This window comes from Strigops habroptila, chromosome 8, assembly GCF_004027225.2.
Source record: "Strigops habroptila isolate Jane chromosome 8, bStrHab1.2.pri, whole genome shotgun sequence".
In the NCBI taxonomy this organism is placed as follows: Eukaryota; Metazoa; Chordata; class Aves; order Psittaciformes; family Psittacidae; genus Strigops; species Strigops habroptila.
In genome coordinates, this window is record NC_044284.2 from 54517417 (window position 1) to 54661595 (window position 144179).

The 144179-nt window shown below is 43.0% G+C and overlaps 3 protein-coding genes across 13 annotated transcripts in view; 1 reads left to right on the top strand and 2 right to left on the bottom strand.

Annotated features, from left to right (window-relative positions):
- Window positions 1-2749: 2749 nt before the first annotated feature.
- On the top strand, window positions 2750-26824 carry SLC5A9 (solute carrier family 5 member 9). 2 transcript variants are annotated; one of them, XM_030494652.1, is made up of 14 exons: window positions 2750-2893; window positions 4253-4324; window positions 6811-6915; window positions 8772-8936; window positions 11633-11738; window positions 12313-12393; window positions 13175-13380; window positions 14121-14256; window positions 15165-15272; window positions 15449-15599; window positions 16827-16995; window positions 17687-17902; window positions 23918-24065; window positions 26046-26824. In XM_030494652.1, the coding sequence occupies exons 1-14, from the start codon at window positions 2765-2767 to the stop codon at window positions 26252-26254; spliced, it is 2001 nt and encodes a 666-aa protein (XP_030350512.1). In that variant the 5' UTR covers window positions 2750-2764; the 3' UTR covers window positions 26255-26824. The 2 variants fall into 2 exon arrangements, with proteins under 2 accessions (XP_030350512.1, XP_030350513.1); XM_030494653.1 differs by having other exon boundaries at window positions 2834-2893; window positions 23918-24035; window positions 26049-26824.
- A 3667-nt stretch (window positions 26825-30491) lies between these two features.
- SPATA6 (spermatogenesis associated 6) lies at window positions 30492-82879 on the bottom strand. 9 transcript variants are annotated; one of them, XR_003992614.1, is made up of 15 exons: window positions 82742-82843; window positions 76959-77096; window positions 75372-75420; window positions 74486-74527; window positions 73037-73161; window positions 67837-67917; window positions 64274-64552; window positions 62534-62621; window positions 61012-61052; window positions 59160-59335; window positions 49294-49393; window positions 45433-45483; window positions 44679-44767; window positions 35228-40887; window positions 32903-33917 (listed from the first exon to the last, which is right to left on the bottom strand). XR_003992614.1 is itself a non-coding variant. In XM_030494648.1 (15 exons), exons 1-14 carry the CDS (start codon window positions 82787-82789, stop codon window positions 40707-40709), a joined length of 1488 nt encoding a protein of 495 aa, XP_030350508.1. In that variant the 5' UTR covers window positions 82790-82843; the 3' UTR covers window positions 34743-36343; window positions 40683-40706. The 9 variants fall into 9 exon arrangements, 6 of the variants coding, with proteins under 6 accessions (XP_030350511.1, XP_030350508.1, XP_030350507.1 ...); XR_003992613.1 differs by having other exon boundaries at window positions 32903-33925; XR_003992615.1 differs by lacking the exon at window positions 32903-33917 and having other exon boundaries at window positions 34743-35375; window positions 36268-40887.
- A 9225-nt stretch (window positions 82880-92104) lies between these two features.
- Window positions 92105-144179, bottom strand: part of AGBL4 (ATP/GTP binding protein like 4) — a 956884-nt gene continuing 904809 nt past the window's right edge. Inside the window, exons 5-6 of one of the 2 annotated variants that reach the window (XM_032920116.1) lie at window positions 123991-124087; window positions 92105-92155 (exon numbers count right to left, since the gene is read on the bottom strand). In XM_032920116.1, coding sequence (XP_032776007.1) covers window positions 92146-92155; window positions 123991-124087 — 107 coding nt within the window. In that variant the 3' untranslated portion in view covers window positions 92105-92145. Of the gene's footprint in view, window positions 92156-107491; window positions 107860-123990; window positions 124088-144179 lie in introns of those variants that run through there. The other variant, XM_032920115.1, reaches the window with a different exon arrangement.

Below are 144179 nucleotides of genomic sequence, written 5' to 3' on the forward strand. Positions count from 1 at the left end.
GCTCCTACCAGCACAGATAACACAAGCCACCCCATCCCTTAGCTTTGTGAAAGCAACATTCAGCTTTGCCTATGTGACCGAGAGGCTTTGAGGTGCTCTGCCTGCTAGAGAAGATGGGTTAGCCATAGCAGTTAACTAGAGCATTCGAGGTGCCTTGCCAGGCCCCCTGCAGATAAGCAGGAGCAAAGGAGTTGTCTTCCCCAGAATCAATAGAGATCTGCCTGCCTGCACCTGCTGGGCTAATGTTGCTGCAACATCTTTCACTCCAATGGCTGCCTGCTTGTTTGTCAGCTGTGTTGAATGTGTATTGTTTTCTGAGCGCATGAATTCCGCCATCGGTTCCCAGGACAAGGAGTGCCACCTCTCCTGGGGCTGGATACCTGCCAATGTTGACTTCAAAGTGCGTGGAGCAGGAGATAAGCACTGCCCTGTTGCTGGGGTCCACGTGCAGCTCACACCATGCACCTCGCACTGTGCACCTTGCACTGTGCACCCCACTTCTCATCCAGAGCTCCTGCTGAGAGCCAGGGTGAGTGTCACACACCATCGGCATATGTCATCCCTGCGGCTGTGGGCGGGGACAGCAGCCACATCCCAGGGGAAGTGTGGGAGGAGCACACCTCTGAGCCAGCCCAAAAGAGTGGAGCAACTCCAGCTGCAACAGGATCGAGGGCACGAGGGCCACAAGACCACTGAATAGTGAAGAGGAGACTGATGCTGACACGCTCAAGGTATGGTCTGCATTTGAGGTGAAAGTGCTGTAATCCTTCCCAAATTCCCAAGTGCGCCAGCAATGGGGTTGGCCACTATGGCTTGCGATGATTCAGTTGATGTAATAACACTCAACAGCACCCTGCCAACATCATTTTGGTGGATTCATGGACTTGTGATAGCTCACAGCTGCTGGGAATGGCTTATTAGATGTATTTACCTTTCAGAGGTGCAAGCTTTCAAGTGTTTGGAAATAGTAATTGCCGCTGGTACAGCGCCTTGGGAAGCTTGGACAAGTACTGTGGGTTGGGCTTCCCACAGGAGGCAGGATTCCTCATTTGGAAAGACTGGAGATACCGGCTCTGTTTGCTTCTTGGTCAGGAATTCAATGCATATCAAGATTAGGCGACTGTCTTTTTGGTTTTGGGCGCTGCGATGTGAAGAGGGAAAAGCGTGTGGGTGAGTGCAAATGAGCAGGGATTGCTGCCTGTTTGCACTTGGGGATTTAAGCTTCCAGATGGTTAATTTCTGGTAACTGTACTCCAACATGTTGAAGCATTTCAGTCTTAAAAAGCCTCTTGCGTATAATGAGGCTGTGGGAAGATGCTACTCTCAGAGAGCCTTAGACTGGAGAGCAAAGGGTGGGCAGGGGCCTTCCTTTAGCACTGCAGTTAATGAGCTAGTAGGTAGCCAGCACTTGCAAGAAAACACTGAGAGAGAGGAGAATAATATCAAATGAGAGGGTTTGTTGCCTTCCTTGTAACAAACAAAGCTCACCTAAGTTTAAAATGTCCCAACTGATATGTTATGGGGTAGGTGACCATGAATAGTGGAGGGTGGAGGAAGTAGGAGATGGTTCTGCTCGGAGGACCAGGGAACTGCCTGCAGAAGGCTTGTGTCCTGCAGGCAGCTCTGTAATGGCTCTGCAAACCCTGGCAGGAGCCTTGGCCATCCTCCCAAATCCATCCCAACCCAGGAGCAGGGCGGCGGTGTGACCCACACTCTGTGCCCTGATTCAGAGTGCTGATCGTGTCAAGGAGCGCTGGGCTGGTGCTGGAGGGTCCCCACATTGCCTCCAAACCAGGCTGGTGCCCTCAGCTGAGGTGTCTTGTCATGCAAAACGTGCCATACTGCTGAGAAATGACTGTGCTGCACCAGGCAGCTGGTGGGATGGGGAGCAGGACCTGTGGTTTGCAGCTTGCTGCTGTGGTAGGGGATGGCCCCCTCCTACCTGCCCAAGTCAGTGGCTGCTCCTGCTGCCATTGCAGCTTTCAACCCATGTAGGTGACCTGGCATTGGCTCAGCTTGTCCCACAAGCAGCTTTACCCTTCTTCGCCGCCGGCCACGTGCACGCTGGAGAGCCTGCCTAGAAAACTCAGCAGTCTCCTCGTTCACTTCCCCCTGTTGCTATCTGCAAAGTGAATGTACAGCATAACACGTGCTCCTGTCTGCTGGCCATCCATCAGGGATGTGGGTCTTGCTGCAGCATGGAGTATCCCTGAGCTGCAGCACTGGATGGGGAAGGAGGCAGCATATGTTGGACCGAGTGAGAAAAGGGGCACAGTGCCCTCCCCTGTAGCTGGTCCTGCCCCAGGGGATGGGTTCAAGTGCTGCATCCATCCCGCACAGTATCCTTACCACCTGCACGAGGAAGAAGGACCAGCTCCCTCTATGGCAGCTCCTCTAGCAGGAACTTTCCCCTATAGGATGCTGTGGAGAAAGTGGTGTGAGAGAGGGGTGGGCACAGGGCAATGTGACACTTTTCCATTTGCCATCCCAGTGGCATCACCATTGGGTAAACGGGCGGGAGAGGGGACCATTGGTGAAGGACACAGGAGCATGTGGGAGGGATGCTCACACCACAATGCTGTGGGAATGTCCTCACTGATGAACCATAGAGCCAAAGCTCCTGTGGGGCCTGCTGGGAAAACATTAGCCATGATCCTGCTCCCCACTCACACCTTCTCCTGTTAATTATTACAAGGGAAGCGATGAAGGCCGACGTGCACCAAAGTCCAGTGTGAGAGGGAAAATCAGCAGTTCACTTTCAACCATGAGCCAGCAGACCCCGACCACCACGGAGCTGCCTGCACTGCCAGGGGACACAACAGCAGCCTTTGGGGTGGCAGACATCATCGTCGTGGTTTGTTACTTCGCCTTTGTCCTCACCACTGGCATATGGGTGAGTCTCCGAAGTGACTGGGTTTAGGTCTGCCTGAGGTGCAGAGCCTCCTGTCTTCCCCAGACACCTCCTGGGTACAACGGTGTTTGCCTGCAGAAGGGCATCCTCTGTGCATGCTGTTATCCCAGGGCCTGTTGAGCAAGTTTGGGGGTGACAGTGACCTTCCTGTGAACTCCCACATGGGACCAACCGAGGGGTCATTCCCTGGAGGTTCTGGGGATGAGATGATGTCTACCTCCTGTGCTGCAAAGTAGTCTCACACCAGGAGTGGGCAGGGTTGGGGTGAACTGAAAGGGGGCTTTAAAAAGCTTTAGAAAGATTGCTGCTTTTTTTTCATGTTGCTTTGCAAAAGCCTCTTTCATTGAGATTTATATTGTTCTAGTTGGCTCAAGTGGTTTTTCTTTCCCAGTTGGTACATTCAAGGAGAAGTCATTAAATAGGTACAAGCAGCTTCCTTCCAAAGCTGGACTATTATAAGCCTGAACAAAGAAGGGTAGAAACAATGGGTGAAGCCTGGCACACTCAACAGGTACAAAATAAAGTGTTTGGAGCTGATGCTGAGACCACGCATTCAGGCTTCTCCTGGCCTGGTGGAAGCGCTGCTCACCACTCTGGCTGCTGCCATGTGCAGCAAACCATATAGTTATGGTGCCTGACTGCAAGTTCTTGGTTGCTGCAAACAGCAAGCACAGTCAGCATCAGTCACATCGGAGGGGTTTTCTGGCCTATGGACATCCTATTGCTCTTGGAATCCCTGCAGTTCTCATGCAGTTCCTAGGTGGGGCTGCGTGACATGGCCTTACAAGTGTGGGGCTGCTGGAAACCCTGAATCCACAGCAGCGGGAAGAAGCAAGGCAGCAGGAGCTGCAGCAGGGCATTGCTAGTCATCCTGGAGTGCGTCTGCATGTCATGCCCAATTGCAGTCCTTGATGGCATCCCATGGGGTACAAGGTTTTCCTCTGATTCTCACCCCTGTGCCCTGAAGGTATTTGCCAGGGGTGCTGGACAGCAAAGAGAGAAATGCTTCCTCTTAATGCACACCATCACCAGAAGGTGGGCAGCTTCTCTTGGAGCTGAAAACACCTATCTTCACATGGCTGAGAGCAGACAAAGCCCTAGGTTTCTCAAAATTAGATGCCTTTCACAGGGGCCCTGCTTCAGCCTGTGTCAGAGCCATGCACTACCTGTGCTGCTGTAAGTAGGGCGAGCCAGTTGACTGCAGTGACACCCAAGGGAATAGGGCTAGGGTGGTGTAAAAGGCTGCTAATGGGATGTTTCGATGCTACTGGGATGGGAATTGGATCTGACTTGAGGATGGGTGAATGGAGGAAAATGCTTTTCTTTTTCCTGTGCTTCCAGTCATCAATAAGAGCAAGACGGGGCACCATTGGAGGCTATTTCCTAGCTGGACGATCCATGACTTGGTGGCCTGTGAGTAAAGTGCATCCCTCTGTTTTTCATGGTTTGAAAGCAATTTTGGATGTAAGGAGGGCAGGTCTTGCGAGGGGGCCCAGTCCATACATGTTTTGACTGTAGTGTTGAGATCAAGAGGATCTACCAGAAATCACCCCATGCAGCTTTGCTAATGGGCTCCAGCATGGAGCTGCTGGGCCAAAAGGATAGTTCAGAATCTTCAGGTTTTCTCAACTCTCAATTTTTCTGCTAAAGTCAGCAGTAAAAATGTTCACAGTGATGGAAGTGAGGGAGCACTAAGTGCCTAGCTGGGTTGGAAACTCTTTGGCCCCTACTAACCAAAGATATTGTTGTCCCCAAGCCAAGAAAGCACTAGGTAATCTAGGAATGTGCTATCCATTGAAAAAAGCGTTTAGAGACTGAAAAAAAAGTAATCCCAAAGCCCAGGACTTTCTGAGCCCTTGATATTTAGAGTAAAGTTGAGATTATTGACAAACGATGTAAAGGATATAAACTCCAAACCACCAAAGTATATATCTTCACTATGAAGAACAAAAAAATCTATTGAAGTCACCTTTTCTTGGGAGTGAAAGGTACATATCAAGATAATTTAAAGTTTGAAAGGAATAAAACTGCCACAGGAATAAAGATCCTTCTCAGCCAATGCCAGACCCTAGCACTATATATCTCTCCAGTGAGTCGTGGGTAACGGAATGCACTTCTCAACCAAAACACTGTATTCTTGTCTTTTTTAACTTTGGGTGTACATTGCCCATAAATTCACTAGGCTAAATTTTCAACCTCTTCCATCAGAGACACATACACCTCTCTAAAATCTGTTATTTCTTACATGTTCTTTGTACTTCTGTCTCAGCCAAGTGACATTTAAGGGAAAAGCTTAGCTTGATGCTTTTCTCTAATTAGGAGGAGGGAAATTAAAATAAACTAAAATGGAACAGTTTTCCCCAACATTGTTCCATTTTTCTAAAACAAAACCAAAAACCAAACCCCAAAACATTCTCGTTGCTTTTGGCTCCATCCACAGACAGTCACAGAGTCTGTTTGGTATAGGCTCTTGGCTCTCCTGACTTACCATTCTAGGTTCAAAGCCAACTCTAGTGCTGTTCACTTCTCAGTTTTGTTTGTCAGAGAGCTGATTCCACCTCTGCAGCACTCCTGCAGGCTCAGCTCCTCGTGGCCTTCCCCTCGAGTACATGACTGGCTTACATGTATTTTGTTAGTGGGGTGACAGATTTCTGCTGAGTGTTAGATACCCTCCACTAAACCCTGCGATTACATTGCTGCTCCTGTGCAATGTATCTTCTGTATTTCTGTGTCTGATAGAGATATCAGGAAAACTGTTTACCTTTCTTGACAGCATCACCTCAGTTGCAAATTCATGTTGTGGCAGCCAGCTCTCTAACCAAGGGTTTTCTTAGACAGACAAGAAGGCAGAGCCATTGGCAGGAATCGGTGTGGGTGTTGATGCCATATTAATGTTTTACCTTGCTCAAAGGTGAGAAGCAGATCAAATTCCATCATTCCTTGTTTCACACGTAGTAGTACTAAAGAGAGAAAAGCTCCTTGTAGTCAATGTGTCTAAAAGCAACCTAGAGACAAAAGGGCTAGACTTGTCCTTTGGGTGACTTTTCATTTGACCCTGACAGAGATTTGATCTTGGAACAGAGAAAGGAGGGGAGGCTTTGTGCCAAATAAGCGTGATAATTAAGTCAGGTAGTCTTTGCCCTGTTTAAAGTGCTTTGGAGCTTGCATTCGTCCAATTAGGGTGCCAATGAGCCATGCTAGGGACAGCTTACCATGCACACAGCCTACAGTTAAAGTCAACCTTAGACATTAGCATTTTCCAGCCTACTGTGGAGCTGAATGTCTTTGAACTTATGTGTAGACATTAAACACAAAAGGCCTGCATGTTTCCAAGATTTTCCCTGCTATGATTCAGGAATGTCCTCCCTTAGGAGGAGCTACAAGAGAGTACTGCTGTCACCATGGCTGTGTAAACCATGTGGATGCATGTTCACTGCAAGACATGGGGAGCCTGGGCTGTCACTAAGTCATAAAGAGGCAGAGCAAGGACAGAGCAAGGGTCAGCAAGGTTGGAGAAGGCACGTTGCTGGCTGAATAACAAGGCAATGGAGAAATCATTCATGTTTCATGGACACTGAGGTATCTATGGCTGACACCAGACTTCCCTTACCCCACTGTACACTCCATAACAGTCATGTATCTCAGCAGAACCACTGATAATGTGAATCCCAATTCTGAGGTTAAGTTTTGCATTGGAGTGGGGTTGTGGAATGGTGCAGATACACCCACTTTAAGATATAAAAACATAGTTTTCTTTAAAAGGAGAAGGAAACCCCAACTCTCCCTAGCACCCAGCTACCTACCTACAAGGAGATGAGGCCTTGGGGAAAATGCTTGGTCTGATACAGAAGTTCCTCAAGGTGACTTTCTGGGTTTTGTGCCTGTGCCATGTGTTTCAGATTGGAGCATCCCTGATGTCAAGCAATGTGGGCAGTGGATTATTCATCGGCCTGGCAGGCAATGGAGCAGCTGGGGGCCTTGCTGTTGGGGGCTTCGAGTGGAATGTAAGAATCAGTGATGTTGTCAACTAAGATGTCACTGTTTGCAGAGGGACTGAGGGTTTGTCTCCAAAATCAGATGCTAACAGTATCAGCAACTGCAAGTTCTCAAGCCTCAGGAGAGAAGCCTCCAGACATTCAGACAGCCTTAAAAACATGAGATCTTTATTTTACTTTAAGGGGAATCTGCTAAAATTATTAGCTCTTTGAACTTCGCAGAAACACATGGCCATATGTTTAAGCTTTATTCTGCACTCATGAAGATAAATAAAAGAGAATGAATACTGTAAAGGTACCTGGATAATCACAGGATTCTGGGTATAAGGGATTTGAAAAAAAAGCAGCATGTGCTCCTACATTGAGTGTAAAGCCATGAGAATCAGCAACACTGCATTCACCTGTCTCTGGGGTGAACATCTGGGTGTGAAGGCAGGTCTCGTTCTGGCCTATTGAAGTGGCCTAGAAAACTGCCACTGACACCACAGAGAGCATGAAAACCAGGTCCTTTGTGTGTGATGCTAATGGAATTTCTCAGCTGCAGTGATGAGGAGTGAGATTAGTGCCAGCCTCACAATAAACATCACTCACCTAACTCTAAATCTCTTGTCTATATCAGCAGAGACCGTTAATAGGGCCGGATACTTGCCAAGCACAGGCAGAGCTCACAAAAAGCTCTTTCCTGGGATATCTATTCACTGCATTGGGGTTTTTTCTTCACCATTAAGATCACCTTTAAGTCCTTTGTGAAGAAAACAGAGCCTATGTTAAGCCTGGTGCATGTAGGACATACATACAAATATCACTGTGCTTTAAGTAAATCTATTCAAGTCATTTTAGAAGCCCATGAAAACAAGATTGTATGTCAGGGCAAATCTAACTTCATGAGCTTAGATTCATTTATTTCAGATTGGAAAGGGACCTTAGATATGCCATTATTCTCTCCCTTTGTCGTGGGACATTACTCAGCTGCAGGCATCATATGAGCATCTTTTACCTAAGCCAGTTTCTGCCACTGCAGGAGCCATGGCTGTTCTCCTCGATCACTCACAATCTCTGCTCACAGAGATCAGTTTCATTTCTAATAACTTAAATAACTGATCAAAGTAAAATCTGGACAAATGTAAGGTACTTGTATGAAAGGTAATGGCCTGAGGCAGACAGGAGATGAGGTTTGATAATCCAATGGCTTTTATTTATGTTCAAGAACTCCTGTTTGGCCTTTTGCTGGATTTCAGAGAAGAAATACATGATGGGAGATGCCTTTACACCTTTGAAAAGACCCTTAACCTGTGGCAAAGCACCTGAACTGCCCCTTTATGTATCAGTGGCAGAAGCACATCTGCGTCAGCCTGCAAGGAGAACATCCCAGCAGAGTCTTGCTGTTGCTTATTTTTATGCCTCGCAGGGACAGTCTGCTGCCTCAGCCTCATCACTTGCTAATCAAGCAACAAACAGATGCTCCCATCCTTCTCTGAATCACTTAACTCTTCATTGCCACAGCATCAGTGGTTTCAAAGTCCATCAAATACAACACAATCTTTTAGAGGTCCAGAGCAATAGAATACACCATCTTCCCCCAAAAGACCAGGAGATGGAACAGGATGTGCCGCACGTGATGGAGGCACACACAGTTTTATTGCATGGAGGATATTAGGAGGATAACTTCAAAAGCTTCTAGCTGTATTGTAGTAATTCCTCCATTTGTCGTTTTGAGCAGGGAGGAAAAGACAGACTGCTTCCCAAATACACTGCATGGCACTGTACCTTTCTGCTTTCTTCCAATATCCACTGAAAGAACAAAGGAGAAGGATGTTCCCCTGTGTTGAATCATGTGCCTTTATTTTCTCTTGTCTCCTTAACAGGCTACCTGGGCACTTCTGGCTCTCGGCTGGATATTTGTGCCTGTTTACATCGCAGCAGGAGTGGTCACCATGCCCGAGTACCTGCAGAAGAGATTTGGAGGGCAGAGGATACAAATTTACATGTCTGTGCTGTCCCTCATTCTCTATATATTCACCAAGATATCGGTATGTACCTAACTGAACACCACCCTTGTGTCTAGGGCAGGGGTAAGTCATTCTGGTACCATGCAGGGCTGCTCAGAGATAACTCGGATGCCCTTGAAAGGACCAGCTCAGCTACCAGAAACAGTAGCAGTGTGTTAGCACACTGCTTTGCTCAAGTAAATACCTGCCTCTGTATTGATCATGGAGACCTATCCTAAAAGAGAGCCCTCATTAAACAGCAATGCACAGTGAGAACTTTACAGGGATATGGCAGCTAATTATTAAACAGTGCAAGTACCATAAGCTGTCTGCCTGCTTTTCTTCTTCTATCAGATCAAAGCTTAGGCAATATAAACAGGGGAACTGCAGCATTACCCCATCTGAGGATCTGGCTGCATCTTGTAGATCTGAAATTCTCTTAAATTATCATAAATCTGCTGTTGTTCTTGTAGCTGAGTGTCATCAGCAAACTTGTGAGGGTGCATCAATCCCACTGTCCATGTTGCTGACAAAGACGTTGAACAGGATTGGCCCCAACACCAACCCCAGAGGGACGCCACTTTTTACCAGTCTCTATTTGGGCATTGAGACATCTGTATGTTATGGGTATTCCTGTCTCTTTCTGTCATTTTTGTCATATAAAAAGGGTATGGTGAAAGGGAAGTAGGTTCTAGCTTAAGAAAAACCTCAGCATCTTCCCTGGATTGCTTGTAGCATTGTACCCCACTGGTAGCCAAAAAGCAAATGTAAGCTACTGGGTATTTATCTTCATTGAAATGCCATTAGTAAAGAAGCAGAACTTGCACTTGAGAGATTTGCTAAGAACTACCTGTGCCCTTGAAGGAAGAGGAGTGTACTTCAGAGTCCATTACAGGGACTGAAAATGTCAGTCCTATGTCTCCAGCTGATCATTCCATGGCCAGTACAAGTCAGTTTTCCCTGGATCCTACTGAAGTATTTAGATGTCAAATTGCCTTGGAAGACACTGACTGGAGATGAGGTACCCATATGCAGCTCTCTTCAGGGTTCTTCTTCCAAGGTTATTATGTCTCAGGTGCTGGGAGGTGAATTAAGAGGATTTCCAGGCTGGGAGTATGGGATAAATTTCCTCCTCTAGCAGACAGTTCTTGGTTATGTCACCTATTGCTGACAGCTCTTGGTTATGTCGCCTATTGCTGCCACCTCTGCCTCCAGGAGCTTTGCCCTGTGGCACTGAAATATTGCCCAGGATGAAGTCTTGCAAAGAGGCGCTTGAAGCCCCTTTCCCCAAGAGGGGTAAACGGAAGCTCTCTCCAGCACCACAATGTGCACAGCTACAGTCAATTTACGTGGTGAAAACAGACCAGTCTTTCAAAATGACCTTCAGCAGAGCAGTCTTTGCCAATGCCTCACAGAGCAGGACCCTGGCCTCAGCCACTGCTGTTTCATCTCAGTGCTTTCTCCTCTGTGCAGCCAATTCACGCGTGGCTGACGGATGTGGCTGGTGGAGTTTATGGGCATGGCAAGTGCTTTCTATTAGGCAGTGCTATTGTTTGTAGAGAGCTCATTTAGCGGCTGGCTGGACAGCAGGCAGCGGTTACAAGGAGGATTTTTCTCCCTATGCTTTTTGCCCAAACATAAGTTAGCAACTAGGGCACTGCAGAGAAAACCAGAGACCTCAATAAACAGTGTTGTCAAAGGACTGATGCTGCATAGCTACGTAGGTGTTCATATTTTCTGCTGGGAAGTCAAAACCCAGAAGACACAGTCATTCTTGTGGTGTACTGGCAGTGCTTGCCCTGTCACAGGGTTACAGAGATCAGGAGCTGCACTGGGTGCTTGCTTTTAAAGTGTTTATTTCAGGGACAGCAAATAGAAATCTTGCCCCATCCCTTCTGTTTCCCTTAGCAAATGTATATACCTGTAGCTCACTCCATACCAGACTTGCAGGTGTCCTTCAAATTGGTCTCCCTACATAAACATCTCCCATATCACTTTCAATGATGTTATCTGTATAATTCCAGGTTTCACCCAGTTTCTGGTTTCACTTTCTCTGCCAGTAGGTCCAAACTAAACAAAACTGATGAGGGTTTCTGTATTTCTAGTGAGGTTCTCAGCAGGTATAACCTGTTCTTCTCGAGTCATTCTAGCATGCTGAACTGCATGAACAGAAAAGTAAACTGTTGAACTGTTCAGATAAATAAATCATGGCACAAGACATCAGCGATTCTTTAGGGTCTTTCAAGCTGGAGTGTCTCCTGGCCACTAGGTCATCAAGATGTAGTCTTGGGAAGAACCTGGTCTCTGCTATTTGCCCCCATTTCCCTCCTGTGTCTGCCTGTGGATTCCTGGGCTCTTGCTCCCCATAGATGTCTTCACAGTTAGCATATTATTTCCACCAATACCTCTCTGTGCCAGTGAGGGCTGCATGCCATGAAGGCTGCCTGTAAGATAATCTTTATTTTGATGACTTTTTAGACCCATGGCATAGGACCTTTATGCCTCTGCTGCCCCAGCTCTCAGATGCTGAGAACTCTAACCTGGAGGGATGATTTTCCTTACTCTGAGAACAAGAAGGTTCCCAGCCAACAGCCTCATGCTTTCTCCTCCTCTTCACCTTCGTGGTGTCCTCCCTGGTCAGTGCTTTCAGCCGCAGAGGGCTGCAGGCTGCTTTATTAGATTTCCCTTGCACGAAGCACTACTAACACCCGACTGCCCTTGGGCTTTGTTTATTCCAGACAGACATTTTTTCCGGAGCATTGTTCATCCAAATCTCTTTGGGCTGGAACCTCTACTTGTCCACTGTGGTCCTGCTAGCAGTGACTGCTGTCTACACCATAGCTGGTAAATAGCTAATTCTAAAAGAAACATTATAAACTGGAACCTAGGATGGAAGTTTCCCCTTTCCTACATAAGAGAAGATATTCGGGTCCTGGTCTGAGGGAGAGATTCCCCTGGTTCCTGCTAGTACTTGCCCTGTCACTCCCAGCTGTTGGAGACCTCTGACTATTCCCCTCTCTCCTCCTGACCCAAGGGAACCTGGTATGGGGGAACATCACTGTTTCCTAGGGGATTTTCTAGCACTGCAGAAGGCTCCCAGCTCCCCCTGTGCAGATAGTTACCACTGCCCATATTTGCTATTATATTCTCCTTTTGCAACTTTACCAACTTCAGATATTAAGATGCTGAACTGCCTCCAATTCCTCTCATGAACATGGAAAAGCCCTTTAGGCCATTCCTCATGGGAGGGCTTGTGACAGCTATAGGCTCCTGGGGACCAGCTCAGTGCCAACTTCTCCCAATGGATCTGTCCTGAAATCACAGGGCTGGGGCCAAGGAAAATCTTTTTCCAGGTGAGGTACCTGTTGCATTGTGCATGGTGATGCATTCTGCCTGTTGTCTTTGGTTTTCCTGACAGGTGGTTTAACAGCAGTGATATACACAGATGTGCTGCAGACTCTGATCATGGTTCTGGGAGCTTTGGTCCTCATGTTCATAGGTAAGGGGAACCTGAAGCAGCATCATACACTAGTTTAATGGTCCCAAGGTCATTAGACCTTAGCAGGGTACTTCACCCTTTCATGTGTGGTGCCAACGTATTTCACCCTTTCATGTATGGTGCAGAAATGAGTTTTAACAACTCTCATTTACCAAGTCATCAGACTTGCTTCATCCTTTTTACTAACCGTGGAAGAGAGGTTCTGGTTAACTTCACCTCATCAGTTTGGGTTTACTAAGAGTGGTAAAGAGCTTGCAACAATGCATTCCCAGAGCTGAATTCAACTCTCACTGTGCCCATGTAAATCTGGAGTAACTCTGCTCACTTTACCTGTTGACTTTGGCAGTTACTGTGGATTCATCTGCGTGTAACTGAGCATTATATAAAACCGGAAAATCAACAAGGAACTGACCATCATCACTCTCTGCTTTGAGCCTTCTTGGCAAACAGAAATATAGATAGATCTTTTTTCATGTCATGCTTTCCTGCTCCAGCTCTTGGAGGGGTATGAGCAAAGACTAGAAGTGAGGACATTGTGGGGGTTAGGATCATGGAGCCTTTCCTGCATTGATCCTCTTCCAGGATGTACTGTTAAAACCACAAGGACTTTGGGCAAAATCCAACTGACTCCTGTAGAAATCTTGACTGCCAAAAGCGAGGGTGGAATGAAAAGGAAGGAGATAAGAGGAAGACAGGAGAAAAGAAAAGTAATTATGAGACTCAGATAAGGAAATAGCTGCAGGATGCACCAGACCTTAAATCACTGCCTTTTTCTTTTCAGGATTTGAAAAAGTTGGTTGGTATGAAGGACTTCAGGAGAAATACAGCACAGCAACACCGAAGATCATAGTCCCAAACACAACCTGCCACCTCCCACGTGCAGATGCCTTTCATTTGTTCAGGGATCCAATCACAGGAGACATTCCTTGGCCTGGTCTTATATTTGGTCTCTCTGTGCTGGCTCTTTGGTGCTGGTGCACTGACCAGGTAAAGAAAGTCTTTCCCTCTACAGGGAAACTGCCACACATTTCTTTCCAGTCCAATCCTCAGTTTGTGGATCTGTGAGCTGAAACATGACTGTGTCTCACTGTGCAGGAGTTACTACCTTTCTACTGGTCTAGACCAGAATATCTTGTGCAATTCTTAGTGCAGAGAGAAAAGGTTGTTTTCTTCCATCTTCATCCTACTGTGGACTGGTGAGTACTGGGACTCTTCATGCAGTTAGTGTGACAAGGGTATGAAAATGTGGATCTGGAGCTGGCTCTGCAGTGACCTTATGTAGACCTCCAGACAAGCCATTCATATTCCTGGAGGTCTCATGTTTCTTCTTATTCCTTTCCAAGCTACAAACAAGCAAAAGTTTTGTTTCTCAAGACCTGGTGCTTTTGTGCAATGGGATAATTATGAAAACCTAACAAAACACCTACAGCCTGCTTCATTCCTTGTCTCTTGCTGCTGTACAGCTGCTGTCTCCAGTCCTCAAGGTGGCTTCATTTCAGTCAAGGGTGAAATGATTTCTATAAAGGAAATTTCCATGCTGCCCTCTCCTACAGCCTGTGCACTGAGCTCTGAGCAGTGGCAGCAGTCTGCAGTCAACTGAGATGGGAAAGTTGCCATTGGCATGCAAAACACCCTGGGATCCTGATGGATGAAAGTCATCTATGAGAACAAGAGGCTTCTTTAGTGCTTTTGTTTTACTCTTTGCTCCCTTTCTGTACTGATTGCAGGTGATAGTCCAGAGGTCTCTCTCTGCCAAGAATCTCTCCCATGCGAAAGGTGGATCGGTGCTGGGAGGATATCTGAAAATCTTCCCTATGTTTTTCATTGTCATGCCAGGAATGATCAGCAGAGCTCTTTACCCAGGTAAGCCTTCCCATGTTCCTTGCCACACGGCTTTGTACCTGCCATGACCACTACTCCCACACAGGTTCACCAGCACTTTTGCACCTCAGAAACTGCTGTCCTGCAGGCACACTTGTATAGGTTACTGTAGTACAATGGTGTTCCCATGCCCTTCCTCCACTTCCAGTGCTCCCACAGTGTGGAAGTCACTGGAAATATCCATATGGGACATATTTTGCCATTAGAGGTGTATAGCTCCTTGCTGTGGACGTTGCATGCATCTGTCTATCATCTGGAGGAAGTCAGTGAGATGGAATACACAGTGTACTGAGGCTGTTCTTCAGGTCCTATGGTTTACTTTCATTAGGTATGTGGGGGGGGTTTAGCAATCTACCGCACAGATTCTTTCAATTCCTGGTGGACTACACAAAACAGGCCTCTCCTGTACGAGACCAAGTGTTCCCCTCCTGTTCTCTCCCAGGGATCTCTCATTGCTGGATTCTCCAGAGCATGCTGCTTCCCAGGAAGAATACCCCAGTTAAGAGGACTGCTCCTGGAGGGAAATGCCTCTCTCCCAGACCTCCTCAAACAGGAGTAATTCAGCCTGCAATATCCTTGCTAACCCAGCTCATAGGTTCATGGAAAGAGTCCAGTTCCAACAAACAACAAATCATCAAAGATTACAATTATGCAACATCCAGGGTAGTTATATCTGTACCCTGAATAGAGTTGCAGAACGTCATCTCAAAGTTTCACCTTTGTTTTATGATATAAGCCACTCTTCAACTCCACTCATTCCAGCTGTATTCCAGCTGCACCTCTGAATTTATATGAAACCACACAAGGCATCAAGATTTGTTCCCTTGAATTAAACAGCCTATAGCTCCATGGGTTTTACAATGACCTTGTTATTTTCTTGTCTTCTACAGATGAAGTAGGCTGTGTGGATCCAGACATCTGTAAAAGGGTCTGTGGAGCTGCGGTGGGCTGTTCCAACATTGCCTACCCCAAACTTGTGATAGAACTCATGCCTGATGGTGAGAAACCTTTATACATATGGAGGCGGGGTTGAGCCACGCGCTGCCGGGGGGATCAGACTGCCCTTATCCATCCTAAGGATGAGGATACAGTTACCAGACATGAGGATGAAAGAACAGCACTGGGAGGCCAAAGGTCTAGTCCTGATTTTCCCTTCCCTTTTTTGCTCCCCCAGGGCTCCGGGGTTTGATGATTGCAGTGATGATGGCAGCCTTGATGAGTTCCCTCACCTCCATTTTCAACAGCAGCAGCACTCTCTTTGTTATAGACATCTGGCAGCGGATCCGCAGAAAGGCTTCAGAGCAGGAGCTGATGATTGTGGGCAGGTCCTTACATTTCTTTATGTCTTATTGCTCTCATCATCTGTTTCGAGCGCAGCCTTTACATTCTCCAGTCTGGACTCACTGAGGAAAATCTGGTGCCTAACATATAGAGCAGGAACCCAGCCTGGGAAAGAACATTACATTTTCCAGCTTCATCTCAGACAGACCTGGTCAAAGAGAATCACTGGGTGTACCACTGAGCTACATAGATCATTGCCTCTCTTTTCTCTAAACTTCTTAACATAAATATTGAATCAAATGTAACTTTTAGAAAAGCCAAAGGTGCTCTGGAGTCGCTGCCACCGGAGGTCTTTAAGAACATGTTATTTTTGCATCAGACAGAAGTGATACATTGCAATTACTCGGGTTTTTTTTTTTCCAGGGAAAAGTGCAGAGCTGGGTCTCCCAGCTCTCTATTGCTGTGATAAGTTATAGTGCCCTTTGTGAGCAAGTTTTGGTACTGCATTATATCAGGAGCATAGAAAGTTCTTCTCCTGATAGCAGAATTTAAGCTGTTTCCTGGAAGTTTGTGGCGCTTTTGCTCTCCAGCCATGAGCCTTAAATTCTAAACTTTGCTGTGGGGTGGCTGAAGGCTGCAAGCAATCATCTCATACACCACCACAGAGTAGTGAGAGGGGAAGAACCTCTTTCTTGTTGAGCAATATGGAGAAACCTCTGTAACATACAGTGCAAAGATGAAGGAGGGTTATGGTATGCACCTGAGACCCCAGAAACAATGCTAATAAGCAGTAAATAAGTTGGAATTTGGCAAAGGCACTAGACTGAACATGCTCTTTGCTTGGAAGGGTGGCAGAAATATTGCTTCCATGCTTCCGCAAGATTCCAGCTCCCTCTCTCTACTGCATTAAAGAGATAGTCCTTCAAAGAATATGTCACTCTCTAGGACACACCAGGCTGAAGGGCTTGCACTGATCCAGCTCACGATGGGAGCCAGCATTCTCTGTGGATCTCTCATGCATGTTGACTGGCAAGCCCTACCTCAGCTTGCTCTGAAATCTGTGACGTTTTAGGAATTGGTTGAATTGACTTTCTAGAAGAGAACAATCTCTCTTCTTTCCCAGTGTACACAGGGGAAGGTTCTTCTTGAGAGTGTTCTGTGGATTTTTCTTCAGAAATTCTGAGAGCAATTGGAAATTTTCCTGAAAATCTTCATTTTCAGGTGGGCTCCACCACCCACAGAGCTAATATGATTTTATCCTCATCTTCCAGAGTCTTTATTCTCATCCTTATAGTCATCAGTATTCTCTGGATCCCAATCATTCAATCAGCCAACAGCGGCCAGCTCTTTGACTACATTCAGTCCATAACCAGCTATCTAGCCCCACCGATCACAGCTCTCTTCATCTTGGCAATCTTCTGCAAGAGGATTAATGAGCCTGTAAGTGAAGTGTCAACAACCAATTGATATACATATTTAATTTGATTTGATAAAAGAAATAGCTCTCCCCTCATACCTAGTGTTTGAGACTCTAAACTCAAAGCCAGTCCAGCTAATGTGTGACAATTAGACAGACTTTCCCTGGCATGCATTAGTGGATCTTAGCCCAGTCTCTAGTGTATGTGTGTTTGCTTCCAAGCAGCTACTGCAAGTGGTACTTCTTGGCAGTCTTATTTGAAAACATGAAAGCCAAAAAGTCTTTTTGCACTTTAGGGATGATGTGTCAAAGTCTAGTTGGAGGCATGTTTTTAGGAGGACACTCTTTCATTGTCTGTGTTCTATCTGTTCCATGTTCAAGAGCAGAAGGAGAAAGTGAGGAGTTGTAACTGAAGATATCCTCCTTTGATGCATGTTAGTGTGGGTTTCCATCAGGCATAAAAGGTCTTGGGAAAGGGAAGGGAAAGGGAAGAAAAGGGAAGGGAAAGGAAAGGAAAGGAAAGGAAAGGAAAGGAAAGGAAAGGAAAGGAAAGGAAAGGAAAGGAAAGGAAAGGAAAGGAAAGGAAAGGAAAGGAAAGGAAAGGAAAGGAAAGGAAAGGAAAGGAAGAGAAAGGGAAGAGAAAGGGAAGGGAAAGGGGAGGATAATTTCAACAAAAGGTAACCTTCAGTGACCTTTATGCTTGCCTTTTCTCAGGGTGCTTTCTGGGGCCTCATGGTTGGACTAGCTGTTGGTCTTGTTCGGATGATCCTCGAGTTTATTTATAGCACACCGTCTTGTGGTGAGGAGGACAGAAGACCAGCTGTGCTAAAGGACATACACTACCTCTACTTTGCGCTCATCCTCTGTGTCCTCACTGCGATTGTCATTGTCCTTATTAGTCTCTGCACCCCACCGATCCCTGAGGAGAAGGTGAGTGACGTGCAGTGCAATCCTCTCCTCAGACCCCACATTTGGTTTCCAAAAGATCTCTGAAATCTGTCCTTTTCTTTTCCTCCCATGGTTAAGAAATGGCATGTAATGCATATGCTGTGAAGAAGCCCTTGCTCCTCAGCTTTCTATTCCCCAGGTTGCATAGTGTTAATGCTTCCTGAGGCACCGAGTGCTTCAAAATGAGTGTGAGTTCCCATGCTGTGCCTAGAGCTGGGCAGATACCACAGCCCATCATAGCTGGAAGAGAAGGGAAAGAAGAAGGGGAAGGAGATGAAATCGTATTACCGAACACTGCTGAGGAGGAATTATATATATCTAATTGTAGCATCTACCCATTTTCAGCAGAGCCAGCATCAATCTTGCAGGCAAACAAGATTAATATCTTTTGCAACATGGGCATTTAGGAAAATAACATTTTGTCCCAATATGATCTCAATTACATTTAATAACTTTGAGTCAGGCACAACTTTCTTTTACTTAACACGTTAAAGTGGTGCGGAGTTGGGAAGCTTTATATAATAAGACCTTAGGGCAACTTTTCCCAGTCCCAAGTTTTAAAGCAGCTGTCAATATAACAAATCCTGCCATCTACCTCCAAACAAAGGCTACTGGAAAGGTTTGAAAGGCCTATTTTTTTCCTGTCTAACTGCATGAGGAAACGTGGGTGATGCCATCGGAACATTTTCTATCTATCAATCATCTGTTGCTTCCTCATAACTTGTAAAGTATTAACCAGTTCCATCAATATTTGATTGACTGTTACCCAGCTCCTAAAGATTGCATGAAAGCAGGTGCTCAGATATAGAGAAGAAGGGGGGAGAGGGAGACTGTCTTTGTGTCTGCTTTGAGATAAAGTCTCAGCTTTTATTAGCTATCAGAGGATCCACATGGGAGAGAGAAATACTGACAAGGAGGCACCATTAGTTCTGCTGCTTACGTTGTTCACTACTGCTCAGGGGTGGCCAGATGGTTGCCAGCAATTAATTACTGTGGTTTAATGAGTTCCCACTCATCATCTGACCTGCGATAACTAAACATGTGCAGTGCTCCCTGCCCACAGCAATAGCAAGATAAGATGCATTAACACAGCACTGGCAAATGGTGAACATCATACCAGCAGTGTAAGAAATGAAGAAGCTGGCCACAGCACCTACAGACTTTTTAGTTTGACCTTGGAGGTAGAAGAACATTTAAAGCTTTAAACGTTTGAACGTTTTAAAATGTAGAGTTCAGGATGAAGATGTACTCTAATAGTATCAGCGAAAGAGAGGTTATGAGCACAAGAGATTCTTTAGAGGAGATTTTCAGTAGAAATAGGTGCATTTATAGGTGCAGGACTTACTTAAAGGACCTTGTTTGACATATTCTTCATAAAGCCAGTCCTCAGAAAAGGTGGATTTGGACTGGAAGCGGTCCAGGAAGGAAAGCAAATGGAATGGTCAGAGAGGATAGGATTTTGTCTGAAACAGCAGCTCCAGAGGAGCAAAGGATGAGTTGTGGGGATGGTGGCTGCCACACCAGGTACATCTGGAGACCCAGGGAGGGAGGAGAGCTTGCTATAGGGGCAGAGCTGGCCATGGACAAACATGGGCTGGGCATTTTTGGGGAAGTTTTCTAACAAGAGATGTTCAAGATGATAACCTTTCAGTAGGCTATGGACCCCACATACTGCTGAGCTCAGTGCCTGACCTCTGTATTAGTGATTCTGTTGAAGAAAATTAATGAGAATTAATCATATTGCCTGTGGCAGTGAGAGGCAGGACACAGAGACCCAGATAAATCAATCATCTGATGATGGTGATGACCATCCATGTCCCATGTGCCCCCCTGCCTTCAGTACCTTCTTACCACAAGGACAATGATATGGGCTGACAGGTAATTTGTGCCACACGGTGGTAGTTAATTCCCTCTTCCCATAGCTCAGTAGCACGGGAGAGTCTTCTCTTATTTGGCTTTACTCTGATTTCCATCCAGTTTCAACTATTTATCCACAATTTCAACAGGAAAGTTCTGACCTTGTTCCTCAGAGAACAGCCTAAGTGAAGGTGTGGGTCTAAAGCTGAGGTAGCCGCCAACATTGCTGAGTTACTGCCTGTCTGGCATGAATCCGAGTGGGCAGCACTGAAACCAGCATTTTTCATCTTCCCTCAATGAGACTCACTCCAACTTTTGCCTTAAACATGAGTGCAGATGTAGGTTTGGACCATGGCTTCTCATGGTGTCCTGCAAGCCGGGCTTGTCTCCTTGTCTCAAGCTAGTCTGTGGCTGTGCTGAGATGGCTTAAGGGCAGAAGGGGGTTGGGAATGAAAGGCAGGAGGTAGGAATCAGGATGGAAGTGTCAGGCTCTAACCCTCTGGATAGAAACTAGCACCTGAACTTTGTGTTTGGCCATTAGTGACCTCTAGTTGCTGCGGTTCAGCATGCAAGCAGGCAAACCTGCGTGAAGAGCCTGAATGTCCCTATGATAGTGGCTGAGATGGGCAAGCTGGTATTGGGTGTCCTGGCTGAGGATACCTGAAGCTCTGGTGCTTCCCAGTCCCATGTGTTGGTCAATTCACTTTATAAGCCCTGGACATTTCCCCCCTAAAGATTGCATGGGACTAGTTCTGCTAGTGCAGTGCTTTGAGGTGTAATGATGAAAGACACCATATAAAAGCCAGAAATTACACCATTTATTTTGTCAAGGAAAGGAAAAGAAAAACAAGCCGCCAAAGAAAAAGCCAAGGAAATAAAGTGATAGATCTCCCTGCAGCAGATGTAAATCAGCATAGCTCCATTGTCTTCAAAGACTAGGAGCAGCTGTTGGGCACAGTTATGCCACTTTATACCAGCTGAGGATCTACACTGGACAACTTTAAATATTGAATCTCAATGTTTTTGAGATAGTAAATGCGCAAAAGAAGAAAAGAGATTTGTATCTGATGTTAGTGGTACAGCTAATGTGTCTGGCTTTAAATGAATTACAATCCAAGAACTGCAAGCTGTAGCATTTTCTCCTGCTGTTTTGGACACTCTCCCATCCCTGTGGTGATTGATGCTGTGCTGGAAAACAAGTATGCAAGGAATTTGTTTGGTATGCTCCTGAGTTCATATGTCTTCATTGTAGGTAGTCCATATTGTGTCACGTCGTCCTTGAAAACCCTGCAAAAGAGCTTACAATTAAATTTGAGACTGTGAAGCTGAAACACAACTGTCAGGTGCCAGATGGCATTTTGGAACAGAAGGATTTATTCTAGTTTACAAACAACAAAAGAAAAACTTTGCTGAGCTCTTGCAAACTCCCCTGTGCAAGGAGAATGTGAGGGTGGGGAGAGGAACAGCCTACAAATCTCAAGTGACCTCCCCAGAGGACAGGGCTCACCCAGACAGGTTGATGGATTGACAGGTTCATATGATGTACTTCGGGGTCAGAGATGTTTTCCCTGTGTCTTGAGGTCTGGCTTCTGTGGCTCCTTTAGGTGCATAGCCCAGGAGGAGCACCGAAACTGCTTTGGCTGGCCTGAACCCACATTGTGCACTCCAAAGGTGCTGCAACTGAAGATCCCACATCATATTTAGTGCTACTGATATAGCAAAGCATGCTCAGCTCCTATGGGAACCAGGCACTCACAGAGGAGCAAACGAAAAGGGCGACACAGGGCTGTCCGAGCAGTGGCCATGCATGGCTCTGCAGTGGGGAACAGAGCCACAGGGCTCCCGAGGACCAGCCAAGTGACTGTCCCCTGTTCCCCTGCTCTTGGGCATGGCAGCCTCAGGCACCATTTCCAAGGTCAAAGTCGATTATGCTGACACAGCTCCCCCGCCAGCAGCTCTTATTTATGTATTTGCTTGCTTTCTCCAGACATGCAGAACAAGTGCCATCATCTGCTTCCCCCATCCCCATCCCTCTGTGGCTCTGTGCCAGGGATCTGTAGCCATCCCCATGGTGGCCTCCATGGCGATGGTGTGATGCTTCACCGAGAAGCCCTCTAGGGTGGTGGTTTGCTTTATCTGTCCATGGCCAAAGCACAAGCTCCTGGGTGGGCCAGTGGGCTGATATGTATGAGGTTACCTGTGTGTCCATGCTGGTTTCAATTGGGAATTGCTCCTGTCTGACAGAGTCTGAGCCGCTGGTAAACTTCAGCTCTTGCAGATTTTGCTGCAATATAGAGTCAGTCATTCAGAGGCACATGGGAGGAAGAGGGAAAATAAAGGAAAGTTTTGGAAATCCTCTAGTACCCTGAAACTTTGCTGTGTTCCAGTGACATTTCCTAAGTGATTAAAAAGAAAAAAAAGAAAATCCCTGAGAAAGATGAGGATCATCAAATCAAAGCAATTTAGCACATCGTGACAAGAAAGATTAGCCCTGCCCAATGTTCATCTTGGTTGAAAATGATTTAAATAAAGCTATAAATCTTCTGGAAATTATGCAACATTTTGTGTCAGCTGGAAACTCCTGCCTAAATCTGTGTGTATAAAAGCCAGGAATTAAACTAACTCACATGTCATGGACATCACTTTACTTTGTACGTGACCCATTTGAGACGTTCGTTTCCATATGAGCAGAGCAGGGAGGCAGCCACTCATCAGATTTCACCTAACCTGTTGTCACCACTGCAGCTTTGCTGCCCTGGTCTCATCCTGTGGCTCCTCTGATGGTCTGGGGTAGGGGGACAGTCCATGGCTCTGTGCAGCTGCTTTCCAATGGGACTGATGAGTATCATCCTTGGCCAGAGCACACGGGGGTTAGGATGTGCTGGTGTGCCATAATCAGTCAGAGCAGCAGCAGGCCTGTCTTAAATTCAGACTGGAGCCCCTGGGATGACAAACACCATCCTGCAGCTGCAAAAAGACCACTGTGAGGTTTGCAAGATTAACACCTCCTGTGCACTCCCTGCACCCCAGGGAGAATAAGAGTTTCAGGCTTGCCCTAGAATAAGAGTTTTAGACCTCCTGCTTTTGTAAAGCAGATTGCAGCCACAGCAGCCTGCTGATCATCTTCCATCATCTTCACTGGCAGACTGCAGAGAGAGGTAGTGTCTTGTCTTGGCCCAATAGAGAAAAAAAGAGGAAAAGTGTTTGGACAGCAAGTCTTACTATGTATGCCCAGAGCTCATTTAATACTTGTAACTAGCCCTCTTAATCTAATGTATGGTATAATCCTCCATATGAATTGTGACTTGATATCACCATATCATGGCTCTGTCTGTCCCCATAGTTGCATGAACACATAAATGCAGCCACAGAGCAGAGACACAATACTGCTACTTTTCCCACTAAGAGCCCTGACATAAGTTCATTTGGCAGCACATGTCATCCCAGCTGGGGGGTTTAATGTTCCCATTGGGTTTTCTTTTCCTATAAAATGACAACTGAAATGAGACAGAAGATCCTCCAGTCCCTCCCCATGTCCCAGAGAAGGAGAGCTGCTCAAATACCAGTGTTCCCATGGCCACATAACTGCGTCGTGCTCCTATGACCATATATCTGCATGCTAACACACAACTGATCTTTCTCTGCTGAGAGTACAATGGCTGGCTGTGATTGGCTGTAGCCAGAGAGGGTTATTTTGGCTGCTGCTTCTTTTTTACTTTTTAATTGATTTTATTACCCTTCCCTGTTGGAAAGCTGCCATTCTGGATGCAGATCATCATTATTTCATGTCAATCAAGTGACCCTAGGAAATAGGAAACTGCTTCTTCAATGTCTACTTAAAGGTTACTCCTGATGAAGATAGGGATGGAACAGGTTAATTATGAAAATACAAGGAAAGAAACTAGATTAATTCACACTTTTTCTCAGCTTTTCACCTCCAACTGGATAGTACCAGTCTTCTTTTCCAGAGTGTGGGGACCTGTGCAGAAGGGAAGTGAGATAAAGCGGGGAAACAACTGCCACCCTATAACAGGTCTCTCAGCACCATCTTGGATCTGCACCCCCAGAAAGGGAGATGTCTGGCATGCCAGTTTGGATCTGGCAGGCAATAACCTGTTTGTTCTGTGTCCCACTTCGCAGCTCGCTTGCCTGACGTGGTGGACAAGGCACAGAAAAGCACCTGCCATTGACCTGAAGGATTACAAGAGCGAAGCAGCACAGACCAACCCAGCCAACGGAGAGAGTGACTTGGTGGAAAGTGCAGATTCCGGCGAGAAGCAGGAGGCAGGTAGGGACACTCTGAACAAGCACAATCGTCCGCCTGTGAGTGCACAGCTAAGACCTCACACAAGTCCCTCTAAAGCTCATGACAGGCCACCTGTTGCATTCACTGGGTTTAGGGCATGTTTTTATGGTATAGCAGTTATAAGGATGTGACAAATGAAAGTGTTGCGGTTCTTGGTCCTCCCAATGTCTCTTCTAGCATTTACCTTCATGTTGCAACCCTCTGAATGGCTCAGAAGAGGTGCCATTCCTAAAAAAACCCAAACCCCGCCATTCAGTAAAATGATTTTTCCCTCTTCCTCCCTAGAACAAGTTATTTACCTATGCAAACTACCCAATTCCAGTTATGCCCAAGTCACAGTGTTCTTTTAGCATTTCAGGCCTTCACACTCGACGGTGTGCTGGACTCCTTAAACAGGAGTCAGTGGCCACCTACGAACATCCCTTGGGAGGGTGGAGATCTGTGCTGCTGGGACACTGCTCCTCATCCCATTGACACTGGGGCTTTGTGCCATTACATTGCATCTATTTGTTTGTCTCACCAAGATGCTCTTGAGGAGCTCAACAGCACTGCTGCAGGCATAACCAAAGCACCAGGTACTACTAACACCACAAAAGTTATGGCAGGCTCTCTAATATCAACTTTCAGCACATAAAAGTGGCATTTCTTCCTGTCCTCATCATTCCTAGGAGACAACTCCCTTGTGTCTGTGCTAGAAATGCCTCCTCCTTACACCTCTGTAGGCTCTGCTGGCCAAACTCCCCCAGTGATGCTGTAACTTACTGTATCAAAATAGCATCATGGTCCAAAGGGATGATGAGGCACTAGAAGCAGACATGCGGTTTGTGGATATCCTAGGATAAATCTACAAGCCTCAGCTTTCTCATTTACATTATGCCAATAATATCTTTTATCTTCCCTTAGGATATAAACTATGGTTAAAACTCAGACCCAAATTGCTTAAATAGCTGCACATCCTACCAAGGGTATTCAGTAAGAAAGAAGGCAAAGAGTCAAATGAACCCGAAGAGGTGTCAGGAGACAGAACAGTAGCAGGAGATGCTACATAGGCAAGTTCTTTTCAGAGTGGACAGAGGTTTATTCTACAAATCCATTCAAAAAATGCAGCTTTCTGGTTTTGAGCTTAACCTTCCAAGGTTACAGAGCAGAAATCTCAGAAGAATGGCACATACACAAGATTTCTTCGCTCCTTCCTTTTGCTGGTCAGCCCAAATGACACTGGTACCAATTACAGCCAATCTAAACAGAAATGAACAGCAAAAGAAATCTCTTAGTATTTGTTTTGACCCAATAGAGTGAGTTGGGGTTTAAGATGACTGCAGCCATTCAGTGTTATTTATTATTTCTTATCAATTCCTAGCTCACTTAACTAGCTCGGATTCTTATAAACAAGTGTCTTGGTATTTTGGTAATTAGTAATGATGGGAAAGGAAATGTGAAACACAGCAGCTGACAGTTTAATGAGGTTTCTTTTCCCAGGTAACACCTTTTTCAAGGCCTTATGACATTCTGCATTTCAAAAAAAGTTTATATTTGGAGAGAACAGGCAGTGAAATACACACGGCGCAGGGCTGACAATTAAAGCACATACTTCACCCGGCATGTCATGTGTAATGAATAAGCCAGGATGCCTCTAAATGGACCATCATGCTGTCAGGAATTCGTGAAAGTGGATGGAAGCTGGGTCAGGGAGGAGGGGGAAGATGTCTGTTAATTAACTAATGAACGATTGGTGTTGCAATCAGCTGACTGTAATCAGGCTGTGCTGTACATGGTTGAGCCAGCGAGTTCTCTTTACTCTTCCCTTCCCATCTCATCTCCCATCATCATCTGGCACCTCTCATCCAAGATGCATCCCAAACCCCACTCCAGATTGGTCAATGCACCTCCAAACTAGTGGAAGGAGGGCGGGAAGAGTCCCAGCTAGAGGCTAACACCCAGTTTTTGGTCCATCTCTCACAGCAGGCAAGCGTCCCTGCTGGAAAATGCTGTACTTGTGGTTCTGCGGTCTGTCCACTGGCACCAAGCCCACCCTGTCCCAGGAGGAGAGAGCTGCTCTGGAGCAGAAACTCACCAGCATCGAGGAAAAGCACCCGTGGAAGACTGTTTGCGATGTTAATGCTATTCTCCTGCTGACCATTAATATCTTCCTGTGGGCATACTTCAGCTGAGGTAGAGTCAGGCAGTGTGTGGCTTTGGTTTCTCTCAGGGGTCCTCATCTTCATGTCCAAACTGGAACCATGCAGTGACAGAGACCCTTGTGATGGTTCCCAGAGGTGCCAGCACACCTTGGTGCAGCCCCTGCCTGGAGGCACTGCTTGCTGGAAATGACTGCAGGGCTCAGTTTCTCTGTAACATAAGATGTGGCCAAGACTCAACACATCCAGGATGCAAGAGGTGTGTGAGACAGCATGTGCATCAAATCAGAAGGCTTAAGGTCAATTTCAAAGGTAAAGCTTAGCCAAACAAGGAGCAAAGGCTTTGGAAAGCCCAGCTGTGGCATGGCTGAGTCCTCACTCCCTTCCTGCACCAGCTCAGGGCTGATTTTGCACTGCTGCATTTAGGGGAAGGACTTCTGGTTTACACTGGTGTGGGAAGCCTTCCCATCCTTCCCGAGCCCCTTCACTCTGCCCGCTCTGCCATGTGATTGTGGGTCTTACAACAGCCTGAGCCTGTTTACTCATCAGGCAACTCCTGCCCCTTAACAGCATTGCCAGCAATAAAGGTGCCTTTGTAACAAAGCCGGTTCTGACTTCGGGTTGTTGTGGTTATATATACTGCACTGATGCACAAAGGTCTCCTTGGGACCACAGTGACCTGGCTGTAGTAGGGAAAAGAAATATCCAGCAAGGCTGGACCTTGCTTCCTTGAGGAAGTCCAGGCTTCTCTGACCCATCTTGATACTATCATACAATGTGGCATGGCCACAACTTTTTAAACCACCTCCAGAGGAACAGACAGCAGTACCCACTGTTAATATCTTTGTCTGGTGGTTAGGATGCTCACCTGGAGAAGGCTAAAAATGCCCACAGGGATGCGAGCCTCCACTCTAGCATCCAAGGGGCGCGTCCAAGCGACCAAGCATGGGCTGTGCAGGGAGGTGAGGGCATGCAGTGAAGCACAGTGCTGTAAAGATGAAGAAAATGATCCAGCAAGGAGAGGAGAAACAAGGCTCTGTGCCCACCTCGATACATGGTTCCTCTGTTCATCACCAATTTGGATGGAGGGAACTGAATAAGCCATGCAGGATGGGGTCTGTGCTATGCTCATGCAGGTCAATGCAAGCATTTTCTAAGAGGAAAAAATAGATTTCCTTTGAATAAGGGAGATCTCAGTCCCATCAGTCACCTGTGCATCCCCATGGGAAGAGGCATATGACGCAGAGCTTGCCTTGCCTTTCCACTGCTCGGTTTTGAGCAGGTGGTGCCCAGATCAGAGGGTGCCTCAACACATTTAGAGGAAATCAAGTTACCAGCTGTGATTAATAGCTGGTAAATGTCTAATCATAACGGACACGCTCCTAATGCATTTAGCAATGCCAGGGCTCCTGCCTCCTTGCCTGGAGCAGCGAGGTGCTGAGTGCTCCTGAGCCACAGAGCCCCTCAGCAGCACTTAGCTCAATGGCTTTATTGGTTTTCTTTGGACCACACATCTGCTAAGGCCATGCGGAAAGCAACGCAGAGCACGATGAGGAATACCGGGGAAGGGTTTAAAATGTTTGAGGTTATTCTTTTCCCCCAAGAAAATTTCAGTTTTGTGGAGAACAGAACTGAAAGTTACTAAGCCTTTTTTTTTTCTTTTTAATGACACAAATAGCTTTGATCTGTGGTTATATGACCCTGACCCATCTCACCCCAAGGACCCTGGAAGAGGTTGTTTCCTTTGAAGTGATGGTGTCTATGTCAGTTAAACAAAGCTTTAAGAGATGTGACTGCATCTCCGAGCTTGGCCCACAGAAAGAATGGAGACATCCACACTGCCAGATGCAGCCAGCTGTGCGCCCACAGGAGAAACACATTTCATTAGGAATTTTATTTGACTTACTACTCTGCTTGAAACCACTAAATTGAAATGAAAGATAAAAGAATGATTGGAGAGGAGGAGGCTGAAATGGTTTATTGAAATAAACCAAAGTCCCCTCAAAACATCTTGACCTTTCTTCGTATTATCTAGGAAAACACCATATTTAGCTGGAGAAAAAATAAAACCAAATCAAAAAAAGGTTATATTTTTCCTTCTGGTTGAAGATTGGGGATGGGGAGAGTTTCCTTTTCATGTTTTTTCTCATTTTAATGCCTCTGCTCCTCCTTTTTCTTCTACTCTCATTCCCTCTGCCTACATCTACGTATAACTCTTCCTCTACATCTTCCAGCCCCTCTACCCCAACCTTGACAGTTTCCAGTTTATGCTACATCTCCCCATGGGTCACACTTGAACACACGGAGTCCCTCCAGCAGCAAGCAGGACCATGCTCACCCCAGCAGCTCCCCATTAGCCTCACACCTGCATGCTAAGGAGCTGCAGGGACAGGGACAAGGACAGGTACAGGATGGGATGGGGTGGGATGATTCTTGGCTCCCTACCAGTGCAGGGTGATGCTGTGGCAGCAAGCAGTGCTGTGAGCGTGCAGCTCTTTGCACCATCACCGATATGCTCTGAGGGTTATAAGAGGGAAACTCCAACAGAGGCTCTGCAGGTGGAGCGATTATCAGCTCCAAATAAAGCACTCTTTTCCTAACAGGGATGATCAAGACCAAAAATCAAGGCCCATGACAGTCACATGCAGTACCTGTGAAGAGCTTTATCTCCTAACGCACGGTGCATCCAGTGATGCAGGGGTACTTTCTAAAGCTGTGTCAGAAGACATAAAAGTGCTGAAATGCCTCTGGCAGGCTTTGGAGGAACCTTTATAGAGATACATGAGGTGGGACAAGTGCAGACCCTGAGCAAAAACACACATCAAACACCCGGTGCTGCAGATGTTGCTCTGTGATAGCAGCAGCTTCTCACTAGCACTGCTCAGCCCACACCATGAGAGCCGGGCTCCCAAGGGAACAAGGATCCAATCCAGCCATAGCCCCACAAGCAAGGAATGAGCAAATTCATGGGGTCCGGGAGGGTTTTTAGCAGTGCCATAAGGAAATACAAGTGAGAAGTCAGAGCCGGGCAGATCTGGGGCTATGGTGATGACAGACTTGACTTACCCAACAGTGGATGCATTGGGCTGCAGTGCAGCCTTGGTGTTGGGCTCCTCACTGGGGACTAGCTTGTCATCGCCCCAGGAGCACGACACAGCCTCGCTCCTCACAGCACGGGATGAATTGCAATATCCTAGCAAGAACACATTGCTTTCAGAGCTGTAACCAATATACAAGTCCATTGGCAGCAGATGTTATTAATGATGCCAATACATATTTTCTTATTAATCTTCCATACTAGGTTGGTGTCTATCTGCAAATGATTATCATTCATTTTCCTGACAAATCTATCAAGATCATTTATTACTGTTCAGCAAAGGATCTTCTTTTAAACAAAGATTAATAACGTTGTATTTCATCTGGCTGGCTGAGCCAAAGGAAATGAAATTAACAATGAACCCTACAAACATGTCATCACTTTAATTTACCGGAAAATACTTAAAAATGTTATTTAAAAGAATATACGCTGTGGTGGGCACAGCTTATTATAAAGGAAAGAAAAGAAACCACATGCATTTTAGCAGGGTGGAGAATAAGTTAGCAAACAGGGCACAGTGTTTCCTCTGGTTCCTTGCACTTGTTTTCTGGGAGAAGGAGGGAGCAGGTCCCATAGCCTCTTGTCGTGTGCAGACGGGCACCTGCCCAGGTGAATCATAGCTGATTGATACTCACTGTTCTTGGGTTAAAGTGGATGCTATGTGGGATCACAAGCTCTCATCCCTGCATGAAGAGAAACAGGGCTTTATAACCTTGGAAAGACAAACGAAGGGATAAAGCCAAAAGGAAATGACAAAGGACAAAATATAGAGGGAAACTTCACTGGGGTAAAGCTCATGGAGCTCTGAGAGAGAGGAGGGCACATATGGGCTGTCGGAGTTCCAGCATCTGCTGCACTTTTGGTCCCAAGGAAGAAAACAAACAAACTCAGTAAATTTATACTTTTTAGATTCCTTTCTTCTTCACTCTCTTTCCCCTTCCCTCCCCTCCCCTTCCCTCCCCTCCCCTCCCCTCCCCTCTCCTCCTCTTCCCTTCCCTTCCCTTCCCTTCCCTTCCCTTCCCTTCCCTTCCCTTCCCTTCCCTTCCCTTCCCTTCCCTTCCCTTCCCTTCCCTTCCCTTCCCTTCCCTTCCCTTCCCTTCCCTTCCCTTCCCTTCCCTCCCCTTCCCTTCTCTCCCTTTCCCTGCCCTGCCCTGCCCTTCTGTTCCCTTCCCTTGAGTAAAATAACAATAAACAATAAATATACACCAAAGAACATACCAGAACCCCCCCTCCTACTTTTACTGCCAATAGTAATGCAAAACCTTAAAATCAGCTTTGCCTTTGCATTGCTTTGTTCATACTCAAGAACTTACATTTTGAGCCCCATTTTTGTGCAGGTACCCACCACTGTGTCTTCACAGGACTTTCCCCATGTGCCTGGCTCTGGGCCATGACATCTCCGGCAATGGGAATCCCAGCACTCCCCTCCACAGCCTTGTGCCTGGGGGATTTTCCCCTGAGCCCAAATACTGCAGCTCACTTCTCCATTTCTCAGTGTACAGTGCTTCCAACACCAGCACATCACTCCTCTTCCTTGCTGGGGGGGAAAGGAGAAGGTTGCTTAAAACAATTTTGCATTACATAGTCAAGAAGCGTTTCTCCTACAGACAATAGAGTCAACTTCTTACCTGCAGTGGATTCATCTTATCTTACCCAGATACCAGGTTAGGAGCAATGTTTTAAGCCCCAGACTAAAGAAAATAACCCTGCTAACCTCGAGCTGTAGCAGTTTCAAAATGCTGACATATCGTCAAGAGGATTTCCAAGTGTGCATTTGTGTATCTATCTCTGCAGAGCAGCAAAACCGCATGCACTGAATTGGCTGGTATTTAACCATACATTGCATTGTTACCTAACAAAGTCTTCTTTTTAATTAAAAAGTCATCAACATAGCATAAGTCTTGAAAATTTTATAACAAATAAGAAAAGCCTGAATATACCCCAAAGCAGGGTTTGGCTTCTCTGCAGATTAAAAAGTAATGAGTTAATAAGAGAAGCAAGTTGCCCATCTGTTTAAGCTGCAGCCATACACCCAGCTTACTTTGGGGATACTCTGCAGTTCAAGAAGTGGCAACAGCCCAAGCTGCACATGCCCAGGCCATACGTACTGAAGTAGGACCAGACTCCGAGCTTCTGAAAGATCTAATCTTCTACTTTGACCTAGCATTTACTGATAGATCTTGTGATCTTTGACTGAGCAATAACCACAGCGCATATGGCAGAATGTCCCTGCCTATTTCCTTACCAAACTGCCATATTTCTTTTAGCATAATTGTTAATCCTGGCATAAAGACTGCAAGCTAAGAAATCAGTTTCTGATTAAGATGCTCTAAAAGCTCAATACTCATCCCTGCCCATGGCGGGGGGGGTTGCAAGTAGATGATCTTAAGGTCCTTTCCAACCCTAACTATTCTATGATTCTATATACATATACATATATATAAAGCATCTGTTCCTTATTTCTAGTGTGCCTGCATCTTGCTCTGGCTTTCAACTGCTGGATTTGATCAAGCCTTTTCTGTTACATTAAGCAGTTGTCTGTTATGAACTTATACCATATACATAAAAATCACAGCGCGTGCAGAGAAACAGGGCTTTATAACCATGGAAAGGCAAAAAAGGGATAAAGCCAAAAGGAAATGGCAAAGGACAAAATATAGTGGATGTGAAAACCAAATTCAAGCCCCTTATCTCATGGTCCTGTATATACATTTATTGGGGTACATTTACTTTCCCCGTTTCAGACTAAAAAAATGCTCAAGGAGGAGTCTTTGTTGGTGCTGCCCATCATTGCCCCAGGTTCCACCACACATGATGCTGCATTTTCCCAAGCGTACCCTGACCCTCAGAGTCACGCATTTATTCCACCTTTGTGTAATCCAATGAGTCTTGAAACTCCTACAGGAGAGATGGAGAATGCTTCTGTCCCAGAACAGTCCCTCAACCCAAGAACTGAGCACTCTTCAGAGCCTGTTAGAGGTTTAAAGTCCTTCAAGGGACGTAGGGAAGTCTGTGGCCATCCAATGGCTCTTTAATTCCTGACTTGAGATCCCACGTAACTGAAGCTGTCTTCATGCCTTCTCTCCCCTTGTCTCAAATGTAATTTCCGACACCACCACCACAGTACACGGGGGATGTTATTTAAGCATGTGCCATCTGGTCAAAGGCTGGCACCAAGATATCGCTGTGCCATTCAAGCACAGCCCAAGATTTCATAAGCAAAAACTGAAATACCATGCGGTGCAGTATTACAGATAAGCTGTCCAAGCAAGAGCAGATGGCACCACCATGCCAAGGACAACAAACAGATATTAGGTTGTCAGAGTACAAACCAAAGTCAGCCTGAGCTGCTGAGCTCATGCCATCTCTGTGTCTGGTTGCAAGGGGCGAGAAAGAAGCTGTCCCACAGGACACTGCAGAAACACTCCTGGAAAGGGCACTTGAGCCACGCTCTGTGAGCCACAGGGTATCCCCCCCTGAGGAGCCCAGTGCCATGTGCTGTGAACAGCACACACATGTACGCAAAACATAAGACAACTGCACTTGCAACACTCGGTTACTGCTCCATGGTGTGGTTTCTCTACTAGACTACTATCAGGTTGGATTGACAGCACTCCTGATTCAGTACTGGGCTGGAGATCCTCACAGACAATTCCTCTGTCTGCTTTCTGGTTTAGGGTGGCACAGCAAGCTTTATTTCTGTGTGTGTGCGTGTGTGAGGGGTAGGACCAGGGTAACCATCTTAAGAAACCCCTAATTTTTGCTGCATTCGTTCAAAACAGGAATGTTGTTCAAAACATTCAGCTGCGACTTGCTGCTGCAGCTTCCACAAAAGCAGCATCCGATTTAATATGTGAGCCTCATAACCAGCTCACGCAGTGCAATAGTTCACATCAGTTTGAAGAAAAAAAATCCTGCTGGAAGCACAGGCAAGTAGCAGTGTCAATTTTTCATTAACCTACAGCCACTGTCTCTGTAGACTTACAGCTATAAGTAAGATTACTGTTATAATTTCTTCTGGTCCCTAAGGGGGGGGGGGGGGAAACTTCCCAAAACTTTTAAGGTCATTAAACCCCCTCCTCCCCCCTTTAAATTGGAGGTAGTTTCAGTTTACTTTCATATTTCAAAATCAAATCTTAGCTTCAGCTTCACATCAAAGCAGAAATGTCGGTTGCTTTGTTTCTACATCTTCTATGAAAGAAGTTCCAGCTTATACATGAGCTGAATGCCAAATAAATAGATTTTCCTAGGGAACAAAGGCAGCTTTTCTGTTTGTTTTAAACATATGTAAATAGAGTCCCAGGAGCTGAGCTGCCTGTCACTTCCACCAGGTTTACACTCATGTCACTCCAGCTGGTTATTTCTGACTGACCTTAGGTCAGCACTGCAGAAGTTCCCCTCCCTACTCCTCCACACACTCGTACCAAGGAGCCACTCCAGCCCTTTCCCTCCACCCTCATACGCAGCAAAGGGGAAACAGCTTCATGTGTATCCCTTTTTTTTTTTCTGCTAGTTTCTTATTCCTTCTTTCCTTTTTCAGCTCTAATTAACAGAATCACAGAAATACTCTGGTCCTCTGTCATAGTCACCAAGATGGCTCTGAAAAGCTTTCGACAGACCAGATCAGTATCTGACAATATACGGCTACTATCAATAAGGCATCAGGGCTGTGTTCCTACACACTAGTGTATTCAAGACTGATGCACCTACTGGTTCATGGTAGGGAGAGGCAGGAAAGCAACAGGAATGGATTGGTGAGAAAAATGGCAGGAGGGCACCATCGGTCTTGAGTTTACTCTTTTCAGTATCAGGCATTTCAACAGTGGAGAGTTATTTTCCACAAAGCCAGAAGACAACAAACAGAAGCGCAATCCCTTCACATGCACATCTTCTAGTACTCACTTTTCTTTTTCATATAAAAGAGCAAAACAGTGCAAAATTAAGAGCATGTAATGCCTGTCATTTCCAAATAGCTTGGGTTATATCTCAATCTTCAGCACTTGTTTGGGGTGTAATACCGGGTAGCACTGAGGGATGCATCACTTCACAGGCTACGCATAAGCTGCAATTAAGGAAAATCCTCAAGTACATGAGAAACCTCAATTTTGATTGGCCAAGTCACCATAACTTATTGATAATTCAAATCACTTGAGCATTATTCAGTGTTTTCTTCTCCCTGCTTTTTTCATTTCTTGACAAGTTTACAAAGAAAAGAATGGAGCAGAGCTTAGCTGCATTACATCCAATATGCTGCCTACACAAACGCCAGAGAAGCTAAATGAACCCCAGAACATATGGCACTCTGCTGACAGGGCTCAGAAACTGGTTCTGCATGAGCAACAAGGAACATCTTGAAACGCACAAGACATATGTGTTTTAGGAAGAAGATTGAAGTGTTTCATAATAAAACAGGACAAAGTGAAATACAAGTGCTGTATAAAATTTTAATTAAAAACTGGTTTTACCCCTCAACGTGAATATACAATATGTTTCCCAGATGGATTTCATATTTAAGTATTATCCAAACCAAAAACGTAAATGAGACAAATAAAGCCTTCAAAAATGGCACAGAGGCTAAAATGTATGTAAACACTAGATGACTGTGGTGAAAACAAGGCAGGCAGGGAAAGCAACCTCTTACCAAATGTTTACTACTGGAGTACTAAATGAAACAGTTCATACAACTATAGTAACAACACAATTAGCTAACCGTTCAAAAATTCAAGTCAGTGTAACAATACAAATATAAGCATTAGAATTCACCCCCGTTCAGCAATGTAAATAGTGCTTTTTTTACTTCAAAGTTTCACAGGTTATTTTACACACCGATAATTCATGGTATACAAACGCATAATTCGCGGCATGCCATGCATCAAACCACTCTCAAAGCCTTCAGCCTCCCACCCCACCTCTGTGTGAAGCTCTGTCAATGGCATCAGCTCTGCAGGGTTACACAAATGCCTGGCCACAGGACAAAATCTTTGTGCTGTATCCTCAGGATCAGTCAATTCTTATGAACCAAGAGGGATGTTGTTTTGCAACAGTGAACTCATTTCCCTGAAGAGGTGAGAAGAAGGCTCAGATCACCACTTCTCAGAATACAGAGAGTTCTCTGCTAGGTCAGAAGCAATCACCCAGGGTTGAATAGAAATACACATGAAGAAAAAGCACAATCTCCAAACTGATCAAGCAGAGAGAAAGATTACAGTTCCTTTATGTTGCCCTCCTGACAAATTATCACTGCACTTCAGAGAATTTCTCACTCAAGACAAACAGGGAACAAACTGCAAGTCTTTGGCAAGCCAACACTGATAACAAAAAGAGCTACAGCTTCATCTTTTAAGGGCTTTGGTTCATGATGTTTTGAATTCCGTGGAGAAAGCAATAGAAACCAATGCACAAATGGGGCTTGTGCACTGTGTAATAGAAATAGGTGTTCTTGATCACTTCCCACCACACTGGTTTATTTATTGAAACCAAAAGGAACTGGGCAAAGACCGGTTCTCTTCTGTTACCAGAGACCATCACCCAAATCAGACATCATTTCTGTCAGTGAGGTTGCTCATCAAGATCAGCCACAGAAGTACTCTTTTAGCTTCAATTGTTTTCACCAGAATCAAGAAGCTAAGTTTCACTGATGTGAAAGTTTCCCCAAATTCCTTTACTACTAAACAAATCTCTTGAGATACTCTCAGCATCCTCATCCTGATAATGACCACTCCATAACCACTGAAGTAATTAACACCATGGTAGGCTTTCCCATGACCCAGAGATTCCACATTACAAGATTTATACAGTTAAGTGACCACTGCTACAAGGTGAAGAATTTTGTTGCATAGTTCAGCATTTCAGAAAAGACTTTGAAGCTTAAAAATCAGGAAGAGTAGAATTATTTAATAAGCTATTCCTTGCACAGGGACTGAAAAGGCAGAGATTCCTTCCAACTTACTTTCTCTGACAAACCCATGGCACACCACACAAACTTTTCCACTGTCAAGTTGCACACATTATTGAACCCCTTGCTCCTGGGGAGAAGATGAGAACAAATGATGTGACAGATGTTAATGGTGCTGATTAGTACACACAGCAGACAGCACCGAGACATCAGGATGACAAAAAAATGATTTGTATTAAAAAAGATATCATGAGAACAATCAGTCTGAGTATGATGAACCCAGATCATGCAGGAGACAGAAGCTGAGTAGGATACCAACTGTAAAAATTAGTGCCTAAAAGCACATGTAGTAAAGTACTTCATTATCTTTTTCAGCCGTCTCTTAGACTTAATAGATTTCTATCTTGATAAGATTAACACTTGCTTAATAACTGCCTAATTAAAACATAATAAAACTGAGAAAATTAAAATAAAGCCTCTTTAGTAACCTGGAGATGAGATGGGACTTTCCAGCCAGGCTCCCACAAAATAATTTCTGTAACATTCACCTCAGGATCCCAAAGCACTTCACAGTCATTTAATTAAGCTTCAACAGAGCACAAACTCCCCATTTTACAGCTGAGGTAACAATGAGAGGGAGCTTGGAAAAGACTCTTTAATATTGAGCAGAGCTAAATGTTCTGTTTCTTTACCGAAAATATAGATTCCCAACAACTCTAGGTAGATATCTTTCTCCCCTCGCCGTTTTGGCAGCCTCTGAAGTAATAGTAAAATTCAAACATGTGACGCACAATCTAAAGAACAGTCCTCATCATCTTCCAAGCTGCTCAGATTTGGACTATAAACACTGCTGCCTGTCCACAGAATCATAGAATCAACGAGGTTGGAAAAGACTTTAAAGATCATCAAGTCCAACCGTTACCCCAGGACTGCCAAGATGCTCCAAGGTATTCCCATTACTCATCTTCTCCTGTGCCCAGTGGACCAATTTAAGCTTCTCTTCTAGTTGGAAGCTTAGATAAGGCAAATCATTAGAGTTTGACATTTTTGCCTTTAATCCACAACAGGTCAATGACCGAGTGATTTCCAAAGCAACTACCACTCACCAAAGGATTTGCATTTCTACTGAACACAGGTGGATAGTTTGTCTAAAGCCACCCCAAGATCCTAAACTGTAACAAGTTATTTGTAGGGAAGAGGGGAGTAAGTAGGAAGCAGACTCTTGACTTATTAAAATGAAAGTGATTAAAATACTGCATGGAGTGCATATGGCAAGCAACGCTGGATGCTGAATAGCATTTGGTGAGAATACTCATGGGTTATAACGACTTGGGGAGCGCAAGAGAAAGAGACAGACTCTACAGAAAAACACTAATTCCCTCTTAATCTAGCCCATTATTTCTAGATTTGAGTAGGCAGCTTTCCTTTAGGAGGTAAAATGACGGGGGTGGAATTATGCCATCCCACTGTCACTAACAGACCACTTTGTGGATGGCAAAAGATAAGGAATGAGCATAGAAAAATGCTATTTAAAGATCCACTCAGGAACCTGGAAATTTGCATTTGATAGAAGGGATTTAAATTGTATTAGAAGGCAAGGTGCACTAAACAATTACAGTTTATTACTACGTTGGTTTGCTGCCTGAACCTATACTTATCACATACTGCAGCAGCAAGGGAGCAGCAGTGCTCAGTGCACTTGAGCTGCATGCATATTAATAAGAGGGTTAGCTGAGCAAACAGGGAAGGGGCCAAATGCTTCCGAAAACAAAGTGGCTTGCAGATTTTATGGACAGATCAGAGTAATTTGGGGTTTAAGTCACATTTCAGAGAAAAGTTTTCCATTAACCAAACCAGATTTCCAGCACAGTGCTTGGAAAAGAACACTCTCTGCTGTATCACAGCATACAAGCTGTGGAATGACTCTGACCCAAGAGAGAAGCACATATCCTGCAGCAGCTGATTCAGAAAGACATTATATACACCATCTCTCCTCGCAGCTGGAGCAGGGCCAAAGACACTCACAGTCTATCTGCTTCATTTGTTGTTATGCTGCATATGAAGGCTACACTGACAATATTCATGCCAGTCAAAATTCAATATATGACACTTTTTTAATTCCCATCCAGTTTTCACCTTTGATGAAAAACTTTTCATCTTTGCTGAAAAACTGAAGGTTGCCATATTACCATATGTTTCCTTTCTTTAGCTAGAGGAATCACACAGATACACCGCAGCCATTCCTCTGGACATCTAAAAACATTACACTGTTTTTTCACCACGGCCTCCAACTTCCCTCATCCCCTCTTTGTGTCTTGAATTCATGGCAACTTGTGTCCTTACTCATCCATTAAAAAAAAACCCCAAAGCCCCAGAAGTCAGGCCTTCTAACACATTGAACAAACAGGGACTAAAATCTGCTGGATTGCCAGGAATGGAAAAATCAAACAGTACTTCTGTGTCATGAACCCAGATTAGGTCAAAGGTGAGCAGCCAATCATCAGAAGACTGGAACTTTTACTAAGCTATGACACTGGGGAGGGAAAACAGAGAGAATATTGAATGAAAACTGGGATACCATAAGAAGAACAATAAATCCTACGGCTCAAACATAGGAAACTGCAACGACCTTCAGATTTCAGTAGATTCATTTTCAACCAAAAGCTTGGAAGGTATTTCTTAGCATGTGCCCTGCCTATTTAGGATCCACTTGAATATACCTACTTTCCTGAGCAGCAAAGAGAAAGAAACTATTCCTTTATGGACTAACATGGGGTCACAGGAACAGGCTGATGAATGAATACCTGGTACTGGTAGCACAATACTCCATGGCCACCATGCCTCCAGTGGCACAGCTTGGGTGAGTTTTACTTTTCACTTCTGCAAAAAAAGTTCACTAGTACTTCATAGAGTGACTCAACACTTATCCATAGCATGACTATGCAACTAATGCCCTTTGAATGCACTAATGTGCTAAATGGCATCAGGGACAGGAAGTTATCACTGTTAATCCACTTCAACTGGTTTAACAGTTACGAAGAATAGAAATGTCTATATGCAAGACACTTCCTCTGAGAGTCCCCTTTCCTGAAACAGAAGCACACAGCCTTTCTACGTGCTTTCCCACTAGCATAATTGCTCACCAACTGCTTTCTCAATTCAATTATGTTGTCTCAGCACTAAAGGATGGAAGGCAGAGTAGACCAACTTTTTGTTTATCTAGGCATGCTGGCAGGTTACAGTCATATGTTCTGCCATCTGTACTGCTAGCTTTATCCTTAATCCAATCCTAACAGGTAAAATGGCATTGGTGTAACTGAATCTGTTCTCTCCGACAGAGAAAGAGCCAGAACAGGCATTTGTTTTTTCCCCCCCATTCTGAAGGGAAGCAGGAGATGGACACTCTTGCCCTTTTAAAACATTCTGCTTTTCAATAGATGGGCAATTTGCCCCGGTCTGCTAATGTGGGATCTGTTCAATGCAAGGCTGTAAAGGTTCCATCTCCGGGGAAAGCATCGAACTGCTGATGAACATTTGGTGGCCTTTAGCAAAAACGATGCAATTTCTGCCAACAAGGTCCCAGCAGACTGGGAAGCACAGGCTCCAAATTAGGTGGGATTGTGATGCAGGAACTTCAGAAGGCCTCCACAGAGCATATGAGGAGCTTGCTGACTAGTTGCAGTCTTTCACCCTCCACACTCTTTTGTTATTCATATTGGTTAAAATTACAAGTATATTGGCAAATATCATGGCTGCATTCAAGAGAAGCTGGAAGCTTTCAAATGCACAAGGTGTGTGAAGATGACATTTCTTCAGATACAAAGGCTGCTGGGCTGGGTGGGTTCCTTTCAAAATTTGACAGTATTAGGAAATTTGTGACTAAAGGTGCTTGAAACCACTTTGAAAGCATGTCTATGGGTCAGTATCAGAGGTCTCAAAAACTAAACAATCCAAAGACAATTTTCTAGAAAACAATTCCCTTTGTCCCACATGGGATGCTTTTAAGTCAACAATCACCTTCACCTTCCTTTTTAGACCCCCTCTCTGAACACTAGGACATATTGCTTTGTCAGTCAAGTCTGTTTATGTTACTAAATAGCTTTAATTATTTAGTTAGAATTGGCTGCAGCTAAAATCTGAGTTAACGTCAGACAGCAATGTCCAGCAGACCTATTACTCTTCAAATGTTTTTAAATTAGCCTTCTTTTCATAGTCTCAAAGGAGCAACACCATCTTGCTTAACTGTGCAAGGGCTTAGTTGCTGGTTTTGTTTGTTTGATTTGTTGTTTGGAGGGTGGGGAAGAGAAGGAAAAGCAAGGTGAGGATCAGAGTTAATAGTTTCCTTTGGCGACCCAGGCCAAAACCCCATTTCTTGAAAACCCTGCCCAACCATAATAACACTTTAAAAATAGAGTACAAATATTTGTTACATAAAAATAGATCTCATAACAAATACGAACACTGCATACTGTGCATTTCCAGGTGAACTGTTATTAGGAGTGTGGTTTTTTGTCTGAATCAGTGCCAGCAGCTTTTCGGTACATGTTTCTGTATATTTTCTCGAGACTCTCTTCAAAGATGGCTCTGTGAGGCTTCCCTTTGTATAAAGCTGCACGATTAGACCAATATTCACCATTATCCAAGTGAACAGTGGTGTTCTGCTGCATTGGTGAACTGTCAACAGAAAGGAGATAACAAATAATGGTCAAATCAAGATAAGGAAGAAGAATCAGACACACAAAATCAGCAGAAATCCAAATGTAGAGCTGCTAAACACAGATTACCTTTCACAAATTGAAACAAGAACTGCACTGCAGCTACTTCGAAGAAATGGGAGCCCCACATTATTCATTCACACAAATTCTCCCCCACTTATCTGAGAGTACTTGATAATACCTCCCAAATAGAAAGCAAATTAATTTTCAAAGAGCATGCAGTAATTTTGCTGTATATTGATAGGCAGTGTGCTAGGCACTAAGCCTATGCAAGAGCAACACAGTAGGATTTTTGTGTCCTTTCAAGGTTAAAATGTAACCACAAGCAGCTATTTCAATATGAAGACAATCTATCGGAGGTATACTAAATTACTGTGGTCGCAGCTGTAAAGTGCTCTATCGGAAGCATCTTGGATTAAGTATTCTCGCAAATACATTATGATACAGTGGCAATCGAATGTTCCTTCCCCACCCCATCTTCTGTGTCACTGTTTTAATACTAAACACAAATCACAGTCTCATATTTCAGCTGCTTTGAGAAATTATTTCCTAGATCTATGAAGTGAGATTTATTCTCTGAAAATCATTACAAAACACTGACAGAGCTGAAGTATGTACAGCTAAACTTCACGACTGTTTGCCTTCTCTTAAAACTTTCAAAACAAAGGCTTGTGTTGTATAATGAAACGAGCCATTTTCCTGTAATAAAGCATGAAACAAGTAGCTCAAAAAATCATAAGCAGAAAATGGCTACCAAGGTGACATTTTTCACATTTGCCCAGAGATTTAGGCACTTAAGACATGTAAAAATTAGGATAGAGTTATCTTCAGCCTTTTGTGAATGTTCTCAGTCTGGGAAATGAAACTGGAAATATGAAGCTTACAGTGTCCATCTTTGCTTAGGAAATGGATGACATTTCACAGGGAAGCCTTACATTTTCCTACACATATATAATTTATTAATATACTATGGTCAAACCAGTACTTAAAACTTTGTCCTTAAGTTAATATCAGTAAACACCTGTGACACAATTGAAAGAAAACTTATGTCAAAGGACTCACAAATATACTTCTAGTTAGCTGCATCAAAATGCAAAGTTTTCACTTTAAGAAAGGAAAATGGTGAAGGAAGAAGAGGAAGATGTAGGATCACTTTTCTAAATTCGCATTTCTAAGCTTCCACTGTCCCATGAAAACAAAAGAAGGAATAGCTTTTGCTTTTAGATTTCTTACATTCAAATATTAGGGTGATGCCAATCTATCCCATGTAAGACAACAACAAGATCTCTATGTGGCTCCAATATCAAAAAAGGCCACTTTTACACTTTCTAAAAAAAGCTCCAGCATTTAAAGTCAGGCAACAACATGAAGCAAATTTAAACCTGTTCATCATGCTGGAGAGGGTGAACTGTGCTTCACAGTGTGGACACAAAGAAACCAACCTACCAGGCAGCGAAATCGATAGGAAAGTTATACAGGCCTGCATTACATGTAGACAAGCCAATACCCTGGGGGCCCACCACCAACTGAAGTTTCACCTCCTCCTTTCTGCAGTTGGTGTTACCTCACTTGTGATGGAGAATTCTCAGGACAACAAATAAGCACGGTGCTAGAAGTGGCACTTGTAACTATACAAGAAACAACTCTGACACTCTTTTCCTTGGCATCCACTTCCTACAGGCAGCCTTGTGCTTGCCTTTTCTTTGACTAAAAGCTTGATCTACATGTAGAGACACTCAAAATCCAACCACTTTACCTGTAGTAAAGGAAAGACTCAAAAAAACCAATAGTAACTTTCACAAGTTCCTTATTCTGGTACTGACAAAGACTTAAAAAAAGACATGAGCTTCATTTTACCTTGTTTTTTCAGAGGGACGTGTGCGTGTGCATTTCCATTAGCCAGACCTTGCACATGAGATACTTAGCACTGGAGTGCAAAAAGATACAGCCAAGGTAGGGAAGAGTCCCTCTCTTGCCTCAACTGGAAATCAGCTGACAACCCCAGCTAAGCAATCTGGGAATTACACTCACAAATCATATTAACAGCAAGACTTCCGCACGCAACTCTCTGCTCTGAAATACCTGTCATAGGCTTTTGTTCCCTCATACATCTCCTTTAACAGTCACAGTAGTTCTTTTCTGAGTGAGCCATGTACTAAATATTTCACAAAATACGGACCTTTTCCTTACTCCCAGTGGTTTTCAATCATCTATCTACTTTACTGCCAACATTTGGTCGACAGTACCATGTCCTTCTATGAACTCTGTCTCTGTCCTTGTATCCTGTTTATAAGCACTGTGGCAAACACTCAGCAATCAGACTCTCCTTGAGTCCTTTCATGTCTTGCCCTTAGTGCTGCTGGCCTCTAAACCCAAGGAGCAGTCTTTTCCCAATTTGATTGCCGCATTTCATATCTCATCACTTCATGATTCTGTAGTATTAAGGTTTGGTTTTTCTTTTTTCATGGTCTGCAGTTTCAGCATCAACCTCAAAGTCCCAAAGCTGCCTCAAAACAAAAACTTGCACTTTCTTCCTCACAAACACGTCCTACAGAATGTAACTGCAGTGGCTGTCAGGGCCAAGGTTAAGAGAGCAAAAAGACTACACGCAGAATAAAGAAGTGAGCACAGGAATAGAAATACCAACAAATTCCGTAGCAACTTCGCATGCATGTGCAAATCTGATTAACTAGGTCCCTTGCACAGAGGTGACTACAGTTTATAGGAACTAAGAAAAAAAAAAGCCAACAAATCATAAATGAACTTCTTAGAGCTAACTAATTGCAAGTAGGAGTTTACTACGATACCTATATTGACTTACCCTCCTTTCAGTGATATACAGTGGTGATTCGGGAAGCCTTTGTTACAAAATATTGCATCGCACTTAATTATCAAAATAAACCCCATTTTTCCTAATGTCAAGACCTCTCAAATTTAGCAGCACAGTTCTAGGACTTCTCTCTTTATATAAAGAAAACTGGAAAAGCCAACAATCCAAAAAATGTTTTACATTACTCAGTATTTTTCCTCCAACAAGTACCCAAAACGTTGTACAAAATACTGTGTGCATACATAGAGAACATCAATATTGATAACTTCTACGAAAGATGTTGTCAAAATCAATTCAACTGGTGTCTTTTAAGTAAAATATTCAAACAAAACCTTAGTCATAAATGTGAGGAGTACACAGAATAATTAACCTACATAAACCAGGCTTTTAAGATCTCAGGCTTTCAAGATGTCTTCTGAAATACAGCATGTTGAATCCCTAAACCATAGTATAGATATTTGGTGTATTTTTTGAAGCTGCTTCTCTTTTCCAAATGTGTTTTGGGAAAAAAAAAGAAGAAAACCACAAAACAGCCTGAAGCTGTATCACTAAATAAACTCCAATCTATTTTTGTACTCCCATAGTTTTAAGAAAAAAATAACCAATTAGTTATTTTTAAAGTGACATTTGCTCTCTGGTTGCTAAAATCCAAAACATGCTGCCCAAGGATCAATTTTATGACCAAGTTCAGTTCCAAAATCAGTGTTTTATGAAGACTATACTGACACACTGCCAAATAGCATGAAAGGCATAATTATAGTTAACTGCATTTTGCTTTTGGTAGGAGTAACTCCTACAGAAGCCTTTTCCCAGTGCAAAATATTACACAGCTCAAAATAGGAAGAGAAATTTTTAGCTAAATTTAAAGGGCAATATCAGGATTATGCGTGTTCTGTCTTGGTCAGAGAAAAACTCTGTACCTGCTCTGCTGTTCCCTCATGGATAAGGGTGCTTTATGCGCAGATTCTCCTGTTTTAGTCAAGCCTCCTTTTGATGAGTTACTCTCATCCTAAAAAAAAAAAAGAAAGAAATCAACTTCTCATTACCTTGGTTTCTGATTACAATGATCTCATTTCAAAAATACTTTCTTTCCATTTAGTAGAAGACTATTAAAGTGCTTACATTTCTTGGGGGAGAAAGGGACAAAGTGTAATGAGCCAAATGCCATTTATGAACACTTTTAATTAAGTTCAGTACAATTCAGCTAATAATTTTCAGGTAATAAACTGGAAAGAATTTCTAGACAGTGTAGATCTAGAGAACTATGCAGACAGCACAAGCTTCAGTAATCAAAACCAAACACATTGGTAAAATGTTATGAAACTGCTCACTGCCTTACTTTTGTTTCTTGCAGAAAAGGGGAAAAAGAACCTAAAACTTATTATTTATTAGCTTTTCTAATGAGCCATCATTATCCATTTAATGCATTTTACCAGACAGAAGCATTCTACACATCTGAATACTTCGATTCCATATACGAGGCTGAGAAAAATACTTAGCCAATTAAAAAAAAAATATCTATGATACACTTAATGACCCTTCAGTGGCATTCTTAGGAGTCACTAGAAAGCAGTCTGATCTTCTAAACGCTATCTAGACATTAATTAAACCATATATGCCTTCTTAGGTAAGTAAGAAAGACAACATTTTATGTGAAGGGAGCCAGTTGCTCACCTGAGGCAGGATGGTAGAAATTCCACCACACACAACCACGTTTACTCTACTCTGAAGAGCAAAGACACTATGAAAGAAGTGATACTAAGTGAGGCTTTCAGCAGAAGCCAGTTGTTGTAAGGATTAGTAAACAAAATCATCTTTCATGCTATAGAAGAAATAACTGGAAACAAAGACTGTGCAGTAAAAGTCATCACACTTGCTGGTAATATAAAACTGAGAGAAAAGACAACGAATATAGTGGAAGATGGCAGTAAGATGCAAAGCAAGCTGAATGGCAGGTGTATGGATGAGGAAAAACCTAACACAATTTATTGTGGTGTAATATGAGGTAATAAGTGTGTTTGTAAACAGGAAAATTTTCCTCCTTCAGCAGTCACAGACTACAAAGCACTGAAGAGGAAATGGGGTACAGTGGTAAATAAAACTGCAGCATTTGCCAGAGGCAAATTATGTTCTGGAAAGCAAAAAAAAGATGGAAACATTATGGATACTGTCAGAATGTCACTGCAGAAAGCTACAGTGGGCACCCTAAGGAATCCGCAGCAGAGCTCTAGTCACAATAGCTTTATAGAACACTATGGAAACGAAATTTTGGAAAACACAGCTGAATGCTTCTGGGAATAGTTATTCAGCACTAGGCTCCAGAATGAAACAAAATGAGAGATACTTTTTAACCTTTCAAAGTTTGGAAGAGGATCCAGACAGGAGCCAAAATATACTCGACACATTGCCAGTGCTTTACTATTCCCTCACCTTCAAGATATCCCATTTACCTCATCCATCCACTGTGCAACAAGTGGGTGTAACATGTGGGCTATCTGGGGAAGAACAAACCAATCTTGGTGTATTTTACAGTACTCACTGCAAGTAGACCTGATTTTCATTGTTTTTAAGCAGGTCAGCTGCTGTTGGCACAGCTTTCACAAGTTAGCTGTACACAACCACCAAACACTGTCAGATTTCTCTGTAACATCTTCCTGTTCCTCTTGCTTAGGTGGAAGAAAACGGAGTAAGAAAAATGGTCATTTTTCAACACTGTTCTGAACATGTTGCTAATTAAAGACTCAAAAATCTTACCCAGTACCCTGGTATCTGGGTTTTCTTGGGCACAACATGTTGAGGTTTTTCAACAGGAAAGGAAACAGAAAAGCATCATCTCTGATTTTTAACCCCTGTGAGTATTCAGCAAAGGTTTGATATTGGAAGTGACAAGGTGTGCTAACAGAAAGGCAACAGAAAGTACCATGCTTCAAGAATCTAATACCATGCTTGCAAATTTGTGCGTATTTGTGCAGTGCTGCAGTTACAAGTGAATACCAGTGTATGTTATAATCATTCTAGAATAGAATGTTCAACCAAGCCAAGTGCAAGGTCCTACACCTGGGTCAGGGCAATCCCAGGCACAGCTACAGGATGAGAGGAGAAGTGATTCAGAGCAGCCCTGCAGCGAAGGACTTGGGGGTGTTGGCTGACGATAAACTGAACATGAGCCGGCTTCAGTGTGCGCTTGCAGCCCAGAAAGCCAACTGTATCCTGGGCTGCATCAGAAGAAGCGTGACCAGCAGGTCAAAGGAGGTGATCCTGCCCCTCTACTCTGCTCTCATGAGACCTCACTTGGAGTATTGTGTACAGTTCTGGTGTCCTCAACATAAGAAGGACACGGAGCTGTTGGAGCAAGTCCAGAGGAGGGCCACGAGGATGATCAGGGGGATGGAGCACATCCTGTTATGAAGACAGGCTGAGAAAGTTGGAGCTGTTCAGCCTGGAGAAGAGAAGCTGCATGGAGACCTCCTAGTAGTCGTCCAGTATTTGAAGGAAGCCTACAAGGATGCTGGGGAGGGACTCTTCATCAGGGACTGTAGTGATAGGACAAGGGGTAATGGGTTCAAACTTAAACAGGGGAAGTTCAGGTTAGATATAAGGAAGAAGTTCTTTACTGTGAGAGTGGTGAGGCCCTGGAATGCATTGCCCAAGGAAGTTGTGAATGCTCCGTCCCTGGCAGTGTTCAAGGCCAGGCTGGATGGAGTCTTGGGTGATATGGTTTAGTGCGAGGTGTCCCTGCCCATGGCAGGGGGGTTGGAACTAGATGATCTTAAGGTCCTTTCCAACCCTAACTATTCTATGATTCTATGATATTATGTAAGTAAATAGGAAGAAAATGATGGAATTCTCCTTTACCCATTATTGTACTTAATAGTCTTTATGACTGGAGAGACCATGTAACCACCCATCCAGCTCTCCTAACAAAATAGAAATATCTTTTACTGTAAAGTCATTGTCTACTGCTCAGGGAAAGCAGTCAAGGACCACTGGAGATAGATCAGGCTGTGCAAACTTTCATTACATGTAGATGCTAGACTGTCATGAAATCCAATTTGTTATCTTAACTTCATTGAAACATCAGAGAAGCATTTGACATTATTTGTACCTATTCTGGAGTAGCAGACACAGAAAAGTGTGATGGGCATCTTCTATTTGAGAGGCAGCAGCTCACAAAATCATAATGTTGGTATACAAACCCAGGGAGGTACAGCATGAACTAAATCAAACAGTCTTAGCATGCATGAGAGAAGGTTTTCTTGAGTTTAAAGCAAAAAGCACAACAACTAAGCTGAAAATGAAGATTGAACAGAAAAGAGAAAATAGTCGGATTAAGAGAGCACGCAGGCAACACAAGGAACTGCCCAGGATGGCTGAATTTGGGGAAATAGATAGATAGATAAATAAACTGAGACTTCAGAGCTAAGACAGATGTTTTTCAGCACATCTTGAACCAGTGGCTTGAGACAACATCCTCCACTCTGCCATGGGTTTACTGTAGTCAGTGGAGTCACTGCATCCCAGCCAGCACAGCTCATGTGCCAGTGTGTTATGCCTGCTGTTCCTGTGCTGAAGTGTGAGGTGATGGGGCAGAGCACTCACACTTCTCACTGATACAGTAAACTACATCAGAGAGGGAAGATGGACAGATGGGGACAGTAGTAACTTAAAATTACAGGACCATTCAAAAGCAGATTCCTATCAACACTCCTTTTTTCCCCTTAAGAGGGAAAACTGAAGCAAAAAAGATGTCTTTCTCCACTTTGAGAGACTCGTGTATCTTCTAACCTATCAATAACATTTGTGTGTTAAGACTGTCAGACAAAAATAGTAATTTCATCAGAGCTCCTAATCTTAATCTTACCTACCTCTCATCCTTACATCCTTTTATCTTACCTTTCTTCTACCTCACCTCACACTTAAGACCCTGAGTTCTTTGCAGATGAACATCCCTGTTATTCAGTTTATACAATGCTTTGGGATTGTGCTGGGCCACAACTGGGCTTCTCAAAATCGCAAAAGCAAAAATTTTTATCTGTCTAAAACTACACTTCAAAATTCCATCAGTCTCAAGGACAAAATATTCTGATCCCAGGCATAATCTCATTAGATAAAGAGCTCTGTTCACCGAAAGCCAGGTAATTAAGGGGAAAAAAGCACACATCTGAAGAATAATATTAGCTCTACAAACAGCTGGATACAAGCAGCTGCTGATGTGCAGCTGCACAACACGTTAAGCCTTGATGTTCTACAGATCTGTAACATATTTTTTGCTTAAATTGGAAGTGGAGAACCAGATATATATATAAAAAAAGTATTTGTTCTCAATAACCCATGAAAGAGTTACCTATAGCAGCTACACATAAGCAGGCTACTCAAATCAGTGTGAAACAGTTCAGCTTAGGTACTGAATCCATATTTCTACAATCAAGGCTGCCTCAAAAGGACAATATTATAATAAATCCAGGACTGTAGGCACAGTTCTCTTCCTCAGCCATCTTGGAGAAAAGAAAGGATTTAGTCTGCAGTCAAACTTACAAATATTAGGCGCTGTCTAGCACTGTGTGTCCTTAAAATATTTTTCACTCTCGTGTGGATCTCCTCTCCATTTGCTGGTAAAGGCCAACCAGAGCTAAATCTGGAAAAGAAAAAACAAAGGGAAGAAATATTTTCTTGTTGGAAAGCTCAAACATGCTTTTGACTCAGGTTTGTTTGTCGGTTTTGTTCTTGTTTTGTTTTAAATTATGAAGCACGCATGATTTCCTTCTATTTGGAACATACACAATGGTTAGGTTTGATTCTTTTGCTCCTCTGGGGTACAAGTAAAGAACCATTTCAAAGCAGTAACAATACGAACAGAAGATGTGGAACAGAAAATGTTGATGATTTTGTAACTTCAGTAATATTTCTGTAATGTTTGCATTGTCTCTACGGGATAGAAAAGCTATACAGTTATTCCATTCTCAGTGATCAGGTTTTATTTTCCTCTTTTTAAAGGAAGTATTATACACATGAAATTCTTTTTACTGGAATAAATCAACAGGAAGATAGCCCCAATGAGTGCAAACTGGAAAGTCCATGGAGTAAAAAAATTGCAAATTCACAATCTTTATTTCACAAGATAGAGCTGCATTTTAAGTTGCTTTTTTAAATTAAAACCCAGGTAGCTTGCTTGATATGAGTGACTTACAACTAACAGCTACGTTGGGATTTTATCCTTCTATGTTTTGCAGCACATTTGTTTGCACTTCACTAAAAACCAAAACCCTCATCTGTCTCAGCAAGTTCAGAAGCTGGCTGAAATTATCCTGGGCTGCAACAAAAGAAGCATGACCAGCAGGTCAAAGGAAGCGATTCTGCCCCTCTACTCTGCTCTCGTGAGACCCCATTTGGAGCACTGTGTGCAGTTCTACTGTCCCCGACATAAGAAGGACACGGAGCTGCTGGAGCAAGTCCAGAGGAGGCCACGAGGATGATCAGGGTGCTGGAGCACCTCCCGTATGAAGACAGGCTGAGAAAGTTGGGGCTGTTCAGCCTGGAGTAGAGAAGCTGCATGGAGACCTCAGAGCAGCTTCCAGTATCTGAAGGGGGCCTACAAGGATGCTGGAGAGGGACTCTTCATCAGGGACTGTAGTGATAGGACAAGGGACAATGGGTTAAACAGGGCAGATTTAGATTAGATATTAGGAAAAAGTTCTTCCCTGTGAGAGTGGTGAGGCCCTGGCACAGGGTGCCCAGAGAAGCTGTGGCTGCCTCATCCCTGGCAATGTTCAAGGCCAGGTTGGACAGAGCTCTGAGCAATCTGGCCTAGTGGAAGGTGCTCTTACCCATGGCAGGGAGGTGGAACTAGATGATCTCAAGGTCCTTTCCAACCCAAACCATTCTCGATTCTATAAATTTCATGTCAATAGTTATTTTCAGACTGTTAAGGAAGGCAAATAAGATTTTAAGAATAGGATGATTTACACACCAACCACATGTTAGTTCACTCAAAAATGCACTATTAAAAAAAAGAAAAAGGGGTGGGGGGGAAGATCAACATCAGGAAAAAATTATTGGTGTAAAGTTATGAAATGGTTACTTACACAATCTCATCACAGTGGATAGAAACAGGGCACCAAATCAAGATTGCACATCTTCATTTCAATGTTTCCTAACCTCTGAGAACTTGATTTTGCACCAGGAAAATAAAAACTCATGATGTGGTATCACACTAATACAAATGCAGGTCACCAGGCAAGCTGTGAGCTGGCAAGCCATACCAGTGCAATCTGAGCTGGTGGAACAACAGCCAACAGCAGTACTGGGCTGCCATACTCTGAGTGGATTAGGAGCACAAGAAACAGTGACATGCTTTGATAGCTGGCTTCACAAATTTGATGCAGTGGATAAAACATCATGACTCTGAACCCTGAGATTCTACAGTGGGCTCTGCATGGGTTTGTGAGACTAGGACCGCAAGCCCCTCTGCCCTCTTCCCTCCAGCTTATCACATTCACTGTGTTATCCCCAATCTGATCATGCCTGGCTTAGTTTACCTTCATCGGACTTCCAGAAATTTCAATACAGCTAAAGAACTGTACAGCTCTTTCTAAAAAGGACAAATCAAGTACACATAGAAAGCTTTAGCACAAAACAAGTAACTTGTCAATGTTAAAATTAATGGAAGCAGGATCCCGACAATGGGAAGTGCCAGACTGCCTTGAAGGTTACAGGCAGGGCAGGGAGTTCTTTGCAGTCTTTTGAATCATTCCTTCTATTACCAGGGAGAAACAGAAATGTGAGTAGAAAGTGACCATTTCTCTGCTTTTGAGTAACTTTCTTCTATTTTCTTGTATCTTATCAACTTATTTGGGCTCACTTTTTACTGTTTACCTTTATGAAATAGATCTCTGTTCTAAATAGCCCCAATATTTTTGGACTATTTCTGAGTTTCTGTAAATCAAATTGTCTTTTCCTGAATGCTTCTATTTTCCTTCAAGAAAGGGTACCAAGAAATGACAGAATATTGGAAGGCTGAATCACATATCTATAGGGGGATGTATTCTCCACATTTCTAATGTCATTTAACATTGTTTATTATTGGATCATTAAAGGCAAGAATTTTCACAAAGCTGGTTATAGCAATTGCATTAGCATCCTGAACACTTACAAATAATTTCAAACCCAACAGCATGTATGGTAAATCCATACTGTTCAATTCCTTCGCATACTAGAATCTAACGATCTGTTGCACTAAAAGATCTCACATAACTTTTTCTAAGGGAAAGCAAATGGTTTGTGAATTTCGTTAGGGAAGGAAAGCATTGCCTTTAAAGAAACAGAAGTCTAAGTCCGTTAAGCAGGCAGGAACATCCATTTCCCTAACACAGTCAAACCCAGTTTGATGTACTGCATTATAATGCATGTGCTCTATCACTGGTGGTGGTATGAAAAAAAACCCCATCCTTTTTTTCTTCTTTTTATAAAGAAGAGAGGTAAACGAAAGGGACTGGAGCTGTACTATCATCTTATGACTTCCCATTAGCATTTCCAAACATTTACTAGTATTAAAGAATCTCCAAAATGCATGTTTAAAAATCTGCATCCTAGATGCAGTAAGAGTGAGTCATTTCCCATTTGACAAATAAAAGATAGACCCATGAAGTCATGGCATTTTCTCTCATTTATACAGCAGCTGCTGCTGTTCTTCCAACATCCAGGTTTCTGCCACAGAGAAGTTGGAATAGATTGCCTTTGGGAAATAAATGTTATGAAATTCATATGTAAGATTTCAGATCATTGTTATTAATCTTAAATTTACAAACATCCTTGGAGGTAAATGTATTTACTTCTGGAAAAAAGAAAACCCAGCTTGCTATTGTATTCATTTAGAAAATACGTGGCTATGTCCGCAGAAGAAGAAAAAGATTTAAGTACTTAATTCAAGAACTATTAAATTTCTTTCTCCGGGTGATTTTATGGATCAATCCACTAGTGTGCGCTGCGGTATAAGAAACGTTAGACACTCACACATCCCCCCTTAACTTCATTTATCCCCCCTAAAAAAAGAACAGAAAAGAAAATCAAAACCTGGAGTGTGATTAAAACAGTACCAGCTTCTTTTTAATTAGCTTTTCTAGTATTGTTATTGTCTAATTTAAGTAATAACTATAGAGTCTAATCCACATTTAAAGTCATAATGTTAATATTTACTCCAACCAAAACTCAAGCTAAAATAAAATCATGCCTGAAATGTAACAGCCCTACTCTGAAGTGAAACCTTTTTATGATACTCTAACTCTCCTATTGGAAATATTTTATAAAACAGGCTTTATAGCACAGCTTCTTAAGAGTATAAATAAAGGGATTCCATTTGCCCAAAATCACCAATAACGAGTTTTTAAAATGACTACCTACTTATTTATGTGATTAAGGTGTCACTATCATATTGCAATGTTGAAAGGAAAGTAATTTCATTTCAATGACAGTTTGTCCTGATAAACGAAATAAACTTCTACAGCTGTATTCTTTGTCATACTTTCAATTTTCCCTGGGACTTGCAAACATTCTGCAGTTACATCAGTTTAAATTGTTTATTGATTCCAATAGATTGTATAAACACTTTGGAAATATAGCTCAGTGACCTAGAAAAAGCCAGATCAATCAGACAACTTCTCAAGATTAATTTCAAAGATGTTGTATTGAGTCCGATCAAGGAAACAGAACCATTTTCCTTGTAATGTGACTAAAGGCATTTATTTTCTTTTATGAGATAAGGATTTTTTTTAAGGTCATACAGACAACATCTACCTTGATGAAAAACAAAACCCAAAGAAAACAAACAAACAAAAAAAGAAGCCAAGCAGACAGTCTAGATCTTCTGCTAAAGATTAAAGTTGTTTTCATGTATAATTTTATCCATTAGGATGAAATACTCCATTAGGAATACAAACAGGACACATCCACCCATGTATTGTAGCCAAACAGCAGCTTGCAAACTTGAGAGCTGCAATAAATAGGCATTTTCAAATGTCAGACAATCCAATCATCCTCTTGCACATAGCCAAAATGTTAATATCACATTTCAGCAGGAGATACTAATACATTTCATATAAGTAGAATTAAAGCAGAAGCCTACTGCAGAATATTTGCAAAGCCTACCATGACCCCTTCCCCCACCATTACACCTCCTAGCCTGTGAACGACTCGGTGCATGCGGCCTCCATGAAGAATTCATCAGCTTCAAAGATACAGACTTCATGCTGAGCAAATACACATACAAGGACAAACTATCAGAGGACAGAAATCAATGAAGTCCTGTAGCACCAGATTCTCAATTGGAGAGAACACTACTGTAATTGGGGGGAAGAGGGAGAAAGAACTCTTAAAGCTAACTATAATCTGAAGAAAACACGATCTGCAAGAACTTATACATGAAAGAAGAGAGATTCTCAAGAAAGCCAAATATATTGTATTCTGAAATAGAAGAGAAACCTCACAGATTTTATATCCAAGTAGGCATTTATGCAGTATTCACTGTAAGTGGAGAAGTTGCTTTATTTTCCTTTAAGAGCATGTGAAGTGGTAATTCAGTAAGATGAACTTGGTCCTCAGTGTATACTGGTCTGTATAGAGGCACAATAGAAAGGCTGGGCTACACTTAAGAGTTTTACTGGTCTACTTAGTAAAGGATGCAATTTTGTTTTGCTTTTTCTTAAAATGACTGATGGCTATGAACCTTAGTGTAGATGCAGCACAGAAGTGTTTTAGAGACTGTATTGGTACATACCAGTTCCTGAATTGTAATGAAAATATGCCAACATAAAAATCCTTACATTCTCACAGTATTTGAAGTGGAAGAAGTGGGCTGCTTTCACAATACTACTATGAAGCAGAAACAATTAGACAAGGCCTTAAATCAAAGCACAGAAACCTAAATATTTGGAAGCAGAAGCTGACAGCTTAGCTGTGTACCTCTTCAGTAAGAAATGGGGGGGGGGGAAGAGTAAACATTTCTCATCCTTTCTATCTAGCTCCTCTTTCTTTCACAAGCCCTGTTTACAGTTAGGCCTTCAGGCAGTAGAGATGCATTCAGTGCTGAGGTTTTACATTAGAAAAGGCTTTCTTTTCCCTTCTAAGTTTCATTATCTAGCCCTTAAAACTATGACAGGATGTATCATCCTCATGTAAAAAGTGAAGCTTCTGAGATTTCAAGGAAGGCCAATACCCTAGCTGAGCAGTTGCCCCCCAAAAGGTTGAAGTTACGCTGGTACTAAATCATTAGTATGTCATAAATGGGCTGCACCTCCTTATTCTCTTTGGAAGCTTTTCCATTACTTTCTATCTTCTCTGAATTTATTAATTTATACACAAAACAGCTTTGACAGCAATCGATTTCAAATTTACTTACTGCTGCAGCAAAATCAACCAATGAAGATGACAAATAGTGCAGATGTTGCTCAAAAATATGAATCAAGGCTTAGCTACTGCTCAGTTTTGCAAAATATAGTATGAAATCACTGATCTTCAAGTGCTGATTCCAGAAGTTAACTTAAAGAATGCAAAATAAGTAAACTTCCCCAAGAGGCGAGAGTGATAAACCCAAAAGATTCAAGAACAACCTTACTACCAAAGTAAATTCAAAATAAAATCAGATATAATTACTTTTAAATGGGTAGAAACAGACAGGAAGCCCAGTTGCAGCATCTCCCTATAGCAAGCTTTTTTTCCAAAAAGTTAATTTTTTCAGTGTTCCATTTGTAGTAGAAAGTTGTCAGAACTTACATACTTGCACAGAAGTAAACCTTGTCTTAGGATACGTGCCACACTCTAAAATACTAGGTGAACTACCTGTGTCTGGATTTTGCTCTGCAGCAAAACTAGTACCCAATATCCTGTGGTGACACATTTCATGATCACTGAAGCCAAAGCTTCTGATAACTGGAGTCTTCAAGGACTTCATGTAGGATCTAGTATTTCATTAATATTTAACTATTAGGATCTATCATTATATCTATCATCAGTAATATCTAACTTGATGCTGGTATTTCCCTAGTACTTGGAAAGATATAATATAAAAAGATGGCAGTAAAACAATAGAGGAATATTATAGAAGGGCATCTGATCCAGACAGTTAACCTCTGTCTTACTTCAAAGAGAACTTAGGTTTCTGTTAAATTTTATAGTGGATAAGAGCACATATCAGTAGTGTAACCAGGAGACCATAAAAAAAGACATCGAGCTGCACTTCACTCTGGAAACAAAAGCAAAAGCCTGCCATTTCCAGAGTAAGAAAAAGAATCCTTTGATCCCAAATGCATGAGAAGCAGCTTTGCCTCTCAACATAACAGAAATGGTCAAATACTTCTGTGATTGCTGTAGTCTCTTCAGAAAACGATTTCTTTTGTGCCAGCACATAGCTTAATTCATAGGGCTTCTTGACCTTACAGAATCCATCTCACTATTCCTCCTTTTCTTAAGAAAGCTACTTTGCTGCAGGTTTCAGTGCTGCAAGGAAGGCTTAGCTTGTAAGTCCCCAGGAAAAACCATCTTCTAGGAGAGCATGAGGATGTATACACACTATGAAGGCAAGGACTGGACTTGAATTTTGCTTTCCTGCAGCAGCATTGAGGGAAATATAGTGCTAATGCTCTTTCACAAAGCATACAGGATACTTATCTATCCACAAAAGGATACTTATCTATGCACAAACAATCAGACCATGGGGACAAGTCAACTGCATTGACTCACTGCTGGCCACACATCATGGGCAGGAATTGCAGAGTGTGTATGTACTACTGGTCTGCACAGGAGCTAGAATCAAAATGGGAAGTGGAGTTGTACAGCCACACTCTGCTGAGTGTCAGTTTGCAACACCAGCAAATGTTAGGTGACCTAAATAATGAAAAATGCAAAACTAAAATATGAAAAATAAATATTCAAAACTTTGCTGCCCTGGTTCAGCAGTAAATCTATTTACAGTTCTGCTTTTGGCTCAAACCCAGGGGAAAAGGAGAGAGGACTGTCCTTGTGGTCTCTCTAGCAGGCTCACAGAAAGGGACTGGAAACTGCTAGAAAGGATACGAAAGGGCTCAGAGAACCTTATGCAAGACCCCAGTTTCTGTATCTTGGAAAAGTATGGCAGTGACTTCACAGTTACTCAGCAGTTGGCGCTGGGAAATACTCCCAGGAAGACACACATCCACTTCACACTACTTTTTTAAACAAAATAAAGCGAAAAATAGAACTAAAGGTCGAGGTGGGGAGTCAAGTTCCATCTTCACTGTGGGTTGACTAGCATTAAAAATATAAGCCTGGATATGCTAAGCTCTTTGTGTCTGTAATTCAAAATAAAATTGAGGAAATAAACACCAAATACTGTGAGATAAGACCCTATATTCTTGCAAATACACTAACACTGATGTACTTTCAGTAGTACTGATTTTCTCTGTATTTCTACGATCTGAACAGCAGCGTTTGCATGCATTTCCAAGCACTGACCTCTGCTCCATGTTCGTCATTCCAAGTATAACTCTCAGTATACAGTCAGCTAAAACTGTTATCTCAGCAGCATGAAATAGAGATAAAATTTTTTGAGCCTGTGCCCTTTACCTTCTCATTTTGATTTTTTCCTGATGACAAAAGTGCTTACATCTTTAACATAAAGAGTAACATAAAGAGATGTTACATCTCTAAAAAGCTGAGAACATTTGTCCTAATAACAAGAAAAACCATAATTTCACAAGATCACAAATCTCTTCTGAAAAGAGGCTCATAAAGGGAAACAGCAAGAACATTTAGACAAGTTCAAGATTAAGTGACAGATGACTAAATTACCATGCATGTAACAGCAGCTCACAACATACAAGACTTTTCTGCTATCAATATAAAGGACACTGTCAGCTTTAAATACAATGCATTTTAAAAGTTCCTCTCCTCCCCAAAAGGAGTCCAGCTGCAAAAAGGATTAAAAAAATCCCCATTACAATATCTCTTCCCCAGACATAGGGAACTAATGCACTGACATTATCAAAGAGAGTGGGGAGGTAGACAAGACGACAAAGAAACCTCCTCCAAACCCCGGATACATCCTAATCTCTGTATAACAGTTCTCAGGAAATACTATTACACAGATCAACAAACAAGCAAGTCTTCAAGCAGAAGAAGATGTTAAAACACCAACTTAATCTTTATGAATATTAAAAAGTCAATCCCCACCTGCCATCTGTCATTTTTCTTTTTAGAGAAAAAACCTGAGACAATTTTTCTTTGGCAAAAAAGCATTAGGCTGTGTGTAGGCTTTAAAAGGCACCCTGTGAGCATTGACTAACTGAGGCACCACTGGTAACACAGGTGAAACAGACTGGAACGACTGTGAACTAGCCACTAAAGTACATCTCCAAGTAGGGCCTCAGTAAACACTTCAGCATTTAGGACAGGACATCAGTTTGATCCTCAGCTTCTCCCAATTATTTCATGTATTTGCTTATTCAGGTCCAGCTTTGTATATAGATTTTCTGCTCCCAGAAAGCCACCTAGTAACTTGCTAAACTGAATGTACAGTAGAAGCATTGTGCACCAAATGCACTCAGCAGGAAGTAGGGAATAGTCGCCTTGAAGGACTGGAGGACTTAAGCAAGAAAAAATCTGTTGCTTTTTGACATTTCTTCTCACTCTCATGAGACTTTGAAGCTTGTGAGACTTGCCCAGAATACTAACCCAGGGATTGAAATCCACTGAACTAAGGGATATTGGAAACTCTCCACCCCAACTCCACTGGGGTCAGTGGAGACTAGTAAGAAAACTGATTTAAATATAGCAATTAATATACACACAACTCCTGCAGAGACCCACACTTCAACTCAAACAAAACAAAATCTTAAGCTGTCAATAAATCAGAAAGATTAGAATATAATACATTTACTAGATTAAAGCTAGCCCAAGCATGTTATGCACGCTACTCATGCATCTGACTACAGCATAGCCACAAGTATGTGCTTACAAACACTAAAAGTCAGAAGGAAAAAAGGTTTCCAGTTACCTCCCATAAAGCCTATTTGACATGTATCTATGGTCACGTTCCTGAGATTCTACTTGTCTCTGAAACAAAGATTAAGTATTCTGTTTTTGACGGACATTAGCAGCCTGAAATCTGGGGCTTCATTATTTCAGAGAAGGTTAGCAGCAGAGATGTCAAAGATCCTTTTTATTGCCATATTATTACGATTGTATTCATTAAGCAGAGAGGGGATGGCAAATACAGCACCTGAAGAAAAGCCAAACAACACAGTTGTTGGGGAAAGATTTTTTCGGTCTCTTCAGCCTGCGTACCTCCAAACATGCAAACTACAGTCATGCAAGCACTGTTATCATCTGCTCATGTTAATAATTCCAGAATTGCACAAACAAACCCAGGACATTACCTTTCCCTTAGAGAAGATCGATTTAGCACAGAACTTAGAGAATGCTTCTGAAGTGCTGGAGACGCCGAATGCTCTAATGAACCAGCAGAATGGGACCGTCTGTTGGCTGGACCTGAGATCATATCCTCATTGCAAACATCAGAGCTGCCAAAGTATTTTCCATGAGGAGATTTTGCCTGTAAAAAAACCCCACAAACCTTGCTAAAATTTATTATACCAAGATGTACACATTTCATGTTTCTGTTTTTCAAACCAAAAGGCTAAAGGTTGCACATACATGCAGGAATATCTGCGGGCTACAGAAAGAACAAGGAACCTCATTTCATAGAAAGAGGATTTTGCTGGTATCTTACACACCATCTTATGGCAAAGTCCACTGTAACAGCCCTTTTATCACCTCATCTGATTGCACAGTTTAAAGGCTTACCCTTCCCAGAAGTCTCACAGATTCAGAATGATGCCTGAGAGTTTAAAGAACACGAATCTTAGACCTCTCCTCAGCCTGACACCCCTTGTTCTTAGACTTTTTGTTCTCTCATGATTTGATGTTCCTCAAGGGAAAACTCAGGCCCATCTACTCATCTTCTACTCACTCTTCACTACACTAGTTAGTCCTATTACGGTTCCACTTAACATGAAACATTCCACTCAAATGTTTCTGTGGGTTACCACCTTTTACTCGGCATGGGGACTTCTACAGGAGCTGTTTCCCAGATCTGAGGAAAACAAACAAAACCCACAACAAAACCAGACCAACAGAAATCAGGTTATTCATAAGTTCTTTCCAGGCCGCTGGGTTTTCTTCCCTCAGCTTTGGGAAACAGCTCCTTTTAAACAAAGCTATATTATATTTCTGGCAAAAAAGAGATACATTCTCTTCAGCCCTAATTTTGTGAGAATCAGAAGTGATTACTGGCATCAAGAACATGATGAATTAACCTGCATAAAATCTACTGCTTCTAAAATCTACTTTCCCACTGGGGAGAGAGCAGAGGGACGGGAGAGACGACATGACCTTAAAATAGCCATCTTAAAAAAAAAAACCAAAAGCAAAAATACATATTTAGCACATTTAGTAAAAATACCCTGTTTTCTTTACAGTGTCTCATTTACAGCCATGGAACAAACCAGAAGCGGCACAATATATTGGACTTACATGGTAGGCAAAACTGCAATCCTTGGTAATAAAAGCTTAGAATCTGACAAAAGTGCACTTAATAGATAGCAAGGTTTATCCTTATAATTCCCCTTCTTTCCTCCTCCCTGTTATAATCAGTTTTCCCAGCCATTAGGAAATCCAAGAGGGCATATATAATTAAATGTCTAAACCCATGATTCCTACAGTACTTCAGGAAGACAGGCAAAAACAACTACATGAGGACGGAAAGAATAAAAAACAGCAAAACCAAAGGAACCCTGACATCATTCTTCAGATCCATTTAACACACAAAGCAGCTAAAATGAAGGATGTGAAATAACAGAACAGTGACTTCCCAGTTGCACAAGTGCTACCCTTCTATACAATTCTAGACTGAAGTTTGCTCTCAGAACAACTGGGAAGGCAAATGTCAACTGCCTTTAAAAGCTCTTCTATAGCCTTGCCACAAGCCTTAATGCCAAGGAGAAGAAAGGCCTACACCTACAAGCACAAATATAGAGTGTTAAGTTTCATTTTTCTATTTGTAAATAATCTGTCAGCAGGCTTAAACTGGGTTAGATCAGATTTAACATGTCCCTTTTCTTGCTTTTGATACTACAGTAGATAAAGTTTCAAAAATACCCGTGCAAGACAATCCTCACTCAGAGCTTCCCAAAAACCAATGTGTAAACAGCAGTATTTCAGAGTACTCACTTTGGCTTGCTTAGGTCTGTAGCTGCCAAGAACAGAAGAATCTGGAGAAAGAAAAAAGGTGCATCCCAGAAGAAGTTAAAAAAATAATCCAAATGTCCTAAATTTTATGAAATCTACAAAATAGCTTACCTCTCCTCCCAAATAGTACTAAAGTGATTTATTTTTATGATTTATTATTATTATACATTCTGAAATTATAAACAGTCTCAGACTATTTCAGGAGATCACCTTCTTTAGGTGAAAACAACTACCACATGTAATGGAATATAATGTTTATAATAATTAATTGGTGTAAGCAGTGTCATAGCTTTTGTTAAGCTATTAATTACCTAAATCAATGTAAAATCAGGCGCCACCATTCCCAAAAACTCTCATGTACATTATACTACTTTACTAATCTTCTCTGGACAAGCTTCCTTATGACCACTTTTCCCTCCTCTTATCATCTCTTAACTTCATCTCTCACCACTGATGCACAAACATGAGTATGAAGCTCAATGAAACATATGTCAGGTCAATATGGGGTTAGGATGTTTCACCAATGTCAATACAAGACTCATCCCTGCAAGACTGACATTAAGTTATATCTGCTTTCTTGATTGTTTCTGTCAGTCTGAACTGAACAACCCTCACATTGTGACCCAAGCTCAAAGAGGTACTTCTATGCTGTACAGCAATGTAAACACACCCCTCTACAAGCTACGTGCATGAAAGCCAAAAGGACTAAACTGTACTGTTAGTATTAAGGTTTTTAATCCTAGGAATCTGTTTTGTTCAGAAGTTACAGTTAAGCCTCAAGACACAAGCAGGTAACCAGTGAATCCTCTGGAGGTAGACTCAGTGTTACTACAAAGAACAAATGTAAAATAACAAATTCATAATAATTTGCTACATAACAATTTATAATTAGTGAGGAGGCACAATAAGAATGAGGCAAAGCACACATAATGAACAAATACTGATGAGACGTGAAATCCTCACATTGCCAGACATATGCAATAAAATCAAGTTATAGGGTACTTCCTTAAATTTCTGGTCCCACACCGTTTATTAAACCCTCACTTACTGACACCAATGAATGATGAAGCAGATAGTGGAGCACATCCTGGATGCTCATTAATAATGGTAAGCCACTGATCCACTACTCACAAATACTGCTGAAATAAATATGCATTTTTGAAGCAAAAGAGCCCTTAAACTTCAAAATGATCAATACTCCAAGCTTGATCAACACACCTACAGGCTGAGGTGCAGATTTGCTGCACTATCCAACTCATCAAAACAAGTGGAGTGAAAGAGAGTCCTCGCCTGGGCTTTGCTATTTTCTACTCCTACTTTCATACCATATAGAACTATGTTTCAAGTTTCATGAAGTAAAGTATTCAAAACTACCTTTCGCAGCAGTAGCTTATGCAGTATTCTTCCTATTCCTAGGAAGAAAGAACAGCTTTTTCTCTGTTATAGACCGACATTTCTGCAGAAAACAAAAGCATTAATGAGACATACAGTAGAAAATACTGACCATAGTCTACCTTGGTCCAGGCTTCTGCTGCACTTTCTCGTGTGTGACAACAGGTATGAAGTTTAGCACCAGGACTTGGCTGTTCAACCTGAAGCAAAGATACTGTTAAAATGATCAGTATCAGATATACAAATTCCTATTTTTTTTCTTTTTGTTCATAAGATCACATCTAGTCCTGTCTGAAATATTTTATTTTTCTTTAAATACTATTTGAAACTAATTTTACTATACTTTGCTTACATTATGAGTATTTATTAACATTACTGAGCATAAACGGAAACAGGGTTAGGAAGGTCTAGAAAGCTCTGAATATCATATTGTTCAAAGAAAAAAAAATGCAGATAGTTTCTCCTTCATCTATCATGTCTGCAGTTTTTGAACCAATTCTTGTATCTCATACTTATTCCAAACAGTTCAGATGTCACATAGAGAGATCTGAATCTCTTCCTAATTAAAAAAGTTACATTTCACACAATCTAATTTTAATCTTCATTTAAAACAAAATCTCCAGGCCAAGAGAGTCCTCAGCAGTAAAGCTGCCCTTAAAAGAGCATTCTCAGTCTAGAAAGGCCATGAAAGTCAGGATATGGTACGTTAAGAGAAAAGCTTTTTCCTTTTTTTTACAAATACAACCAAGCAATTGAATCAATAATCAGTGTTTAAAGATGCTCTAATTAAACTAAACTTCACCTATAGCTCAAAAACCTGAAGAATTGATTAAAAGGAGATAAAAGAAAAATATCTGAGAGAGAGAGAAACAGTATGTTAATGAATGATTAGTGGTTTATTAAGGCTAATCTGAATTTCTCAAGGTACTCATATGTAGAATAAAACTTGGAAAAGAGTTCTGAAATTTGACAAGATATTATTAATTCATTTGTACATAAACTAGAAAAATATTAAATAAAGTGAGAAGGAAACTAATTAAACACTAAATTCTCACTGGCTGCGACAAGTTTCCAGAATTGTAGGCAAATCAAAATGTCATAGCACAGAGTCAGAACAATCCCATTTCTGCCCCTACACATTCAAAGTAGTTTTCTAAAAATAAAGGATCGTTGCAATTATACGAAATATTAAAAGGGGAAAAAAATAAATATGAGAATATCATCCTCCAAGAGGCTGGGAAATCTGCCCCCTTCATATTAAAGCACTTAAACACAGTTTCTTTAAGTAAGTAGCTAATTCCAGAACAATTTTTCACGTATGGTTAACAAAGTCCTTATGCGGGTGCTAAAGTCACGTCGATTATGAACCAAAGTGTTAGTGTTATGAGTCAAAGTGTTAGAGATGTAGCTCTGAGCAAAGGAAGTGTTTCAAAGATCACAGGATGCCAACATAAAAAAAGTTGAAAGAGAGGAAGTGCAAGTGTTCAGAATGTGACTAGACACTCTTTCTTTAAAGTCTTATTCAGGAATTTTTAATACCAATATCAATTACTTCCAAGCTGAATTTATACACCTATTATCCTGTCTAGTGCGCTAGAAGAAAAGAAATGGAGCCTTGGAGAATTTAACCAAGATATTCATGAAAGAATTTGATCTTTGTCTGTTACTAACGCGGATAAAAGAAATTTTATTTTAGTTAATTTTACATTTAAATCACTATGTGACAGACTGTTAAGGAGAGAAAAATTATTCATCTAAACTAAGAGCTGAATGAAATTTTGGAGCTATATTTAGTGAAAGAACAATATTTGATCTGAGCTTAAGCTGGAAACACTTTGGAGAGAATACAAACCCGTCTAACTACAAATGGAGGTTTATCGGTATCTCTTCTGAATTCATAAGGACCAAGTTTTAAATGGGCCAGTCGTTGCCTGGCTTCTTGTGATAGCTCACACATTCGTCTTTTTGTGTATGGAGATGGTGAACGTGATTTAGAAGCTATTGTAGGCTGCTCGTAGCTCTTTGTTGCTAAGATGTGCCTGTTTTTCTCAGGTGAAAGAGTATTTTTCTTTGGCAACTTTGTTTGCAATTTTCCATTTGGGGTTGAGTGATGTACCAAATTCAAATCACCCTAAAGTGAAAAAGAGAAATTATCTGCTTTGACAGCATGTGGAACAAAGATCACTGAAAATAATGTAAACAGGGAACTAATAATTTTAGCAGAAATAGATGCTATGTCAGCTGAAGTTCCCCTCATAAAACTATCATCAAACAGCAATTTAAAAAGCAACAACATATTTATCATTTTCTCTGTAACCAAAAAGAGGTTAAACCACACATTACTAGATGTTAGTTAAGGTAGAGTGTCTGATACTCACCCAATTAGCTTTCTCACACAGTTAGTGTACAGAGACTGTAAAAAATTAAATTGAATTTTGTCACAAGTTCATTTCACACAAACTTTACCTGGATTGGATATACACAGATTTGAAGCACTTTTCTCATCTGTTTAAACGCTTTTTTAACCTTTTAGAACACTTGCCCTTTAAAATAAAATACATGAATTAAACTAGAAGCCTGTTTAATATTTTAATTTATGTGCATTTAGAGTTGCCTAAAGCCTTACAAGAAGTCTCAGTGAATTCTCTGAAATTGTTATTTTCTTGGATCATAGTGAAGTTACTAGTTCTTTAAGGAAAGGAGTTATAATCAAGAAGCTATGTTTAGTAAAAAACAACCAAACAAAAACCACCCTCCCTAAAAAACTCCCAACAAAAATGTCTGAAGAGCATCTTCCAAAGATCTTCTCAAATTGTGTGAATGCTTCTGCAAAAGAAGAGGCAAAGCAGCTGTTTGTTTGTACAGCTGGCACTTGACACCCACAATACAGATTTTGAAGCTAAAACTTACAAAAATCCCACTATTATCCAATATTGCCTTAAAAGTCTATCTCTGAGTTGGCATTGATTTTAAAACACTTACATACAACAGAAACAAGCACTGTGGAGGAACATCCAACCTCACCACCTCCCTTCCCACAACCAGCAAAGCCTATCTAGGAATCAGGGCTGACATCCCTTCCAAGTAACTATTAACTTCTTCAGTGACTGATTTCATATTCTGGGAAACTGTTTCCAACACTGAAGTTTTGTTGGAAACACATTATCATTGCTTTGTAAACCCTGGCATTAAATGAGCAATCAATTACTCTACAAGCTTTATAGGTCAAGGCACTCTAGATTCTGCAACTCTTACCAGGCTACTTAGTCAGCAGCATTTTAACTTTGAATACGACAGTACGGATATAATTAGACTTTTTGTTCAAATGTGGCCCAAATTCACAGGTTATAAAAGATTAAAAATAATCATATAGCAAAACTCTTCTTCCTGTTAGAAAGACTTCTTCAAGCTTGAGGAAATTGACATTAGTCTTAAATCTGAATGTTGCACAAACTACTTCAGTTCTGAAGAACTCAGAAATGAAATGTCCAGCTTGCCTTCAAGCCTTTCTCTCTACATAGAATCATGGAATGGTTAGGGTTGGAAAGGACCTTAAGATCATCTAGTTCCACATCCTGCCATAGGCAGGGACACCTCACACCAGACCATGTCGTCCGTGGCTCTGTCCAAACTGGCCTTGAACACTGCCAGGGATGGAGCATTTACCACTTCCTTGAGCAACCTGTTCCAGTGCCTCACCACCTTCACAGTAAAGAACTTCTTCCTTATATCTAACCTGAACTTCCCCTGTTTAAGTTTGAAGCCATTACCCCTTGTCCTACCACTACAGTCCTTAATGAAGAGTCCCTCCCCAGCATCCTTGTAGGCCCCCTTCAGATACTGGAAGGTTACTATGAGGTCTCCACGCAGCTTCTCTTCTCCAAGCTGAACAGCCCCAACTTCCTCAGCCTGTCTTCGTACAAGAGGTGCTCCATCCCCCTGATCATCCTCGTGGCCTCCTCTGGACTTGCTCCAACAGCTCCATGTCCTTCTTATGTTGGGGACACCAGAACTGTACACAATACACCAAGTGAGGTCTCACAAGAGCAGAGTAGAGGGGCAGGATCACCTCCTTTGACCTGCTGGTCACACTTCTTTTGATGCAGCCCAGGATACGGTTGGCTTTCTGGGCTGTGAGCGCACACTGCCGGCTCATGTTCAGTTTATCGTCGACCAACACCCCCAACTCCTTCGCTGCAGGGCTGCTCTGAATCACTTCTCCACCCAACAGTGAATGAGGCTGCAGCTGTGTGTTTGTTTTGCATCGACACAGTTTGAATGTGGCATCACTCGGACTATTCATGCCAGGGTCTTTCTCATGCCTGTACTAGCACTTGTGCACTTGGTAGTGAGCCAGAGTATGGAACTGGCCCAAACAAACCCAGACCTGATTCTCTAAGCTTAATTTCAATTTCACCAGAAGTAGGCTGTGCTTCTTCTGTCTTACACCAATTGTGTGTAATCACAATCACAATCACTGCAACACATGCAAATTTGATATGCCATTCATAACATATTAAATACTTTTAAGGACATTGTAAATCAAGCTGAAGTTAGTTTTCTGGCAATTACTGTTTTCACTTTTTTTTTTTAATTCTTTATCTAAGTGCCTCAATACATTCTGTTTGCTAAATTTGCAAGAAACGTCTCAGTGAACTAATTAGCAATGCCACAAACAGTCCCCTAACCTTCTTTCATGCAAGCTTTCCCGACAACCATTCCATTTTAATGATGCTGAACCATTTTTCCAGTAATACAGCAAAAAACAGGAGGACATAAGAATAACTTTACGTGACAGCTTGTGCCAGGAAACCCAACCAAAATTCCAATCTGTGAGACTAGAATAGAATGCAACCAAAGGAACAAACACATCAGAGATTTTTTTCCCCCTAGTCTCCTCAGCTACTTCACCTTTAACTTTGCTCATTGCAGAAGTAGCATTTCCATATTAATACTGGTGACAGCCTTTTCAACAAAAAAATAATTTCCAATACTGTTACTGATACTGTTATGGAAAACAATTAAATTAATTGGTTTGGTTTTTATAAGATACCTTCTCTGACTTCACCTGGCTTTCATTGTCCTTAATTTTAAGTGTCAGTAAGAAATGGTGAGAAGGCATCTTCCCACCTAGAAATACACCAGGGATTGACACTTCAGCTGATCATAGAACACAGCAGCTGATAATTGTTTCAGATTCAAGGAACTCTCAGCATTTACTGTCATGCACCAAGCCCACTCTTTACTCATACTTGATTAAAAATTTAATCAAGTTGTCAAGCACCCATGATAACTGCTGTAACCACAACAAAAGAATGAGAAAAGTTTGAAGTGAGCAGCACATGCAAAAATTGGAACCAAGGCTATCAATATTAAATCTAAAAATTAAATTGCAAACAATTAAATTATGCTAACCTGTATGTGACTCCTTCCTGAGCTTAACAGACTTTCTGTAATAAGGGAGCTTGTAGAAAATCTCAATTTTGGTGCAATTCCCTAGAAGAGAGACAATAATTGAACATCAAGCTCCTACTCAAGATAAAGGGTATCAAAGAGGTAAATGTCACCTAATGTAACAAACCATCCCTAATTTTCAGCCATTTCCTTTGTTAATTTCAGCCTTTAATAAAGATAATTAGAAAAGACAGAACAGCAATGGTAAATGTCAAGATGCTAACATTTGCATTTCTGACAATTCAATTACAGATGATTATATTGCTTTCGTACAACAATTAAGGTCTGACTTTTATTTCAACACATTTCTTTGTCAAAAGCACTTTTAAAGATTTTTCATGCCATGCTATATAGCATCAATAAAAATTGCAGTCATGCTCTGGAAGTTTCATTCACACTAACTTTGGAAACTTCCTTATAAACAGTCTCAATTGTGCAATCTTTTTTGGTAAAAACATTTGGAAAATTGGTCAGTTACACTGCAAATAACTACAATTTGTAACAGTATGATTAAGAATACTCTTTATTCTGCAACCATTAGAGCAAAGTTTGATTTCTGTGGATTGTCTCCCATGTTCTATAACCATGTTCCACTTCCTCTCGATCCCCTCTTATACATGTGGCTGGCAAGAGGCAGCTCCAGTTTGACCAATTTACAATCAGAGGGGTCCAACTGGACGTCCTGGACAAGCAGCACACTTGTACTAATGGCTAGCAGGTCTCTGTCTCTATGTGGCTAACAGTTTCTGTTCAACTCATCTTCTTTTACTGCAGCCATGTATAGAAACATTAATACCTCCAACAACTCTGTCTCCTGTTAAATTTAGCTAGAATTGACCAATGTATACAACATGTACTGAGTGTAAATGGCAGAGATTACAACACACAAGTGTTACTTCCCAAAAGAGTGACACTTAAAAAGGCATAAAAGAATTAAAGGCCACATTTGATATAAACAAGTGAGGATCATCTATGTGCAACTTATGCAGCTCTGCAGAAGCAAACAGAGAATCAAGCACCCGTAGAACTTTCTAACCTCTCTCCTTTCAACACGGACAGAGTTTGCTGCCCCGAAGCATCTGTGTGCCTGGGCATTTGTGCACATGAACACACAAAATCACCGAGAAACAAAAGGAGTTGGTCTGTTTGTGACTCTGCCCTATGTTTGTAAGAATTAGCAGGAACCTCATAAGTGAAGTCTACTGCTGAACCAAACTATGTTCTACCACCAGCCTAAACACACACTGATTTCCCATAAGTGAATATGATCTGGTCCAAGGTTAGATTATGGAAATAAAATGATAAAAATGCCAGGAAAGCTCAGGCATAACAATTAACAGAGTCCAGGATTCAATCAAGTCAAGTTATGGCATACAAAAGAGATTTTAAAGCTGACCATCTTTAATCAACTCATTACATTCCTAATGAACTGTCAAGTGCTACCAACAATTTAAAAAAGGACACATCAGAACTAGTAAGTCTTCTATAAAAAGCAACAATTGAGCACCTACTGCTCTTACAGAGACTGGAAATGATTACAGGATTGTTAAATGCTCCTACCTTAATAAATAAATAAATAAATCACACAAAACTATGTTTTCTTCAAAGAAATGATTTGGGGAGAGCGGATACAGGATGGCACTGGCATACACAGCCAAGGAGATGTTGAAAGTAACTTACAGGCCAAAAGCAACCAGAGAACTTCTGTTTTCTTCAGTTCCCAAACTAGAGATTGCTGAAGGTTATTCAAAATAGCATTATGTAAAGACTGCCACACAGCCCCAGACATATCTCTAAATAAAAATCCAGCCAGAAAGTTTCTGGCATCTGTTCTTCTGCCTCTGGCTTAGTGGTGTCTACAGCCCTGAGCAGGCTTGTCAGTCCTTCTGCATCAGTCATTAAACAGAAGCGGTAAGGATGTAATAATAATTTGATCATAGAAAAAAAATAAAAGTTGGTTCATATTCAGAAGAAAACAAGTTAGAAAAGTCTAATATGTGCTTCTGACTGTAAGGAGCATGAGTAAGTTTGCAGCATAAAATGGTATACATGAATGTAATAGAAGGTCTTGCATTGGTTTGCTAATAAAAGACAGCATAACTAAAAAGAAACTGCTTTAAGTAACATGGCAAATAGTGCATGAGGGTGCGGAATGGAGATAAGAACATCTGTAAGAAGTCATCACCAGTCAAGGCTTAAACATATTCTGAAAGGCAAGGGTTGCAGAGAAACACAGAAGAGCCAGCAGAAGCCTCAGCTGGGCAACACTGGGCCAGGAGAGATAACTCGAGGCGTGTCCTGTATGCGTATTGTGTTTGTAAGCCTCATAAGACACTTAGCCAGAGACATTATCAGGCAAGTGCCAGATTTCTGGAGGAGTTCTGATCCTCTCAACTTGGGATTCCTTCCAACTGGCAGATTAGCAGTGTTAATCAGACACTGCTTGTCACTGCCTATCTGAACTCCACAACTGTAACCTTGCTGTTGCTACCTTTATTTTTTTAATAAAAGACAAATATATATTGGGAATCAAAGTGCTGCTGAAGCACAGCTGTCAGTCAAAAACACTCAACATCTCAGCTAGCTATAAATAACTTTTCCTGAAGGAAGAACATGGCTTTGGCATAGGAATAATGTGAGGGTTCTCACGACCTTGTTTAACACTTTGCCTTTTGCTTAGCATTCACATTCAGTGCTTGGTGTGGACAGACTTCGCAGGAGATACTTGCCAGTAAAGATTAGGGAACGCCAGAAGATGGAGGCATTTGAGACTGCACTGCTACTGGAGGTAAAAATTGTCTCACAGCTATCCCATTTGGCAAGCAAGGAGAGGAACCACAAGTTCTTTTTGGGAGCCTCCCTCCAATTCCATCTAACACAGATTCTTTATTATTCAGAAAACCGGGGTCAGTGTGCCAAATTCCTTTCTTAAACTGTTTCTGCGATGGAGATGGTATGGAGCAACAGCTGCTGCAGTCCTCGTTCCAGGGCAGAGATGGATTTCATTTACACTGTTCCCAAGGACATGGAAGCACATTTCTGTCTTACATCTGTCTTTCACTTCTTAAAGCTACTACAGTGTCATCATTCAACTACACATCCGAATGACTGATCACATCTTCTCGCAGCTCACAAATTACAGCACCTTCTCTTTACTAGAAGGTACCTAATTTTTGTATTAAAGACCTCAGTCCAACAAAAATCCTCAAACTTCTCTAATGGTTCTGTTTCTGCAAAGATTCCTTATATTGCACTCACAAAAAATCTGAAACCATTTTGCTAATACCACCTCATATATTACTTCCTGCCTATCTACGCTTTCTCAACAGTAGGGAAGTACCTATTCTACAAGTAATATGAAAGCAATACAGTCCCACCCCCTCTTTTGAGCCACCACTAACATGCATAGGATAAGCCATATCAAAGAATGCTATGGTCAAAAAATAATGGCTATTTTTGCAGGGACAGTTTAAGCTGCTGCAGAACCATACATTTTGTATCACAAAATCACAGCTTTAATTCATTTAAAAGTAACACAGCATTAGACACCAAATTAGCACTTATAATTGCAAGTGACTGGGCAATTTCCAAGTTGCCCTTGCTGGGGAAAGATTATACCTGCTAAAAGATACCAATGACCTTTAACCAGCATTTTCCTCCTGCTATGTGTTTTTAATCCAATCACAATGGACAGGGTAAGTGAGCCCCTATCTTCCCAATCCAAATGTCCTGCCAATCCACTAGTAAAACTTAACAAAAATAAGATAAAACAAACCACAAAACACATCTCTCACATCATCTTCAAAGTGCCTGCCTGAGTTATTCCACTGACACCATAAGACTCAGCAGTCAAACTCTATGAAAGGGCAGTGTGATATGAATTCATTTTCATTTACTATGTACTTGAGTTGTTATCTCCAGAAGATTAACATTAATTCATTGCACTCATTCTGCCAATTAGTTGTAATTTATCATAGCTTTTTTGAAACTGTAGAAAAGGCAAGTTACTAAATGAGTGTGAATGGCCCAAACTTAAGAAACAGGCTTTGGAAGTGAAAAACAATCATGCAGCCCTAAGCTAAATTTCAGTTACTTACTATTTTCGTGGTGACCTTGCACCTCAGGGAGGCCCAGAAGTCAGATGACACAGCACTATACATTTGTACTGACTGTCATTGTCTTAAACAGTACCAAAAATAGTCTGAAAAAAATGCTACAAAGGCAGACAACGGAGGAGGGTTACATGGTTTACGTGTTGAGAACTGTGAAGTTGATGTGATATTTCCCTTTTCTCTTGCACCCCTTTGTCCTGGGTTCAGCTATAGCAGTCATTTTTCTCCTGCTTAGTAGCTGGTGCAGTGCTGTGTTTTTTTAACTTTCAGCCTGGGAACAACGCTGATAACACCGATGTTTTTAGTTGTTGCTAAGTAATGTTTATTCCAACCAAGGACTTTCTCAGTCTCATGCTTTGCCAGGGAGGAGGGGAAGCCGGGAGGAAGCAGAGACAGGACACCTGACCCAAACTAGCCAAAGGGGTATTCCATACCACAGCACGTCATGCCCAGTATATAAACCGGGGGGAGTTACCCGGAAGGCCCAGATCACTGCTCGGGTCGGGCTGGGTATCGGTCGGCGGGTGGTGAGCAATTGTATCCTCTCCCCTTGTTATTTCACTAATCGTTATTATCATTGGTGGTAGCAGTAGTGGTTTTGTGTTATACCTTAGTTGCGGGACTGCTCTTATCTCAACCCGTGGGAGTTGCATTCTTCCCATTCTCCTCCCCATCCCTCCGGGAGCGGGGGGAGGAAGAAGGGGGAGGGGGGGAGTGAGCGAGCGGCTGTGTGGTTCTGAGTTACCGGCTGGGCTCAAACCACGACACCCTTCAACTACCAACTGCATCATGGATTAAACTGTATGGAAGCCATGTCATGGTGCCACACTGCAAACCAAGTGGAAACTAACTTTTTCGCATTGAATAATTTCTTGAAGCATTTTGAAAAGAGATTATACCTTCACCAAAGTTCAACTGTGGATTTGTACATTCAGTACCTGAAATGGCAAAATCTGTCAGAAGTAATCGCTTTTCATTTGAAGTAGTTCAAGGGGTTTCTTCAGTGAAACACACTGAATCATAAATACAATTCACAGATATTCACTCACTGTAAAAGAAGAGGACCTCTTCATTAAAATCTCACGATCAAAACCATGGTGCCCACGGGTAAGCTTAGGGTCAGGGAACAGGAAATCTCTTGTATTTTCTTCATATGTAGCTAGAACTTTTCCTACTGAAAAGAAAAATATGTACCTTAATTGGAAAATAGATAAAGTGATATAGTACAGACACCACACACAAGCCCATACTGAAACTTGGTAAGTTCTGTTCTCTACAAACAGCAAAGCTCTAAAACTCATACCACACTAGGAAATAACCTCATCAAGTTAAATCAGCAGCAATGTGCAGAATCTACTCTGAAAGTATGTTTCATAATTACCGGAAAAAAAATAAAGAAGATTGTGTTAACTGTTCTACAAGGGACATATGAGAAGACTTCTGTAGGCAATTCTTCAGTAGTTTTTCCCTTTTTTTCCCTTCCATGCCACAGAAGAAACCAGTATTCTTTTTAATGGCAGCCAATCCCTTACCAAAAGCTGTATCATTCCATACAGTAGTAGTAATAGCAGGCATAGTAGTAAGAAAGAAATGCAAAAACCATCAAAATAATTATCTCAAGATTTTGTCACTATCCTGGTTCGCTACTTCTTTAAACAGCTATTTTCTTTAGGGGAAAACCTTGAATGTACAGCATAAAAAAAAATTAAAAACTGTGCTAATGCAGTCATCGGACTGTGTTGGGCTGACCCCTGAAATTAAAGTCCTTATGAAAGATCTTTTACCCTCCCACAACAAAAATCCGTGTTCAGTAGATTTCTTCATGTAAAGAGCCTGGTGAGTCACCCAAAAGAAGAAATAGTTTCCTTGAAAGTACTAAGGACAAGAGCCAGAGAGTGCTTTTAACACCAGTATCCAAACGAGTCTTCTTTAAAATTTGACTTTATTTCTAATAAAATGCAGATTTACATTATTCATGGGAACACTTGAATTTCATTAAAATAGATTTTTATAATCACACAAACCAATAACAGAAGTATGACAAATCGCTATTTATTATCTTCACATATCCCAAGAGACCTGTAATACTTATAGCAAGGATAAGAGTTTTCCCAATGGTCACCATTAAAATGGAAGGAAAAAAAGTGTCATTCTGAGAACAAGATTATGCACTCTGAAATTTCACAGGCAGCCACTTTGCAAGTGAATTGTGATGCAGTTAATTAGTGTGCACTGGATGAGTTCAGTTTATTTTCCATTTTTAAAATATTATCACTTTCCTAAGCTTGAGTATGGTACATTTCAATATTCAGTTATTATTCTCTTTCAAGAATGAGATCCTCTTGATCTATTAACATTTTAAATTCAGAGGACTATTTGTTGAAGTGCTTTCTATGTTGTTTGTGTCTTGGAAGAAGTGATTATGCTGTAACGGGGCAATGTCCTCATGGAAATTCACCTATTAAACTGCATAATTTATGAAGAAATTGATACAATACCTGGAGGAACGAGCTGTATTAGTTCAAGTACTGTTGTGTCAACTAGAAAGGGAAAAAGTTTTTTCATGAGTTAAAAAACATAAAATGGAAAGTAATTCTCCCAGTCAAAACCCAAGAAAAATGGCTCGCTGATTTAAGCTCCATAGCACTGTACATAGCTGCACTACTTCCACTACACCAACAAGAGAAAATTAAGAACAGCTTGCATAAATACCACAGATGAACACAACGGCATTAGCAGCGTATACAAATGACAACTCTAAATTTGACTTAGAACTTGGTAAGTTCTATCTGCTGCCAAGTTTGTCCTTCCTTTTAAAGAAGATGAAAACTTTGTCACTTTTTCATATAACTCCCAATATGAAGGAGCATATTTGTGGAGTTTGAGTTCAGGGTCAGTGTTGTCTCATTATAATTCATTATGCTCCACATGTGGCAAGACATAATTTTCTTAAGAAGTGAAATGAATAATTTTACAAAAACCAAATAAAAGATCAGATAAAGGAATCTGTTACCTATCTGGATAACCAGCTGGATTTTTCGTTAATTATGACTTTTTACCCTTTTTCTGTTCTAAAGCATGTAGCATACATTTCTAGAGGCATTTTGTTAGATAACAGTATTTTGGGTAAGTTACTAGTATCCAAAGACAGCAAAAAACCTCTGCCTGCATGGGCAAGGAACCTTCTATTCTGAAAACCCACTAATACTACTGTTCTACTTATTTAGTACATGATATACTACACTGGTTAGCCACTAGCTTTTCAGAGAACAGGCTCCTGATAGAAAAATTATCACATACTTTAATCCTCCAAAAAGTCTTTGAAGCCTATACATGCATGACATTAATGCATACAACACAGTATACATAAAAAGCAGAACCTACGTTCCAGTAACTCCACAAGGTCTCCAGGATCAACTATATCAGCAAATGTCTGGAAAATAAATTAATAAATAGTAATAATGGCACAATGTCATCAGATAGACCTCTAGGGAAAGAGAAGGAAAAAAAAAAAAGCCCCTAAATGACAATACTCTCCCTTGCCAAGATGGTTGCCAAGAGTCCTATCCCCACTGGTAAAAGAAAGGAAACTGAAATTATCATCTGGCACATGATCAAATTCATTGAAAGCTAGCAGTTCTTGTAATATGCTTTCTAGCCATTCAGAGTTACCTCTCCATATTTAAATTAGGAGGTATTGTGAAGAGCTGAACACATAGAGATAAGTATTGTCTGAGAAAATTTCAAAAGAGAAAGATAAAATGCTGAATGTACTAGAATTCTGATAGATGAAGAATATATTCTTTAATATATTAGTAATGCCTTGAGCTTTATTTCCATGGAAGTGACTATTCATGTAGAGAGCACTGTTCAGGGCTTTTTTTTTAACCTGAATCCCACGTGAAATAGGTGACAAGGAATAGTGGAGGATGCTGCACTGGATATTCAGTAGGATACAGAGTTTCCCCTAATTCAGTACAAAAGTCTCAGCAGAGTGGTGTAGGTCACTTTGCTGTTCAAGGAACCAACCACTAAAAATCACAAAGTACTGGTGCTCCACAGGTATCTAGACATAAGCAATAGCTATTTGTAAGAAGGCAGGTATTATTCTCTGCTTTCTTGTTCACCTCTTTTGTAAGCAGATGGATCTTGGTGTCTTGGAGTTCCCCTAAATTACACTGAAAACAGTATTCGATACATCTCCCTTAAGTAGTTTGTGGTATGTTTGCCTTTAAAGAACTATGGGTTTTTTTACACTTCAGTAGCTGGTGAAATTATCACGTTTGTACCTTACCCACATCACCAGAGCATCACTGATGTTTACTCAGCCTGGTTTTCAAAGTGCTGGGGGATGCTTAAAGGAAAAGAACTAGAAAGCGCAAAGTATTATTATTCATAGGTAGTCCAGAAGCCAGATCATATCTGTAAGATACTGTGTTTCATTATCCCTGTGGTACTAATAATGAAGCTAGCAAGAACTCAGAATATGTGATAAACAACCATAAATTATGTGGCCAGAGTACCAATCTGGGAATTCTAGTGACAAACCATGAGAAAAGTATCTCAAAGGGAGAAAGATGTCACCAAAAAGGCATGAGCTGCTATTCCATCTTTCTACTAAATTAAATTAACTTTCCTATATCCTATACCCTTTGTTCTTCAACTTGCTATAATTTTTAAAACAACATTCAGTTCCTTCCAAGCCAAGTAAACAGACACTGAAAAAGGACAGTTCACAGAAGAATGAACACCTAAAATGTCTCATCATACATTATAATCTCCAGCATGCAAAAATCTTGAGTAAACCATGTGGATAATACAGGCACACACCTCCTTTGTGCTGAAGAAAAGCAGGAGTTACAATACTGTGCCATCCTCAGTGTGACTTGTGCTCAGGGGTTTTGCAGTGAGTTTCTGTGGAGTTTGGGATAGGTTTTACTTGGCTTGTATTAGCTCTTGACACTATCTTACCTTCTTAAATACTAGTTTTTCTTGAAAGAAGAGTGGAAACGCTGCAGGGACACATTGAGTTTTTTGGTGTTGCCCAAGTACAGAGACACTGAGATAAAGCTCCTCTTTGTCTTTCAGCAGCATGCCAGGGCAAGTTATCTGTAAGAGGAACACACTCATTAAACAAACTGAACTTCAGTTACAGAAGTAATAGCTGTTTTCAAGATAAAAATGAAATGGTCAAAGCTGAAGTGGTTGATTTCTGAGAGTCAGAGTATAACATACCAGCGTGAAAAAAAATCTTTTCTAAAGCAATTCTGTTTGTACAGACTGACTAGGAAAAAATAGTCACTATATTATAACAATCAGGACCAAATTCTTCTCACTGTAAGTAAACATACTCCAGTCTTCAACCACAACAGAAACCTGGTATCCCAATTCCAGGTTAATACAGTTAAGGCATGGACTGACTACATAAGAGGTAATCATCAAGGATCACATCATGTTCTATATGGAGTCATGTAGAATAAGGTCTACATCATGCCAAGACACAAAAACCCACCCAAATTATAGTCTAGCTACAGACAGAATGATGCTGGTAAACATACATGCTTAGATATTTTTACTCTGTCCAGCCACCAAAAAAGGCAAGCTCATTTGCAAATGTTACATTAACTTTGCTTTCTACTATGTAAATAAAAAACCCCAATTGTTCTGTTGCTATCAGACACATGGCACACAAAGCTTCATTTAAGAAGTTTGGCCACAGTGGAGGGTATTCAAGGCAGGGAAGGCTCCTCATTAGACTGCCAGATACCGCCACTCATCTCTCAACGTTCTCTGGACAATTCTTATTCTTTACGTAAGAAGTTGGTATGTTTTTAAAGCTCTGATGATCATCAGATGTTCTTTCTTGTTTTCACTGCAAGGATGTACACAACTCATTGCAAAACTATTTGCTGTTTTCTTCCAAGCCACGTGGTTTTATTCTATTACCCAGCCAGAGACTTGTCACCTTTCAGTTCAGTTCTACCGTTCACTTCTTACCGCAATATAATAAACATGAGGTTGTCTCTTCCAACATGAGGTTGCTGGAGAAAGTGCTCAGACTTTCCATTGCCAGGTAAAAAGACAAAGGAGGAGAGCGACAGAACTTAAAGTAAGTGCGTTGCTTACAGTTTCCTACTCCCAAATGAATGTTTTACTTGAGAAATCCTAACCAGATTTAAAAAAAAACTACACAAATAGCAGAAGAACAGCCTCAGGTGAAAGCAATAACAGAAACCTATGTGTGATAGATTATTATAATATAATGTAAGCAAAAAAAAAAATAGTGCTTCTACTCATAAACATCCGAGGAGGAAAAAAAAAAGGGTTTCCACTCCATGTAAATGAGGGCTTCGAATCTGCAAAAGAAGTGCCAGAATAATAGATATCCCAGTTGAAACAGACTGTCAAGCATTAAACAGCTTGTATGACACGCATGCAGTTGCAAGTGTGAATAGGAGGGAGTGAGACAGACAGATTTCATTCATAGAAAGCGAGATCCTCCAAACTACACACTACACGTCATATTAGCTTAATTCTTGCTTTTCTTCTTGACATTTCTGTAGAATTGACTATCATTTTTAGCTGGAGTTTTGTGCCTTTCACCTTAGAGAATGCAACCAATATTTGCCTATTTATTGAGATGAAAGTGGAAGGTTTGAAGACATCGGAGAGGACAAAACCGCAAGCAACAGGTGCCATTTAACCTGGCTGTCCTGCAAAAGAAAATTAATTCTTACAAATCATCATATGGAGCAAGATAGAACACGTGGAAACTGGTGCTTTTACTACCCTTTAGATAGACTGCACAATTTGTTGCCTGGGCTGGAATAACAAATCTACACGTTCCTGTAACTTTAAATCAGCTCTAAAAATGAATGACACACGTATTCCTGCAGTTCATGAAATCTGTTTTGTAGTATGTGATGCATGGAGCTTCACAACAGTTAGGTGACAAACTGAAGCTCTTATCTGACTGCAAACTGTTTAGGCAGGGACCATTTTAAAAACTGTAATGGTATTACCTATGGATCCGCTAAGGAAGAGGGATATCAATGCTGCAATTAACTGATCTTACCACTAGTCCTAGCCAGGAGGTCTATGATAAATGTCTAGGACAGTATTACTTTGGACTTCCCTGCGGCAATTTCCAGGAGGATGGAAAATGTGTATCAGCCTTATTGTTGGGCCACAATAAAGAAATCACTGAATTCACAGAAAGTTCGACCTGAACAGGAGGAAGAACTTTACTGTGAGGGTCACTCAGTGTGGAAATATGTTGCCCAGAAGGAGTCTTCTTCCCTGGAGATATTCAAGAGTCATCTGGAGACAATCCTGAGCAATGTGCTCTAGGTGACCCTGCCTGAGCAGGGAGGTTGGACTAGATGACGTGCAGTGGTCCCTTCTAGCCTCAATCACTCTGTGATTCTGCGATCTCATGGAAAGGAACAGAATACTACTGATCCACAACTCCCTGTGGCATCCATTTGTTACATGCAGTCCTAAAATTGTGGCTGCCTATGTAACCAATGACAAAGGCAGGCCTTGAAAAATCCCTTTAATTGCCCACTACCATCAAAACAAAGAGCTCCTTGTGAAGGGCCACGGCCAGTATTAACTTCTGCTGAGTGCAAGCTTCCAGAAAGAACAGCATTTTGGATTTAGAGTTGCAAAAATAATCTCCTCAATGTGAAGACATGCCATTTTAGTCTCCTTACCTGACAGTAATCCACAATGCTATTAATTCACCTCAGTGCTTAAAGCTTTACCTACCTTCACTGCTGCATTTGTGAATTCTCCATGTGGCAATGACATGAAGAATAATGTGAATTTCATTCTGTTCCTACATGAGCAATCTAAATGCCAGCAGCAGAGGAGGGCACCAAAATTAGTCTCAAAAAAACAAATAACAATGAAATCTCAGTCTGAGCAATCATGAATTATTCAACTTTAATTAATGGCAGGGTAAACCAAATAAGGTCTTTAACTGAAGTTTTCCATTTTAGAAGAGCAGCCTTTCAGAAATGAAGAAAACTAGCAATGAGATAAACCAAAGAGCTGGTGGACTCAGGTCGGAAAAGATCTTGGAATTTCATTAAGTTAAAAGAAGCAAAACCCATTTGTATCTTAAAGCAAGGGAAAACCAAAGAGGACAGAACTTCTGACACAAGTAGATAGGTTTTGAAGAGGGTTAAGAAATACACAGAATGTTGTAAAAGAATAGGAAAAGGAATCATAAATTTGGACAAGACTTTAGTCACAAATAAAGCAAACAAGGTGAAAAGAAATGGACGTAGCATAAACAACCAAGATGTGAAAACTAACAAAGCTATGTCCTGGACACAACTGAATATTTTGCCCTAGTTTTAATAATACTTAACACAGGAGCAAAAAAGCAAACAACTTCATGAAAACAGAAGTTACCCAATATGCCAAAGACCTGGACCAAGGAGCCACAAGGAGGCTGAATCATATCCAGCTCAAGTTCTGAAAGAATGTAATTTTTCTTGCTGAGTCTATACGTAACCAAAGCCTATGTTATGAAAACAAGGACAGCACCACCTGTTGAAAAATAACAAACACAAGGCCCAGGTGAGGCAGAAAAAGAGATGTGAAAAACTATAACCCCATCAATCAGAATATTTAAATATGCAAAAGTAAAGAATAAAGATATGGCAGAAAAGACGACTAGAAAAAGCCCAGCAGCGCGTTTCATAAAAATAGATCAATCAAGCAAAACCTGACAGTTTCTTAAAAAAAACTGCTTTCTGGACTAATGATATCATATGGTGCCACACAAGAAATTATTACTTATGATGCAGAAATTGGGAGTTAGCATGAAAGTCCTAAGGTGGTACAGAACTGGCCAAACGAAAGCATCACAGAATCACAGAATGGTTTGGCTTGGAAGGGACCCTAAAGATCATCTGGTTCCAACCCCCTGCCATGGGGGGCTTCCACATCAGTTACATGCAAAACTGGGAGGCATCAATCTGAGGGTTACTATTAAAAATGTTCTTCTGTATATCCTGGGATCCATGCCTTTTAATATTTTTAGCGACCCTGACACAAGAAGTCAGAGTATTCTTATGAAATTTTCCAATTAAAATTCAGAAATCATCAAAGCTCAACAAAATGTTACAGAAAAACCTGTTTTGCAGGACCACAGTGATAGATATGAGATGTACCTACTGTGTATTAACAACAGGTTTTGCTTTCACTGTGGGGGACTAACCTTCAAACTGGCTGAGGGAAAGATGAGGAGTGTGTTAATAAATGACAGCAGAACAGCAGTGCAGCTGTGAGGAGACTATTTTTTTTAGACATATATTAAGACATATAGGATAACGTTGGACTTTTTAGCCCTGACATAACCTAAGGCAACAGTGATACCCCATCTGGAATGCTGAATTCAATTCCGATCCTGATCAATGCAGTTTCAAAATAGAAGAATAACACCCATTCCTAAAATGATCAGAGAACTGGTGAGTCTATCACCTAAAATACTACCAAAAGAACCAGGTCTCTTTAGCTAACAAAGATCAACTGTGAAATGACAGAACAGAACTGCTGCCCAAAAAAAACATCAAGAGAGCAAACACCAAAGAAGGAATTAAAATACTTAAGTGAAAAGTCAGTGTTGATATTTGCTTAAGAGTAGGGTGGCAACTAACCAGAAGGAAATTCAGGCTGGGAAGTTTTCAAACCATCAAAGAAGTGAAATGCCAAATCAGGCTCTGCTGCTTTCCAGGAATCAAGTGGGCCTCTGCATTATAAACACTAACTGTTGGGACAGTTAACCAACACCATTAGGGTGATACCCTCAAAGTCTATGTGTAGAAATTCACAGTGCTATTTCAGAGCAGCCAAGTAAGTTTGGGAACAAAGGTGGCTCAGCAACCAGGAATACTGGGTCCATTTCCCAATATTTACTTTCTGGATCTGCACTTGAATGTTTTGGATGGCACCTCGGGTTTTCCTTTCAGCAGCAAGCATTCTGGCAGCACTTGCCCTGTAAGGAGGCCAAACCGCTGGATTACAGCAAGCAGAGTGTATGAAGCCAACAACTCCAGAGTAACAGAGCACTGCCTACCTCAACTGCTTCTGCAAAGTTATTAGCAGAATGATAGTCTTATTTCCTCACACCTTGTATACAAGGAGAAAACTTTGCAAAGTGCAAAACAAGTGGTCATAACGTGATTAATGGGAAACGTTCCACTTTCACAGCTACTGACCTCACACCCCCTCCAGATAACACCCAGGTACTTCATAGCTGCCCTGTGCCACATCCTGCCCTCACAGGGACCTCATCACTCACATAAACGCATATGCCATGTACAAGCTGCTGTTTCCTGAGATTTGTTTTGTTTTGTTTCAGGAGTGCTCTTCCCACACCGTACAGCTTCCCAAGAATCAGTGTCTCTTAAAAATGACCTTTTCCACAGGGAAGTGAGCACGGTGAAGGAGCACGGCTGGTGCTAACACCACCGAGGGGCACGGGGACCGGCTGCCGTAGGATGCACACACAAAGGGGCAGAAGTTGCCCAGGAGCTGGAGCTCCAAACCGAAGGCGGCTCCCGCTCGGCAACAGAGCCCGGACCATCCTCCCAGTAGAACCACCGGGCCGGCATAACGGGGAGACGGCGGCCGACAGAGGTGAAGCAGGGCGGGAAGCGGCGCCGGAAGGGCAAACCGCGGCTTCTCCCGCAGCCTGCGGCCCGGCGGAGGCCGGCGGGGCCCGCGGGCCGGGCACTCACCGAGCGGACGTCCAGCTGCAGGACGCAGAGCAGCGCTTTCCGCGGCATGGGCGGCGGGGCCCGGCCCGCTCCGGTTCGCCCGCGCCGCGGGGCCGACGCCGTCGTCACGGCAACCGGGGCGCTTCCGGCGCCTGCGCAGGCGCCAACCCCACTCTCCAGCGCCGCTCCCGCCTTCCCACAATGCCCTGCGCGACAGCGGTTGCCCGTCCCACAGTGCCCTGCGCCCATGGCCGCTGTCCGGCCGCCATGTTGCGATGTGTGTGGTAATCGCGGCCCGGCCCGGCCTCGCTGCCCTCGCTGCCCTCGCTGCCCTCGCTGCCCTCGCTGCCCTCGCTCTGTGCTCCACAGGGCGCTCCATCTTCGTGCACACACAGTCTGTGCTGGTGCTTCTCTCAAGGCCACTGTGGTGCTGATGGGGAGCTGCTGGGGTGCATGGGAAGTGGAGTAATTCCCAACCCGTCAGCGTCCTGGAGGATAGACACAATCATGGGTGCAGTGTTGGGCTTGTGTTGCTGGTGCAAAAGCTAAAGTGCTTGCACAGGTGAGGGAATCAGGCTACACATGAGCTGAGTGGTACTGTGAGGCATCCAGAAGGAGCATGAAGCTTGGGACATGTCTAATCCTTCCAGCTTCTTGGGCCTCCTGTGCAAAGGTGCTGACGTAACATTCCCTTCAGAAGAGGGGGAAACAAGCTGTACACAGTTCCTGGGCTGAGTAGCCAAAAGCACTGAATTTCAATGTGTCTAGTCCTGTGGGACACAAATTGAACATTGTATTTTCTGGCTGGTCCCATCTTCAGTCTGTTTTCCACAGTCCGTATCTGAAACTGTCTTTTCAGGCCTGCCTTTCTGCTGTCGTTACTAGATTAATTCACATTTATGCCACTGATCTTGATCACCATTATGATCGTACCAGGGAGATTCCCTATCATCTTTGCTGCAAAGTTGTTCTCAGTATTTACAGTGACGTGTAACACCAAGTTAGTCAGATTTTATGTTTTGGCAACTGCAGTTCGGCTCAGCCTCGGACTGTGGAGGAGATTAAGCCTTTAAATATGCTTTTCAAATTCACAAGTACAGCTGTGTAGAAGGGAGGAAACTCAGTTGAGAATTTCGATTGCCTCCAAAAGAGAGCAGTGGCTCAAATGCATCCCACGTCTTGCTTTATTTTAATTTCACAATGTCAAAGATCATTTTGAATGATCTAGAAAGCTTGTGCTGCGATCTGGAAAGAAACAGCGTTCTCAAAATGTTTTGATTTTGATTTTTTTTTTTTTTTTTGTAACGAAACTAAGCAAAGAACATAATATGCCAGTGCAGACAGAAGTGTTGTCTATAGGTGGATTAAATATCACTACTAATACCTAATATCAGTGTTTTAACATAAATAAATGATTGGAAATGCCAGCATTATTTTCATTAATGAGACTTTTTATTTTTCTGTCTGAGCAAAGGACATGATTATTTAGGACCTGGAAAAGACTCATTTTTGAATCGCAGACCTCTAATACATGTATTAAGGAGAGGTTGCCTCTTGGATATAATAATTTTCTATGCATTATCAGCCTCCAGGTTATGAATAGCATTCCAGAGTTAATGAGAAAAAAATTCTCGAAGATCCATAGCCTCAGATGGGAACAGTATTAAAATGGTTTATTTCTTATTTTCGGTTACTCTTCACATACATGCTTTTTGGAGGGATAAATAATGTGTTAAAGATTGTGAAGTATGAGATATTATGGTAAGTGTGGCCACATAAGAACAGAAGATAGATAAATGCTGAAATCAAAAATGGCATCATGTTTGTGATGAAAATTTAATATCCATGTGCAGTGCCCTGGAACAGAAGTACTTTATAACCCTTGAAAAAGGAGTGCAAGGCAGGACAGAAAGCTCCCCCAAAGTGATAAGGCAGCGATGAATTTCAGTGCTTTTCCTTGGTAAGCCAGGGAATATTTGAGGTAGACTGGAGAGAGATGCAGTCTGCACTGAGATGCTTCTCCATCCCTCTGGCTGCAGAGTTTCTGCCACTTCGCCCTGCTGGGTCTTGGAAAGAACGGTGGCTGCTGCTGCTGCAGTGCTTTTCTTGTCCAGCCCTTTCTGCAGCAATGTGAGATCAATCTGGACCTTCTCGTTATGTTGAAATGCACAATTTAGTCTTATATTTGCACTGCAGGAATTCGGGGGACAACGAAGGAAACTCTGGCTTTCAGCATAAATCCATTTGGTAATAAGCAAAACTGATAAGCAAATCCACAGAAAGTGCATGCTACTTTAACAGACCTGAGGTTTTAACTGCTGTAAAGTTCCCTGCTGTGAAAGCACTTGAATTCCTTTGCTTTTAGAAAAGTAAATCTTCTTGTAATGCTACTTATGCTTAGTTCCATGTAATAAAAAAGCCTGGATGACAGCTCTGCATTATGTTAAGGTTTTTGCAGTCTCCTCCATTTGAAAGCTTCATCTTTTTCTGTCCTCCAGAACCTCTGACATGCCTGCTATGGCAGAACCCTGTTGTCATCAAAATATTCAATTCTGCTCCTATTTCTGTTATTGCAGACCAGGAGTAAGTGTCAAAAGAGTGAGGTTGAACTGGTTTAATATAATTATTACAAGATTTGTACCTTATTGTTGTAGTGCTGGTGACTGTCAGACCTCAGGAGTTTCAAGGTATTGAAACTTGTTACAAAATAAGTAAAGTGAGGAAAATTGGGAAGAGTCAGGTTTGCAAGCAGTGGATATTCTGAAGTTCAGAATCTGTAAAATACTGTGGATTAGAGAGAATTAGATCAGGTGAGACTGGAGATCAGCGAGCAAGTCTAACATGACTGCATTTGTCAAGAGATACACTTTCGGCTAAGAAGCCAAGAATGGTTTTCTCCTTAAACTTCGGAGTTGTTCTGCTGGGTGCAAAGCGGCATGGCACAATCATTCTGGCACTAAGAATGAAGGAAATAAAGGAGCTTTCCACAGTTTTCCACCCTCTGCTGCAGTTCTTATGGGTGTTGTCAGAGAGCTGTTTCTGACTACTTTAAGCCCCTGGTGTTGACAGAGCTGCCAAAAGAGACCTCTGTCTTACTGCACATTCTTTATTTAGATATCATCGCCAAGTATGATTGTCTTGTCATTAATAACTGTGGAGAATTCCAGGAAGACATCTGCTCAAATAACAGCAATGAATTATGAGATATGGAAAGATTTCCATATTAGAAAAGGCAAACAAACAAAACATTAAGACTGTTTTACTTTGGAGAGGAGAAAAATAAGATGTAATACAAAAGAGGTACATAAAGGATTGAATAGTATGTAGACATGGGTTCTTCTGTTTACCCATGCCTGTTTATCCTTTCAAAGGACACATGCAATGAAATTAAAAGACAACACAATCAAGACTGATAGAAGGAAGTACTTTAGCTAGTGGAACTCATTATAACAAGATACATTCAACAGTGTTCAAAGCAGATTCGGAGCGCTGTAGGGACGCCATAGGACAATACCCACATGCGTTACTTACTTTGATCTCACTCTCTGGCTAGGTTAAATGTGCAATTCACAAAAGTCAGTTCCTGTGCAAAGAACTGTAGCAGAGGAAAACAGCCAGCAGAAGTTAAAACTAAACAATCCCAGTATGCTATAGAGCAGAGCTGGAAGAATTTTGTAATGTGAGAGGTTCTAATAGGATCTAAGGGGACCAAAGCGATTTGCATTACTGCACACAGTAATGTAACAGGGAAGCTGGAGTGTTAGATTATTGATGAAGACAGAGGATGGAGATTACCTGAGGGTGTCAGCACACTCTTTGCAAAATACATTTTCATCTAATCTTTCTACTTCAAAGCAGGAAAAAAGTTGCCCAGAAGTTACCTTTCATTAGTATCTATTGCTTTAGAAAAAGCCCACAATGATTTTGTCGATCCTGTCTTATTGAGCGTCTTGCTCTTTCTTAATGTGCGAGGACACAGCTGGGCAGAGCTCTAGACTTCCTTGTTGAACCTACAAGTTGCTACAGGCAAAAGGCCACCTGGTCATGGTGTTATGTAGGTGAAGCAGTGACCTTTCTTCCCTGTGCCTCCCAGACTCACTAGTACCTACTGAAGAGCATTTTTCACTACACATCTGGAGAAACTCAGCGCCTCTGTAACATTTCAGTATGGCTCAACCGTGAAAGAGCAATTCCCCTGTACTGCTGCTAAGCCAATATGCTCTTTAGTGGATATGACCATTAACTTCAGTGATTCTTGATGTAGGTCATGCGTGCAACAACAACAAGGCAAGGTACCTAAAGACACTGAAGTTTTCTTAACATTTAAGCTGTTTTCCAGGTCTGCTAAATTCTTTCTTGGCTGGCTGCAGGTAAAAAAGGAATCAAGTCTGATTTGATTACAGCCACTAGAGGAATATTCCAGACCTTGAATTCAGTTGTAGTAATTGGAAACTTGAATTGTAAAGGAATGGTCTAAATTAATCTTTGAGATAACTTCTGTGAATACAGTCTTATGAATTCACAAATGGTACAGATACAATCAGCCAAGACAGCATTAGCTTTGTACCCCTAGACAGTTCCTGGGCACTCCCTTACTCAGTTCAAAAGAGGTAACGCTTCCCTTTGTGTTTTCAATTTAAAAAATAAAAATGTCTTAGATAAAGACATTGCCCCAGTGAAGTTTTTGCCTGGAACAAAATTCTTCTAACCAAGTTATAAACCTCTGAAAATAGGGGTTTATAATGGGACTGCTGATAGACCCTTAACAATAGCGTTGTGAATGGCGCTGCTATAATTAATGGTACTTCAGAAAGATTTATGGTCCTTAGACAGAGATAAAACAGAAATATCATTGCTTCTTTGCCTCCCATCATTTTATCCTCTATGAAATTTTATGTGAAATAAGTCAAATGAAAAATGTAAGCTCTTAATCTTTTCCCAGAGTCCTGTCTCTCACTTGATGAACACTTTCGCAGAATAAATTAGAGCTTTTATTCCTTACGCCTGTACAGCTTTGTATTTAAAAAGCAAAGAAAAGAACATTGTCGGGTTGGCAAAGCAACTCAAGATGATGGTCATGGAGGAAGCAGAAATTACCAACTATTCTTATCCATTCTTCTCCCATCCCAGAGACAACAACCCTGATCCTGCGGTAATTCAGAGCAGCTGGCTTGGAAGTGTACAAAAAGGCACCTGTATTCTGCATTGAAGAACCATTGCTCACAGAAGGTTAGCTGTGATGGCTCCAGCTGCTGCAGCCATAGCACAGTGGCCTTAATAGACAGCCAAAAGCTGTGGCTTGAGTACAGTCAATAGTACCTTTGTGTTGGAAAATGCAAGTTACTGTATGGATCTTTAGTATAACTGGGAAAAGCATAGCAAGATGCAGTTGCTAGAAGGTGAAGCTAAAAAAAAAATGCATTAGATATTGGGCATTATATCGTAACAGAGAAAGTGAGTAACCACTGGAACAAGCTATCAAAGGGAAAATGAATTCTCCATTTTCTGGCAATACCAAAGGAAAACAAGGAGCTGATGAAAGAAAGGCTTTAGTCAAAACAAAACATACTGTGGTTGAAAAGAGTGACAATGGTATTTAATGGCGTGTGATGTACAGGAGGCTACCCGAATAACAGTATGTTCTGACTGTAAACATTGTGACTCTAAAACATGTTAAAAAAAGTAAGTTATGAAGTATTGCTTACTGAGCAGAGAACAGAGGAGAGTGCTCTGAAAAATTTGCTTTGGAGCCTGTGCATTGCAGCACCTGGCATGGCCAAAGAAAATGCTGGAGGGCAGCAGGGAACGCTGGCTTCTGAGGCCTTGAGAGCAAAGGCACAGTGTGGCTCCAAGCTTGTCAGAGGTGTCTTACAGAGTTACTTCTGATCAGGGCCAGGAGGTGAGTGTCAGACCCCAATCTTCAGGGGGAAAAACTTCACTTCTGGGCAGCCAGGCTGAGGCAGCAGCTGAATAAGCGGCTGAGAAATCACAGTTCTGGCATAGGCCACCTGAAATGGCAGTTAAAGCTTGAAATCCGTGACATCCCATGATAGTCTCAGGCTCTGGTTTGTCTTAGCCTCGTCCAGCTCAGATGGCATCTAGGCACTGGTTTTTCAAAAGCCTCTCTGCAGCCTGTCAGGAGTTTTGTCCCTCTGCCCATTAAAGTAGCAGTGTTTTAGCATCTTCATGTTAATTTGATTGACAACAGCGGAGTCACTAGAGAACCTCAAGGATTTTCTGGCTGGCTTGTTTTCCTGTTATAACCTGCAGCTTGTTGTTGTATTAGAGAAGAAAACTGAAATGCTTTCTTTAAATAATAGCTGAAGTTACCTTGTCGAATAGGGAGCTCTGAGATCTATGCTCAAATTCCCCATGAATTATAACATTGCTCCTTTAAGATTTCTCCAATCCATCAGGAACAGAGAGGGAGATGTTATTTTTTTAAAAAGAACTGGTTTTCAATGGAATTCACTCTGGAGGGAAGAACTTTTTTTCAATCTGAGGAAGATTTGTAAAGGGGCAGGATTGTGGCTATTATTAGACTTCTTTCTAAAGAAAATCATCAAATCCTTTACAGCAGTAGGCAGATCTGGGCTAGAAAGTATAACAAGATGGCATAGAGCAGCCCAGATAGCAACAGAGAGAAAATGGAGCAGGAAGAAAGGAAAAGAAATGGAAACCCAAAAAGAAGAACAGATGCCAATTAGAATTCTTGCAAGCTGCAGCAAGGGGCGAATATAAGAAGCTGTAGGAAAAGAAGGGGTAGAGTGGATTAGTGTTAATCAGAGACACAGGAAAGTAGGAAAGGTTTTAAATGAGCTTTAAAAAGCAAAAATTGAGTTAGCAGCTTGGAAGAGAATTCCCGATCCATCAAGTATAGGAGCAAAAGTAAAATGCAGAATACCAGGAGATATCTTGGAGTCCTAAGCAATTAACTTCTGAAGTTAAGTAGAGATTTTTCAGGAAGTGGAACCTTTTCTTTCTCTCTCCAGACAGCACTATTTTCCTTATCCCAGTGAAAGGGTTTATTTAGCAGTAGAAGAAAGTGACTCCCTCCTGATTTCTCTTCAGTTTCTTAATGATATATTCATGCAGCTCCCTGTTACAGGAAAACTAATCACTGAGGAACTAGAATTTGCCCAATCTCTGGCAATAAATTTGCCCAGGCACATAGTCCAGATGAATTACCTCCGGAGTTGAGTGAGTTATACCAGGTAATAATCTGGTATAGTATGGAGCAGTGTTTGCATCACAGTCTTTAGGTGTCTGAAGACCTTTGGGTTAAAGGTGAGTTCCAAAATCCACTAAAGCCATCCTTGACTTCAGTAGACATTAGAGCAGGATGGCTGGACTGTGAGGTTAGGGGGTCTCCTTTACAGCTCTGAGATATGAAACATCACTTTTCTGTGCTGCCAATTTAACTACCTGTGGAATGAAGACAGTAACAGTCACCAAAAAAAAAAGAAAAAGAAAAAAGATTAAAAAAAGAAAAAACACACAGATTATTTGTTCTTAGAGGCTGCACAATACTATCACTAAAAAAATCCGATTGCTAGCTTTGGCTTTATCTGCAGTGTAAGGAAGAATAGCTTAGTGTTTAAGTTTGGGTTTCTTTTGCGTATGAATCATCATTAAAGGTTAATGAGGAAACTAACACTATATAAAAAGGTTGTTTTCTCATTAGTTAAACACTTTCTTTTTAAAAGCTGTATCCCTAGAATATTATGAATTCATTATTTGCCAAACAAAACCTTAATCAGTCCCTTTTTATTTCCATACACGACATCATTTTAAGCAAATGCAGTCAGTGCCTTAGTTCCAGTCATCAGTTCTGGATCTTTGCACCACTGGATCGCCAGCAGAGCAAACTTCACCCAAACAAAGCTCACACATGTAAATCAAATCAGCCAGAGCTCCTGACACAGAGTTTGTGCCAGCTTAGTGCTTTAGCATTGGCTTTGCACTGGCTGCCGAAGGACAAACGATGCTGGATCCAGTGTAACGTTAGACTAGCACAGAGAGTCAATGCCTAATGTAGCATAAAACCTGCCAGCACCATGCCAAACCTTCCACGGGTTTTTGAACAAATTAAACCAGCAGAGTGAGCATAGATGAGATCAGTGGTTTACATCGCATTGCCACAGTGGCTTGGATCCAACGCTAAGAGCCTTAAAGTCACAGTCTGGTCATACCCAAGCCTGCAGTCAGTTTTTGCTCTCTAGTTACAAAGAATGAGTGCTGTGATAAAGCATCACTGAATTTAAGCAAATCCTAAAAGACATGCCCATTTTCTATGCACTGGGTGATGAAAGCAACCCTTCTGGCATGGTGGAAGAAGATGGATCCTACATTACAGCCTCAAACCGAGCCACCATGCTTGTGGCCGCATAGGGAAAAGATGAGCTCTCAGAGAACGGGAAAGCAAAGCTTTGCTCAAGCTTCTTGCTCCATGCCAGGGGCGCACATGCCAGCTTTTCCAATTGGATGTGACTCTCTTTTAATGACCAAAGTTACACAAAAAAACCCCCTCTGAAAATAGGGCTTCGTGACAGAAATGCCTGCACAGCTGTAGCAGCCCTGTCTCAAACGTGCTGCTTATGAACCACAAGAATAATATGGCGAAATGTGCCGACTTCTGCAGTTTTCCCCTCTTTTGTCGAAACTCATGAGTCACGATTAGAGTAATGCTTTTCTGTGACTCCAAAAGCATTTTGCTTAATGAGGTACTAAGTCTTTATAATTAGACCCAGAAGGGAACTGGGACATGGCCCCTTAAGAGCAATAATTATTTAGGTTATTTATGGTAATAAAAAATTGAAAATAGAAATTCTTCCTCAGAATGTGACTATTTATTCTTTTACATATTGCCTAACAGGCAATTACCCTATTAAGGCAACGTTTTGTTGCTAAAGACATTAATTGAAATGTAAATTAAATGTAAATCAGCTAATTAAATTGATATGTAATGAACTTGTCATGCAGGCCTTTGAGATCAGATGCATTTTTCTAATAAACAAGTGTTACAGTGGTGCCATTGCTCACTGGAGTGAAGGTTGTTTAACATGTTGCATTGATAAGACTCTACCTCCTCAAATTCAAAGGTTTGGATTGTATCGTTAGAGCCCAGAATGAAGCTGACGCTGGGAGTTTCCACATTTATTCCCTTCAGTTATTTCCTGATCAACTTCATTGCAAGGCAAGGTGTTCCCCTAATGGTGAGTGCTGCACATCCCATCAAGGTGCAGTCCAAGCTCTGTCTACTCCTTCTGCTCCCCAGAAATGATAAAGCAGTTTGTAAAAGCCCTCACCGAGACTGATGCTGCTGTGTCAGATGGCTTCTGGAGGGGTTAGTGTCGTTTCTCTCTCCATGTGGTGTGGCCAGTTGAGTAGGGGTAGTGAACCTTCATGGCAGCGGGAGGATAACTCTAGACATTCCTGAAATATGAAGAAATGAGAAATGAAGCAATCAGAATTCGCTTGGCGATTATGTTGACAACATAAAAGGTAAATATCAAAGCCAACATCAAGTCAATACAGCAACAGGAGAATGAGCCAGAATAACCTTCTTCACTGTCCGTAACACACGAGTAATCTTAATCATCAAAGTGTGGGTTTGTGTCAAACTGTAAATTAAAGGAAAGGAATATGAAGCTATCAATTTTCCCATGAAATGATCAGTTTTCCTGCTACATTTTGAGCCAGACCTACTAAAATTTCTGGCATAAATTCAGGTCCTGTATTGAAGCTATCTTGGAGGACAGAAGTCCCTCCCAGATAATGGACAAAACTCACTGTCTACCATTGCACAAGTGAGGCAAACATCACATGTTTTGCTTTTGAAAAAGCTCAGGTTGGCACCTTATACAATCAACTGTCCACTTCCACTGAAACCATGGAGACATTTTATGTGCAGTCATAAAACTCAAGCAAATGTGACAGAAGGGGCTGTGGAAGTGAGAGAATAGGCACACTGTTTGGAATTGTGGAAATGCTTTTGCAGAAAGTTTTCCTGGATCCATTGTGCCATAGTATCACCTGAGCATTCATGCATAATTGTTCTGTCTTGAGTAAATCCGATGCTGCATTTATAACTTCTACCCAGAGAACTTTCCACCCTGCAGTTCTTCAGGGCCTGGGGGTATTTAATAAACATGTCAACTACCACTCTTCTTTAGCTTGAATGCAGCATCTTGTTTTTCCCTACTGAAGAACACTCCAGTTTGAAGTTTACAGAGCAATTAAACACCCTCATGGGGCCCCTGATATGTAGAGATTGTCAGCATATGTAGATTAGTAATTGTCAAGTTTCTCCCTAAGGCCGAAGAGCTCTTAGTCAAATTCCAGAGATCATCAAGTATTCAGATTTCAGTGGGCTTTGTGTTGTACACAACATAGTGGCATAATTAAACTACAGTGCTTACTTTCTAATAAACTTTTGGATCTGCTATGTTTCTATTAATTTCTTTTAATTAGCTGTGATCACAAAATAAAGAAGAGCATCAGTCTAAAGCTGCAAGTTTGCTGCTTCCCAAAAGATGCCCAGGGAATAGCTTTCTCTTCTAAACTGTTGGGGCTTGGGGACCACACTTACTGCTGTGACTTGCAAAGGCCTGATGGAGGACAAAAACCAGCAGACTGAAGGTACAATCCTTCTCTGACTCCTTTTCAGCTGACACATGGGCACAGGTGACTAGAATGATGCTGCTATCTTGAACTATGTCTTCATTGACCCGTCAGCTTGAACTCTAACTCAAATTTTAGTCTATTTTTCACTAGTTTAGTCTATTTTTCACTAGTTTTGGTGCCTTTGAACATTGATCTAGATAGAAGCTGGAAAAAAAAAATACAGGTCAGAGAAGAAAATTAGTATAAGAATCCTCACAAACCAGGCTGATGCTGTAATGACTGTCTCCAACATCCCCAGCTGTTAAGCCCGGATAATATTAATTTACTTGAGTGTAGAAGAGGAATTTTGCTGTCTCGCTTTGCATCTTGCATGATCCAGCTGTTGAAGATCAAATCACTTCTCTAATATGGTATTCCCTGGAAGCCACAGGGTAACAAGAGCAACTGGATGAAGCCTTCATGCAGTAAGAGCGGCCTACGTGTGTTCTGCCAGCTGGATTCTCTGTTGCGCTTCCCACGTACATCGTGTTGTAGTCCCAGGGCTTGGAAGGTACAAAGCATTGGGCATTGGCCTGCATCCATCATTTGAGTCCCACTCCATCGATCTGTGACTCTGGACAAAGCCTATGGCAAGGAGTAAGTTATTACAAATCTCTGTGGTGTTGCTGACCTACAGACTGAGATTTTCAAAGACATATGTGGGATCTGAAAGTTTGATTCTTAATAAAAAAATAATTGGACTTGGAAATTGTGAAGGCAGCTTTAATAATAATCATTTCATCATGTTACATGAAAGAGCTAAATTATTACTGATGAAGAGCAGATCTTCATTTCCATGCTGTGGCTACCATGCTGGGTGTAGCAGAGGACAAACTGGCCATGCTTGGGAATGAACAGAAATCTTTTGCTAACCCCGGGCTGTCCATGCACATGTGTGCTCTTCCACACATATGTGTCCAGATAAGCAATGTTCTTCTCAAACTGGGCTAGCGAGTAAGACCCTGAGGAACCCCAACACCATTCGTACATCCAGGAGGAAACACTTTATTACCCCCATCACTGTGCTTGCACAGCACTTCTTCATCTGTAAATTATTTGTCACAACTTACACATACCTCCAGTGCTGGAATATTGGCAGTTCTGGAGCCTGAAATCTTTCACTAGCCCCAGAAAGACAGCTGAAGCATTCCCTTCCCAACAGAAAGGATAACCTGAAGCCAGTGGGTAATTTCAGAATGGTATTCTGCAGTCTCAGGCTGACTTTGAAGCAAAGCTTATCATTTGGCCCCCAAATCTCTAAAGTCTCCATGTCCCTAAGCTGCTTGTGAGCTAAGTCCTCATTTCGTAAAAATCATTTAAATTCTTCCCATCATTGAGTAACACCCATTGGCGACTTCCCTACTTGGCCCACTGCACATGGCAGAATGCAGTGCTGCATTCCTTTCAGAGGTGTGTTTTCATGCTAGGGTATGAAAACTGGATCCAAGCAGCACGAAAAAAGTTGGGCTTTAAATAGTAGCCCATGAGGAGAATCTTCTCAAGAATCCCAATAAAAAGAAGAAAAAAAAATCTTTGCATTATTCCTATGATGATATATCTCAAAATTATTAATTTTGCTTGTCCTGTATCATATCTTAGGGCAAGCTGCTTTCCCTGCCTGGACTGCAACGTGGCGCTTGGTTCAGCGGGTTTAACTGAAGCATGGCTATCTGGAAAAGGCAGCGTTATCTGTAATAAAGTAACTCCCTCAAATTGACTTTCTTGATCTTGTACTTTGGTTGGGCTGTCAGAGTCTTAATGCCTGGAAAAGTATCTGTCACCCAGGACCCTCATTTTAGAGGACTGTAGGTTTTTAGGGGCTGGACGGCATCATCTCCCTGCATTGATTTTGTCAATGTATTCCTGCAAGCAAGCCAGCCTGAGCTGCGTCCTAATTTCCCATCTCCTTTCAGCTGACGCCAGTCCCTGGCTCACCGAGATTTCAGTTTTGCTCACTGGACTCTGCTTTCCCTACCCTCACTGAGCTATATTTTCTAAGCACCAATTTCACTCCAAAATTAAAGATGAAATTTAAAGATTAGGGACTACAGGGGTTTTTTTTCCAAAGGCATTTCGATGTCTCATACTCACTGATTGAGTTAGGTATCTAAATCATTCCGAGCAATCTGGCCCCCATCCCAAATTATGTGATGTAAAAGGCCAATTTGACTTTTAAAGTGCTCTCCATTTTAATCGCCTGCTGTGCTATTAGTACCACGTGTAATAAATACATTGTGTGTGGCACACACAGGGCAGGTGTGGGTGATGTAATGGATCCCACTGACTGCCTTGAATAAAAATGCCAGGAATATCAAATACGGCATGCACCAGTCTTAGTCCCAGTCAGTTCTAATTACTTCAGTGGTCTGACTCCAAATTCAGGCTTACTATGGTGTAACTGAGGTCAGGATACAGTACATGATTCTTATCTTAATACCACTTTAGTACTGTAAAGGTCAAATTGAGCATCATCCAAGGAGAAGAAGTAAGGGCTCTGTTAATTACTCTCCACTCCATGAACAAAGAGATGAATATTGTGTCTCTGCTGAAAAGCGTTCTGCCATGCTCCATATTTAAGTTAAAAAACAATGAAGAACAAAGGAGCCAGTCCTGCAATAATCCTTAAATGAGCCTTTCTGAGCTCTACCTGAGACCTTACAGCACTTGCTCTGCCAATCTTTCAAGCTACAACTGTACCAGTCAGAGGCCAGGGAGGGCAGCATTCCATTCCCTAGGTAGGGGCAGCTCCCAGTTCTGACCATGAAGAAAAGCCAGCTTCATCTGCTGAGTAACAAGTGCAGAAAATATTAAACCCCCAATTTAGACATTCCTGCTGTCAAAGGCATCACTGACTCAGTGGGGCACAAGGCTGGAGCCTCCCTTTTCCATTTAGTTATGACTATCCCACTTGAACGTATGTGAAGCACCCCCGAATAGGAATGTTCCCCTTATGCTAGTAGTAGTGTTTTGTTCCCTCTTTTGCATTAGTTTTAATAAGTGTATTAGGTAGAGACAGTGGAAATCTGGGTTCATAGCTGGGTTTAGTTGAACTCAGCTCAGTGTTCCACTGACTGTTATGTGATGTTATCATTAACTGCACCCATTTCCAAGTTACCTTCCCAGAAGCCCACACTCAGGAGACATTTTGTTCCTTCTCTGAAGGCAGTAAGCAAAGTCCTTGCTAAAACCAAAAAGTATGATCCCAACCCACAGCCATTCTACTCATTTGGTTTCCCGATAGCTCTAAAGTGTTAACTACTGAAAGCAGAAACATGAAAACCTACCACAGTGAGAGCTGATTAAAATTCAGCCCACTGTATCACCCATAAATAGGAAATAAAGAATACATGGCTGTGATTAATCGCCCATAAATGGCCACTGCCTGCTTCCTCTGTTCCATACAAACACAAGCCACGTATTTATTCAGCTCACCGAAAGAGTAACAAGCAGATCATTCCTATTTGTCAGGATCTGGGATTTAAACAAGTACTTAGAGTGGGGGCTCTGTGCGTGTGTCTGTAGACACACACGCACATCTGCTCCTCACTCTGATTTTCAATATTCATGAGAAAAATCACAACGTTGCTTTTTTTATAAAGGTGTACTTGTCAATAGATCAAAATACATTGAGATGCAAAATCAGAGCAGCGTGAGCTTTAGTTAAGGAATTTTTATGATGTTAGAAACATCAATTGCTAAGAATTGTTAATAATAGTAATATTAAGAATGAATATTTCTGTTGTTATACATTGCAACTTGGCCAAATCTGAGACCTACAGTAGAAGCACTGGGGAAAAAAGAGCAAGTATCATGTGATAAACAGAAACTAGACCTGTAGTTTGAAGCATTGGTGGGTAAAGATTGTTTTTACCAGTGGCGAATATGCCGTCATTAAAGCACCAGCTTGCTTGTTTGTGGTTCAGCTGAGCTCACCAGAGCAGAGCTGCCTGCGCCATTGTCTCCCTGGCAAAGCACAGAAGCATTTCTCCTTCGCTGTGATTTACAATCCAAGGGCTGCATCCATGGATAGAGTGCTGCATCCAGTGCCTTCAGCCTCTGCTGTCACTGAGTGCTAGATACACCAGGCAGCTCTCTCGAAATACCCCTTGCAGAGGCATTGCAATGCTGATCCAGGAGCAGGAGGTGACACTCAGGAAATCTGGTCCCTCTGCCCCTATCTTCCTGAATGTCTTTAATCAGATCAGTTGTTTTCTGACTGCCCCAGTTCCCCTAGCAGTTAAAAAAACCTCATTAAAGGCATTGCAGATCAAGGAGTGAGAAATGCTGCAAAAGAGCTAAATATTGATATTACACTGCTGGCTGCAAAATGAGCAGTAAAATTGTCAGAAAAGGGTAGAAGAAACAGGAAAAACGGAGTCACAGGGTGAGTGATGTTAGAAAAAGATCTTGAGATCATCTCATCCATCCCCTCTGCTCAGGCTGGGTCAGCCAGAGCAGGTTGCCCATGGCTGTGTCCAGATGGATTTTGAATATCTGCAGGAATGGAGGCTCCAGGGCTACCCTGTTCCAGTATTTGGCCACCCTCACAGTCAGAAAGTGTTTTCTTGTGTTCAGACAGGATTTCATGTATTTGTTACAATCTGTGCCCATTGCTTCTTGTGTAATGTGTGGGCTTCACACACCCCTGAGCAACCAGTGAGCCCCAGATGGGGACTGCATGTGACCAGGCTTGACCTGAATTTGTCCTGTTACCTTTGAAATCCTCCTATTCATTCCTTTTACCCCTGTTGATCTCCCTCAACATCAGATTTGGCCGCTTTTGCTTGGAGACCAATATCAGCTTGTTGAACCAGTGGGTTAACAGCCTCACACCTCCTGGACATGCTCTGGCACCATCCTAGGGCCTGGCCCAACTAGGAAGTCAGCAGAGATTGTGTAGCCATAGGGAGCCTTTCCTGGGCCAGCCTCACAAATTGTAAAACACAGTGATTACCGCTGCCGCCACCACCACGAGACAGCTCTTTCAGGAGAGAAAATAAAGCTCATGCCTAAAGATGTTATCATGCATAATTCAGGGAAGAAATCCATACTGCATTTAAAAGATTACATCTTATCATCCAGGGTACTTATTAGCTTGATGATTTAAAAGTACGTGGGGATAGAGACTTTGCCGCTATTCTGCACTGGCATCAGTGCAGTTGTGCTGATGAATGATTAGCCTTGTGGCTTGGTTTGGGACTGAACTGCTTTTCTGATGCCAGAGCTGGCCCAGATGAGATTGGAATGTACCCAATTCGCAGTGAGCAGCCCTGTCCCTGCCTGCGTGCGTGGTCCCCGTGGGTTACACCAGACTGCCTTCCATGGTTACACCAGGGACCGCTTCCTTCTCTGCATTAGGTTTGGTTGAGTTTGTGGCAGGCAGTAACAAGGGGTTAGTGGTGTTGACCTCCACTGATTAATCCCCTATCCAGTAACACACAGCACTCTCATCTTCCCAACAGCACAAGAAAATGCTTTGGGGCAGCCAAGGGCTGAATATGTTGGATGTGCGTTTTCTCAAGTACAGAAACACAAGGCTGGTCTGCACCACTGCTAATACACATGCTTGTAGCTGTCATTATGGTTTGTATTAACTCGCCTATAGCTGTTCACCCAGAGGGCTCTCAATAACAAAGGATTTTGGCCTAAATGCATTTAAAAGTGTGGGATTAAAGAAATGTCTGAGGGTTGTTGCTGCCCCTGGGCCCTCCCTCTGTACTGTGGAAACACACAGACAGGATACTGACCACAAACGTGCTGGTAAACTCATGTCAAAGACGCAGCAATATGCATCTCTTTGTCCCTCTCAGTTATGCCTTCAGTCAAGTCTAGTGTTTTGAACTTATAGCCTGTGTACAAACATGTTTTTATACAAACTGCAGGCATTTGGATACCGAAACAGTGAGGAGGTTGGAACCATATTCAAGTAAATTTACCCTGGACAGCACTAGTTGCTTTGATGGTCCTTGATGATTTCCAAATACAGGTTCCCCTCCCCAGAATCTGCCTTCTTTTTAACCTGGTATGTTCCATGCTACATGGCACAAACCAAGCCTTGGGTTTCCACACTGGACCCACAGTGTGCAGACTGCCACCATTTGTCTAGATCAATGAAAACTAAGAGATTTTTCTCTTTTCAACCCATACACAGGCTGCTCTAAATCCAGTTACAGATATGAAATTTACAGCTTAAATTGTTTAAAAATGGCATTGGCACCAGGAAACAGTTTCACTCAAATACCACACGCCTCAGGTTAAAGGGAGACCTTGGCTGTGACCTGTTTTTTTTGTATCATCATACTGTCCCTATTACGTCTTGCACATCCCCTGTATCAGGAGGCAGGACAGTCGGCATTCACAGCAGAACAACTCCAGATAACCATCTCTATACCTACCTGCAATGCCTAAATGAAGTACATTTGTTTCAGCTTTTTGTTTATGGGCTACATGGATGCAGTAAGTGTGAAATAATGATGAAGTTGAGCAAGGAAGCTTAGGAAATCAAAGATATCTGGAGGTCGTCCTGGGCAAACAAGAGTAACCCCAAAAGGTGACTTACACAGATTATAGCAAGTGGCATGGAGGTTTATGGGGTTTCTTCTCTGTACGGCTTTCCACACACCTCTGTCACCTCACAGAGCCCTCAATCATGTTATAGGCATGGAACTAACTAATAACTTGGGGATTGTGATGTTTACATCTGTTTCAGTCAGAAATCCTCAGATGAATGGTTTGGGATGTCTCAGGATGGCTGAATGACAGCTTGGTTTAGGGAGAGGGTGTAACAAACATGTGGTGTGAGTGTGACAGGAAAGGAAGTATTTTGCAAAAATCTTTCTCCCTGTTTTGCAAGGATGAGAGGTATGAAATATCTGCATTTAACAGCCATTCTTAATTACTGTTTGCTCTCTGCCAACACTGCCTTGGGAGCGTCTGTGATGATTTAGCCAAGCACCCACTGCCATCCCTCAGCTGGCTGCTGTGGCTCAATCTCATTCACTTCCCTTGCTGGCTTCTGTGACTCCCTTCTGTCCTGCTTCAGCTCACTTCAGCTGCCTGAGTCTTGGGCCACCATGTGAGCAATGGGTGTTTCCTCACATGGAAAAAAGGTATATAAAGCAACATTGGCATGAGGTAGAAATATCATGGGATTTGAGATGAATCACACAAATAAGTATTCCTCACCTTCTCCTAAACCTTGCAACATCCAATCCATCGAAGAGCTGTGAGTTGCACTCAGGGTTTCTAGGGTGAAGTGCTAGCTTTGTTTAGAAGAATAGCAAAACTCTTCTTCACCTAAAAGGACCAAAGGTTTCACCCAGCCCTCAGTGCTGAACAAGCAGCTCTGCAAGAGCCACTTCCATGCTAAAGAGCTCCTCTATACTCTAACCAGTTTCTCGATCTCAAGTTAAATCATACTTCCCCATCTTTTTCATTCCCCTATTCCTCCTGCTTCTTAGTGAAGCCTCCTTGGACATGCTGTGTATTTTCCATCTGGTGACTCAGGATCAGCTGCTCAAACTCTTTGGGAGAGTGACAGCGCTGTGACAGACCGAGGGGGAAAAGAAATCTGCCTTATGGGATAAAGAAATGAAAGTGCTGGAGTACAACTTGGATTTGCCAGAAAACAACTTCCCACCAAGAGCTCGCTGTCTCCCCACAGGGCTGTGCCCTGTGTTCTGCACAGCAAACACCAGTGAGTGGCCTTGTCATTTGTGGCAGCACAGCTCTGTAAAGGGGCAACTCGCAACTGCATCACACAGCATAGGTAACACTTTGGGTCTAAAAGCATTACTCCTCTATAAATATATTAATCCAGCCTTAAAACGGGTCACAAATGCGACAGAACCATCCTCATTAATCTTAGTGGCACACACATGGAGCAAAAACAAGAAAGCCCCCACCTTTCCTAGCGCAGAAGGGAATTGTGTCCAAATCCTCTGTGTTTGTTCAGGCTGCTTTGGCTGAGTGTACCAGGGGTAACAGCCCTAAACGTGCAAAATGAACAGGGGACTCTTTATACTCAGTATAGTTTTGTGTATGTAACAGGGGATCACAGTAGGATATTGGCTCCCTTATGACTGTAAGAAAGACTTTGTCCCCAATGGCATAACTTCCTCTAGTACTGTTTTTTCTTCCAAATACTTGCTGGTAAGAAAAATCTTCCTTTGTATACCCAGGCTATTGATGCTGCAGCTGAAGTTGGATGGTTTCTGTTCCCCCTGTTTCCAGACTGTAAATTTCAAACCTTACTGGAAAAGCAGCATTTTTATATTTCATCAAATCGGATTTTTTTTCAATGATAAAGAACTTATTGAATGAAAAACTTACTGAAAAGAAAAGGGGGGGGGAGGGCAACACACGGCACTGATTTCAAAGTTCTTCTACATACTGTGCCCATCAGTACTCATGGTCTCGGCCTCCCCTGCATTCCTTCCATGGGAGGATTCAAACCCCTCCAGACTGGCTCTCTTAAGAACATATCTTCCTTCCATGTGCGGTAGGCTGCTGCGGGGAGGTGCATGAAACATGAAATAAATCATGGCTCCCTGTATTGACCAGCTATGACAGCCCCTGACAGCCATGCTGCTGCAATGCAGTTCATGTCAGGTGCCTGTGGATCTCTACTCAGAGCTTCCAGATGGGGAAGAACATGAGTAATGAGAGGTGCTCCTCCATTCCCAGGCAGAGCCACAGGAGGATGTATTGTCTGATCTGATGTGAAATCCCCTCTCACAGAATCGATTGAGGTGAAACTTCTTGTGTTTCAGTTTATGGCCATTGCTCCTCATCCTGTCGCTGGATACCACTGAAAAGAGTCTGGCACCATCCTCCTGGCGCCCACCTTTGAGATATTTATATGCATTAATGAGGTCCCGTCTCAGTCTGCTCTTCTCTAGGCTAAAAAGGCCCAGCTCCTGCAATCTCTCCTCATAAGAGAGATGCTCCAGACCCCTAACGATCTTTGTGGCCTTCCGCTGGACCCTTTCCAGTAGCTCCTTGTCTTTCTTGTGCTGAGGAGCCCACAGCTAGACACAGTTCTCCAGATGTGACCTCACCAGGGTTGAGTAAAGGAGGTCTATCACCTCCCTTGACCTGCTGGCCACAGTCCTCCTGATGCACCCCAATATACACTACTGGTCCCTCCTAGCCATAGGGGCACACTGCCAGCTCATAGTTGACTTGTCATCTGAGCACCACAGAAAGTCCAGTCCATAGCGCACTTACCTCCAGAGAACAGATGAGGTGAGGGTTGGTCAGCTCTGGTTGGTCTGGAGCCTGTGGCTCTGGGAAGCCTGGCTTTTCCCTGCCTGGAGGTGATGTGGTTGTCCCTCAGGGCGATGCTGTGGGCCGTCCTCCCCTCTGAACAGTGCACGGACCTTTGGCAGTGGCAGCAGCTGCATCAGTACACATCTTCCTTGCAGCCCTGGGCTTGCAACGACCCAGTGAAGTTGCTCTCTGCTATTCAACCATGGCTATGGACCACTGAATAGTGATACTAAAGCACAGGGAAAACCTGAATCAACTCTTGCAAAGTGCTTTGAAATCGTTTTCTGCACAAGGACAGAGAGACTTTAAGGGGGCAAAAATCAGTTCCTTTGCAAGCTATGTCAAATGTTTTTAGCAACCTTCAGTACAAAAGCAAACTTGGTGTGCTCTGCTTATGAATCGTTACCATCCAGCACCATGCCTCTGGCTGCTGAGGAAACAGGTTTAACTTATTTTTAAGTGAAAAGAGGTAGATAGACACAAACACATACACACACATATAATCTTGGAGGCAAAGAGAGAATCTCTATCTGCATTTGCGATATCTTCCTGCACCAGGTAAGGAAAGCATCTTTTTCCTTTTAACCGGGTACTGTACCTACATTGTTTCCTTGCAGTCTATCTTTAGGTTATAGCAGTTCACAAGGTTTTTTTCAGCAGATGTGTTATTCAATTACTTCAGGGCTTTTCCATTTGTAATATTATGAAGCAATGATAGCCAGCAGACTTCACCTGTCTTTTAGAGATAGCCAGCCTGGTAATTTTAACTCTGCCCATTTTATCCACACCAGTAAATCTCATAACATGGTTATAGAGAGATTCCAATTTTTGTAGAACCTTCTCCCGGGAATTCCTGTATACAATATTGCCATAGTCTGTAATGGACATAACCTGTGATTGGATTAATGTTTCCCTAGTGAAGAAGTCAAAGCATTTCATGTTCCTATAACTGGTTTGCAGCTCTGCAGTAAAGGTCTTTGGTGTGGCAGAGAAAATAATTGCAAACGCAGCCCCAATCAGAATATATAATCCCCTCACAGCAAGGGTCCGATTCAGCGCAGTTAGACTGCCTGCACAGGGGTTTGTAGCAGGATTTTCTTGTCAGGAGAGAAGAATGCACAGAAAACAAGTTAATTTCACCATTTTAATATTTATCACCCAGTCCCATACAGAGGGAGGTAAACACATTGCTGCAGCTCCAAGGGAGGGCCCTCCAGCTCCCCGAGCAGAGTGGAAACAAGCAGGGCAATGCAATGGAGCTGTGGTCTTCCTGCAGGAAGAGCCCTCCACTTGTGCTCAGATAAACACATGCCTTGGTTCTCAAGAGTAAATACTGTTCTGTCAAATTAACTCCCAGTTTCGGACCCCATCTTGGCTTCTGAACCTTTCACAATCCCTGGTGTTGCCTTATCTTGCAACCAACACAAGCGACTAGTAAAGAATTACTGTGGAGTGTACAATGTGCATTACTTACATCTGAGACACAGGTCATCTTCTCCAGGAAGAAGAGGCTCAGGGCAGGTCTTCAGAGGCTCCAGGCTCATCTGAAGCAGGAGCTAACTGCTCACATGGAGGAGAAATTCTTCAGCACTCATGTGGGAGGAAAATGAACTGGAGACTGGGAGAAAAAGGTCTCATTTTCAGCTCACGTGATGATCTCACTGAGAATCTCTGACATGGTGTGTGCACATCATGCACACTCTGCCATGCCAAAGTGTAAGCCCTCACTATGCAAGCTAGGAAAGACCCCATGGTGAAAGGCTCAGGCTCCCATCCCCAGGTGGTCAGAGAGAGTTTTCAAGAAACATGGATCCCAAAAGCAGAGGTGGGTCTCTGAAGAAAGCACTATGGAGTCAACTCTGCCTATAGGGTTCAGAGGAGATGCGATCAGGATCTCAGGATGGAAAAGTGGGTAAGGGCAGTTGTGGGTGGACCAGAAGGTGCCAGAGACAAATGGAGACAGGAATGAAAGGAGAGGCAAGAGCAGAGTTAGTTTGAATGTGCAATGCTGGAACAAGTATGGGGAGGGTGGGATTCAGAATGGGCGTGCTGCCTGACTGAGGAGCAAGGCAGATGCTCTTGGCAGATAAGCTTGTGTTTGGATGTTGTGGTATTGCTGGGCAGGTGGAGAGGATGGGAAGAAGGTTACCAGCATGGGAGCTGACAAATGGGATGTCATCATTTCCCATATGGGTAACTGATTCCAATCTGTCCTCTCTATCCAACTAAAAGCTTGGGATATCTCAGCAGAAAGGGAAGTGTCTCTGGCAGTATAGACCTAAACTAAGACCTGGAAATTGAAGGCTGTGGGGCAGATACGGGTGTCAGGAGACAGGTAAGAAGTGGGGACAATGAGATCCCAAGAAGATCCAGTTATTAAGCCTAAACTTAAAAGACCAACTTTCACAAGTCAGATATCAGGAGCCTCTGACAGCCAACAGCAGGGCAGCACAAGGGCTTGCCAGAATCCACATGCTCACATCTTGGTATTGAAGTAACTCGGGGGGCCTGTGAGGAGTAAGGAATGAAAATGAAACAGCACACTCATTCCACTGCTGCTTTTATCACTTTATTCATATTTCTAGAGCAGGCTCTTTAGCAGCTAAGCAAACACCTGAAACTGTCATTACATTTATATGTACATATAGAATCATTCAAAAAGAGATAATGAGGAATTCTGCAAGTGCTTTTTCCAATGAATATGCAGACAGAACATTATCACCCCAGTAAACCAACTTTGAAAGTCTTCCCCTAAAACTCTATAAAACCCAACGATGGTAATAAATTAGCACTAGATTAATTCAAAGGAGAACTTATCCCCCCTCTGCGTACCTTCTAATCCATATCTCCAAGAGGTCATTTTAATTATCACACTGTCACTGCTATTCATTACTCTGCTTTTGGAGGCAGAGCCAGCACTATGCCTTTTGGATGCCTTGGAATTCATCATATGAAGGCATTTTATTCTCCCTAAAAATATGCACGGTTTAACCCCCTTACCTTGAAATACTGACAGTATCAGTATTTCAGGTTTGCTTGGTGTTTTAGATCATTCTCCTTCCACTGGGATATCTCCTGTTTTCAACCAAGTTACCCTTACCAGAGAGAAACTAACTAATAAAAGTCCAGCTAACGGGTGGCTAATGCACAGACACGTCAAGTTTTGTCAGATCCTGAGCAGACTGTCCTTTTTCAGAGGCATGGAAAGGCAGATTTTTGTCGTGACTTGTACCTGCTCACTTTTCGTGTCTGCAGTAAAGCAAACTGGATGGAAACCATGTGCCAGCAGTTCCCAGGAGGTCTATTGTGATGGGTCTTCAGAGGTGCTTGTGAAGTCCTGAGACACAACAAAGACCTCAGCCTTGACCATGCTTGCTTCTTGTTTACTTGTATGGAAAGGAGCTTAAGGATGTTACACAGAATTCCCTTCTATCCATTGAGATATAGATATGGGACTGTATTCAAAGACAGATGAGCACGTAGGAGGGCCTGCTAGCTCCCTGGCTGCATGAATGCAACCCAAGCTGCTTTCATTTCAATGTTGGTCATGCTCAGGCCTTGCAGCCAGGTCTCCATTGCTGAAGAATCAGGGGGTACTTTCACAAGGGAAATTTAAGTAAAGTAAATTTAGCTTACAGATGGTCTATTTTAGCCTATAGTTCTCAGGTTTTCTCATACATTTTGATTTATCTCCAGGATGCATTCTTCTCACACACAGGCCACTGCAAGGAGCCACCTGAGTCTGACTCTGTTCCTAGGTCATGGTGTTTGAGTCCTGGGAAAGAGAAGAGTATCCAACCTAGCTCTTTTACTAGAGAACAGTGTCTGGGGATACTTCTTCTTCAGGGCCACATGGTGCCAGGAGGAGCTCACTCTGTCTTGTTTCACACATCTTCACCCTCAGTCTGGTTCATCCTTCTCCTCTCTATCCACTGGGTCTTAGAACGTTCTCTCCTCTAAGCCACCATTGCAGCCCAACTCCTAGCAGAAGACACTGAAGCTTCCCAAGGCTTCTGATGGGTTAGCAAGAGGCACTTCTAAGTGCACCCTCCCTTCCCATCCCATTGGAGACACTCATACTCCCCTTAGAATCACCCTCTTTTATTCTCCAGTTTGAGAACCACTGGCCTCCTGCTTCAATTCCACATCACTGCCAGATGTTTCAGTTAATCATGCACCACAGGAGACAAGACTGCCTAGTGACAATAGCTTTTTGCAGGCATTTCACATGCTGTCCATGTTATGGGAAGGTGGTGAGGTTTTCTGGGGGATTCTTACAGTAGTGGCACAATACTATTTGTTCACCCCTTTCAGCACTAACCCTAGCTCACACTGCCTCAGCCGTACATCTGTGGTGAAGTCCCATCTTTCTAGACCCCAACCAGTTTTTGCTGGAGGACCATGGTTCCTGCCTGTTAGACAGGTCTTGCAGTGAGTTTCGCGCCTGCAGCCTGACAGTAACATCTCTCATATGACCCTTTTCCTCAAATGATCTGATAGAAGAGCAAAAAACCTAACCATGCAGCAGATGATGAACGGCACACTGAGGAGCGCCTGCCTGACTCCCAGAAGCTATTTATCAGGCTCTCTTAATGCAAGCTAACAGGGCTAGCACATGCAATTGGCATAAGAGCTTCTGAGCCTGACACTAAAAGGGGAGACATCAGATGGTGCAGCAAGGGGAGCCAGGACTCCCTCGTTAGCTCATCGTATGGATTACCCCTTTAAAGAGAGCTGGTGGAGGAAGGGGAGGCTTTCTCATTTTAACAAATAGCTTTCCAGCCACTGCAAATGATTCCTGTAAATCTATCGGGTCACTCTTTTTTTCCCCCCAGAGATGAAGGAAAGGAAAAAAAAAAAAACAGAAAAAAGAAATTGATTTACCATCTATAAAAAAAGGATAATCAATAGTAAAATTCCTAGCTAATTTCCTTCTCCTTCGTTCCTCCTTGGGCAATCTGTTATCTTAGAAATAGTTGTCTGGGGGAAAAAAGAAAGAGAAACACCATCTGTTCCAGACCCCGATGTGCTCCTCCACCTTGCCCCGCAGTCCAGCCCTCCTCTCCTCTTCCCTTCTCTTTCATCTCCTGGAAAGAGGCTGGTCCTTCAGATGTGCCTGACTCCTCTTCTCTGGCTTGCCTCCAGCATGGCTGTTCCCTTGGCCCCGCTGGGTCGTGCCTTTAAAAAGCGGCAGTTTTTCCTTCCTGCCAAAGGGAGAGAGAGACAGGACAGGTATTGTGAACCACTGCGGTGTCTGAGCAGCAGGTAAGCCGCATGTGGGGTGTGCTCTGAGGAGAAGCCATGTGTAAAGTCTCACAGTGAAGTGCATCTGTAAGGAAGGCTTTGGCAGCTTGAGACAAATTAGAGGTGGTAAAAAACCAGCTGGTCCCACTCTCCAGAGCAGGGTTAGTCCTTCCAGGAGACTTCAAGGGCTTTGCACTCTGAGAGAAGGGCCCCACTGCTTCCCTTTGGGTAAATGCACTTCACCACTGTTTTCTCCTCACTGCAGCTCCCACACGCCTGATATGTTTCACTTCATTTCTGCTCATTAACAGCCCTCGTATCACTGTGAATATTTCCTTCTGGGGCATATAGCATTCACAGGACAGCTGGGTTCACAGGTCTGCCCACCACTGGATTGTCCAGCTGTGCTTTACAGCTGTACCCCAACCCTTCAGTGACAGACTCCTACTGCATCACTGAGGAACACCCATTGCCCAACACATGATGCCGGTGCTTCCAGCATCCAGACCAGTGCCTTCAAAGAGCTCAATGTGATACTCTTACTTCACTATGCCTGTTAACTCCAGTTATTAAGAGTCATGCAAAGCTTTAGTTGTCCCTGTAGTTTGAAGTGTGGCATTTCTAATGCACCTTTTGGGCTACAGCAGTGGGAATTTAACTACTGACCTTCAAAGCAGAGTTACACTAAACACAAAGTACTTTTGCAGTGATGCCCCAGGTGTTCATGGGCTAAAAACTCAGCTCCTCACAACTCAGCACCACAGAAACAGCTCGGCTTCCCACAGCTTTTTCTGGGGGAACAGACCTACTCTGGAATGCTTTGCTTCCTGATACTCTCACTCCTTGCTTCCCAAAGTGCTGCTGGGTGTGTATTTATGGTGTGCACAGTGAATGCTTGCTACTTTAAGGAAAAGTAAATCTCTATCCTTTATTATTGGTTAATTCTGTTAATTCAAGCCTGAAATACTCTTTAAGCAGTCAGTCTGCTCCCTCCATTATCAGTTGTCTGTATTCACTGCAGCAGCTGGAGACGCAAGCCAAGCTGGTGTTGGTGCTGTACCCATTGCATTGAGACACATGCACTAGGAAGGGGATAACCTGTTCATTCATACAGCCATGTTACCAAAGGTGAAGTGAGCTTCTGAAGGCCATGCAGCAGACTTAGGGAGAACTGACATATGGGAGGTTTAGATTAGACATTAGGAAGAAATTCACCACTGTGAGGGTGGTGAGAGACTGGCACAGGTTGCCCAGAGAAGCTGTGGCTGCCCCATCCCTGTGTTCAAGGCCAGGTTGGACGCAGGGGCTTGGAGCAACCTGGGCTAGCGGAAGGTGTCCCTGCCTGTGGCAGGGGGTTGGAACTGGATGAGCTTTGAGGTCCCTTTCAACCCAAACCATTCTAGGATTCTATGAGATGGAAATCCACGTTTCTTGATCGCTCCACCATGACTTACCCCTGAGGGCCTGTGCCCTCTAAATCTCCCTGCCATAGCAACACAGGAGAACACAACACAACACAACTACCTTCCCCACCACACAGGTGTGTTGTTTGTCAGTCCTTCTGCCTTTATTTGCAGAAGAATGTTTTAAAATACATTTTAAATTAATTGAAATAATGTAGGGTCCGATGGGACACAGGGTTTAGAGGGCTTTAGCTCCACCAGCCCTGCCCTCACACTGCTGTCACAGCTGCCAACCAGTTCAGCATCTACTGCATCTCCATAGTTCAATCACCAACCTAAGGCACAGTGGTATTTTGAAGAGATAAACACTGAGACAAAAATAAATAAATTAGGACCCTGGGAGGGGGACCTGAAAGGCACACTGAAGTGAGAACAAGCTATTTCTCTGGTTCTGTGGGTAATTACATTGACATGTTCCTAGACAACACTCAGACCCAAACACAGCAGCAGCTGTGGACCAAACGGAGAATCACGCAAAGCATAGGAAAACCAGCCAGTCAATCCATCCCCTGCCCTGGGGCAGCATCAGCCCTGCCGTGTCACTGCTGACAGCCTGCCTGCCTGCTCCCAGTGCTGGACATACAGGCAGGGTTTGGCTCTTCCATACAGACACTCATTTCTCTGTGCCCACTCGTCCAGGCCACTAGAACAGCACTGCTGAATGTCATTCCTATTCTCATCTCCGCAAGAGAAAGAAACATAATATGGAACACACAAAGAGCATAAAAGTGGGTCTTAAACCTTCCTTTTTTCCTGATTTGGGTAGCATAGAAAAAGGAAATCCTATCTAACCAACAGCACTTACAGATGGGATTTTTAGACACTGGCCATTTTTAGCAGCCATCCAGGCATCCACTGAACTGAAGCATTATGACTATCGACCACTGTTTACATCAGGTACTTGGACATAGAGCCAGTTGACAGTCACAATCAAACCACAGCGCTGCTGTGTGCTCACCGTACATACAACAGTTAATCTTGAGCCATGCAAACTGGTTTGCAAATTGAAATCTCAGAGGCATAGCAATTACAATACCAAATTTATACCACATCTCTCAGTCAACTAATTGTACATCCAAAAAATCACCACTTGAATAATCTGAATACATTCACCTTTACAGCTAAAAAAAACCCCACTACATGCTTGATCTCAACACAATTTTCAAGTTGCAGAACCCCATGGGGAAAAAAGAAAAAAAAGCCAGCCTCTGATTTCAACAGCAAAATTGCTTCTATCTAAATACAGTAGATGCATAATTCACAGTTTGGTCTAACATCCTGGTGTTTCCAGTGATGCTCTTTTCTACATTCTGCCAAACAGGGGTATTCCTATTGCTTCCCATAGCACTCTCAGTTCATCTGTAAGAGGACAAGCCCTATATACATCTACTCCAAATGTAGTTTACATGTTCACATCTAAAACACTCTATCTGGATTTCCAATTGTTAGGAAACCTTAAAGGTCTTAAAATGAATCATCAGACTTAGAAACCAGGCTAATGTTTTAGATAAGCTGAGCTTTACAAAGCCACCACCATAGGCATGTTTGTGGCATTTTGTGCCATTGTGGCATTTTGAGCTCTTTCATGCAGACTTTTGTTTCCATCCAGTGAAGCAAGTTTAGGTGGGGAGCAATAGGTTTGGATTAGTGGCTTTGCAGCTGGTGTATTAGAAGACGAGAATAGAAGAGAATTTGTGTTTAAATTGCAAAGAGAGGAGAAAACAAAATTATCCAAGCCACGTGAGTGGGATCAAAAATGAACCATCAAGGCTGGAAAATAGCTAACCTCTGATCCTTGAAACCAAGAAATCTGGCTGCTGTCATGTAGCTGCTGATCTAATTCTTACACTTTCCCCTTCATAGAGACGAGACGCGTTTCCATTGCGTCCATTGCAGCTAAACAATCACTGCCTGATTACTTCAAATGCTTTACTCTCAGGGATGCACAATTAGCCAGGCCCATATTTGACACTGCAAAGGGAGCACAATATTTTCTGGGGATGTCTGACAAGTTTCAGTTGTAAAAGACACAAATAAAATGGCCCAGCAGATAATGACAGCCAGTGCCCTGGCAGTTAGATAATGTGTGCGCTCCAAAGCAAGGCCAATTAGAAGCAATAAAAACAAATCTGAAATGTTAGAGCAGAAGTCAGAAATCCTCAGCCATTACCACAGGCTTGATTGTTCTTTTTTTCCCAAGTGGTCACCAGTGCCTGTTTCCAGAAAGTGAGCACAAATCCATGCTTGCCACATCACCACCCAACCAGTACATCAGATTATGATTCTGGGTGATACAAACCCCACTGATGTGGTGCATGGAGAATCCCAGTGCTATCCAGAAATCTCATCAGGTCCATACCCTGTGGCCCTGCCTTTCTGAATGCAGGGACTGGTCCATGCTGCTTATAGAGAAGGCATCATATAAGAGCCTGCTCCCCAAGAGAGTTTGCTAATGTCTCTCCCTCTATTACAGAAGGGATCCTGCTGCTTGTAATCCATCCCTTGGTTCATGGCCTCCTTCCCCAGCTCGCTACAGTAAGACATATCTGCTCCATGAAGGAGACAGTGCATGGAGACTGGAATAATTAACTTGTAACTGGAACCATTCTATCACATAAGAGAAGGAGCCACAACTACAACAATGTTCATGGCTCAAACCTAGCCAATGTTATATATCTTTACTGACCCTGGAGCAGGAATCTGCAGACAATGAGAATAGGCTTTTTCTTTTCTCCTGTCCTCCTTTTACCTAAGGAGCAGCAGGAGAATAATGGGTTACACTTACCTGATGAGATGTAGCAGAAAATGAGAGTCTCTTGAGGTTGTTCAAGTTAGCAATATGATATGGGGATTAACACGCTCTTTATATCAGACATTACCCATATCTATCTATCCACCCACCCAACCAATCTAGAGCAGAGTGCTCTGTCCTGCTTTTTAGAAATAGAGGGAAAGTCCAGGCAGGGGTGAGGCATAAAATGACACAGATGCTGTAAATCTGCTTACTGAGCCCTGGCTTCCTCCGAGCAACAAGCCCAAGGAAGGAAATGGAAAGCAGGTGGCTATCTCCAGGCATATCTATGGAGGATGCCTGTGAGAGCTAATCCAAATACATTTAGGGTGTAAATGTAAAGCTGATTAGCAAAACCACAGTAAGCTCCTATGTGGATATGCTCCTTCAGAGTTAAAGTAGTCATAATTCAATTTATTCATTTAGCTCATTTCCAAAAGTAAATTAAGGTGGAGTAAATTAAATTAAATCAGCTGACAGCACCTTCATTTTGAAAAGGATTGTTAACATAGACCAAACCTACTTCATACAGTAATGCAGATTATTTCCTCCTGCTGGGCCACCCATCAGACACACTGGCTCCCTGGCTGGTCCTGAAGTATTTTTACACATCTTCTGTTCAGGGACTGCCTGAAAACAGGACCAAGCCAGAGGTGTATTTATCTGTTTGCATGTGCTTTAGTGTGCATGTTGAAATCCAGGGTAAAATCCTTCCAGCCGGCATTCTGGTTCCCAAGTGTTTGACAAGGTAATTGTTGTAATGCGGTATTTTCGTGAACCCTCTGCTGGGAGCTGGCCAAGCACTGCAAATCTCCCCAAACTGTAAATGGATCCTTTTCACTGAACCCACGCAAATGTGTCACCGTTTAGACCTGTAAGGTTTTCCTTAACAACAGCTACAAGTATGGAGAGTTGCGTAAAACATGCAGACGTGTGTGGGAGTGAGCTGACAGATCATAATTACCAATAGAGAAGGGGGAAGAAAACCTCCGAAATTAATTTTTGAGGCAAAACATGTAATTTTGCTTTAAGCCATAGTAGTGCTCCCATTACTAATGCAATTTACAGCCCTGGAAATCAGATTGAGGTTGGTTGACTCCTCAGCAGTTTTTTGGGGGGGTTTAATTTTCCTTTTAAAGAGCACTGGCCAACATGAGAGGATAAAGCAAAGGGATGTTTAGATACTCGTATGAGCTTTGCACTGTTTGAACACGCAGGGAGCTCTGGCTGCGAGATGTTTCTGTGCTAGCTGGTAGGTGCACCTGTGCAGCCCTACCAGTAACATAAGGAAGGCTTCTAAACACAGTCTGGTCCCACTTGTCCATACAAAAGCAACACTGCCATAGGGCACCCCATGCGCCAGGTCCCGGTGAAATCCCTGAAATAAGCTGAAATCCTGCCTCCAAGGGAGCCAAGATTTCGTTTCCTCCTTTCTCTACAAATTTTAAGTGGTTTTGCTGACCTTTCTCTGGAGCAGCACTAGAGGATGTGGAACAAACCATTACTTTGCTGTGTCTGCACAATTCAAGAGGCTTTGACAGTAGCATTCACGATACTGGCACTGGTTTGGTGCCCTGGGACTTCACTCCCTCAGGGGCATAGCAGGATGAGCTGCTGCTGTTACAAGTAGCCTGGGGAGGTGAGGAGCCTGTGTGTATCCTCTGTGGGCAAGAGGAATGGCCAGACCCACAAATGTCTTCAGGATTGCCCTGGGAACTTCTCCTTGAAGACCCAAGTGAGTTTTATTTTGAAATAACAAAAAAAAAAAAAAAAAACCCAAAATTAAAAAATATGGAGACACTGAATTTGCTCTTAGTGGCAGTGGTAGCCTCTCAATGTGGCTGAAATGTGCAGCTGAAGTCTGAGCAGCCTCCTTGCCCACGTGGTTGGAGAATGTTTGGCACACACAGACATTTCATTCAAACCAGTTTGCTAACTGGGCTATATTTTGCTATAGTAACACAGGTTTATACACTTATGCCCAAGAAATGACTGGCTCAAAGATGGTCAGCAACATCTCCTTCCATGTGAAAGAAGTCGTGAGAAAAAAAGGTGCCTGATTTTCCTTTCCCTCACTTCCACGGCATTGCAGTGCTACTGTGCCCTGGAAGCTGTGAGTATTTCAGATCTCTGAGTTCAATCTAGAACATTTTTTCTGTTTATTAGACTCTGCTCCCCTCTTTGCCACTGAAAATGGTGGTGGTGGGGAGATGACAAGGCAATGATTTAAGTTTGGGAGAAGTGAGCTGGGGATGGCAGTAACACAGCCCCTAGAGAATTACAGGGAGCAGCCATCTATGTAAAGCTTCACTCCCAGCTCTCATGTCAGTCATGGCCAGGTCAAAGAAAGCATTACCAGATGTAGGTGAAACCTCAAAAATCCTGAAGGCAGAGCTTAAAAGGGTAGAGAGGAGTTTTTCTGAAACAAAGGAAGAAGCAGACTGGGATGAACATCCCAGACCCACACACAGCACATGCCAGAAAGCAGCAAATCCCTTCATGGTAGCAACCTGAGTCTGTAAGACCACACGACCTCAGGACACAGCTCTTTAGTGTCGATATGGATCTCAGAACTTGAAAGGCTGAGTTGCCCTGGCCAAAGTGCCGTTGATCAGACTGTGCCCATACACAGGAAGACATTCCCCAGCTCCACCCAGTGTGATGCTGATGAAGGTGCCCATCACCTCTGAGGATGACGGGACAGTCCCGTGGGCCTATCCAGCCTCTTGGATATGCAGCTGTGCACTCATACATCATCATTAAGGCTGCAAAGTCAAGCAGCAAAAGGAAGAATTGCCAGAATAAAGGCTGTCAGAGCAATTTTAATTCAGCCTCCTGGCGGATATGCCTTCTGATGTGGTCTTTAATTACCTCATCACATCCTACTTTTCCTTCAACAATACTACTGCTTCATTCAGGACACAGTGGACAGACAGCGATTAATGAAGGGCTGGTCAATATTTTGTCCTGTCCTTTTTTGTTCAGTGTGTGGCCCCAGGCATTATTTGCTGCATGCCATCAAACCCCTGCTTTTAGACAGAATTATTCATCTTCTCCTGGACTTCTCTCTCATGTGTATCAGTGCAGCAACTGTGAGCTTCCCGCACAGGAAGGAATTGCTTTTCCAACACTCCTGTGAGCAGGAGTTTTACCTACAGGAAAACGTGGGCAGACATGAGTTGCAGGATGCTCCACTAGTGAGGCCCAGGTGTGATTTTCAGGGTAGAATCATAGAATCGTAGAATACTTAGGGTTGGAAAGGACCTTAAGATCATCTAGTTCCAACCCCCTGCCATGGGCAGGGACACCTCACACTAGACCATGTCACCCAAGACCCTGTCCAACCTGGCCTTGAACACTGCCAGGGATGGAGCATTCACAACTTCCTTGGGCAGCCCATGCCAGTGCCTCACCACCCTCACAGTAAAGAACTTCTTCCTTATATCTAACCTAAACTTCCCCTGTTTAAGTTTGAAGCCATTACCCCTTGTCCAATCACTGAAGTCCCTGATGAGCAGTCCCTCCCCAGCATCCTTGTAGGCCCCCTTCAGATACTGGAAGACCAACCACCTCGTTGTTTTTCATGTGCCTTAGCATGCTTTCCAAGAGAATCTGCTCCAAGATTTTGCCAGGCACAGAGGTGAGACTGACTGGTCTGTAGTTCCCTGGGTCTTCCATTTTCCCCTTCTTGAAAGTGGGGGTTATATTTCCCTTTTTCCAGTGATCAGGAACTTCACCTGACTGCCATGATTTTTCAAATATGATGGACAGTGGCTTAGCAACTTCATTTGCCAGCTCCTTCAGGACCCATGAAAGGATTTCATCAGGTCCCATGGACTTGTGCACATCCAGGTTCTTAAGATGATCTCAAATCTGATCCTCTCCTACAGTGGGCCTAAGGTCTTCGCTCTCACAGTCCCTGTGAGGGGGTAAACCCCCAAACTAGGCACATGAGTGTTAATAAACACAAGCAAATATCTAAACACCCTGTGTAACAAATGCTGAAGAGATTTCTTAAATTCTTCTTTCCAAGAAGAAGACCTCACCATAAGCAGCACAGTAGCAAGTGCCACCTGGTGTATTGATAAGGAATGGTGAGGAAATCCTGTATGCTCTTTACGTTTCTGCAAAGTTCGTGCAGAGGGAACCAAAAGTCCTTTCTTTCACCTCTGGGATTGCCACAGTCAAATGACTGTATGTGGTATAAATGCCTTTATTGATACAGTCTGAACATAGGGATTAATTCACAGAGACACCCAGCAGCAGTGCCCAGTGTGCGGCCGCCATGGGCAGGGACATCCCCCTGGGCCTCCTGGGCACAGGCACTGCCTCAGGGCCAGCACCCCAAAGGCCTTTCTCCAAGGGATGCTGGGCGCAGGGGCAGCAGCAGGGCTGTGGTGGGCAGGGCTGTGGGAGCCTCGTCATCCCCGTGTCATAGTGCCACCACCCGCCAACGCAGCATCACAATGCTCTGGGGCAGTATAAGGCAGCATCCTCCCGTGTCCCACTGCCAGACTGCCGGCTTTGCCACCAGGACAGAGCTGGCAGGCTGAAGGCACCCAAGAGGAATTCCTTGAGGCACAGTGGATTTACTTGGAGGGGCTGAGGGGAGAAGACTGCCCGAAGCTGCTGGAGGTTCTCTGCTGCAATTCCAGCTCCCGGAGGAGCCACACTCAGAGCTCATTGGATGGATGGAAATCCCGCTTCAGTCTTCGGGGAGCTCACCGTCCTCATCTTCTGGGGAGATCGTGGCAGCAGCCATAAGAAATAGGATCCACGGATGGCCAGTGCCCTCCCCCAGCGCTTTGGAGCTCCCACTGCCCGGCACAGGAAGGATTCTTGCCCCCAGGGTTGATCATGCCAGCGGCACTTTGCTATTCTTGGAAGCCCCTGAGATGGCTGCAGGTGGAGACAGAAAAGGCAGTGCCAGTGTTCCCCAAGAGCCATAACCAGCCCGTGGACCAGAAGCAGGTCTTGCTCATATGCTCAGGGAGTAGCCGATCGCCAGCGCTGGGGTCAGGAAGGAATTTTCCCCCGGGGCAGATTGGCATCGGTCCCCGGGGGTTTTTTGCCTTCCTCTGAGCACTGAGCATGACCACTTGTCAGGGCTCCTCGGTCCATTCTGGCTTGGTTATCGCCTGGCGCTCATGCACCACGAAGGTGGCCCCTCGTGTCCTGCAGCTGGGGGAGGAAGGCTTTTTTGCCCCCAGGGTGGACTAGCAAGTGTCCCCGGGGTTTTTTGCCTCCTCCGCAGCCGAGCACAGCCCCTTCATGGGGCTCCTTTGGGTCATTGTGGCCCAAAGGCAGCTGCTCGTGCTCCATGCAGCTGGCCCTCGTGCCCCACATCTGGGGGAGGCAGCCTTCTGGACTCCAAGGGTGGCCCCAGCGTGGCCCCGGGACTTGCTGCTGTCCTCTGTAGCATTGAGCATCCCCCCTTGACAGGTCTTCCCCAGCCCATTCTGGCTGGGTTCCTGCACTGCTCTCGCACCACCACGGCACCGCTCCTGCCCTGGCTTTCCTTTGTCAGGCTGCAAGGGATGTTTTTTCAAGCTAAACTGAAGGATGTGTCAGCCTGTTGCTGGCTATGTATGTGCATCGTGTTAGTGCTTGTGAGCATCAGCTCTGCAAGATTTAGAAAAAGAAAATGGAATCTAAACTAAACTAGGCTAAAATTAACTAAACTAAGCTAAACTAAACTGAGCTAAATTAAAATAAGATAAATTAAAGAACTTTATAAATAAATAAAATATTCTTTCCACCTGTAACCTTTCTGATTTGTGTCTTTGAAAATGTTTTTGGTGCTGAAAACCCCTTGGCATTTCAGATAAATGATGGTGTCATCATTATACAACCCATTGTGAGTGCAGGGAATGGAATGGAATAGAACAGAAGGGAATGGAACAGAACGGAACAGAATAGAACACCTGTGGTATGTTATGCATATAGTTCTGCATGACAACCTCTGACGTAGGTCCGAGGGGTGATCTGCAGTGCAGGTCCCAAGGGAGGCCAGCCCCAGGCATTGAGGCCTATGAACACGTTCTGGACCCTCACAGAACTAGACCTGCGCTCCTCGTATACTTCCTTTAGACACGTATGGGGTGCCACTGGAGAGAGAGTGTTGGGCCAGGTGGACTCCTGATGGAGTGGTGGTGTTCTCAGGCTCTTGTGTTTTGTTACGTTTCTCCAAAAGAAACAATTTAGGCATTTTTAAAAACCAGTATTTGGGGGAGGAGTGGGGTTGGGAGTGGGGGGAAATCACAAGGAAATGAGCAGGTATTGCCTGCATAAACAAGATCTGCAATCATTTAATTCAGGAACACACCCTGCTTTAGGCTGAGGGCTTGATCTTTGAGCCTCACTGATGTCAGAGACGTGGTCTTTCGCTATCCTGTGGAAACCCAAATAAACTGGATGAACACAGAAGAGTTTCAAACACCAGTTCACACATGTTTTTTGCAAATCTGTTCAGATGCTCAAATCATCCAGAGACAATCTACATCTCTCACCCCCATCAGAAGCCACAGGCCTCCTTCCCACAGACTGACAGACCCAATGCTTATGATGGGACATGATACCCATTCAATCCCTTCCGCTAGTGCCAGGCTGGGAAGAAATGTCATCCAGAATTTCCTCAGCATGTACTGTTAGGGAAAGAAGGAAGTAGTGAGAAAAGCACTGGGAGTTGGGAGAGACCTACAATGATCATCAAGTCCAACTGCTTGACCACTTCGGGGCTGGTCGAAAGTTAAAGCATGTTATTAAGGATGTTGACCAAATGCCTCTGAAACACTGATGGGCACAGGGCATTGGTCACCTCCCCAGGAAGCCTGTTCCTGTTTTTGGCCACCCTCTAGGTAAAGAAATGCTTCCTGACGTCTACTCTAAATCACCCCAGGCGCAGCTCTGAACCATTCCCACATGTCCTATCAATGGATCCCAGCGAGAAGAGATCAGCACCTCCCTCTCCACTTCCCCTCCTTGGGAAGAGCTGTAGAGAGCAATGAGGTCATCCCTCAGCCTCCGTTTCTCCGAAGCAGACAAACCCGGTGTCCTCAGCCGCTCCTTACAGGACATGCCTTCCAGCCCTGTCACAAGCTTTGGTACCCACATTGTGTCTGTTCAAAGCCCCCAACCTCAGCTATAAGCACTCAGCACTACTATAATTTGAACTCCAGTGTGTCCAGAAAATGAGAAACATGGAACTGGTGGCTTTCAGAGAAAAAATGCCCATGGTTTAAAGAGTCAACAGCTCCTTTGCTGATGCTGTGCTGGAGCAGGGCTCTGTAGGTGAGCCAGAGTGAAAGAATAGAGCAACGCTGATATGGGCAAAGGGTGGACTTAAGGCAGTGCAAGGTGACTGGTGTGTGTGAATTTTCCAGCAAAACTTCTGTTTACCTATCTTAACCATTCCTTGTAACAGCTGTGCTCTGCTTTCTCTTAATCTCTTACAAATTTCTCACCTTTTACCTATGATTTTAGTGGAGGACATTTAGTGGAGGACACTTTCAACCTAAGTAATCTTAACCTTTACTCTGGCACAAGTAGAAAGAGGTGAGTGCAGGACAGAGGCTCTCTAAGAGGAAGAGCTCCCTGAGCCACATGCAGCATCAAAGGGAGCCCCACTCAAATGCTTTCCCACTGCTTTTCTGCAGTGGGAGCAGAATTTGCTGGTCACCAAGCAGCTTAAAAAATGACAGTAATGAGAGGAAGGGCATGAACCTTCATTGCCACCCAACAACCCCTTTCTGCACTGCACTCTCATGCTCTGTGTCCACTTAACGCAGCCTCAGTGATTGGGTCCACTTAACCCAACCTCTGTGTCTTTGTGTCCAGGATGGACTTTCCTGAGCCTCTCTGAAGCATAAGTGGTAGCACTCTCCAGCAGCTTCTGTAGGCAGCACAGAGGTCTCTTTTGCTCTTGTCAGAAATTCATAGTCCTACTGGCTTGTCACTCCAGAAAATGCCCAGCATTTTCAGCAAGGCTTTTAATTCATTAGCTCCCATAGGAAACTATTCTAACCTTCCTGCCCTCCCCAGCTGAGTCACTGATGCTTTCCTATCTTGCTGCAGACACATCACCTTCAGGAAAATAGTTGCTTAGCATTCTGATAACAACAGACAGTATCTTTCTGAACTGGATGTTTGTTTGAGATTGCAGGGTCTTCCCAGGATGAGGGCTGCAGGACACATTGGGGTTACTGTTTGAAACAAGTCCTGACCTTCTCTTGCAGGCTGTGGGCAACCCTGCATGGCCAGTGGGCTGAGCTCCTGGGGAACTGGAGGAAAGGGGCTGAAGGGTTCTGGGAGGGACTGGATGAGCTGCATGGGAGAATAACCATGCTGGACAGCGAGGAGGTAAAGAAAGAACTGTCTAAGAAGTTAAGCCAGTGCTGAAAAAAACCCTTTAAGCATTTCATTTTAATATTTGGCCTCTCTACAGAGTCAGTGCACAGACCAGAGGTCTTTTCAGGGATCTGAGCTACTTGGGCACTTGAGGTTTGCCCAAAGATTCCTTTGGTTACAGAGGGAGCAGAAGCTTCTAAGCTTTATGTCTATGGTCTGCAACTGTGAACACATCCTCTCGCTGGTGAGGCAACAGGGTTGCTCAGTGCAGAGTTAGGCGCTCACCGCAACCCTTCAGAGACCACCACATCACAATGATGACTTTAACATTAATTTCTAGCAACCACCCATTCAGGGACAAATCACAGCTCCCCTGGTGCCCCTACATTGGATGGCTCAGCAAATAGTTGAGGTTCCAGCCATAACCTCACTTTCATGGTGGGCTGTTGGGAAGCTGTTGGAGCCTGACTCCCAGGAGAGTGGTGGACGCAGTTCCACAGCAAAGAAGTGAAGACTCATCTACAGGGGACATTTGTCCTAGGGGCTTCTATAGACAAGGGCAGATGGAATTTAACCACAGGTCCAGCAGACCAGCTGGATTCACTTACAGGCACATAAGCACCTTATGCAGATACAGCTGTTTCTCCTTACCTCTTGAAATAAGCTGCACAAGTGTATGGGACAGAAGATGGTATGCCAGCCCCAGCCTCAAACTTGGCTCTGTAACCAGAGATGCATCAGTTCTTACCTCTTGCTCCAGATGATCCTAATTCAGTCCCCACTGAACTGCCCACATTGCCTATGCTCTAGGATGGCTGTTGTCAGGCAGCCTGACTGCATGGCCTAAGCTCTTTAAAGATGCCTTGAATTCAGGTACCAGCCACATTTCTGACCCTGAGGACTGTCTTTCCCTTTCTGTGCTTCAATTTCCTTCTCTGGAACATGGTGATACTAACGCGAACATTTCCTTCTTTGAGATCATTCAGTCAGATGTGCTCTGGAAGCGCTGCAGGTTGTTGCTATTTCCAGGGCTATCGTTATAACACATTTTGGCTGCACTAATTCCTTCAAACGGAAATTGTTCTGCCTGTAGTAGGCTGGGACAAAGCAGCCAATTAGTTGTCCCTTACACGTTTATTAACTCTGCAGCTTTCTTTCAATAAGGATGTGGAATCTGGTAATGTTTTAATATATTTTCATAAACTGTGGGCACAACATGTCCTGTTTCAAGCTAACAACCATGCCATATAATTAGTCCTGATTACACAGATATTTAGTATCATTTTACATATTCCAATCCTTTCCTAGTGCCATGGCTCAGCCAAGGCATATTTAAAGCCACAGCCATCTCCCTTCTGTTTCCCAGCGGTTTGCAAGATTTTTCTTTGGACAAGTTTACAGTTAACGTGACAGCTTCTAAGAACAATTTCATTTCATTGATGTACATTTTTTATATATATACAGATAGATAGATAAATAGATACATAGATACACACAGGCTCTGATCAAATGTCGGGTGACAAAGCCTGGGATACAAATAGAAGACATTTGTCTACTTATAGGGAAAAGACAGTATTTGAAATCAGGAAATTAACAGTGTCAATCTTAAAAAATCTATTCCTTAAACATCTGTTGGCTTTGGGCTGAACATTTACTGTCTTTAGGATTTTACTGCAAGGTAGCACTCCCTAAACAAAAGATCCCTCACCCCATTAGGCTCTGGTGGGGGAACGAGAAAAATCTGCTCTGTGCAACCCGATTATAGATGTATATCTTTCCTTGCTGGCGTGGCTGTCTCTATAGAGATGGACATGGATATTTGATGAGATTAAAATGCTTCAGTTACCAGTGTCAGTGGTTCTTTAATTTAAAATGAAGAAAGCAAACAAACATTCCTTTTGATGAGGTAACTGAATGATGCTTTGGAAAAGCACTTTGCTGTCAGGTGGTAATTAGGTTCAGTAATAGTTGTGGGTTTTTAGCCTTGGAGGCTGTGGCCCCTGGGAGTCTGAGAGAAATGATACATTCAATTTCCGGAGGAGAGGAAGATGCTGGATGCTTTTTCTCTACTAACCCTGCAGGTCTGTGCAGATAAGAACATTCAGAACCGCAGCGCTGACAATCCTCCTTGAGCCAGCCTAAACTGTTTTGTCAAGATCACGGACAGGGAAAGGGAGATGGACTCAAAGCAGGGCATTTAAATACCTAACGCAGTCAGACTGGCTCTGACCACATATATAAGGAGCTGCCAGAATGGATGCACTGATAGGATATTTTAAAGGCTGCAGAAGGAACTCCAGCAATTGCTGTGTGGTCTGGGCTGATATTTGTGACATCCATCTTAGGCATCACTAGGAAATCTTCAGTAGGAAAGTGTTCCTTTGCCAAAAAGCAACTGTTCCCACAGGTACTTTTTTTAAGCTGGGAGTGGGGGGAAAGTGGGGAGAAGAAGGGAGTGAATTTCAAGGCTCAGCTGCCTCCCTTGCCAATTTGAAATTGGCTTTTCCACTGCAGAATATAAACTATATTTAGTTGTGCTATTAAGAGTTGAAAGCCAAATGAAATATTCCAATTGGCCCAAATGCATTTCATTGGAAATTTTGAGTTTGGAGGTATTATTGTTATCTTCTCAGAACAGAGGTGAATTCTGGATATGGTGTTTCCCATGAAACAGGAGCTCTTGATTCCTGTTCTGCTCCCCTCCTCACGTTAGTACCCAGCGTTGCCTGTTCAAGCAATGGCGGTTCTAAACAAATGGTTCAGTGATATCTCCACTGCTCCTCACACAAGCTAAGAGACACTGAATGGACACTAGTTGGCCAATACCAGACACACAGCCAGCAGCACTGCAGGGATTCAAGCTTGGGCATTTCAAACCCTCTGTTCACACCTCTGTGCATTGCTCACCAGTGCCTTCTTTCACATCCAAAAAGACTTTGCTTTGTCCAAACATCCACTGAACTGGTTGTAAAGCTGGAGTAAGGACTTAACAGTGAGAGAGGATCACTAGGTAAAGGGTCCCAGTTGGATTGGCAGACAGAACCTGCCATCTGGCTGCCAACACTGCATCAGGTCTAAGGGGAGATGAAGAACCCTGCCTTTAGCACAGTAATTTCCTGAAGCACTGCAAAAGTTTTCACTTCCAGAATTAAAACTTTTTGAAATAAAGGGGGTCTGATTTTCCTCTCACTCTCAGGAGATAAATGAAGGGTAAGTCCATTAGAGATGCTGGTGTGAGATTGGTGTGCAGCAGACAGAATTCAGAGAAGATATTGATATCTCCAAAATCCTCTGAATATTTTTTTCAGACATAAACCAGGTATCTTTCCTGATCATAAATGCTTTATTTCCGAATGGAATTTCAATAAAATAAGCACAGTTAGACTAGCACACTTATTATAAAGCTACAATTCTGTAGCACTGAAGTTTAGTCATGAAAGGTATTAAAAAAGCAGCCCTGCTAAAGCAAGAGAAATTGCTTTCTGACCTACCGAGTTTTAGGAGTCGGTGCTAGTGGTCTCTCCACCAAGGAGTTCAGCCTGTAGTAATCCAAGAACGTCCTGGCCACATTTCTTCCAAGCTTCATATCTGTGAGTTTTTAATTAAGGAACATTTTTTGAAATAATTAATAATAATAAAAAGCAGAGTCTAAAGGTAAATTACTGCTATTTGATGCATGAGCAAGTTTTACGTTAACCATCCCACAGTGCTTAGGCTTCAGGCAAAATGACTTACACAAGCAAATAAAGTGGGGGGTCATCGTCTTTGCTTCTTGTTTTCACAGGCAGATGCTGCATAAAACCACAGACATGAGGAAGCAATCTCCCTTTCCCCCCACGCATGGTTGCAGATCCCTGTGGTTGTTATGAAGTAATACGCTAGACAAAAGGGGCTCTCCAGTTTCCATGTTCAGGGAAAATAATTACCTAAAAATGTTTGGATATAGGCAGTGTTTCTGTGTTTGTATCCAGGAAACAACGCCAGCAATGTCATGGTATGAACCAGTCGTGGACCAGTGTACAAACTCAAGGTTAGGACTAAAGCCAAAGCCATCCAAACCTTTAGCACTGACTCCCATGCTGTCTGTCCTCGGAGAAAAGACAGTTCTTTGTCTGTGCTGTATTCAGGACCTGAAATGGTCATTTTAGCACTAACTGGAAGGACAGTAGACTTAAGGATGTCACCTTAAGGATGTCAGCAGTAACTCCAGGGGGTCTTCTCACTAGCCACAATTCCTCTTTCAGTTAACCCTAAGCCCAACACTAGGCAGGTGCTACGACAGAGCTGCCACAGAGACCTCGCAGGCACAGGAACCAGACCTTCTTGAAGACTCAGTTGCCTAAAAAGAAGCTGAATCACCTGGGAATGCACTGAAAAATAACATCCTAGACAACATACCCATGGGGTGAATCTCCTGCTCGCGTGAAACGTCAGCACTAGGTCTGCCTGTTACAGAGTATCAGCTGCTTAGCATCTACAGGGTGATGTCCAACTCGGAGAAATGCAGTCCATGCCATTATTCACAGCTGTATTATGGGGGCTGTCTCCTTTATTTGCCTATTTTGAACTGGTGTCTACCCATGCTACAGTAACCACGTACTTCTCCAGGACACGGACCCAAATGGTCACCATAATGGCCATTTCAGGAGCGCTGATGCAATAGGTGAGGTGGGTACATAGCCTAAGGAGTCTAAATACACCTCTGCATCCGACACCAAGAAGTCCAGGAAAATAAACTGCTGCTGCGTTGTTTCGTGTGCATGTTCCGCTTTATCAATAGTTATCTGCTGATGTTTCCATTAGAAGAAAATTCCAGAAGTGCAGCATCCCAGGAGCTTCCAGCAGTGCCTGTGAAGATGCTGGCTTCTAAACGAAGCTTTTATTACCCACCCACTTACATTAGACACATCAAAACAAGTGAGCATGAGACATCAGGTTCAGGCATCACTCCGAGATCTCTTTCTCATTTATTTATTTATTTAAAGGGGAGGTTGAACTGATATGACTCAGTCTTTAGCTCTAGTATGGCAAAAAGCCATCCACCAGCACTGCTGGCACTGCAGTCAAGCCCAGTCCTAGTGGCTGAGGGTGACTCCTGACACTGCTTTTCTCTCCAGTGATCTGGTCCCACTTTTCCAGCTCCCACTGCTGTCTGAGGATGGTTACATGGATCTGTCCCTTCTGTTTCAGGGTCTATCCTGATATGCTATTGTTGCGATCCTGATACCATATGTGCTGCAGGCATCTGTATTCTTCTGCCCAAGAGCACAGCAGAGCCCGAACAGCTGGTGTTCACGGCTGTTGTCTGCGTGGACAGGGATAGCTGGTTGTGTGAAACAGCACCGGCTGTTTCAGGGCTGCAGCAGTACCCAGTAAGCTCCCCTGCAGCCTGCCAGCACTGACGGATGAGACTAACCGTACGTGCATGGAAGTTGAGGAAGTTGGAGAGAGCTGAAAGTTTATCCGTTCGAGGGAGGGCAGCATTGCTTTGAAAGTGTTTTGTGATTGTGACTGGAATTTGGGGGTGGCTGGGGTTAGCTTGGTGTCTGCAGATGTGAACTCAAAGCAGCGGCAGAGGTTAAGAGTTCAAAGTAGTCTGAGAAAGTGAGAGAGGAGAGGGCTGTCAAACATTGAAGGGCTTGAGGAGACTAACACGGCTTGATCTTGTAGTTTCTTTCATTTACTTGGCACTTTAAAGACATAAAGTGGTAATTGGACTCAGTAAAGTCTCTAGGACATTTTGTCACTGCCAATCTTGGAAGGCCCCTCTGCCAGAAGTGGCCCTGCTGCCCTTTTCTTTCTCTCTATCCTGCTCCTTGTGTTTGCACAATGGCAAACACCTAACCTGCTGTTCCAGGGGAGGAAGCCTTTTGATAAGAGTGGGTGCAGCCGAGGAAGTGGCTGCCTGAGCTCCTACATGGTGCCTTACAACTCTGCCTTAACCCTGACCTGCAGGAATCCAGTTCTACTGCTGAACTTAGGTTTTTAGGAACAGCTTTCTAAAGGTAGGGACAGTTAACCACTGGAATAACCTGCCTTAGCACATCTGGAATTCTCCAGCCCAGAGGTCTTCAAGAACAGGTTAAACACACAGTTGACACAGCTGGTTTAAATCTAACTGGTCCTGCATGAAGGAAGTGAAGGGCCTCCAAGGCTATTTCACCCTGTTTTTCTACACTTCTTAACAGGTTTTGCTGCCCACACAGACCTTCTGTTTGCCAAGATTACCAGGAAAGATAGAGGCATTTTGCAAAGCATAGACACACAGGTAGATGGGCACTGGGAAGACACTGGAAATGCAAACCTGTGCCACATGCAGCCACTGAAAACTCACAAAATGGGGACAACTTGCAGTCAGCATTGATGGAAGGAGACTTGAACCAGCATGAGATAAAAAAGTGCATGTTCTAATACTAGTCTCTAGAGCCATCGTACGCCCTCTGCTTTGCCTGCTGCCTCTGCAAAAGGTGAGCAGTTTCTGTCATGGAAATCAGGCACCTGATATATAAAAACCAGAAACAGCATAACAGTCTCTCCCTCTGACTGCCTTGCTTGGGCGAAGAATGGCCTGACTCACTCAGCAAGTGCAGGCAGCACATGTGTGCAGAACCAGTGGAGAAAAACAAATCAAAGCAATAATATTTGCGTTTAATTCAGGTGCATGGAACACCCAGATTCCACTTGGCCTACAAGATATCATAAACACATAAATAAGTGCAGCTACAACCAGAACCCACATTTGGTGGGTGGATTGTTTGGTTGATTGGTTTTAAACCAGGTTCCTTCCTGCCATTACACGTTGTGCTTTCGCCCACAGGAAGTCCCTACCTTGCTTGAACCGCGCTTGACAGAAAGCTGTTTCCCAACTATTCGCATTGCGGGAGCTCAGCTCATATGAGACACTAGAAATCCATTTGGGAGAGTCATGGTGGAAACATCTGGGTGAATCTTCACCTTCACTACTGTCTGCAATTCCCTTTCCTCTCCGTCCTCCATAGACTGCTTCCTCCATTCCATGCTCCATATTTCTACCTGGAGGTGGAGACTAGTGTGCCCAAGGTCCCTCCTGCAAATGCTGCTCTCACAGCATTCACTCTGAATAGCATCAGTGGTTTTGGGGAGATTTCAGGACAGTCTGTGCACAACTCTGCCAAATTTCACAGATGTTGGGAAGTTCAAAAATCATGCCGGGATCTCTGCAAAATCCCCATATTTATGATCCCTGCCATGCCTCACACCCCAAAGCTTCTGGCCGTGATAAGAAAACAGGGCAAAGGCACAGGGAATCTCATAAGCCATTACTAGTTTTCAACTAGGATTCGTCGATCCTATTGTGAACAGTCTGCTTAAGCTGGAGCTTCTAGAAGCACAAACACAGCCTTGTTCTGTCTGTGCATGGAGGCAATAAAAATCTCAATTTGGAAACCAGTTAGCAGTACAAGTCATTAGGGGAGGTACTAAATGTTGCTGCTTTAATAGCTCACTGATCATTTAATAATGTCTCTGCTGCAGAGCATGGTGGCACCATTCGCCCGCTTTTGTTTTGCTTTTTGAAATTCAGGGTCATTCCACTTTCAAGTGAGTGGATTATCTCTTTTTCTCCCCTTTTGCCAGACGCTGCAAACTGCTTTAAATAATTAGGAAAAGGATGGCTCCTTCAAATTCGCCATCTCGTTTTTCTAAGGTCCAGTGTCATTGCTTTGGAACAGGAAGAGAAGCTGTGGTGGTGGTAAGGATTTGACAAGGGCAAAACAGTTAGCAGCCCCCACTCATCTTTGATAAGTCCTGTGGGGTCTGTGCCAAGCAGATTGGATCTCTGGTTTTATGTCTCATCTAGAGGACAGCACCTCCATCAATTTGAAACACTGCATTGGGTTATTAGCTTATGGAACTCGTCCAAGTTTAGTCCTAAACAGGATTTGAAGTCGTGACCATTCAATCCAGAGGCACCACTGACCAGACCCGTGCAAGTCTTTTGTTTCAGACAAACAGCTTTAAGTTATCCTAAAGACAGACAGAGAGGAAGGAAAAAAAAAAAAATGTAGGAAAGGGAGAAAGAGGGGAGGGAGAATGAGACACAAAAAGATGAATCTTTTTAATAGCTCAAATTAAGAACCAGAAAAAGCTCTTTGTTCAACAAAAAATGAATTCTACAGCAAATCTCAGTCCACCACAACAACAATCATGTTATTTATGAAAAGAGGGTTATTTTGTGTGGGAGAGTCCCCGATGGCTGTGGTCAGCTAGCATACTGTCAGCTTCGTACATTCTCAAGAGAAATATGGATGAGGTTTTCTTGTCTGTTTATAACAGCTTCCATCAATGGATGAAACCCCTTCCTGACTTGAACAAGAGCTCTAATGGAAAATGGCATTACATGGCTTAAACCACTGTGTTATATCACACCAAGCCTGATCAGAACTAGTCCTCTATTTTAGGAGAGCTGTTTTCACCAGTTACTTGTTGCGTTTCAGAACGGTTGACAAGATTATCTAGTAAGAGATGGTGCCCATATCACATCTAATTGGGGGGCTCATTTCGAGCAAAGTGTAGGCAATATAGAGACAGGGGAAGGTGAGGGGGGAGAGGGGCTATTCTGTGGCTTTTCAACTGCATTTATCACAGTGCAAGCCTGAGTGCTGATGGTGCATCCTTCCCTGAGACTGTCACTCCATTGAAACAAGATTCACAATGTCCTGTGTATCTCGTTACCTATTTCAAAATCATCAGAGGAGGAGGCTTCTAAAAGGAAGGAGTGGGGGAATAGGTCTTACCCTGTCCTCTCTATTGACTTCCAAGAGAGCAGGACCTGGCCAGGCAAGCACTACAACTTCAGGCTGTTGGTTTTGCAGGGCTGTGAGGAGCATGTGGTCATGCTTTCTGGGGAGAGTCTGCCACTTCCAATGAGAACAGGGCTTTTCATAGCTTCAGAGTAAGACCCAGGCTTGATGTGGGAATTACTGGTATCACCCTCTCATGGTACTCTCTAGGTCAAGCTAGAGAAATGCAAACCAGACAGTCCAGCTTTAAAATCTAGAAATGCCCTGAACACAACCAGTCTGGAAATAGCAAAGGGACTTTCCTGAAGGAGAGTATTTCTATTCCCAACAGCCTCAGTTCCCAATCTCAAATGGGACACTTACTTTTGGTAAATGAAACGTAATAGCAATGACGAGTCTTCATTTTTATTTCTCCAGTGTGTTATCAGGGGAGGAAGCGAGTGGAAAGATCCCTGACTGACTATTTCAGGCTTTCAGGCCCTTTTCCTGAAATGCCTGATTGTAGTGGAAGAAATTACGAAGATGGAAGTTGTGCGCTCTTCTCCCTGAGTAATCAGAGGCCTGTAATTTTCTCTCCTCTGAAAGAGGAGGTTGGAGAACAGGTATCTTGGAGAGCACTGTTTTGTCTCTGTCAGAGGGACTGTGCTACAAAGGCCAGGCTGTATTTCCCATGAACTCATTTCAGTATCAGCTATTGCTTCTGCCCTTCTGGTGAACTAAACTGAAACAAGCAGATCCCAACTAACATCTGGGCATGGGGAATGGAGGGATCTCAAGCCAGAGAGAGAAAAAGGCAAGAAGGTGGAGATGCTGCACAGGAGCTAAGCATTCCTGACCCTGCTGGCGTGCTGCCATTGAAGGGCAGCAGAGACTCAAGGGGAGCTGAGGGTAGTGTGGTCTTGCACCCGTGTACCCTAACTCTCCCTCTGCAACACCAGTGAAGAAGCCACACGTCCTGCTACTGATGAAAACCTCTACACAATACTGAACTGCAAAGCTGCTACCACATTTGGCCATGAAAAGGGAGCACTTTGTTCAACACAGGGTTCAAGACACACCGATAGAGAAATGAAAATCAGGCTGTTCAGGCTAAGCACAGAAACAGAGAGGAGCAAGATGTCTTGGACACTGCCAAAGCAACACTGGAAACATAACAGGACCACTGCCCTTTTTTACCTCTGGATCCACATGCCGGTTGCCAGCTCTATGAGCATGGTTTTGCAGGGATGCCTCTGGCTGCTGCTCCATTATCTTGATGCTATCTTCACATTGCACCGTGTAAATTACATTTTATCCATCTTACGGTTCTTCTACTCCAGTGGAAAATGGAAATGGGCCCTCCTGTAAATGGTAATCTGCCCTAAACTATAAAATGACCAAAGAAAATGGTTTATTTAGTATCTTAGCAGCGCTGACTCCTGATGAGGTTATTTAAGGGACAGAGGTCAGAACCAAGCTCACAGCAAAAAGAGTGAATTGCAGCACCAGTATATTTTAATTCATTAAAATATTGCATCAGCATTGCTCTTTATGTTGGTATACTTTAAAAATTATATACTTAAAACCTGATTATAGCAGCTTCTACCAGATTGTCCCAAAATTAATTTGGGCCTGCATTTACTGGTCTCACACTAATGTCTAACAGACCTTTATTTGGAGTGTCAGAAAAACACCAGGATGAGTCTCTTCTTGTGATTTTAATGTTTCTCATCTTTGCTGTTGTTTAATTCTGGTCCCTTGACAAATCTGGGAAGGAGCCCTTGTGTATTAGCTGACCTCAGCTCTTTACACAGTCAATGAAAATTACAGAGCTGATTCTCTCTGATATACCGAAAAGGGATGAGGAGAGGGGAAGAAAACCCAGCATTCTCAATCTTCTCCTATCACTGCTGAGTGCTGTCAAATGCGCAAAGAAAAAACAGTATGAAAACTTAAGTCTTAACAGTTTTTGTTTTCAGCTTGGTTGGAAATGTAAGCACAGTACAATACTTTCCAATTCTAATTAAAACCCCCAAAATATACTGGGAAATCATCAGATGAACTTTTTTGGGGATCCTCTTAGTCCCTCACATCTCAGCCCAGAAGCATGATGACATCCATTGTTCCATGTCTGACAGTGCCCATTTGGCATTCCACTCACAGCTTTGTGCATAACATTCACCTCCACCCACAGAAAATTGGTTTCAAGATAAATGTCAGAAAGGGTGTTTCAACACTCCAAAGTGTGGATAAATCATTTTTCATCTCTAAATAGTTGGAAGCTCATGAGTTGTATAAATAATAACTAGGCATCAGTAATCTGTTGCATGCTGCATTTTCCCTCTTCAGCTGCAGCTTGCATTTTCAGACAGGGCATAGTCAATACCTTTGACAAGAGCAATCCTAAAAAGAAGACACTAAGAAACATATGGAATTAAGAGACAGAAGGTTTGTGTTCCCTTGTGACCTAAACCTGCATATAACTGGCTTTAAAGATTTTGAATAGAAGAAAGATAAAGAGAATTGCAGAATGCTGACAGTGATTCCAAAACTCACAGTGATTTTGGGGGACCTTCCATCCCTAGCTGGGATAGCCCAGGCTCTTCTGTGTCCAAGTGTAACTATTTGTACTTGGGAATACAGGCATTTGCTCTCCAGTGTCAGAGTAGATGCAGAGGACCTCCTGGAACGTACCTTAAGTCGCCCATCTGAAAAAGGACTTAGTACAGGGGTACTAGATGGTTTCAGTCAAGATGCCTCTGATTTAGGACTTGCTTAAAGACCCACTGGATTTCTCCTGGCTTCAGTAAGTCCCTTCAAGACAAGGCAACACCTGCATTTCTAGGGGGTAAAAGGCAGGGAAGAGACAACTTATACTCAGGAATTAGTTTAGTTCCTCTCTCAGACTGTCTTGGAAGGGGAAAGGACCATGGCCTCAAAGGCTGTACCTTTAAAAACACTTGCAGTCTCCAAGTAATAGTCATGCTTCAGCGTGTTCAACATTTTGGCTGAGCTCAGTACAAAGTGCAGTGATTTAAAGCTGGGAGATCAGGTGGGATTCAGCAAATTCGGAATTATTTATTTCTTTAGAGCAGAAAGTCTGGCTACAGATTATTTACTGCAAATGGGGCTGTTTGGGGGAGGGGAGGAAGACAAGAAAGAGGGGAGAGAGAAGGGGCAAATTGATTGATTGAAATTTTTCAATTAAGCAGTTTTTAAAAAGGATTTAAGGCTCTATTGAAAAGTGGGAAATAATTCAAGAATCTGCAGCCCTGCTAAGTGCAGGTCATGGAGATGAGGATGGACAGGGTGAGAAAATAAGATTTTATCTTGTGGGGGAAGGGAGGGAAGGGGAAAAAAAAGGACAAAAAGATACCATTATCTTTGTTTCTTCAGCTATGTTAATGTATTTCTCTCCCTGAGTTATCTTCAGTATCTGCAAGTATTGATTCAGAATAAGGCGCTGTGTTGTAGGCTGCAGGCAACAGAAAGCTCTGCTGGGAGTGGCACATTTCCAGGGCTTCCAGAACACAAGAAAGATCTGGGGATTGTTTTTGCAATGGGAACTATTCCTGGCCAAACCAGAGACAGGGCACCTGCCCTCTTTGCAAGGTCCAGGGTAGGATGGGGTGGCAGAGCACATCCAGCTCGAGGGATAAATCAGTGATGAAGGTATCTTTTGTGCCTTGATTGGGATGGAGTGGCACTAAAGGATGAGAGGACAACCAGAGTTAAATGAAGGAAAATGAGAAAGAAGGGACATCAGCTCATGAACACCAAGACCTCATTTCTGTCTATACGTCTGACTCAGACTTCAGGGTCAATGCCACAGGCTATCTGATGTAGGGGGGTTTCCTCCCCAAAGCAGCGACACAGGAATCACAGGTTGTTTGGGTTGGAAGAGACCTTCAAAGGTCATCTAGTCCAACCTACACACACATGAGCTGGGCCAAAAGCTGTCTTCACATCAGCTGTACAGATCTCATCTGTAGGTGATCACTCCAGCGTGGTGTTGGCAAATGGAAGAAGAGAATTAGAGCTGTTACTAGTAAGCAGGTAAACTAATGCTATTTTTGTCTTTGTAGGGAAGGAGTACAATATCACTAGAATCTCCACTTCCACCCCTACCCCCCCAATTAATTGCCTCTTTGCTATTACAATTCCCATTCCAAGATAAATTTAGCTTTTTCTAAACCCTTTGATTTTTTCTTGGTGTTTAGAATTCAAGCTGGAATGCAGTGATAAGGCACTACACACACATATATATATTTAATCTAACACACACAAATATAGTTATATATAGTCCATGCCACAAATAACACTCCTCTGACTGCTGTCACAAAGCCCTTGCTAAAAAAGCTACTCACCCAAGCTGGCTTGTTTTCCTACATCATGTCCCCTGGGGAAGGACTGCGAGCAGCAGCGGGTCTGTGTCCGGATAAAGATGATGGAAAGGTCTGCAGCTCTCCCCTTCCCCCCTGCCTGTCACTTCTTTGATGGGGTGGGAATAAACCATTTCCAAACTTCAGCTCCACCAACTCCTGTCATTGAAACAACAGCCAACTTTGCTGAAGTGGCTGGAAGTACTCTGCTTACAGTCAATGTAGGAGAGGCTCTTGATTTATAAAAGGGGCATCTCAAAGTAAGTGCTTATGTGAGGGGATTCAGCAGTAACTGGTGGGCTAGCTTTAGAGTCGCTGCTTTTCCTGGTGAAAAGGGCTTTCATAACAACATGCTTGTGACCATAATCTAACCAGCAACCTCTGGAGCTTATGAGAGACCTAAGCAGCAACTTCACATCTCTCCATTTTCCAGAGAGTCACTTATGGTTATAAAAGTCACTTCCCCTTCAAACTCTCCTTAGAGTGGTGAGGCCTGTCTGCTGCACTGCTCCGTGCTCTGGCACAGTGCCTGTGCAACAAAATGAGAGGATGAACTGAATAACAGTCCCAATAGATAAAGGTAACAGGTATAAGAGACTGTTTGTTTTGTTTAGGGGTTTTAATGGGTTTTGTTTTGTAATCCCAATTCTTTTATATTACTTTTTTTCCTATTAAACTTTTATATTTTTGAGGTCACATCCTATTTTGCTATTGGCACAGTCTCACTATCTGCTTGTGTCGCCTATCTCTGTCTCTGTCCATGTTACTAACAAGAAATAATTCCAGAAGCCCTATTTGCCTCTATTCACAAGTTCCAGTATCATCCTAGAGAATTCTTACTGATCCACAGCTCAGCTGACACAGCAGCACCAACCTTTGCATGACCTGGAGAGAGCTCTTCCTTCTCAGGTCCACTTCTGACACTGGTGTTCACACTGAATCACCAGGGAATATTCACTTGCGGGTGCCAAAGGATGTTTGCTGCATCTACCATCCCTAGTGCAGAGACCTGGAGCTGACTGACTCTCTTCACTGAGCAGCCATCTCTGGTCACTGCAAAGCCAGGTGGCTGAACTCCCAGCTGTGTCCCAGGCTTTTATGAGAAGCAGCTTTGGCCATGGAGTCACAAAGCTGAGTTTAACTTTGTCACTCCTGAAGTTGCTTTAATTTCAGCATAATATTCTGGGGACATCGGAATCATGATTATCGGAAGTTCAGAAAGCCTGAGAAGGAAAAACTGATAAGATTTGTGGACTTTGGGCCGCACGATAGTGAAGAGAGTGTACAGATAAGTAAAGGCTGCTGTAGACAAGCCCCAAAAGACCACCATAACCATCTCACCACTCACTGCTATGGCCTGCGATTGAAAATTCAGCCCCTTCTTAAAGGCACTATGTGCTAATGTCTTCAACTGGACTGAATCCCAAGTCCCCTGCCCCACATTCATCTGCTCCTTACTTCTTAACTCAAACACTGTTCTTCTTTAAAAGACTTCCTGTCTTTTGCTGCTAATTAAAATATAGGTTGCACTCTGGCTTGCTTTTCCAAGAGGTCTGGACAGCATTGCAGGCAATTCAGACAAACAACCAAACGACACAAACAAACAGAATCCATTAGGAACTGCCACTGCTGACTGTCGCCCTTTCGCATACATCACATTGAAAAGGTTAATGCTTCCCAAAAGGGGTGGAAGTGACGGGCGGAGGGGAAGGGCAGGAGGGATCCGATCCTGTGACGACCAGATGTCAAAGATGCTCAATACTGTGCAGAATGGGCTCCCCCGCGAGTAAGGCAATTGCCCATCCCTTGGCAAAGCTTCCCTTTGAGGGATCTATAATTTATTAGGTAAGGTGGAGTGCTGAATAAATTGTGCGTAGAGATGAAGCAGTGATGATCGCTAACTCAAATCCCTAGGAGCTTGGCATTTTCAATCTTTAGCTCCCATTTGCGTCCCCCTGGTCCCTACTAAGTGAGCAAGCCAAAGAGCTGAATATCGACAAAACATAATGAGCTCATTGAGATCTAAGCGTTGCAATTAGCAGGGTGGAATGGAGCAGAGGGGCTGGGAGGCAGACTGTAATTATTTATGATGTTGATAGTCACTTACATGTAGTTAAAAATATAAATACATCCCAATGCTCGATGGCATTAACTACCCTTCAATTAGCTCCATGCCCAGTAAGTAAGCGATACCCAAGTACATACAGGAGAAAGGCTAAAGGCCTCTGTCTCATCACTATACTCACCAGGAACTACAAGCTGTTGGTGTGGGTGGGTGGAAGAAGAGTACTTAAAGGAGATACCATCGTGATAGCTCCCATCACTAGCTGATGTTGCTGATAGAGTTGTGGAGAAGGGCAGCTCAGAGAAGTGGCTCATGTTCACACAGTGGTTGATCACCCTCTGCCATCTTCTTTCTTGTATTTCATGAATCATATCTTTTGAATATTTCCGAAGTTCTCACGCAGATAACCAAAACTTGATTACATCGAGGGATACCAGTACAGAGGGCTCCCACCAGAGGTGAGGAGTTCTTTGCTGTGTGACAGGCTGGTATCTCTATGATGCAGTCACAAAAGTAATCGTTACAATGCTCCTTGAACTCTGGTTAGAAGCACTGAAACTACAGCATCATGTGTCTCTGCACAGCGCACCTCAAGCTGTTTCTCCTGTGCCTAAGGCAGCTTTTTTAAAAATATCTTCAGTACCTGTGTGCCACAGATATTTCCCTGCTCCTGAAGATTTAGACCAAAGCAACTCTTCTGCAAAGTCATCCAGACTAGATGATTTCAGAGCTGGACAATCAAATCACTTCCCTTTTTTGCACTATCCCATCTCTTTGTGAATATTGAATCAAAATGTCTCTCCTACAAAAACATAAGAAATGTTATGAAAGAGTTGGTCCAAATACAGTCATGTTTTACCAGCTCGAGGGAAGGGAAAGCAAGCGGTGGAAAGCAGCAACTTTGAGTTTAGGCAAGCTCTCAGGGAAGACTACATACGTAAGAACTGATCTGAAGATAAAAAACACATCTTCACTTGAACAGTAAGCAGAAGTGACCCTTATCATTTCCACAGTGCACTCCATTGGTGTAAAAGTAAAGCATAAATCAGGTTTTAATGGAAAAATGGGTGAGTGAAACCACAAGGGAGGAAGAGATTACTGTACGTCAAAAAGAAAGACATTTTGGTTTGCTGGAGTAGGTAAAACCCCAGTCTGCCTGTACCATTGATTTCCCTTCCAGGTGAAGGGAGCATTTAACTCACTGAAGTTAAACTTGGACCCTTCTCAGTGCAAATGTACAGAAAGGGCAGCCATGGGGAAATGGTCACCAGAGTTTAGTGAGACAGCTTAATGAAAACATGGAAAATGTGGAAAGAAGGAAAAAAGGGAGGAAAAAAAAAAGCAAAGCAGGGAGAACAGAAGCAGACTCTATTCTCCATTGCAGTTGAAAAAGCTCTGAGAAAATACAGGCAGTGTTCAGTGAAACTGAAAGGGAAAAAAGCAAAACCAGAGTAAATGGAAATTGTTCAAAGATAATTGAATGTATGTCCAAGTGCTTGCGTTTGCCAGCTAACAATAAATACACTGCCTGCGAAAGCAAGCCAGTGTGGGCAAAGGGAGGAAGTGCAGAAAGCAAAGGAGGAGAAGCAAGAAGCATATGCAAGCAGGGCTGCAGTGCTGTAGGGTATAGGAACAGGAGACGAGGGACGACAGGTTAGAGAATGAAACTGTGAGGCTGGAAATAAGGCAGAACTCTCTATCTTGAACTGCATTCAAATAGGGCCCTCGAGTGTGCTGGAAACCTGAAGGGAAGGCAGCTGGACCACACTGCAAGGGCCTGGCAGTGGTAGGGAGAGTTGATGTGTTTGGGACTGTGTGCTGGTAGAATAACCATTCAGTTTAGTGAGAAGGTACAGGAAATCAGTCCTTGCTCTGTGTATGACTTTGCAGGGACTGAAGCAGCTAACAGAAATATGCCTGAGCTATTGCAGCAGACAAAGAGCAGAGAAAGCAGGAAGGACAGAATTTCTGGCCTGTCTAGAAAAACCGCACCGACAGCAGAAATAAAGGAGTCTTTCACAGGAAATACTGAACCAGGTCAGACCAAACTTAAACTGCTCCAACAGCCTTTGTCACCAGCCAGCATTCAAAAGAAGAATATAAGATATACACCAAGTGAAGAGCCTCTTCTGGTAAGGACAGTAAGGTGCACCTCAGCAAGGTGCCATCCCTGAGCTGAGCAGATCAGTTAACTGGCCCAATTAACAAGGGCACAGGACAGGACAAATGTGGCTCAGCCATTTTCAGGACCAATTTCCTTTCTCTGTTGCCAGGAAAGCCTACCAAGACCTGAAGGGAACACCACACAGGCACAACTTCACGTATGGAGCCAGGAATCAACATTTGCTGCAGCACATTCTTTTAAGTGGTGTTTCCAAATGCAATAACTAATGCAGAATATATGAGGCATAAAGAGCTGGTCACAACAACAAATAAAACAATACCTGCCAATAGTAAAAACCTTTCAGAGGATGCCAGGATCCTCCATTTGTAGATTAAAACTGAAGTGTAAAAGGGGATGTGGTGTTTTCAACCCCACTGTGGAAATGCAGCAGCAGAAACAAGAAAAGGAACCATTTCCTTGCTTGGTTCATAAGAACATGCCTGTCCTTGGTCAAGCTGATTCTTGCATGAGAGGAGACAGCCTAGACGCATGTAGTGAGGACACCAAGGAGGGTACAGCATAAAGAATACTTCCACAAAGATTTTCTAGAAGAAAATTGCTTTGCTCCAGCTGCATTTGTGCTTGCTGTACATTGCCTTTCCCACAGTTTGCAAGAAATATGTGTTCTGCTGGCTCACCTCTCACAAAGTGCTGCCTCACCCACGTTCAACCAATGCAGGCACAAGGAAACAAACCCATAGGAGAGGAGAGCCCACTTGAAGCAGATCGCCTGTCAAAACATAGCTCCCATGAAGAACGGCTTGCAATTGAACAACCACCCAAGAACTGCTTGGCAAAGTGATTTTGAGCTGATGTAGCTGAGAAAATGTGGGTCTGTTTGCAGATCATTTGTCAGGCAGAAGAGTATGCCAGACTGATGTCATGCTATCAGAGGAGTGCAGCGTGTCCTGATGCTGAAAGGGCACGAGAGCTGAGACCTGGTTTTTATTTAGGCCCTTCCGAGCACCTCAAGCTGCACTTTGTTTCTATTTCAGAAACACTTCTGCTGATTGCAATTTTTGGTTTTATTTTATTTTTAATATCAAAACAATTACAGATGCTTTTTCTTTTCCAAATAGGGTCTTCTCAGAAAAGAACATGTGTTAGTAACAACTACTATTTAAAATATGAAGAGAAAAATAAAAATAGGTCCTTTCCAATCTTGTAGCATGGAAACAACCTCAGCATTTCAATGCTTTTCATTGCTACATTTTTTTCTCTCTTATGCAACCAGACCAACTCTAATCAGTTCTGACTAAAGCATCTGCTTTAGCAACACCTGATCTACAAGCCAGGGAAACCAACTGAGACACTCCTACTTATTTCAGTGTACTTTGGAGAAGTTTTATATTGGATTAACCAGTAAATCCAGTCAAAAACCTAGAGAACAAGGGTGAAAATAATTCAGGCTCCCCCAAAAGGAGTGAAGAGATTCTGGCAAGCAAAATCTGAAGGTGGGATCAACACCCTTTCGCTTGCTTGTGACTTGCAGTAACCTGATGTACATGAGATCAATTTATGACAGAAAGAACCAACTCAGCTGAGCCCAAAGTGGCTCCATAGCCCTGCTATTCCTGTCCCGAGAGCCTGATTCATTTATTGCACTGTTTTTCATGCGTGCTAAAATCCCCTTTATTCTCCTCTGTGCTGCTGTTGCCTTTGATTGTACAGAAGGGATTTCTAAATGCTTATTTACTACCATCCTCTTATAATTCCTGTATTTTGGAGGAAAGACCAGTTCATTTAGAAGCAGGATGTTCATCTTTTCAACAGCTAGCATAGACTGAAGCATCAATAAATTAATGGTTCTAGGGATTAATTGATTGAAACAAGGTTGGTTAACTTTATGACTAAATGGGAGCTAATCTGCTAGCAGACAGACTGGAGCTGGGTTACGTTTGCACTCGGTGAGTATGGGCTGTGAATATGAAAAATTGATGATGATAGTAATAACACAAACAGGGAAGCCGAATGGAAAAGGAAAAAAAGAGGTTTTTCTCTCTAAAGAGAACGTACACAGGCTTTGTTAGATCGGAAATGATATCTCCCTCGACCTCTTTTCTTTGTGAAAATCACTACTTCTGAAACAGAAATTCTACTGAAGGAAAGATCCTATTATCAGCAGCAGTCACATTTCACAGCAATGTGATTAACTGCCGGTCACATGGTCCCCCCGCTTGCCACTTGTAGACAGCTCAATAATTTTAACAAGGGAAGAAGAGCGTCTTTCTCTTTCTTCCTTCCTGTTTTCCTTCCTTCCTTTCCCTCCCCCCTTTCCTTCTTCCTTTCTTTCTTCCCCTCCCCTCTCCCCCTTCAGACTTCCCTTACAAGGCAGGCAGTCAAAGCTGACCCTTAAGGAAAACCCCACTGGGACCTGGATATCACTTATCAAGTCTAAATATGCTGTCCTGTTCCAGGCTGATGTGAAGTGCGGCAGTCGAATCTCAGAAATCTCCCTTTTTCAGAGCAAAACCAGTCACCTTGGCCAGGAAATGTACTACCTCCATCACAGTCACACTTCAATCACCAGCCTCTCCCTTGTCTCAGCTCCTGTCCTTGGTTTGGAGTATTTACAGCCCATCTGTCTGTCTCAAACACACTTCTCACTCAAGAGGGAAATTAATCTCTCCTTCTCTCCCCTCTCTCTGCTTTCTGTCTCCTTCTCCCTCCCCCTTTCCCCCAGCACTTGCAATTTGCCATGAACAGCTTCCCTTTTCTCATCTGAAATTCTTGATGACTTTGAAAATTGACTGCACCCACACACCTGGGCACGGTGAGAGATAATTGATTGCATTTTTATTTTGTCTCTTCCCTAAACTGTTTTCCTTGCTAATGGCCAGTTCTCTGCCATTATTTTTTCTTTTTAACTGACACTCTTTGTGAGGGACTGAGGGAAAGGAAGAAATAACCAGCTGCTGAATATCATCTCTTCTGCTTCTCTAAGGAATTAAAAGCTCAGTGAGTGATGAGCATCTTGCCTGGAGACGGATCAGATCTCACAGGGTCCAGGTGATAGAAAGCTTTGCAGGCATACTCTCTAGGGCTTTGCAAACAGGCATGTCCTGTGGCACTGTTAAAAGCAAAGGGCACACAGCCAGTAAAAGTAAAGGCTCCTCCACATTTTCATGTTTCACCATCAAGACTTAACTTATTGCTCCTGCACCCTCTCTCCAGACTGAGCAGACTCCCTGTTTTACATGCAGAGAAACTGAGGCACAGTGGAGAAGAGCGATTCCCATGAAATCTCATGAGATGGGAGGTACCACAACTGGCAAAGCACAGGACTGGGAGTTGAGACATGCTGCTTTTACACCCAGGTTGTCCAGCCTGGTATCAAGTGAGAACAGAGAACCCAAAATATTCAGATATGGACATTGACCTTGGTTCCTAAAGACAAATGAAAGCTCTTAAAAAGACAGGCAGATTCTCAGGTAAATACTGTTTGTTATGTCTCTAACTCGGTTTCCCCATGATAATACTAATAGGCCAATTTGACTGTGAATCTGCCTCTCATCACCAGGAGCAGCTCTCTTATGCTTTTCAGGCTGAAAGGATATTACTAGCACATTCGTTCCCAGCAAAACCTGCTTCTCTTCCTATCATCTTCATATGGAAAAGATGCACCAATGTTGGTTAATCTGATGAATGACTAAAAAGAGATATTAAAAAACTCACAAGGAAACCTGTGCTAACTAGAACTGCTCTAACTTGTATGGGAATTGAAATATAGAGGTTGTAGCGGAGACAATGGAGACTGAAATTAGGATGCAGGGATACAGGGTAGTTTTCATAGGAGGAACAACATGGAATTGGTGAAACAAAGTTACCGGTTGAACCTAGAAGACATCTGCTGGTTGGTGAATACTTCCCACTTGTGTCTACCTCTGTGAGGTTTTGCTTCTTAATAGGTAAAAGTTGTTCTTCTTGCTGAGTGGTGACTCAGTGCAGGAATGCACTGAGGGAAAAGCACAAGTTTCTGGGGTGTTGGGGCAATCCAGCTGCAGCTGAGGCCCAGCAAGATCAGTCTGGAGGCAGATGGCAACTCAGGAGAAGCCACCTTTCAAATGACACATAGTCATTTGACCCTCAAATCCTGACAGACAGGTTTTGCATATCCAGAGCAACTGAACACACACCTAGGCAAGCTCACATTTATATCGTACAAAACCAGTAATAATGGAAAAAAAGTCCATGGTTTAGGGGAAATTATGAGCATTTTATAAAGCATTTCTCTTCGAGAATCTGTCTAGCTATGCAAGGAATAGAACTGGGGCTGCTGAGGAGAAGGGAGGAAAAGGACTGGATTAAAATCTGCAGTATGAACATGCCTCTGATTTCCACGCTATCGCTGGCCAGCAAGATCCTGGCACTGAAACCAGCCTTCAGCTTAATCCTATACCTATGAGCTCAAGATTGAGGGAAAACTTGAGAGAATTTGCAGTCATACAAGATTTCTGCAGTGCAAGATGACAGAAATCCTGTGAAGTAACGACATTTTGCTAGACTACCTCCCAAACCCTAGAGATATTTTGACATTACGGAGTTTAAAAATCTACCCTGTGCTTTAGTTTCCTTTCAGATCTGTACAGCAAAACTTGATCCAAAAGAAACTTCTTCTCATCCATGACTACAACCTGTCCAGCAAAATGTGAGTTCGCGCTTAATGTGGGCTAAGCCAATTTACCTCAAGTCTCATAAGGCCAAAGCCTCTCTAATGTTTTGCTAATCTGTAACAGACAGGAACATCCTTCACTTCTAATCTTCCCAGCACAGATCAGCTGATTACATAGACCAAATACTGGTGTCAGAGATGAGCGAGAGCAGGAACAGTGGGAAATACGATTTAGCCCCTACCTTCATTTAATTTTTATGATCAAAAAGTTTCAAAACACAGTTATGTCCAAGGATATCCTCAGGTTGTATGAAGGTGTCAGGCAGAAACTGGACCCTTCTTTTCTCTTAGCCCACTGCAGGAAACAGAAAGGACAGGCTGGTGCTTCCAGTGAGACATGAGAGGTTCCTAAGGGGCGCTTCCGGAGGATGCATCTCTGAAGAATTTCAAGGCAAGACTTACCCAGCAATAGCATTTAGAGGAGGGTGAATGATATTTTTTTAGGGACAATATAGGTTTGTTTGAACTATTCATCCTCTTTATACAAAACTGTTTCCTTTTTCTTCTATTTCAGTAAGTACATAGTTCCTCTCCGGTTTTATACTCCTAGATGTTTATATAACCTTCACTGAAGGACCACAGATTTAAGCATAAACATGTTTGATCCTTTCCTTTCACCTCATGTGTATATTTCTCTAACTGCAAGAATGGAGAAGTGCTCCCCAGGGCAAGCTCCCTTCTCATCAGCTCACAGTGACCTCAGGTCACAACCTCTGGCTTTGCCAAACGTGTGCAGGGCTGCAGTCCTATTCAGCTTTTACATTCCCTTTAAAAGTCAAACCTTCTTGTTATTTATAGCCAGTCTTCAGACAAAAGCAAGCATTTCTGGTGTGCTGACCTGCAGCAACCTGCCCAGGTTTCTTGGCTATCCCCAACACTACCAAAAACCATTACCAGTGCTGGTGACTGTCAGCAAGAGCTCCCTTTCACCATCTCTACACGGCTCTATTTGCAGGAGTGCCTGATGGCTAGCAATTGGCAATTTCTCTATTTGGTAACTGAAGATCAACCTCCCTTTTCCTGAATGCTCCATTAATAGGCAGTCCCAAGCAAAAGGACAGAGAGTTGCAAACCCCAGCCCAGTGGGAAGCCTTCCTCTGTGTCCAGCAGGCCCTGGATCAGGCTTCCAACCAGGTAGTAATTACTTGAAAAGAAATAACTGTTCTACTCTTTGAAACTAGCACAGGGCAGAGAATCATTCACAAGTGTTAACCCTGGTGCTGGTCTGCCAGCAGTTCAGCTCCCTTCCTCCCTTACAGCATTGTTTTTGGGGTCAGCCATCTCAAGCACTGGGTATGACCTTCTGCACTCCTGTGGGAAAGGAAAATCTTAAACTGGAAACCCAAAAGATGAAATCTCCAATGGGCCACATGCCTCTGACTCTCTCATACATGGTTTGAGTCTTTTCAGTAAGGCTGGAGATGTTTCCTAGTATTCTTTTTACAAATACATTTAATACCAAAGGGGAAATGCAATAAACAAACCATTTAATTAGCAGGTACTGCAGAAAGCAAGAAAAGAGCAATGCTGTAGAGAGTGACTGGATTTTCTCTTCATTTATTTCACACAGACTGAAGTGTTAGTGACAGCAAAAGAAGTAATTCCTGAAAGAATAAGAACAAAAAAAGCCAAAACACC

Coding starts and splice junctions, on each gene's coding strand:
- SLC5A9 (XM_030494652.1), top strand. CDS start 2,765: ATGAGCCAGCAGACCCCGACCACCACGGAGCTGCCTGCACTGCCAGGG. Junction 4,325..6,810: donor GATCCATGACTTGGTGGCCT/GTGAGTAAAGTG, acceptor CATGTGTTTCAG/ATTGGAGCATCCCTGATGTC. Junction 17,903..23,917: donor CACCGATCCCTGAGGAGAAG/GTGAGTGACGTG, acceptor CCCACTTCGCAG/CTCGCTTGCCTGACGTGGTG.
- SPATA6 (XM_030494648.1), bottom strand. CDS start 82,789: ATGCCGCGGAAAGCGCTGCTCTGCGTCCTGCAGCTGGACGTCCGCTCG. Junction 74,528..75,371: donor CCTTGTGGAGTTACTGGAAC/GTAGGTTCTGCT, acceptor TTCCCTTTCTAG/TTGACACAACAGTACTTGAA. Junction 44,768..45,432: donor TTTCTACCATCCTGCCTCAG/GTGAGCAACTGG, acceptor TTTTTTTTTTAG/GATGAGAGTAACTCATCAAA.